General features: G+C 38.2%; 3 protein-coding genes across 6 annotated transcripts in view; 2 read left to right on the top strand and 1 right to left on the bottom strand.

Moving 5' to 3' along the window:
* Window positions 1–479: 479 nt before the first annotated feature.
* Window positions 480–65,492, top strand: LOC145985801 (uncharacterized). The gene is made up of 8 exons (XM_083119887.1): window positions 480–671; window positions 28,859–29,013; window positions 35,319–35,438; window positions 37,011–37,276; window positions 49,293–49,430; window positions 53,862–54,059; window positions 58,356–58,504; window positions 63,744–65,492. Exons 1-8 carry the CDS (start codon window positions 583–585, stop codon window positions 65,383–65,385), a joined length of 2,757 nt encoding a protein of 918 aa, XP_082976013.1. The 5' UTR covers window positions 480–582; the 3' UTR covers window positions 65,386–65,492.
* Window positions 65,493–73,381: 7,889 nt separating this feature from the next.
* LOC145985800 (uncharacterized) lies at window positions 73,382–109,697 on the bottom strand. 3 transcript variants are annotated; one of them, XM_083119885.1, is made up of 6 exons: window positions 109,521–109,697; window positions 94,533–94,729; window positions 92,258–92,505; window positions 87,553–87,696; window positions 84,451–84,611; window positions 73,382–74,934 (listed from the first exon to the last, which is right to left on the bottom strand). In XM_083119885.1, exons 1-6 carry the CDS (start codon window positions 109,622–109,624, stop codon window positions 74,928–74,930), a joined length of 861 nt encoding a protein of 286 aa, XP_082976011.1. In that variant the 5' UTR covers window positions 109,625–109,697; the 3' UTR covers window positions 73,382–74,927. The 3 variants fall into 3 exon arrangements, with proteins under 3 accessions (XP_082976011.1, XP_082976010.1, XP_082976012.1); XM_083119884.1 differs by having other exon boundaries at window positions 73,383–74,902; XM_083119886.1 differs by lacking the exon at window positions 73,382–74,934 and adding an exon at window positions 75,531–75,613.
* Window positions 109,698–115,584: 5,887 nt separating this feature from the next.
* Window positions 115,585–121,896, top strand: part of LOC145985068 (uncharacterized) — a 70,079-nt gene continuing 63,767 nt past the window's right edge. For both annotated transcript variants that reach the window (XM_083118639.1, XM_083118638.1), the window contains exons 1-2: window positions 115,585–115,977; window positions 119,507–119,733. In XM_083118639.1, coding sequence (XP_082974765.1) covers window positions 115,862–115,977; window positions 119,507–119,733 — 343 coding nt within the window. In that variant the 5' untranslated portion in view covers window positions 115,585–115,861. The remainder of the gene's footprint in view (window positions 115,978–119,506; window positions 119,734–121,896) is intronic.

Here is a 121,896-nt window from a genome sequence, read left to right as displayed (position 1 = left end):
GAGGTCTGTGCCTAACACCTTCGCAAAATTTTTACAAGACTCCCCTAATATTTTTTACTAACATTTAATTTCTTGTAATTTTAGCGCTGACTCTTTGAACGAAGGAAAGAGTCGACTCGCGAGCATGCTCCTTCCCCTCTCATCGTAGTACACGGCACGTTTCAGCCAGCTTTACTCAACTAGGGGTAGGGAAAAGGAACAGAGAGGAACCCCCTCCCTCTCCTCTCCAGTACCCATTTGCTGCCCGCAGAATCGACTTGCTTTCAAAAATTCCGGCCGCCAGGCGAGTATACACTTGCGCATGCGCCTTCCTCGCAAAATTCGTGGAAAGGAGAGGGAATAATGGAATAATAGTTGCTTGGCGGGCGGAGGAGTCGTGGCACACATACGACTCTTTGAACGTGTCGTTCAATTCTGGTGAACGAGTCGTTCACCGCTCACAAGAGAGAGTCGTTACTTTTGAACTAATCTCTATTAGTTTGTGTGAATCTTTGGGCGGGGTAGTCTGTGCTTTCGCCAATCTGCAATCTTTATTTTGGAGTCGTGATTATAATGAATTTTACGAAATTTTAATTGTAACTGATGGCGTATTGTGTAGCATTTTATTGTAATAATTCAAAATCGAGAAAACCGCACCTCTCATTTTTTCGTGTCCCAAGAGACCCTGTAAGGTTAGTGATTCTTTGCGTTGTTGATTAAAACAAATGACAGACGTGTTTGTGTTTCAAATGCTTTCTGCAAGAGACCAAGTCGAAACATATGTACAATGTACTTGGCTATTAACTTCTTATTTACTAGTTATTGACAGATCGTTGTTTAAACCCATGCTCTTGGATGCGATTAAATGCCGTCTAATCTTGAACAATGATGTTGAACATATACAGTAAATCCTAATGAGGATGAATGTGGAATTATTTGCATCCCGGTTGAGTTGAAAGTTAATCCAAACCAAGAACCAGATTCATGGTTAAAACAAAGAATTGTGGAATGCTAAAGGGTTTCCAAAATTATTTTTTTAGTTCTATTTCCAATATGACGTTGGCGTTAATTATATTTAATTACAAAACTGCGTGCGTTCAATATCTATCAACTTTTAATCACGTCCAATAGTTCTGTATCATTTCTCATTTCTTTACTTTTCATAGAATTTTCACATTGTAGTGAATTTACATTGTTTCATATGAAATGATGGTAACAGTATGGGGTGACACTCGCCAGTGTTTCCAAACGTGCCTTTTTTTACGAACGAGATTTTTTTCTTTTTTTTAACTATGCTTACCTAACCCAACCTAACCTAACCTTGCCGGAAATGGTCCGTGTTGCAATCGTGAATGTTTTTTGGGGCTATCGTGAATGGTTTTTGGGGCTATCCGTCAATGGTTCATGGGGCTATCCGTCAATGGTTTTTGTGGCTATCATGAATGGTTTGTGATGACATAATGAACACGAAAGTAGGTATTTTTCGGTGAAGAAGGTTGAAACACTGCATACCCACTCCAAATCGACAAAAAACAAGCACGACCCTTGATGATCCATGACAAGTGCATGCCATATTCTCTGTTACCCAAACGGAACAAGGAATACAAATAATGACTCGTAATATGAAAAGTTGACACTATTTTATGGAAAAAGGTATAACTTCACCTTAAAGAATCTTCCGCAATGCAGAATAGATAAGTATCAATGCTAAAATTAACGAAATAAACGAGTGAGAGGTGTTCGGGCAATATCGTATATTTACCCAGTATGGTATAGGGAAAACACATTTCACTCGTTCATTTCGTCATTTTTTACATTCGTACTTACCTATTATGCATTGTTTAAGGTGGGATTTCGCTTTTCTCACGAAAATAGCTTCAATTTTCCAAATATCGAGTAATTATTGTTCGTTCCTCTCGCACACAATATGGCAGAGAAATCGTGACTAGCGTTGTCGATGATCAGTGGGTTTGCAGTGTTGCAACCTTCTTCACCGAAAAATACCTACTTTCATGTTACTCATTTTGTATTTTTTTCCAGGTTCGAAAACCCCACGAACCATGCATGTGTAGCCCCACGAACCATGCATGGATAGCCCCACAAACCATTCTAATAACCATAATAATTGTTTTGCAGATACCTGACTGTGATGGCACGTGCTTCGTGCTGTTAACGGAAACTTGAGTGCACGTTTACAAATCTAATGCAAAAATATTTTTCCAAATATTCTTCAAAACCAAGATAACTCGAAATACATATAGTCTCATTTTTTTGAGCGTAACTCTGGGGGGGGGGGGAAGGGGGGAGCAAAATGACAATCTTGCCCTTCCTCTGTGGTTTCTTTGCATCAGGCAATACTGAAAGCATTGTGTAGAGGTGGAACAATCAAGGGATGAACTTTTATTTCTTGGCCATTTAGATTTATTAAAAGTTTACTCTTTGTTTTAGACGTCATGTTCATAGCTGGTGAGATCAGCACCAAGCTCCGGCCACATTTAACTCCCAGGGTTACCATTCATTTGAGACTAGGTGAGCCACGGAGTCGATTTATGCAGGGACAAGGTCGGAAAAGGCGTGGGAGTCAGAAGCCCCTACCGACTAGACCACCACATTGTCTGGCATTTGCCTCAAATTTTTTCCACCTTCAACTTTTTACCTAGAAGGCTCAAGCTCCACCTGGCCCCCTGATTTGGAGTCCTTGCGTCCATGCAATGTAGTTGTAGATGAAAGAGAAGAGATTTAAAATTATCTGCCCCTGCCCCTCCTTTCCACTGGGGTACTCTGGGTTTATTGTTTCACACCGACCGCACCTGTACATATAATACCTGGAAGATTCAAAGGAAAACTGGTAACTGAAGCAGCAAATTCCTACAGGGATAATTGCACATTACTCTTGATTTGCTGAGACGTGGCTGCGATACTTATCTCCAAATGGATCTTCCTGTCACTTACTTCTTGCTGGTACCGAAAACTTGAGTCCATGTTCATTTAACTAGTGCAAGAATATTTTTCCAATTATTTTCAAAACGGAACATAAGTTGGAAAAAATATAGCGTGCGACCGGAGGGCAAAAGACTATCTTGTCCCCCTCATCGATCACATCATCCCCACTCACGACCGGATCAAGAAAGTGTGGGGCGTTACCCCCACACTCCCTATATGCCTTCATGGCGTGGTGCTAAACACAGGAGAGCACTTTACCTTTACCTTTTATGATGCTTGTGTCATCTCCTCTTGCTTCAGCTGGTATGTTCTACCGATGGCTGTTACAGGGTCCACTTTGCAAAGGACTGTGTGTCTTGGGAATTTTAGAACATCTGGTGGCCTTGGATTTACTAAATGACTGTGCTCGACCACAAGGATGCAAGAAAGGCATGTTCTACATCATCTTTCGAAAGTACACATCCCACCCACCAATTGGCATCATACACACACGCTAATAAACCTGTGATGTTGTTCAAAGGGTACATTTTCAATATCTGCATTACCTTTAACAGATGCAGAAAACACTTTAGTCTCCACTTTTTCTGTGCTTTCTGGTATGAATGCATGAAACCTCTGAGTCCCTGTTACAGGTCCAGCTTCACCAAACCATGTCTGTAAAAGTCTCTCTTCTTTCAAATATTTGTCATTTGTCACAAAGGAAGTTATTGATGCAATGTTCTCCTTTCCCCACTCAAATAGCTGGACTGGTGTCATTATTTGGTTTGAAAGAGGATTCTGGAGACTAGCTTTGGCTGCCAGCCTCTTTACTGTCCCTCCAACACCATCACACACTCTCTTACCATGTGCTGTTGCATAAAAATGCCACTCAGCCACAATGCCATCAAAATCTCTATGATGGTTGCACAATTTTTTTGCGGTTCTTATATTTCGCTGCTGAACCATCAGAGAAGTAATATACTTTCTGTAAGTTTGGCAGACAATCAGTTTTCAAGAAATCTAGAAGCTTTCTTTGGAAAACATGGACAAGAACTGTGTTGTCAAGCAGTCTGAAATGAAGACATAACTCTTATGTTTTAGAATATCTTCATTGTTCTTAAAATATACAGTCCCTACCAAAATTTTAAGACCACCAACTTTTTTCATATAAATGAATCCCAACCGAAAGTTTTTGGTAAGTGAAATTGTATGGAAGTAATATAGTGTGTGAGGCATATATTGCCGAAAGAATATTGATATACGTCTTGTAGTTTTGAGATAAGAAAGTGGAAAATCAAATTTCTTAACTGAAAAATCCAGCATTTTGAAGTACAGATGAATGTGTATACATGTAACCGACATCGTTATGACAGTACTGAATTTTTTCCAGTATTGTGGAACATTGTGTTTTGGCACAAAAAAAATCCAAAAAAATTTTCTCGTGTTTTATATTTTTTTTCTTCTAAAATTCCCAAAATAATAAAAATACATCGAAAACTGAGAGGTCTGCAGGTAACAATATCTTCCTCAGCGACTGCGCTGGAGTGAACAATTTTTATCAGTCATTAGTTGAAATGTGTGTCAATAGATGGCGCAGAAAGACATATCTCGAGTAGCAGCATTGTGCAAGTCCAAACCTGTTTTCATTACGCTCGGTAATAAACAGGCTGGTTGATAACCACGCTGCAGCCGCCCCAGGGTAAAGTCTGTACGTAAGGACCAGATTATCGCAAGAGTGGCAAAGAACAACCGTAAAGCCTCTCTTCCAGCAATAATGAGGGAATTTGAAGATTCCACTAATAAAAGGGTCTCAAAGATGACCATTTCTCGTCGTCTGGGGGAATGTGAACTTGTGTCTTACGCTCCTCTCAAAAAGCCATTGCTTAACAATGTACATAAGAGAAATAATATGAAGTGGTGCAAAAATAAAATAATCTGGTCCATGGAACATTGGGGTAAGGTCCTTTTCAGTGATGAATCGAGATTTGTGCTGTACAGCTCCCAACAACTGAGAAACTTCTCCTCAAATGTCTTGTGCAAGCTGTTCAGGTTGGGGGTGAATCAGTCATGATCTGCGGATGCATGTCTGCTGCAGGGACCGGGATTTTGAGATTCATTCCTGGCTCCATGGATTCACGAGAATACATCAAAACAATGAAAGATAACATGCTCCCGTCTGCCCAGAAGCTCCACAATGGGTACTTCATCTTCCAGCAGGACATCGCGACTTGCCACACGTCAGCAGGGAAATTCCATTGTTGCCTTGGCCAGCATGAAGTCCGGACGTGAATCCTATAGAAAACCTATGAAATACCATTGGTCTTAGTGTAGCTAGACGCCAGCTAACGAATGTCCAGGAACTTTATGAACATTATCTCCGAAGTATGGAATGAGATTACGCCCCAAGAATGCCAGAAATTGGTCCGCAGCATGAGAAAACGTGTGCAAATGTGCTTGAAACTTAAAGGTGGACCTATTGACTATTAAAATTTCACACTTCATTTATCTAATTTCAGGAGAAATGTTTGTTTCCGAGTATATTTTGAAAGTTCAGATTTAATGATTTTACAAATTGTACCTTTAGTTGCTTCTATTAGTTATAAGTGCATTAATATGCCCTTACACTTTCTTGATCTTGATGTACCTTTCAATAACATTACATTGTAATTCCTTTGTATTAAAGTGTTTATTTCATGAAAAGCACTCGCATATGTACTTTTTCTGCTTATGAAAAACTAAATATGCTGACCAAGGCAGTAATTTATTTTATTAAAAACATAAACTAGCGTAAGACACAAGTTCACATTCCCCCAGACATCACGTTAGTTTATGTTTTTAATAAAATAAATTACTGCCTTGGTCAGCATATTTAGTTTTTCATAATCATGGAAACAAGGCTTAATGGAGTTATAATTGGACATTTTTCTGCTTGTCTGAAAAACACATGACAAGGTGGTCTTAAACTTTTGGTAGGGACTGTACTACAAATGGATGAACTGTTGCCATTGAGTTGTTCTAGTGGAACCCTTGTACTTCATCCTGTAGAATAAATGAGTAATTTTCAGCAAAATCACATGTCACCCCAGCTTCATCATGCACTAGAGAACTTTTCTTTTCAGAAAAATATACTGGTTGCTGTTTGGCTATAAAATCGTGTCTCTTGAGGTTGATCAACTGATTTGAAAAATCTTGAACAAATTCTTCTGTGGATTTAGTAATTGTCTCAAAAGAACAGCGATCCACTGATATCCACTGCTTGTAGGTTATATTTTCAATCATCTCTTCCTCAAGGCTTGTTAGCAGGGCTTCCTTGAAATCAATTATTCTGGGACAGGAATCACACTCATCTAGAAAACACTATATGTTGTGGTACCCTACACATTATTTTTGAAAGACAATCTTGGTATGTTTTTAATGGATTTTCATATCCTGAGAGAGTTATTTTATTTAAGTGAGCTCCAGCTATCATTAGTTTAACAATTTGATGAGTGGTACAAACACATGCAGTGTGGGTACCACTGGCTCCTGCTATTATGCAACTCTTTGGTCTTAATTCTACAAATTTTGGAAACTCAATCTTAAGTAGATCAAAAACTATTTGACGTAGAGACCTCAAATTTGTGTCATTCTCTTCAGCTTTTAATGAGCTTTAATTTGAACATGACTGTTGTGATGTGAATATTGCTTCTGTATTTATAATGTGGTTAGCTATGTAAAATACGTTAACTTAAATCATTGCATGGTCTTGAAAGGAATTCACTTTTCATGCATGTTGTATATCAAATGAAAGCCCTCTTCATAAGCTTTAAAATGAGACCATGCCCAGCCCTGTAGTTGAAACAGATCTCTTGCAAATTGTATTTAAACTTCCAGCGGTGAGTGGGTTTTGGACAATTATGTCAACTTTCAAATTTCAATAACTCAGAAACCGGCAACATGAAAAATAAAAATAAAATATTTTCTATATTTCAAATGATAAGAAACATGTATACCAAAATTTAGCCATCAAAGGTTTATGCACTGGTTGATTTGACATGGAATTAACCTCACACTTAGAATCCAACATAAACAGGTTTTAGAATATTTACTTTACACATTTTACCAGAACATTTAATATAAATTTTCTACTTTAACTACTAGTAATACTGATGCCCATTTGCACCAACGTTGATTTACTCACAAGTAAGAGTAAAATCAGAATTAACTCACGAATCAGCTGATTATCTGGTGCACCAACAGAAACGCCAGGTAAGCTGGGAGTAAAAGGAGGGTCAACTTTACCCTCGGAGATCAGCAATTAAAAGTGGAGTTAACCCACGCGCAGCGGAGTAATGGCTGCCATGCGCAACAGGTATTGTATCAATTCAGAATTTCAAAAGTAAGTAATTGTAAAATGGGAAGTAATAGACTCAAACTGCATATGTAAAAAGCGAAAAATATATAGTATGTTATTAAATATATACTTTGCCAGATGTTTACTGTGCACATTATGCAGTACAGAATTTGCAAAATTGAACGTCCACTACAAACATAAACAACACCCAGTAGCCGAAGAAAGTGGAATAGTCCTAGCCATAAACAATTGTGAAAGTACTTGTATACATCGGAATCTACTGCTAATATCACTGTAAAACTACTTACTATGATCACAAGCTGCAATAAAATATCAATATTTATACACTTAAATATTTTCCCTTATCTTTATCACGTGCATGAATTTTTCTTGTGGCAGTCCCTTGTCACTGTTTACGGAGATGCCAAAGTCCCGTTACCTCCACCCTTTCTCTTTTTTTCTGTCATGCAGCCAAACCATGAATGGAAATATGCCTTCTTGGAACAGGTAACCAATCACGTGCTTCCATCTGTATGACGTTTAGGCACTTGCTTTGAGGCTAGCTGCTATCATAGAGTAAAGCTGGGGTTTCATGACTTGCGCCATGAAAAATGATTCTAACTCGAGTGTTACCCTGACCCGTGGATTTTAAAACTCGCAAGTTTGTGCAATGTTGTTGCAAACGGGCATCAGTGAATCAAACTGATGAAGCATAGTTTGTCCACAACAAATTTAGAACATTACTTCCCCACTTGGGAGTTTCCTGCACCTTTAATTGATCTGTCTCGAACTGCCCTCCCAGAGGCAGAAACACTGATGGTAGAATACCGGTAGCGGTTTTTAAAGTTATGCTTGCAGTGCACCAATTTTAATGTATTTGATATGGATTGGTGCAAATCAGTTGGTTGCAGATTTGTTGTGGATTCACAAAGTTCCAGCTACTCTTTACATTCTGCCTGTTCCATCATCATGGAAGAACTCTATGCAGTCTTAAAGACAGTGTACTTTGCTGATGATCATAATTTGGAGAAAGTTCTTATTGTAAATGATTCGATTAGTGTCCTCCAAAGTCTGGAATCACTCTCTATCAGGCATCCTGTAGTGCAGTGCATCCTTTGAGGAGACTCACAGACAGACAGAATTTTATTTTGGGGCTCATCCATTATCAGTAGCTTCCATCTAAAGGTAAAAAAGACAGATATGAATTTCCCAATATATTACAACTTATTATGCAGTATACTTAATCTTGCTATTTAAATTAGACATTTGTAGGATTGTCCCCCAAGAACTCCCCCTGGATACGTGCCTTCCTTCAATGGTTAATCTCCTTATCTGCCAGAGTTGAAGTTCGCTTCTGTTTGTTCCCTAGTCATGTGGGCATACAGGGGAGTGAAGCAGTTGGTGCTGCCTCCAAGTCTGCCAATGCAGATGGCGATGTTCTTGTCCACCTTCTACGTGCTACGGACCTGCTGGATGTGTTTCATAACTTCTTTTTGACACATGGTAGGAATAGTGGGATGGGGTAATTGGGAATATGCTTCATGCTATCAAGCCCACCCTTGGTTTATCGCATTCTTCATTCCATCCCTCCCATGAAAAAAATATTTATTTCGTGATAAATTAAGATAAAGTTAAGATGAAAACTGAAGCTGTATTTAACAAGAGAATTAGACCTGATTTCTCTATTAATGCATCCTGGACTGCATTTGGCAGACTAGCAAGGCTCTGGCATCTGGGCTCTCAGCCAGTATAATCAGAGTATTAATTTTATGTAGGACTTTTGTTGGGGGAGGGGGTCGTCTCTATATGTTTGTGATTGTCCCTTCATATGAAGGATATCCATCTTATCTTACCACCATTCATCTTCCAGATTAACCAAAGAGACAAAAGCGAGGTAAAATAAACTAAATCAACCAATCAGTTGTGATAACAAAAATTCTTGACCACAAGTAAAAGTTCTTGCCTTTCTATTTTTATTGCCTTCTTGACCTTCTTGTTGATTTCAAGACTTACACGACTTTCTTGCTGGTAGACACCCTGAATAACTTTGTTCTCTATACATCTGCTTTACAACCAAAATATTGAATAAGATTGGGAAACACCTTGTTCCATCAGTATAAACCCCAAGGCAAGAAATTCCACTCATGCACTGAACAGTGACATCATCAGAATATAGTCACAAAACTTTGTTCATTAATTGCTTCCATTTTTGTTCTAGCAGGGACTTTTATTTTCTTTATGGGCAATGACTGAATCAAAATAAATTTCACTATTGAGTTTGGGAGGGCAGTCCATATCATCATAACTTGCATGATTTCTGTTTGTTTAAGCGAACCACATATTTTCCTAATTAATATTATGTGATGCTTAAAATGTAGGACATTTATGATATTTTTCAAATTCCTTCCAGACATAGGGCTACAATGTAGAACATGTCTGGGAAAAACCGGACGTCTGGTAACCCTATGCATTACACACACACACACACACCCACGCATGCACACGTGTACGTATGTACCTAGAGATGTGTGTGTATATTTACGGTACACAGGCACGTATCCAAGGGGGGGCTTTGGGGGCCAGAGCCCCCCTCCCCCAAAAGTTTTCAGTTTACACTAGATAAAATGAGGTTTTTGGTTCCTTGTGGTGTGAAATAAAATAAAATGAGGATAATTTAAGGAGAGAAATAATTATCGAGGAAAGACGGAGAATGTTCTGTAACCCTATTATTGATAATAGCACATATCTACGTTGGGAATCGGGAATCGAGCCCCCTCCCCCAGGAAATTTTTCAGTTTACACTAGAAGATAAAATTAGGTTTTTATCTTCTTGCATAATGTGACAATTTTTTAAGGAGAGAAATCAGTATCGAGGCAAAACGGAGAATGTTCTATAACCTTGTTATTGTTAATAGTGTGTGTATCCAAGGTGGGGATCAGTGGCTCGAGCCCTCCCTCCCCAGGAATTTTTTCAGCTTACACTAGATAAGATTAGGCTATTGGCTTCTTGAATAATGTGACTATAATTTATGGAGAAAAATAACACAGTGCAATAAATTTGAACTTTGTGTCTTGCCGCAAGATGAAATAAAGTGTTCTTTACTAAATCTAATACGCTGATTACGAAAATGAAATCAGAAATGTTCCATCACGTACCAATTTTTCTGGAGAAGATATGCCACATGTACCACTTAGCCTATATTTCATATAGTTAGCAATATATTGTAATTCATGAAAAACAAAGTAGCAACTTTCGCGACACTTGGAAACTACTCCATTACAATACAGGAGGAACCTGTAGCTGGATAAAATACCGATCAGGGAACAAAATTAATTGTTTTTATTACAAAACATAAAAAAGGTACGAGAAAGCTGCAAAAAGCTTGAAATGTATTTACAATTTAGAAACATGTTTGGAAACTTTCCGTTTGTGGGTGGACGGTGAAACTTCTTGTAGGAGTGTCCAGCAGTAATCTGCCAAAAGGTTTGGTGACCATCTTCCTTTATATCGTCTTTCCATCTCAGTGATATCTTGGTGAAATCGCTCACCATGTTCGTCACTCACATCTCCGAGATTAGGCGGAAAAAAATCCAAATGAGAATGCAGGAAATGTATTTTCAAATACATGTTGCACCCCATAGCCTTGTAACAGTCCAGCATGTGTTCCGTTGGTTCCCTGTAATTTTCAGACCTGACGTTTAACAAGAAATTGTTGCATACATCTTTGAAGGCAAGCCAAATTTCCTTCTCAGTATCTGTCAGCAACTCTTCAAAGGTTATGTCTTTCATCAAGTCACGAATCGGAGGCCCAATGAAAATACCTTCTTTAAGTTTTGCATTATTAACCGCAGCATATTTGGACAGTAAAAATTGATAACCCCTGCCATCTTTGTCCATTGCTTTCACAAAATTCTTCATGAAGCCCAATTTCAGATGGAGCGGTGGTAACAGCACACTGTCTTTGTCAATACATTTTTCTCCCTGATTGAAGCTTTCTCTCGAAGGCCACTGTTTCACTACATAATGGTCTTTCCTTGCCCTACTGTCCCAGTAACACAAGAAACAGCAATATTTTTGTGTAACCAGTCTGCATTCCCAGCACAACCCCAGAACTTTGAGATCACCACAGATTTTTCCATTTGTGGTTTGAATAGCCAATATACTTCAGAAGCAGTCTCATTTTCTCGAAGGTTCCTTTTAACTGAATGGAATGGGCCACTGGTATCGAAGGTTTCTTGTTTCTGTTATGCAAAAGAACAGCTTTGAGACTACTTTTTGAGGAATCTATTAATAGGCACCATTCTTCCGGATTGTGAATCATTCCAAAATCTGTAAGCAGCCCATTTATGTCATTATAGTATACCAGACACACTGCCATTGAGATAAAAGTGGAAAGATCAAGCTGTCGTTTACGGGAATATATACTAGTGTTTGGTTGTAGCAGGTTTTTTTCTTGAAGACTAGACCCAAGCAATTCTGCTTGCCTTTTTGAAAGACTTAGATCTCTTACAAGATCATTCAATGCTGTCTGTGACAATAGCTGTGGTTGAGGCTGTGATTTAGATGGCGTGTAATCAAGACCTTCGTGATCTATTGGTTGGTCACCACCATCGTCTGTTTCATCTTCCAGTGTTCATTCCGCTGGTGGTTTTGGAACTGGGAGAGAGTCTGAATGCGGAACTGGGTGCATTGCAGATTCCAAATTTGGATATGAAACTGTTTGTTTATATTTACTTGAGATTGATTCCTGTTACTTTCGTCAAACAAAAGTAGCAATCTTTTGCGTGGTCTCTAAGTTTCCTCCACAACTGTGGTACGGCAAATGGCATAAATGGGTGGGTTCCATGCAACCAGCCTCTTGAATAGCGGGAGCAACGTGGACATCAGTCTGTCCTACCCAACACTTACCCTCATTTACCTTTGGTTCAAAATGCAACTCTTATGCTTTTTTCACGAGCAGGGAAATGGGATGTCTTTGGGACTTCGTCGTAAACTCGCCACACACATAACAGAAAAGGTTTGGCGAATTAACACACTTCCTAGACATCGCTGACCACAAGAAACATGCGAACACACATAAACAGCATTCTTCACGTTAGGAGTTTTGCACGACACGCACTGCAGGAACAGACACTGCTTGATCCCACTAGCAACTGATGCAAATAACTACAACTCCACTATACCTCAACCAAGTGGCTACCCTCTTCACCCTCTACCCTATGCACTGTCGAGCCCTAGTAACAGGTTGCCGGGACAACAATAACATGCAGTCGTGCGCGGATAAGTGCCGGGACAAAATTGCGTTTCCAGAGAAAAGTTTAGGTGATAGCGAAAAACTGGTTTCACTATCGTCATCAGGGCACTAAACTCCATAGGAATAACATGTTTTTGTTCCACGGCAATTTTCATTGTCGCACAGTGTAATTATCGAGGCAAGACAGAGAATGTTCTATAAACTTGTTATTGTTAATAGTACGTATCCAAGATGGAGATCAGGGGCCTCGAGCCCCCTTCAGGAAATTTTTCAGATTACGTTAGATAAAATTAGGTCATTGGTGCTTGAATAATATGATGATAATTTGAGAGTAATAATTATAGAGGCAAGACAGAGAATGTTCTATAACCTTATTATTGTTAATAGCATGTATCCAAGGTGGGGATCAGAGGACTCGAACCGCCTCTTCAGGAAATTTTTCAGTTTACACTGCATAAAATTATGTTTTTGTCTTCTTGAATAATGTGACGATAATTTAAGGAGACACATAATTATAAAGACAAGATGGAGAATGTTCTATAACCCTGTTATTGTCAATAGCTAGTATCCAAGGTGGTGATCAGGGTGCTTGAGGCCCCCCCCCTTCCACACACACAAACAGGAAATTTTCAGTTTATACTACATCATAAAATTATGTTTTTGTCTTCTTGAATACTGGGACAATAATTTAAGGAGATTCATAATTATAAAGACGGAGAATGTTCTATATACCCCTGTTGTTGATAATATTGCACGGAAACTTTTCTTGCGCTTTCAGTGTTGTCGCAGCGAACTTTTTGGAAGCTGCACAACAAAGGTAGCGCTACATGTAGGATGATTCTTTGTAATTTTTAATCTCTGGAAAGCGCGAGAGGGAACGTTCTTGAATAAGAGAAGGAGTCGAACTACTGGCAATATTAACGAATCATTTTATCTAATGAACATTCTAGAATTTAATAAGGATATAAATATGCGGCTTCAATTTACTGGTTGATCTGTACAACAGAATCGGTTAATGAGACTTCAGAATTTTCAGACTATGGCAATTCATACAGTTGATTTGTGATCTGTGAGTGTCCATTGCTTGCTTTGTAAGATCTAGTGATTCAAAAATAAAAAGGACTGAATATCGTAAAGTAATGAAGTCTACTAGTTCGGGTCCAAAGCTGAAGACATTGACGACAGCGGAATGTCCGGAGCCTCAGTGTAGTGCAGCTAGTTCAGGTCGAGGGCCAAAGAGATCGAAGGTCTCTCTCTCTAAAGTGAATATTTCAGCAGTTTATTAAAACAGAAATAAGCTTCACAGATCAACTGAAAATCAAAGTTTTGAATGATGATTTAGTTGTGCCCGAACAAAATTTCATGTATGCAGTCCGAGAATTTCATGGCATAAAATAAATAATTTTGTTTAAGCCTACTAGGTTCGCACACACAGAAATACTTAACTACCATGAAGGGACAGCCGAAAATTTTATGAATATCGAGAAGAGAAAGCAAGAAGATGTTGCATATATAGTTATTTTAACGGAAATTGCAGGCTCTACCAGGACTCGAATCAGGGCTCTGGCATACCATGCCATTGCTCTACCAACTGAGCCACCGAGCCACCATTGACTTCGACTGAGTTTGCACTAAAATGTATAGGCTACATAGTACATGTTCTGTGTATGTCAAATTGTAAGATGTTACCAGTTTTATTAACAAGCACAGAAAATAAAGGAGATAGAAGAAATCTGAGGGGCATTCCCACCGGTTGAGGAGACATTTTTCTTCGGTGGTCAATACAAGCTACCGCTTCGAGGTGACAATGACAGTGGCATACTAAGGGAGATTTCACACTGTGTTACCTGAGAATTTCACACGTCGAACGTTGGTTTGTGAGGCCTTTTGTGTCGCTATGGTGTGAAACGTTTTTGTTGATTGGCTCATTCCATACGTCATGTATCTTGTATCCCTTCGGTCTGAAATCTACTTAAGTCTTGAAGATCCAAGTCACAAGGATGGAAAATTAGGGCTTTGTGAAGGTTAGGTGCGAAGGCAGGCAAAATCACCTTAAAGGATAATATCCAAACCTGTCTCGAATACGAAATGATAAAAAACTTCTGGTGAGTTGATTTTAAAAAATGTGTCTGAGATAAAGAATGTTGTGCCCAGGATTATCGGTAGGGAGACGGGTTACGAATACTATTTTTGGTAGTCAGTCCTCATTTTGCCATCTTTTCCTGTCTTTCACGTTCATTTTGAAAGGAATACTGGATCAAATGGGGTTATGACCCCACTAATCCTCCCTTGGGCACGTCACTAGAAATAAATAAGTAAGCATTTGATCATATTGGGAGGCGAAATATTAGATGTGTTGGGAACGGAAGGGTTTTCAGAGGCCTGAATATGAACATTTTAGTGGGTTTCGGCTTTTATAAGAGCTGCAAACATGGGAGGACAAGCCACAGTAGTGGTGTTCAGGCTCCAACAAGAGAAATATTCGAGAACTGTCTGGGTCCACCTCACAGCCCACAGTTTGAATCTCGCGTTGTCCATCCCATGCATGTGTAACGGCTTCGTAAAAACACTCAAACACCATAGATGTGTTGATGCTTGATGAGAAGAAATGGACAAACACACACACTCAGATGGTTCTGGCACACAATGTTAATGCATGGAAACGGGAGTCGAGGGGTAAGAGACGTTCCGATTTCATGTTCTGATTAAAATGGCAGCCTTAAACAGTGGCAACCATTTAGGGGATAGTTGGTCCCCATTTTTTTTTTGCGAGAAAGTAAATTTTCCTTGTACCCCCCCCCCCCTGTTTTGGAACCCAATCGCCACCACAGGCCTTAAACATACAATTGTGAGGTTCTATATATACTCCTTAAAAATATGATGTTCAGCCCCCCCCCCCCCCGAAAGGAATTCCTGGATACGTGCCTGTCGGTACATACATACATACATGATGGATGCTTTTCATCAATCAACTCCCCAGAAGAGTTCCCCGAGTTAAGCCTATGGTACACTTACATTCCTTTAAATATGGACTCCCCCCCAGATAACCACCCCCCTGCTGTGCGAATAGTTAGAAGCTACTGTAGTATGGACCTGCTTATTATCGCAGATATTGAATTATGAAATGTTACTGGGAATCCACTCAATCACCTGCTACATTAAACAAAATAATAATATTTTCCCGTTGACTTGTAGACAAGGTTGGTTTAAAGGGGGGCAGAGGAGGCGACCGCCTACTCCCGTCACCAAGGACATTTTTTTTTTTTTCATATATTGATAAATAATTTACACAGTAGGAATAAAATATAACACACATAGTGTTAATTAAGAAACATACAAGAGTGGAATAAAGGGGACGGGGCAGAGAGGGTGCCTCACTACCCGAGGGGCGACAGACCTTTGAGGGCCTTATTTTATTTCTTCAATAATATGTACGGTTGAAATGCAATAAAGCCAATATTGTGCTATTTTATGAAGCAGGAAGCTTAACGACGAGTGCAACGAGTGGCTAAAAATAGGTGCGATGAAAGATAGGAGGCAATGAGAGACAGGAGGGGTGAACAAAGATAAGAATTACGAAAGATATGAGGCGACGAATGATATGGGGCGATAAGAAACAGCTGCCGAACAAAGACAAGAATGACGAAAGACAGGGGTGGCGAATGATAAGAGGGTGAACAAAGATAAGAATGATCAAGGATAGGGCGACGAAATATAGGAGATGATGAATGATAAGGGGGCGAATAAAGATAAGTATGACGAAAGATAGGAGGCGACGAGAGACAGGGGCGAACAGAGATAAGAAGGACGAAGGAGGGGGAGATGAAAGAGACAAAGGGTGAAGAAAAATAAGAATGATGAATGATAAGGGGGCAACGAGAGACAGGGGCGGACAGAAATAAGAATGATGAAGGAAGGGGCGATGAAAGATATGAGGCGATGAATGTTAAAAGGACGACAAAAGAGGCAGGGGGCCGAAAAAGGATAAGATTGACAAAAGACAGGGGCGACGAGAGATGGGATGCGACAAATGATAAGGGGACAACGAAAGACAGGGGCGAACAAAGATAAGAATGACGAAAGATAGGGGGCGACAAGAAACAGGGGATGCACAAAGACGCACAGGGTAAAAGGTAAAAAAAATCATTAAAGAAGGTAAAGTGCTCCCCTGTGCTTAGCACCACGCCATGAAGGTGTATAGGGGGTGTTGGGGCAATGCCCCACACTTTCTTGATCCGGTCATGAGTGGGGTGATGTGATCAGCATCACGCCCCTGACTGCCTTTACCCCCCAGGGTTTCCACCAGGTACCCATGTCATTCAATGCTGGGTGGGCACCAGGGCCGCTTCCAACGTTAGAAAAGTTCCCGGATTTGAACCAGCCGGCGAACCCGGGACCTTGTGCATGGTAGTCAGACTCGTTACTGACTGAGGTGATGAAAAAAAAGTAGGCGAACTACAATTATCAATCTTATTGGCTTGCTCCAAGAGCGAATTAAATGCTTGAGGGGCTATCATTCTTCCCCTATGCCCCTCACAAAGGCTATATATTTTTTTAGTTATTGATAAATTTGAAAGTTGGAATGAAATATTTATACATCGAACTGCGGCATTTTATGGCATACCCAAGAGCTAAAAATTAGCAACCATGATAGGTGACACAGCAGTGCCTATGGAGTCCAATAATGTGACGTTACAGCAGACGACGCGCTGGGACTGAGTCTAAACAAATAAACACATGCTTTTCTTCCTATCCAATTCAATGCTATTTTCCTTCAGAAGGTTTAGCTTTAATTATTATGACAGCAGTTATGAAACAAAACTGTGATGTGCATCGTACATCAATGTAAAGATGAGATTTCGGAGAATACATCTATATATAACACATACCTTACAGGTGAGAATGTAAAGAATAAATGGAGTAGGAAATCAAGTAAAGCGAATGCTCCAAAAGAAATCTTAGCCAATGGTTCAATCACCTGAGGCTACTGGTTTTCCATGATCCATAGCAGCAGCGTGGCCGACTTGAGTTCGGGTCGGCTTCGGCTGTGCTCGGAACTGGAATGTTATGAAAATGCAAGATTTTCTAACTCCGGTTATTCTTTACCGTATTCTCTGTAAGGTATGTGTGATATATAGTCGTATTCTCTGAAATCTCATCTTTACATTGATCTACGATACGCATCATAATTTTGTTTCATAACTGCTGTGGCAATAATTAAAGCTATGCCTTCCGAAGTATAGGTAGAAAACACATTTTCTCGTTGTGTATACTCAGTTCCAACTCATCGTCTGCTTGTGACGTCACCTCTAATGGATTCCATTGGGACAAGGCATAGGTTAAGCTGCTCCACTGTTCCCGACAGTCGTATCTATTGTAATCAAAAATCAATTTATTGTTATTTTTTAGAAATCTGTTGCAATTGGAGTTAAACAACTTAGAATGATTTGTGTGCTCAGTAAACGTATTATTTTATAGAGTGCTATAAAAACCGGAGGTGAAAGCGGTGTTTGGAGCTTTGGGGCCGTGAGCCCCCATCCAGCTTTCTTTTAAAGTTTAGAATGAATAACCCTTCCTTTTTTGTTCTACAATTAAATAAATATGAAATTGGAGAAAACAATAATATATCACTTGTTTATTACTTATTAAGTAACACAGGCTTGTACTAAACGTACGTGCAGCAGGATGCCGCAAGATAGAATAGAGACTTTGCGGGCCTTCAACAAAATCATTTCTTTGTTCTGCGGTGCTCCTTGATTTATCAAAAAACGAATTTCAAAAGTGTACCAGCGACATTAGTTCTAATCTCGTACATTCAACGGCAAAGATAATGGTAGGCAAATTGTCCACTGCTATTTTCATTACTTTGTTTTAAGGAATGAAACGATGTTGGTTCGAAGCAGGCATTGTTGTTTGCTTATTGAAGTCATTATTTTCAATTCATTGTCATCATATAGTGTAATTCAGACCGAATGAAAATGGTGGTGGACAATTCGCCTACTGTTTCTTTCGCCATTGGGTGTATGCCCAATATATTCAGACACTATACAATGGAAGATATCACAAACAGTGGAGTACCCAGGGTTTTCGAAGGGGGTGTACAGTACGTTCTTTTTAAGAAATACTGGGACAGGGGGTTGGTTATGATGAGTATGACTCCCATCAACCCTCCTTTGGCAAGACTCTGATCACGAAACTGGAGACCATTCGTGACATCACTACTTTCATCCTGGAAATACATTTGTTTTGCAGTTTTATTTACTGCTTTTTTGATTTTCCTCACTTTACCTGTAACTGTGGCCTCTATAGAACGCGAACTTTTGAAACTTCAACCAATAAAATATTATCTGCGGAATAGTGCTCCTCAGCAAAGATAGACAAACATATTCATTTTGAACAATGAGCACAGGCAAATGGAATGGCTAAAAGTTGTACACGCTGTGAAACATTTTGCTCATGCCAAGGCTCGCAAGCGAATGTTTAAGTTTTTTATATAATTATTTTACGCTGAATTTAATATCGTTACTTATTTCTTGTATTTGATTGTTGCATATGTTTTAAATACACATTCATTACTTGTTTTGCTGTAAAATGTAAACTTCTTTCAACATCACTCATCAGCCACACAATGTGGATTTAAAACCTGGGTGGCTACTCACCGGGAATTCCTTGAATTCTGGGAATTATGCATGAATTCTACGTGGATTTTTCTCCGTGGACGTGAAAAAATGGCAACTTTTATTAATCCAAAACCCATTGAATTTATACATATTTATAAATACACTGATGCAAGTTTAGTGTTTATTTTTATCAAGGAAGGAAAATAAAGCTACATGTAAAATTAAACAGCATTCTGCCTCCCCGATGGCGCAGTAGTCACGTCGCTGCCTTGTAATCAAGGTGTTCCAGATTCGATACCTGGTGGTTCGGATTCCACTTTAAACTGTAGGTCCAGTCCCGATTAGCCTTACTGTGCATATAGTTGCTAGAACCAAGGCCAAGAGCAACATTTGTTCCTTTTAAAAGTTTGTTCATCCTTCCTTTGTGGCAGACTGGAAAAAGCTTTCCCGAGAATTACTGGACAAACCTCCACCTTCCTGAGAAGCAGATGATTGACAAGATCAAAGGTGTGGGTAAAGAGAAAGCTGCACCCAAACTTCTCGAAGACATGTATCCTATTTCTAATCTGTACATGCAACTACCTGGTAAAGGCTTTGTGCATAAAAAGAAATCTTTCATTTCCAATTCCTGCTCGCACACTCGTGGGCTAAGAAAGGTGGACGGACGTATTTGAAACTAGCATTACTATCATGTTGGGCTGCTTCCAGGTCAGATGATTGCGGAGTTCTTGAGAGAGATGGGTGAAGGTTGCTGTGGAATTTGTTCTGTTTTATCCACATTCAAGCAGGAAGCTACAGCCCCCTCCGAAATTGTGAGATAATCACTATTTTCAAAAGCATTGAAAAACTCTGGGAAAAACTATAGTAGTAAATGCAAAGTCACCTTAAATGACTCCCGAATTGTGTATTGTATGCTGCACCCCTTAGAAAACAGCTATGCCCTATACACCTTCACAATTTCAGCCCCTCCCGAAAAGATCCTGCGTACGCCAGTGCTTCTGTGTAAGTCTTTTATGTGACTTGATATCGGCCAATATAGCAGCCACTTGTTTTTATTGCAAATGACAGAGAATGATGAGCATTCAGGAAATGCATGTTACTCCTCTCTTCATAAACTTTTGTCTTCTCATTTAATATCTAAGAAACTAAAAGTTAAAATATACAAAACAGTAATTTTGCCTGTAGTATTATATGGGTGTGAAACTTGGTCCCTTACATTGAAAGAGGAACATAAATTGAGAGTATTTGAAAATAAGATCCTTAGGAAAATATTTGGACCTAAAAGGGATGAGGAGACAGGTGAGTGGAGAAGGTTACATAATTTAGAACTACATAATTTGTATTCATGTCCAGATATTATTAGAATAATTAAATCAAGAAGACTTAGGTGGGCAGGCCATGTGGCACGAATGGGAGAGGAAAGAGGAGTTTACAGGATTCTTGTTGGGAAACCTGATGGTAAGAGACCTGTAGGAAGGCCAAGACGAAGATGGAGTGACAACGTTGAGATGGACCTAAAGGAAGTCGGTAGGGATGTTAAAGAGTATATAGATCTTGCTCAAGATAGGGAAACATGGAAGGCCTGTGTTGCTGCAGCCATGAACCTTCGGGTTTAAGAAGGCTAGAGAGTTAGTTAGTTAGTTATAAATATATATAGAAGTAAAAAAAGAGATTACTTGAAAAGCAAAATTAACGAAATTGAAACAAACAGCAAAAATAAAAATATCAGAGATTTATATAAAGGTGTAAATGAATTTAGAAAGGGGTGGCAACCTAAAGTAAACTTGATAAAAGATAAAGACGGTGATTTTCTAGCTGACCCAAGCGATATTCTAAATAGATGGAAGAACTACTTTAATGACCTTTTAAATGTCCATGTAGGAGATAAATCAGAAGTAAATGAAGTACACACAGCAGAACCTTTAGTTCCAGAACCTAACTTGACTGAAGTTAAAGATGCTATTAAAAGGCTTAAGAATAACAAAGCACCTGGCATTGATTTAATACCAGCTGAGTTAATTAAATATGGTGGAAATTCACTAATATGTCAAATTCATAAATTAATTTGTTTAATATGGAATAAAGAAGAAATCCCTCAACAGTGGAAAGAATCCATAATTGTTCCTGTGTTTAAAAAAGGTGATAAAATGAACTGCAATAATTACCGTGGAATTTCTCTACTCTCAACAACATACAAAATATTGTCTAACATTCTTTTAACAAGACTAACCCCATATGCTAATGAAATTATAGGTGATTATCAATGTGGATTTAAACGTAACAGATCAACTACAGATCAAATTTTTCACATCAGACAGACACTTGAAAAAAAGTGGGAATATAATCAAAATGTCCATCAGGTATTCATTGATTTCAAAAAAGCATATGATTCGGTCAAAAGAGATAAATTATATAATATATTAGTAGAGTTTGGAATACCTAAGAAGCTTGTTAGTATGATAAAAATATGCACCAGTGAAACAGAAAGTAAAATTCGTGTGGGTAATAATATGTCTGACAAATTTATAATTCACGATGGGTTAAAACAAGGAGATGCATTATCTCCATTGCTCTTTAATTTTGCCTTAGAATATGCTGTAAGGAAGGTAAAAGAAACTAAAGAAGGACTAAAATTAAATGGTGTGACTCAGTTGTTAGCATATGCAGATGATGTAGACTTACTGGGGGATGATATAAATACGATTAAGAATAATGCTAAAATATTTTTCAAAACTGCTAAAGAGATAGGTTTGGAAGTTAACAAAGAGAAAACTAAATATATGCTTACAGGCCGAAACCAAGTGTTAGGTAATAATCAAAATCTAATTATTGATAACAACTCGTTTGAACCATTTTCCAAATTCAAATACTTAGGAGTAATATTAACAAATGAAAATTATATTAAAGAGGAAATAAAAAGTAGGCTTAATTCAGGAAATGCATGTTACTTCTCTCTTCATAAACTTTTGTCTTCTCGTTTAATATCTAAGAAACTAAAAGTTAAAATATACAAAACAGTAATTTTGCCTGTAGTATTATATGGATGTGAAACTTGGTCTCTTACATTGAAAGAGGAACATAAATTGAGAGTATTTGAAAATAAGATCCTTAGGAAAATATTTGGACCTAAAAGGGATGAGGAGACAGGTGAGTGGAGAAGGTTACATAATTTAGAACTACATAATTTGTATTCATGTCCAGATATTATTAGAATAATTAAATCAAGAAGACTTAGGTGGGCAGGCCATGTGGCACGAATGGGAGAGGAAAGAGGAGTTTACAGGATTCTTGTTGGGAAACCAGATGGTAAGAGACCTGTAGGAAGGCCAAGACGAAGATGGAGGGACAACGTTGAGATGGACCTAAAGGAAATCGGTAGGGATGGAAAAGAGTATATAGATCTTGCTCAAGATAGGGAAAGATGGAAGGCCTGTGTTGCTGCAGCCATGAACCTTCGGGTTTAAGAAGGCTAGAGAGTTAGTTAGTTAGTTATAAATATATCAGATTGGTAAAATTAACACTATTATTATTATCCTTAGGGAGGGGTGAGCCTCAACAACTGGGCAGGTCATAGATGGCGGATAGCGAACGGCCACCAGATATGGTGGTTAGCTGCAAATAAGGCACAGCCAAATAAGCATGCCAGACCAAGGCGGCAGTATCAACAGGGTCTGGAGAGGATGACTTTGGCAAAGCCATGCTTATTAAAACTCCAGGAAAGCCCTATGACGACACTGTGACATGGCGAGAAAGTGCCGCCATTAAGAAAGCACTGCCACCTTGCAGGAAGGGGGGGGGCACCCCAAAGGCTAAAGGATGGAAACCCTGACAGAAAACGAAGGGGCAGGAAGGACTCTGAAGGCATGGTAATGCCAACCTACCTAGGGGAGGAAACCCTATGTAAATCCTGGTCCTCCAGGTTGGGCATGGGGCCTACAACCCCACCCTGCAAAAAAATAAGACTTTTGTGATACCAACACAACAGCCTCGGATGATGGGTGCATATAATGGAATTCGAACCTGGCTATCTTTATGGACAAATGATTTATCACTTGCAAAAATCCTTTTGGAGAAGAGAAAACTATAAGGAATGAGTGGTTTGATGAAGAAGGCAGGTTATAGATTAGAAGAATAAAGCAAGAGAGAGAATGTTACAGAGGGAAACTCAAAGTAATGCTGAAAGGTATGAGGAATTAAGAAGGTAAGCACATAGAGTATGCAAACAAAGAAGAAAATGATGTATAGAAAAGAAGATGCAAGAAATAGAAGAATTAAATCAACAAAGTGAAATAAGAAAATTCTATAGAGCAATAGATAGAATGAGAATAGGATTTGAGCCAAGAATAGAAGGATGTAAGATTAAGAATGGGTAAGTAATTTTAAAAGAGAATTTGATACTCAGTAGATGGATAGAGCACTTTAAAGAAATTTTGAATAAAGTGGGAGATCAAGAAGAATTGATTGATTGGTTTAGTGTTTTTAAGTTCACTTTATGCACAGTAAGGCTAATCGGAACTGGACCTACAGTTTAAAGTGGAATCCAAACCATTATGTGCCTCCACCGGATATCATACCTGGGACCCCTTGATTACAAGGCGGTGACGTGACCACTGCGCCATCGGGGAGGCCTGAGATCAAGAAGAAGAGCAGTATAATTGGAATATAGGAAATAGGGATGATCATGAGGTACAAGTACCTACTATGGAAGAAGTTGAATTTCTAATGAAAAAAATTAGCAATAATAGATCTCCAGGCGAGGATGAAGTGATAATACAGGGTGTCCGGAATGGTACTGACAGCTTTTAAACAGTTATAACTTTTTTTGCACACTGGGCTTGTTTTTAACAATGTACTGCAAAGAAAGTATACATTTGTACATTTCATTTCGCTATTGTTCATACTTGTACGACTAGCGGTGTCGGCACTGGTATCACTGAAACAAAAATGGCGTCAGTACATGAAAGAGCGCAATGTGTGTGGTGGTATGCAGAGACAAACAGTGTTGTGCAAGTGCAACGAAACTTTCGCCGTGTTTACCAGAAGGATCCTCCATCACGTAACACCATCAAGGTGTGGAAGGAACAATTTTTATCTACAGGGAGTGTGATGAAACCTCAGAGTGGTGGTAAACCGCAAGTGTCAGACGAACATTTGGAGTCGATAAGAGATTGTTTCACACGTAGTCCGCGTAAGTCAATACGAACAGAGAGCACGCAGCTGGGAATATCCGGGCCAACTGTGCACAATGTGATACATAAATGATTACGTTTGCATGCGTATAAGTTGCAGATGTTGCAAGAACAACAAGCCACAAAGACAAAATTTTGCAATTGACATTCTGCTCAAGATTGATAATGACCCAACTTTTCTATCGACCATTGTTTCCTCAGATGAAGTAACTTTTCACTTGTCTGGTTGTGTTAACAGACACAATGTTAGAATATGGGGTTCTGAGAATCCTCATGCGTATGTGGAACATGTCCGAGACAGTCCCAAATTGAATGTTTGGTATGCTTTAATGCATAATGAAGTCATAGGCCCATTCTTTCTTTTTCGTGGAGAAAACAATAACAGGAAATGTGTTCCTATATATACTCGAAAACTTTGCAGTTACCCAATTACATCATTTACAAGCTACAGTGATATTCCAACTAGATGGTGCCCCACCACATTGTAGCCTACAAGTGAGGGAGTATCTTGATACGGAATTTCCTGATCGTTGGATACACTGTGATGGGCCAATTTCCTGGCCATCATGCTCGCCTGATGTTACTCCTCTGGACTTGTTTTCTCTGGGGTTATGTGAAAGACATTGTGTATTCTGACTCAAAGGTACGAAACCTACAAGAACTGCAGGACCGAATTAGGAATGCAATTGCTTCTGTCACATCTCTGATGCTACAGAATACGTGGAGAGAAATTGAATTCAGGTAGGACATCCTCCATATCACAGAAGGAGCTCATGAGCTGAGTTGTAACTGCTACCAATAAAACTTGCTGAGTTAACTTCAAAATGCTTGTTTTTCTTTTTATCTACTATCCATATTAAAACCACAAACTTTTAAAAACTGTCAGTCCCATTCCGTACACCCTGTAGAACTTATTAAACTTGGTGGTAACACATTGTTGGCAGCAATACATAGATTGATTGTAATGATATGGGAAAATGAAACATGCCCCACAAATGGAAATCTGGAATAATATGCCCAATTTATAAGATGGGTGATAAATTAATATGTGGAAATTACAGAGGCATCACAGTTCTTAGTGGGGTCTTTAAGTTCCTGTCGGGATTGGTCAGTGAGAGATGAAAAGTTACACAGAAGATATACTGGGAGAGTACCAATGTGGATTTCGGCCTGGCAGGAGCACTAGTGATCAGATTTTTATTATTAGACTGATGATGGAGAAGTTTTATGAACATGAAGTGGATTTGCATTTTTTATTTGTTGACTTCAGGCAGGCTTTTGACAGTGTTAATCGGAATGAACTGTTTAAGGCAGTTGAGGAGAATAATATTCCCCTCAAAATAATAAGACTGACTATGAGTGGTACTAGTGGCCGCGGTGGCTCAGTCGGTAACGCGTCTGACTACCATGCTAAAGGTCCCGGGTTCGATCCCCGGCCGGTTCAAATCCGGGAACTTTTCTAACGGTGGAAGCGGCCCCGGCGCCCACCCAGCGTCGAATAACATGGGTACCTGGGGGAAACCCTGGGGGGTAAAGGCGGTCAGGGGCGTGATGCTGATCACATCACCCCCACTCACGACCGGATCAAGAAAGTGTGGGGCGTTACCCCCACACCCCCTATACGCCTTCATGGCGTGGTGCTATGCACAGGGGAACACTTTACTTTTTTACTTTTACTTTACTTTTATGAGTGGTACTAAGGCAAGAGTGAAAATTAGTAGTAAACTGAGTGAAGAATTTGAATTCAACACGGGAGTGAAACAAAGGGATGGCCTTTCGGCAGTATTATTTAATCTAGCATTGCACAAAATAATAAATGTAGTTGACCAGAAGGGAACAATATTTGGAAATTCCAGTCAAATCTGCGCATATGATATTACAATCATTTCTAGAAAAAATAAGTACACTTAAACAAATTTATGAGCAAATGGAAACAGAAGCAATAAAAATGGGGCTTACTGTAAATGAAAAGAAGACTAAGTACATGAGAATGTATGAACTCTGAGATCAGAAGATGACCTCAAGATCTGACAATTGGAGAGAATATGTTTGAGGGAGTCCCTTGTTTTAAGTATTTGGGGACAATGGTATGTAACGACAATGATATGAGTAAAGTAATAAAGGAAAGAATACAGGCAGGCAATCGTGCATATTTTGCAAATAAACAGCTGTTTAGAAATAGACTGATCACAAGAAATACAAAACTTAAAATTTACAAGATGCTGGTATGACCAGTTGTCACTTATGGATCAGAGAATTGGACTTTCAAATTGTCAGATGAAAATGCCCTCAGAATATCTGAGAGACGGATATTGAGAAAGATATATGGACCTGTGAGGGAAGATGATAACTGGAGCATAAGATATAATGCAGAGTTAGATGGTTTAATAGAAGGCCAGAATATAGTGAGATTTGTCAAAGCTCAGAGAATAAAGTGTTTGGGGCATGTGGAGAGAATGATGGAAGACCGGATGCCAAGAAGAATGTTGAGAGAAAAGCTTCACCATGCAAGAAGAAAGATCAGACCACGACTTCGATGGATAGATAACGTAGCTGCAAACTTGCGGACAATGAAAATTAAGGGATGGAGAAAAAGCATTGACAGATTGGAATGGAGACTGATTGTGGAGAAGGCCAAAGGCTGTAGAGCCAGAAAGAGAGAGATTAATGATAGACTGATACCAGTAAAGTAACTATTAAGCTGTCCCATCTCTAATAATATCCAGAGGTCCCAGGTTCGAATCCTGGCCTCTGCATGCATGTTCTTTGTGAATGTCAATTTTGTCATGTCGTCACTTGTCCTTATCGTCGTGATTAGCCAAAAGTGGCAGAAAAGTAATGCTAAATAACAAAAATCAAATAATAGTAATTTTAAAAAGGTGAGGATGGTATGGCTTCAAGGGAAAATGTCTATTGTAAAACAAATTAAAAATATTATTGCACTGTGTATTTGAATAGGCTGGAAAGAATTGAAGATTCTGGAGAACTCAGGGATATCTCAGGGAAAATACATTTTGAGTTCACGTGGGAAATTGTGGTCCAATCGTGATGAAATTTACATGTGATGCAGGTAAAATTGTTTCAAATATAATTCTCAATTTACTGATATTTTTAAATCGACCAAATAGAGGTTCTTATCAATTTTGTGGAAAAACTTTTTCTTAGTACAGTAGGCACCCTCTAATTCGGCTTCGGTTGGTTCAGCCGCCGGATGGTTTTGGCTGCCGGATGGTTCGGCCCGCCCTTACTGATTTCTTTAAAGTTTTTTTTTTGTTTTTTTTTAGTTTTGTAGGCCAATAATATCTTTTAACAGTTCGGATTTTTACTTTAGGCCTATGTGTTTTCTACTCAGTAATAGGAATACTGTACAGCATTTACTTTTTTTATTATCTCATATAAATTAGTGACAGTGTTTATACCGTTGTGTTTTGTGTTTTCCGTTTCATTTTCATACTTAATGGCCCGACCCTGTGGCCGAGTGGTTAGCACATCACGCTGCGACGCCAAGGGTCCTGGGTTCGAATCCCGGTCGGGCTTGGTTGTTTGTGAATGTCCATTCATCAATTTCATCACTCATCCCCATCTTCGCAAATTAGCCAAGAGGCACAAAACGCGAAGTAAAATAAACTAAATCAATCAATCAATCATTCATACTTAATGAACCAGCTATCAATAGTTGCATTTGTGAGTGAAGGTAAAGAAAGTAGACGACACCTGACACAGAAAAACATCAGGTTGTCGGTAGCTAAGTACTAAGTTGGCCAGATGTAGTTTGATTTTTGTACAGTAAAATACACTTAACATGGTTTAAACTAGCATATAACTAATTTTAATGTATGGCCGTACCGTGTATAGGATTTATTGGTCTTTTTTGCATTACTTCGGTTCGTTTGGCCATTTTTTAGTTTGGCCTACGGTTCGGTCCTGAGGTGGCTGAACTAGATGGCATGTACGGTATTGGGTAGTCCTACAAATACGATCTTGGTCTTGTTTTGAAGCTCTTTGCAGCTGCTTTTCAAAACCAATTATCATTGTCAATTCACTTTGTGAAACTGATTTTATACAGTTTTGTATTCAACGGAGTAAAGCTGTTTCTTAAACATGGTGACACAACATGTGCTGACAGCCTACAGTTTTCACAATTCAACTGACATCGCTGAACTGGTAATGAAGGGTATTTAACCTGGTACCTCATGTTTACCAGTATTCTGTTGTGCCCATATACTTGGGTAGGCTCACATATTAACATGTAAGCAAACACAAATTCATAGCCTAACTAGAAGCAATTATAAATTTCTGTCTCTTGACTGCCACACTATGTAAATTATTTAGCCAGTTGCAATATAGTGCATTATGAACCTCTCAACTCAGAACTGAAATCGCAAGTAAAATAGGTTAGCTGCAGTTGGCAAAACATCCAAGATTTTTTCCAAAATATATTTTTTTTTGGCTGACTTCTTTGCAGCTCTACACGCACGCACGTGAACGATGCAGTAAGAAATTCCTAAATATGCTGTGTTTTATTATTATTATTATTATTATTATTATTTTTAATTTCAGAAGTCAGCTATGGTTTCGGAAAGTATGGAGACAAGACTTGATGCACTGTACTCCAAAGAGTTATCGTGTGTGCAGCGAACATTTTTCAGACAGAATGTTCATGAATACAATGAAGAAGCGGTTGGTACATGATGCATACCCAGATTTAGAACCAGGTGAGCCCTTATACCTTCTTGTTATTTGCATTTGTATGTGTGTCGACTGTCTGTTAAATTCCCAAGCTTTGTAGATATATATATTTTTTTACACTTGGAAGTTATTTGGCCTTGCTACTAATGTACTTTTCTTCACTGTTTACTGTTGCCGGCCTGTGTGGCAGAGTGGTTAGCACATCGTACTTCGATGCCAGGGGTCCCAGGTTCTTATCCTGCCTTAGGCATGGGTGTTCTTTGTGAGTGTCCATTTATCAAATTCATCATAACATCACTCATCCTCATCTTCACGATTAGCCAGAAGTGGCAGAAAAGGAAAGTAAAATAAAGCAAATTAATAAATCAGTACACAAGTTATGTAATTGTTATTCCCTGCTCCATAAAATGCCTTAAATGGCTGTCTACAGATGCATGTGCAGCTGTCATTCTTTGGATTTTGTGAGCACCTATCAACATTTTTTTCAGAACATATCGACCACACAGTTTCCAATAGTGTCTGCAACAATTCTGAACAATATTGTCTGTGAAATTTCTGGAAATTTAATTGTGAAGTGACCATTTTCTCACAGTTTTCCATTCACATGGTTGATAATATCATCAGTTCAAGCACTAGCACTACCCCCACTCTCCTCATGAATGACTTTCCCTACACTTATGAGTAAACTATTACCACTGGCTAATGCATTTCACACATTTCATGGTGATTTTTGGCAGTATTACAACCGTTTGTGTTAAAAGAAAGAAAATGAAGGACTGACTGTTCTTCACAACTGGCAAACACCAGCAAACTGCTGATTGTATGGCCACTGCTTGTCTAATGGACTACTTGGAATCTACTGGCATGTGCACAGATGCATCTCCAATGAAATGACAAAAGCATAACAAACAATACAAATGGTAATTTTTTGTGACTGCCACTGTAATTACATTTGATAGGCTGAGTCACTCACCACAAATCAACAGGGTATTATTAGTTCAGCAAACTTTTGTGGTCAGTGAATGCGTTCTATCTGCAAGTAAATGAATGTGACAACGAGCAAACATGTCACTCAGACTGCACTGTTTTCTCAATGGCTTGCATCATGCTGCTTCGGTCTGTTGTTCTTGCATGCATGGTGAATGTTTTGCTTTATACTGAAGCATACTGTGTTGCTTGTCATCTGTGACTTCAGTCTGAAAGCTCCTTCAATGGCATGTCCCCTCAATCTTGTTTGTGCATGCGTGGTGGATTCTTGGTTAGACTGAAGGGGTACTTGTCACTTCAATGTGACACCCCCCCACTGTCATGTGTTGCTTCGGTCTGAATGTTCTCTATACTTAAACAAGATTGTTAGCTACTTCATCAGGCATTAAGATTTAATTTAGCCTGTTAATCACAGAGAACAAATTGCAAGTACTCTTGTTGGAAAAAGGCTGGCTTTTTGATAGAAGGTTCCTTTTATAATCATGAATGGGCCTCTGGAGTGGAATAATGTAATGCTGTTGCCTTGTAATAAGAAGGTGGTCTGAGGTTCAATTCTCAGTGGAGGCATTGTGCTTCGGATCTCATTTCAATCTGTAGGTCCAGTCCAGATTTCTTAAATAGGATTTTTTTTTTTTTTTTTTTTTTTTTTTTCACCATTTGCAGCCAGTCTTATTTGCTTCTGCTTCAGTTTTAGTGCCAGTGTCCATTGCACCCAGCGGTTGACGACTAATTTAAATCTAATTTTATATTTGATAGCAAGCCTATACATGACTGAACTATGATTATGCCATAGATGATGTATTAATATTAATTAAGGGTGCATATTAATTTCCATATAAACTTTAAAGATCAGAAATGTATTTGTGAGTAAAATTGTTGGGATCAGGGCATCGACTTGTAAGGAATAAATTTACTGGTCTGTGGTCTCACAAAGGTTGAGAATTTTGCAACAAGCAGCCAAAATTCATCACTAGTTGCTCTGTGACCAGGTTTAGCAGCCATTTATCCAAATTATACATGATGTTCTGGAAAGCCAGAATACAAATATACATATTTTACTGAACACAAAATTTAATGTAGATTTGATACTAGATTTTGAAAAGGTAGAGCAGTATTTTCTTTTTTGCTTCATGTACGTGCTCATATAACAAATTCAAACATAGAAAATCGTATCATACTAATCATACTACAGGGTGTTCCATTTACAACGCAATCTGGAGTTGGGATAGTACAACTTTTGAACCAGAAGTGGTACACATATAATCCTTATACTAAATTGAAGCCTTGTTCATGCATATACAGGGCAAGTCAAAATGATGGACCCGATTACAGAAATTTATTCTGTGAAATCTAATAAACATATGTTATTGTGAGACATGCGCTTCGAAAGGTTAACTTTCAAAGTTTAGTTTCCACTTTCTACCGCTAGGAGTCAGCAGCGAGCAGGAAAATGGTGTTGACTGGAGAACAGAGATCTTTTTGTGTGCTTGATTATCATGTGAACAAGTCTGTGATTAGTGTGCAACGGTATTTCCGTACCAAATATCGGAGAGAACCACCTACGGGGAAGGCCATTCGTAAGTGGTATGAACATTTCAGAGATTTGGGGCTGCATCTGTAAACGAAAATCGACTGGCCATCCGTCGACTGGGGAAGAGACAGTGGAACAAGTGCGTGCTTGTTTCGTGCGGAGTCCACAGAAGTCCACCTACCGGGCAGCGAGAGAACTTAAACTTCCACAGAAAACTGTCTGGTGGGTTCTGCGGAAACGTTTACAAATGAAACCCTACCGCTTGCAACTAGTTCAAGCCTTAAAAGACACTGATTATGCATTGCGCACATCCTTCAGTGCTGATTTCCTCGCATTAATGGAAATGGATGTGTTCTCTGAGAGGTCAATTTACAGTGATGAAGCAACTTTTCACTTACCAGGGAAAGTGAATACACACAACGTAAGGATTTGGGGAACTGCTAACCCCATGAATTTGTTGAACACGGACGTGATTCTCCCAAAGTGAATGTCTTTTGTGCCATTTCCCATGAAAAGATTTATGGGCCCTTTTTCTTCCATGAATGACAGGACTTGTTTTCCTTGATATGCTGCAACTATGGCTCCTTCCACAGCTTGCAGAGGATAGCGCAGATGTCATTCTCCAATTGTATGGTGCCCCTGCGCATTACCATAGCAGTGTTCGGGACCATCTCAATGGTTCATTGGAACAACGTTGGATAGGCCGTGCATCTCCGGAGGATCAACCTCTCCTTCATTGGCCACCTCGTTCCCCCGACTTGACCCCATGTGATTTCTTCATGTGGGGTTTTGTCAAGGATCATGTTTACGTACCACCACTTCCAACAACATTGGATGACGTGCGTGCCCGCATCACAGCAGCCATTGCTGATATTGACCGCAACGTGCTACACAAGGTTTGGCAGGAGATTGATAGACTATCGGATTGTTGTGTGCCGTGTTACGCGAGGTGCTCACATAGAACACTTGTGTTTGAAAAAAACTTTGACAGTTTACGTTTCTTAGCACATGTCTCACAATAACATTTGTCTATTATATTTCACAGAATAAATGTCTGAAATCGGGTCCATCATTTTGACTTACCCTGTATTTTTAAACCGAGGAATAATGATTGGATTTCATTAGTGTCCACACAGTGTTGCCAGATGTAACAGGAAGTGTAAATAAAATGTTTTACAAAGCATGAAAAATGGCAAATAACACACATGTACGGACATGCTGTTGGTAATTTTCAGTTTGGTTAGGTGGATTAGCTCGGCATCTATGGCAGTGAAAAAAGAAATGTTCATTTCTACCGATAATCAATCGGATGAGGCGTCTTTAAGGGGGAACTAGGAAAATCGTTGTTTTTAGAAATTAAGACTGTGCATTGGCAACACTGCTGGTCTTTCAGTGCCACAAAAGGTGTGTTTCGAAACTATACATCATGCAATTACTGAAAACAATAAAAAAGAAACTTGGAAATTTTCATGAAAATAGTGTTACTTACATGCACCTGGCAACCATGCGATGAGATTACATTTGCTTGGAAAGAAACAGAGGAAAGGCCAGTCCTGTTCGATGATCACCGTGATGTTGAAGCGTAGAAGGAAGGTGTGTCCAAGAAGATTGCGAAGTGCCACTACAAAGAAGTAAAGTGGGGAAGTGTTAGTGTCGCAAGGAGGACCTCAGATTGACGTCACGCCGCCGTTTAGAGGACTATGGTAAACGTCGCTGAAATGTCTAGAACGCCGAGATGGTATAGTATACTACTGTTAATTTTCTATATGTGTGAGTGATCATCTACCCAAGCCTCCAAAGATCGGCCGTCGGACAAAAAGATACCTGTATTTAAAGTTAAATGTCGCAAAGGTATTGATTAAATTATTTCTTGCCAACATCATCTAAATTTCACAATTGCTAATTCGGAAGAGATATTCACAGCATACTGTAGTTTTTCCACGCTCTGCACCGAGCTGTTGAGTAATAATGTTTATTGATGTCACCTTATATGCTTTACTCGGTAAATATTTGTTTAAAACGGCATAAATCGTGTATCTCTTGCAGAGATCACCTCTCAAGTTTGCTAAGTGAGGAAGTAAGTTAACTTCATGCTATTTTTAATATATTCATACATAAGTGTCTCCACTTTTCAGTCTGTAAACATGTGTGCCTTGCAGTTGATATCTAAGCCTAATGTTATTGAAGTTCCAAGGCGCATTAGTGATAATTCTACAACAATTATTTAAATGTCTAAATAAATTGCAAGAATAAAAAGTTTACGTGTCATGCCCGTTGGCAGAATGTAATGAGCACGCGCAGATGAAAGTTTAGTATCTTTAATTCTAAGCAAATTAACGTCTTCGGGCGCAGTTTAATATTCATAAGAAAAACTAAATATTTCATGGTGTCTAAAAAAGGGCCAATGTATTTATATTAATGTAATTTGTCCCCTGAAGTTTGAATGAGTGCGTGAATGCTGAGTGATAGCGAGGGGTTGTGTAGAGTGTCTATTTTTGTGTGTTATATAATATACATTTTTGTTATCTATGTTTGACTATGATTTGTGTTCATACAAATAGTATACTAATCCTCATAACTGTTGGTATTTATATTTTAGTTCAACGTTAAGTCAGCAAAGCATTTCTGCTGGCTAACATCAATTATTATTATTATCTACGTCATTATTATTATTATTATTGATTATTATTATTCAACGTCACTTTATGCACGAGTCGGCTATTCGTCGGGGGTAAAAACCGATCCGGTCACACGTACTCTGGAATCAAACCGTTTAGCTGGGCCCGGCACCTAGGAAGGGGACTTCGGTCTCCGGACTAAGTGTCAAACATAGGTCATGTACAAAGGTCCGGTGAGACATGGACAAGGTTTCAATTTGGTATAAGGATTATATGTGTACCACTTCCGGTTCAAAAGTTGCAATATCCCCAACTCCAGGTTGCGTTGTAAATGGAACACCCAGTATTAGGTTCTATTAAAAACACATACAAAACTACTCTAATTATGTGCATATGTTTTACATAGATATATTTAATAAGCCTACCAAAATATGAAGATAACACTCTGAGAGAATCACCCATTCAAAGAAGCCAGCTTTTTTGAAGACACTGTTTATGTTTAGCTACGAATTTCGTATTGTAAATTGTATTTTATATTTTGAAATGAGTGTCTATTTGAATAACTAAATATGCTGACCAAGGCAGTAATTTATTTTATTAAAAACATAAACTAAACGTAACATTTGTACTTGATACAGAGTCTGAAGAAGACCTTGCTGGAAGGTTGAAACGTTGCGTTTAGTTTATGTTTTTAATAAAATAAATTACTGCCTTGGTCAGCATATTTAGTTTTTCATATCATGGAAACAAGGCTTAATGGTGTTATGAGTGTGTATTTTACAGTAGCAAGATAAACTAAAACCATGGAACAGGAAAAATATTGCCAAGTCATTGATTTGAGGCACTTTTGTGAAAAAAGCCGAAAGAAGCCCAACCAAAAAATTCAGGCATTCTTTTAGCATAAGTCTACACTGTATGCATTTTCTTGTCGAATTTACGTTGTCCAATATGCTTCCACCAGGGATTGAACATGGAACTGAATTTATATGTGATTGCGTTGTCCACCATATTGAATGTGTTCACACTCCATTGAGCCTATTTCTGGTGGACATACCCAGTGTTTAGGAAGTACAGTTTGAAATTATTTCTCCATTTTGTGTTTTGCATTACTGGTCTCATTGGACATTTCAAGGTTAACATAGTTTGAAATTGTCAATTTATGATCGTTAAACCAGTTCTGTTAATTTCTTTCCAGAAACAGAGCTTACGAAGAAGTTGAAAGCAATCAAGCCAGTCTGTAAGGATATTATTTCATCAGAACAGTCAAGTGTACAAAGCAATGCAGTTCCAGATCTATCACGTGGCCCTTCCCATGGTAAGTTTCATGTTTCATTGCTCTTTAATTATGAATTCAAAGTGAGTTATGCATTACATTTTTTTTTCTTCTGTTGATTTTGATGGCATACAATATACAATTTTTAAATCTTATAGCCTCATAAACAACTGAAAATATACTTGCATTAAGTCTCAAATCTTGCACTTTGCCCTTTAGGCACCAAGGTTGAAAGCTTAGTCACCAAAGAAAAAGTAAATCAACTATATATCACTTTCTTGAATACTTACAAAAAGTAGTTCATTGTTCCGGGTAGTTGTTTGCGATTAATTTTGCCACCTGTCTGTAGCTTGCTGCAGGTGACATGGTTCTTTTTTCTCCAGCTCGTATGCATGCTTGCACTAGCTGATGTGGGTCTCTTTCTTCCTGTTCCTGTGATGTGTTTGTGGTAGTTTCTTCAACCACACATTGGGATTTTGGCACTGTGGGTTCCTGGTCTTGTCTGCATCCCGTGGGGAGCTGTTCACTTTAATTTGTGTGTGCAGCCAGGCATTTTTGCAGGTGTCTAAGGTTTAGGTTTTTTTTGTTTTTTTAATTTGGCAGGTGGGAGTAATGGGGTGTGCGTGCAATTGAGCGAAGCTTTATTGTGAGCCCCAGGGTTGGTTTTTGATGTTGGTGGGGCTGGTCACTATTGCATATGTTTCTTTTGATTGTTTTTCCAGTGTGGGTCTGACTTGTATAACTCTTTTGACATAGTTTAACTTGTGGCCCTTGTCGATGAGGTGACATGAAAGGCCCTGTTCTTCTTCCTCCCAGTTGGTGGTCTGCATCATGCTCCTTGAGCCTATCTTCCAGTCATCATTTATTCATACCCACATACTTACTTTCACAGGTGCAGGAGATGGTATAGATGCCGATTCTTGCATTAGGGTTGGTGTAATAGCGCTTGAAATGAGTTAAGTGGGAAACTACAGAAGGAAGGGGTTAGTTCGCCATTTTGAAATTGTCCCTAGTCAGAACTTATAGTATTTCTTTGATTAGGACCAGGTGCCAGGGAAGGCTGATCCATTTTCCTCTTAAAAGAAGTTGGTCCATATGCTTTTTTTGTTGTATGGAGTGGCCGGTAAGCTTATGTATGTATTGTGATCCAGAGTTGGGTTTTATTTATGCCTTGGTCTTGAATTTGTTATTCTTCTTACCAATGGTGAGGTCAAGATAGTTTAGTGCATTGTTATTTTCCTCCTTGGGCACAAAGTGGATGTTTTGGTGGGCTGAGTTAAAGAGTTGCATAGCTTCCTGTAATTGTGCATGTTTTTTTTGTAGAGGAGGATGGAGTCACTTGCATACCGTTTGTAGACAATACCAGAGAGGATGGCAGACAGAGGGTTTCCCATGGAAATACTTTCACCAAGAAGAAGGCCAAGGAAATATGCAGGTTTTCTACCATGTTTATAAGGTTAAGAAATGGGTAGTAGGTTGATGTGCCAATCTAGAAATTATAGTTGCATTTTGCAACCTACAATTGGCAATTTCAAACACTGACTTCCATCACAAGTGGATACAGTCTCAGTAATTTTAGTGACTAATTTCAATTTCCTCTTTTATTCACAATAGATGGTGGGAATGGTGATGACTCTGTGGAGAGTGGGGAGCAAATTCCAGATTCTACCTCGGTAGGTGTTAGATCAGACTTGGGAGAAGATGTGGAAGTGGTAGTGTTTGGAGATGGTGAAACAATTGTGAAGGACGAAGACATCTTGAAAACAGATTATTTCTGCCGAACGTGTGCCTCTCTAGCAACAGAGTTGGTGCCCATATTTAAAGACTTGGGTTTACGGGAGAAGATTGCCCGAAAAATCCACAAGTGTTTGCCTATAAAGGTAAGTTACATGTGTAGCTGCTAATGTCCTCTTTAAGCTTTTCAGCTTACCAATGCAGAACTATAATTTGTTACTTTCTAATAGGCAAGTGAAGCCAATGCTCTGTTGACTCCCACCCTCTTTGGTGCACTGATGCTCTGAGTTGCACATCTATTGCTTTTCTACCAACTGTCTGATAAATCTTTTATGTGATAGAGCAGTCAATAGAATTAAGAAACAACAACACAAAGAAAGGACGCATGTGTGAATATTGTTCAAAATGCTCTCTTGAGTATGAGGCTTTTCTTTTGACTGACTGCAGAATGCTGTAACTATAATTCAATTGATCAAAAGACCTTGTAGTGTAGCAATGTTTGTTTCCTGAGCTTCTATAGCTGCAAAATATGATTGTTTACTTAAATTCTGAGAGCTGTGGCAATTGTTGTGAATCTCTGTGAGGGCATGACAAGGGTATGTGAACTTGAACAGCTGATTAAAAAATTGTGATGAATGTGATATTGTATCAGAACATTTTTTTATTAATAATATGTACAGTACTTACTTTTTTGTATTTTTACTAATAATATATAAGTGATCATCTGATTTAAAATTTAGGCAGAATATGGACAAATTAACTTAGAATCACTACTATGCTATTAACAACACTGCAGAGAAACTAATATCAGAGGAAAATGTTTCTGAAAAGGGGACTAGAAGATTAACCTGCATTGTCTACTTGTAATCGACCCTAAAACTGTGTGTTTATTGTAGCTCTATTTCTTATTATGATAAAGAAACTAAACCTGTACACAGATGGTAAGGATTTTTTTCTTCACAGCATGTTTGAAAAGCAGGCGCTTGAATTGTCCTGCTTTGAGAGGCTAATACTCGGGAGAGGCTCTTGTCTGCTAAAGGGGTTAGTTACGATGGGATATCAAAAAGTAATTGAGTAATTTTTTTACAGCCAAACGGAAATGTATTCACAAAAACTGAAATATACATTTTGAAGGTTGAACATTACTCTACCTTTCCACATAACATCCTTTCATATTTATACATTTGTCCCACCGTGACACCAATTTTTTGATGCCCATGCCTTAGAAATAGTTCGGCTGGATGCGTAACCAACGACGCACGGCTGTCACAACTTCTGTGTCGCAGCTGAAGTGTTTGCCGGCAAGGTGTTCCTTCAGTGAGCCGAACAGGTGAACGTCTGATAGGGCCAGTTCTGGACTGTATGCTGGATTCTTGAAAATTTCCCAATGCCAGGAATTGACTTTTTGCGTCACTGATACGGCAACATGGGAACGAGCATTGTCATGGAGAATGATGGCCTCCTCCAGAGATTTTTTTGAATGTTAACGGCGCAGAGCAGTTTGTAGACGATACAGTGTGGTACAATATGCAGCAGTATTTACAGTTGCTCCTTTTACCCCAAATCAGCAAGAATGACACCCTGTCTGTCCCAGAAAACGGTAACCAAAAGCTTTCCTGCAGACGGGGTTGTCTTGAATTTTTTGGGTGGGGGGGGGGGGAAGTTTGTGTGTTTCCATACCATACTCTGTCACTTTTGTTCAGGGGTGTAATGAAAAACCCACGATCCGTCCCCAGTAACAATGAAGTTGAGGAATGCATTTGCAGCCCTCCTGAATCGATACCTCCACAGCGTCAACATGTGGGATGTGGGATGTGTGAGGCCGTCCAGAATGGGGTTCATCAAAGACATTTACACGCCCTCCGTTGAACTTTGCACACCAGTTACAGACATTTGTGAATGTCATGCACGTGTCACCATACACTGCACACAACTCACAATAGATTTCAGGTGGTTTCTGTCCCTTTGACCACAGAAACCGAATCACACACTGCAGTTCAACTGTGTGGAACATCTCAAGCGTAGCTGCCATTTTGTAACAACTGCCTCTCAGCGTGGACATGGTGTACACACCTGCCATCTTGTGGAAAGGTGGCGAAATACATGTTCTTGTGAATACATTTCAGTTTGGCTGTAAAAAATTTACTCATTGTTTAAGCCTACATTATGTGCAGATAGGTTTGAACACAGGACCAGCTATTTTATTGAAGTAAGTTAACATAAAGTTTATATTAAATTTTACCAAAATTTTAAAGGCTAATTCTCATACTATATTTTAGTAAAGAATAATGGTAGGACAAATTCTTCATGGAACATTTTCAATCTTATATTGGATCAGTAGAAAAATGGGGGTGAACTTTTTTCCATGTTACTTCTACATGTTGGAGACAATTTAAATCTCCCTGCTTTTCAATTTTACAAACAGGTAAAATTTGAAAGTTCTGCTCTGTGCATTGCACCATGCCATGAAGGCATGTAGGTAGTGTGGAGGTAGGCCCATCGTGTTCTTAATCTCAGCCATAGTGGAGTTGATGTGATAAGCACCATGCTTCAGTTGCCTTTACCCAAATCCTCTTTGTACTTTGTTTGTGACTCGGCTTGTTCTTTGGAGATTGTGCAAGGGGTGTTCAATATGTTTTAATACTCACCAATAAAACAAAATATCACAAACAAAAAAATATGTTTATTTTCAACGTAGTGCCCTGTTGTAAGATATGTTTTCCCTCCTGCTCGTAAAACCATGCATAAACAGCATTGTCATCTGGAAAAGTCTGTCCACAGAGAAGTTTCAATTTTTATTTTTGACACAAGTGGTAGTTTCTTAGGGTAAGGTTGGATGAATGGGGGTGGGGGATGGGGTGGAGGCAGACCCACCACTTCGAATCCAGCAGCCAGGCCAACACCTGATCTGTGGAGCATTGTGCTAATGCAGCATCACCCCACAGGCCAACATTCCCCTTGATTGCAGCTTCCAATTTTGGCATTAGGTCAGCATGGTACACACAAATTCGAAAGAAACGCCCTCCCTTACGGTTATGCAACCCGTAATTTTATATCATCTAGTTTCGCCTGGTAGAGTAGTTCCCGAGAAGAGCAGTGTTTCCAAACCTATAACTGTAGTGTTTCCAACCCTGTATTGGTAGGTTGGTTGTTGATTTGGTGTTTTAAGTCCACAATACATAGTATGACTAATCGGGACTGGACCTACAGTTTAAAGTGGGATCCGAACCCCTTTGTGCCTCCACCGGGACTCCTTGATTACAAGGCGACGACGATACCATTGCGCCATCCAAGCCTGTATTGCTTCGTAGAAGACGAAACCTTAACGTAAACTTCTTCATTCGTGAGTTACATTTGGTTTACAGACTCACATTACAGGACACTCTTTTCCTGTATTGCATGTGTTCTGGAGCATTTATTTTTCATTCTGCGGAGAACATTCTGTTATTATTTTACATCTTATTTTTCGCAGCTTCTCTACCATTTATTGGCTAATCGCAACAATGAGGATGAATGATGACTCGATGAAATTGATAAGAGGACAGTCATAAAGAAACCATGGGGGCTAGATTCATATTATTATTATTACTAGTATTATCTTTCTTTTTTTACTTTACTTTTGGCTAATCGCAACGATGAGGATTAGTGTATGATAAAATGCATGAAGGAACACTCATAAACAATCATACCCAGGCCGGGACTCCAACCCGGGAATTTCGGCAGCGAGATCAAAAGCCGACGGCTTACCACGCTCGGGCAGAGCGGCGGCCAATTATTATTAGTGATATTGTCTCAAGTAGTGTATTTTTCCACCATATTCTTTCATACAATCATGCAACTGATGAAAATTAAAATGTTAAAATACCTGCCTTCGTTTTTTTTTAAAGCTTGCAATATAAACCCCTGCTGCACGAAGCCAAATTGTGGGAATACGAAACAGAACCAAGTTAACATCTTGACCGTGGAAAGTGTTAATACAAAATCTAGAAAAGAGCCATTTAACAGTTGCCTGATTGCTTTTCCATTTGTTGTATGGGAAGAATTGTCTGAAATGTGTGTGTAGTGGCAGGCAAAGGAGAATACAAAGATCGAATAGAGAGGCAACACTGTCACTGTTCTGCACTGCACAGACAACGCGTCTCGTCGAGTGGGCGGGGCACTGTGGGTGCGAGCGAGCTGCTGTTGCTTCTGCAAAAAAGAACACTGACAGACAACTGAATGACGCTCCGCTTAAAATCTAGTCAATCGAGAAAGGATTTGTTGAGGAAGTGAATTGAAATATAAACGCCAGAATTTGGTCTAAGCCTATAATGGTTACTCACAATAAGAGCTGATCAATTTTTACATGCGGAATTCCGTAATGAAGGAGGCAACAGGCCGCACTCCACACCTTTAGCCTGGTAACACTAATAAATCATCTCATTATATGCGTTCGGTTATGCTGATAGTCATGTTTAATATATTACCTTCAAACATAAACAATATCATGGACTCACTCAGAGGCAGAATTCAATTTTACGCTTTACTTTCCTGAAGATATTGTAGCAATATAATCATTCCGCTCCATTTTCGTATTCTCAATTGAACTCGCACTATTTTTTCCAGAAGTTGAGTCCCACCTCCCTTCTCCCACCTTAAAAATTCTTGGGTGAGAGGCTAAAAACTATACTAAAACTGAATTACAGACAATACTTTACGACTCAAAGTGACGTGACCCAGAACGTAGTGAAAAATCACTGGTGCAAAATTCAACGTAATGATGATAAAATGAAGGTAGGAAAATGGATGTGCTAGAAAGTTTTACATACATACATACACATACATAGTTAGTTCCGTGTAGAAGACATTTCTTCACATTTTTCTCACCTTGGCTTCCTTCAATTCACGAAACTGTAAAGCCATGAACTCGTTAACCCCCTATAATCACGGAGTCCCAGGTTCGATTCCTGGTGGAGACACAACTGCCTAGTGGTTCGGATCTCACTTTCAACTGTAGGTCCCACTTCGGGTAGCCTTTCTGAGCACGAAATGGAATTAAAACACGGTAACCCATCACAACACACGCGCAGAGGGCGTTGAACGTCATGACTGACAATGATTACATACATCGAACTTTCAGCGAAGCTGGAATAAGGTCTATTTGCCATGCCAAATAGTGTGAATTTTCAGTCTTCTATACGAAGTGCATGCAAGTTATCTAAAAAAATGCAAATGTGAGGGTGAGTCGAGCTATGTTTCATTCAATAAGATCTTCACTTCAAACATATTTTGCTTTATAGCTGTCGATTTCGAATGGGCATCTAAGACTGGTTGCTTAGCGGACCGGATTTGGAGCAAAATCATGGACTGTCATAGTTCCAATCACACTACAGACATAGCAAAAATTGTTCGCCTGAAGATGAGAGAAGAGGTGATCTCTTGAAATGTCTCGAAATATATAGATAGAATATATGTTCAATCAAAAGGAAAAACAATGGATAATGTCCAATTAAGTAGAAACGTTGTTAGAACCGGTGTTCATTCACAGAGCAAAAGGGTTATTGTGACAAAATCCTGTTTCCCTGCTGGCTGCTTCGGAGAAGAGGGCTTTGTGAAGTTATCGTTTCTTGCCCAAGCGGTAGGCCTAATTGGTTGATTGACCACGAGTTCCTTCGTAGGTAAACGCGGCAACAGAGGATCACTGCCATAAAGGTGGTTCCCGCGTCAGCTGAAAGAGCTACAGGAATTTAAAGAACCATTGTCACTAACTTCAGACAAACATCTAATAATTTCCTTAGGTTTCGAAGCTGATCCGAAGGGACAACAAATACCAAAAAAACGACATGAATTAAATGATCGATTGGTCCGTCCTTCTGTTGATGGATGGCAATTTATATTAACAATAATAATCGTAAGCTTATCATTGCCATGCCAAATAGTGTGAATTTTCAGTCTTCTATACGAAGTGCATGCAAGTTATCTAAAAAAATGCAAATGTGAGGGTGAGTCGAGCTATGTTTCATTCAATAAGATCTTCTTCTTAATAGTCAACAATCAAAGCTAATACGCATCTATAGATCAGAAATTACTAGAGTGTTAAAGTTGTTTTTGTACCTTTTGTTATTTTAAGTCGCTCTTCTGCCACTTTCGGCTAATGAGGATGAGTGACGATTAGATTAAATTGATGCCATGATACCAATACTGAAGCCGTGGCACAAACCCGGAAATTTCGTGGTATCGGAAGTGGACCACTTAACGCGCTTGGCCACCAAAGAGAACCGGCTCTGCGGCCAAGCGGGGTTAGTGGTGGACTAACGATCCAGACACCGAATGTTTCGGGTTCGAGTCCCGCCCGGATCTTTGTCAATTTGTTAATCGTCAGAAATCCCTTCACAATCTAAGACATACCATTTTATCAAAACTTCATTCCCCTCCCCTCCCCTCCAACTCAAATTTAATACTCAATCTTCCCAACAAAATTTCCATGCCAATTTTAGACTTCCTGCTGATATTGCTCCCTCCAAAAAAGCAATCTAAGACGTAATAGTAATACACAAGACTTGGGATTCCCTGCCCCCCCCCCCAAATAATTATCAATCCCGCTACCTTAAAATCTCACTAACTTCATTAATCGCCCACCATAATTTCCCTATCAATCTAAGGCCTAATATGTAAGAGTTGGATATCGCCCCCCCACCAATATTACTTATTACCCTTAACAATTTCCCTGACAATCTACAAATGACTATTTGTATAACAGCAATGGCTAATTGATGACGTAATTCAACTTGTGCCCTGTTTACTCAGTCAAATTTCCTGGGCACCCCTGATTTAGAACTGTGACAACGTGATAGGTGTAATGTAACTAACAGTTAAGTGTTAGGAATGGGTGCATGTGTGCTGCGCATTTGAATTTCATGTGAATCAAATCTGTCAATAATGTGAATATTAATATTATAGAATATAATATAATGGTTCAGGTGTGCGAAAAAAGTAACCAAGAGCACCAAGGTATCAATAAGAAAGAATTGGAAAGATAAGTTGCATATGGAGATGTGTGTAATTATTAGTTTTGTTCTGGAATGTAGCAAAGAACATCGGTTAAACAGTGCGGAGTTTCAATACTGTGTTTACCCGCCGTTGGATTCAAGCACATCATCTAGTCGACAAGGCAAGGATTCCACGAGCAGATGTTTGGTCTTCTCCTTAAACTCTCCGAAACATCAAACACGTGAGCCAGTAGAGCTTCCGTTGTTCTCAGTTGTCTAGGTTCCCACTCTCTCACCATCAACGCCCAAATGTTTTCGATTGGAAGACTTCGCTGGCCAATCTACTCTTGAAAGCAGATCCACCGCACAAGAACATGCGGACTATCTCCTCTCTTGGAAATTCCGAAGTGTAAGGCATGATGAAATGATATCGTAAAGGAACATTCGGACCGAAGGGACATGCTGCACGTGGCACATGCCTCTTGAAAACAGCTTATCATTGGTGCATGTAGAGTTTCACGCCCATTCCGGTGCAGAAAGTTTCATTTTATTGGTTCCGTTGCAAGTGACATGCTCAAGGCATAGATACGAGTAAAACTGCTGCAGGATCTCGAACGAAGCACCCACCGAGGCTCGAATTAAAGCCAAAGCGTGGTGGCAAAGGCAACCGTGAAGTTACTGAATCTGAGATTTACGTCAAGCAGGGCCTGTGTGGTGTGTGCAAAGAAACTCACGCTTGCTTTAGGAAATAAGGATACTATTGAATCAATGCAATATAAAAGAGTATATACCGTAAAATATACATTATTATTGACTCATGCATTCCATTAAAAAAATGCATTGTTTTCTCGCACATTTCTGCCCGCAATGAATATAAATGTATAATCTATTAAATTAAGCAGGTGCATGCAGATTTAAAAATATTGATAAGATGATTCAATTGAATTGAATTGAATTGTTGTTTTTTAAGTCCACTTGTGCACAGAAAGGCTAATTGGGACTGGACCTACAGTTTATAGTTGGTTCCGAACCACTATGTTCCTCCACCGGGTATCGAACCCGGGACCCCTTGATTAAAGGTGACGACTCTACGATTGCGCCATAGGGGAGGCCCTAGTCCTCTTACGGAGATAATTCGTTCGGAGCAATAGAAATGCCCTATCAAAACAATTGGGGAATATTATTTTCAATGTGGATATTCTTCGGAAAATATGTTTCTAACAACAGTTTACCTAAATAGTGGGGACTTGGGGTGAGAGAGAGGGACGGAGTTGGAAGAGAGAGAGAGAGAGAGAGAGAGGAAAAGCACACAATTTTCTGTTCAGTGCGAACCTTTGGGATTGCTTTTTCCTAGCGCATCAAAAACACAATACGTATAACCCAAATACAACCCAAACCTTCAATGGCAAAATTGTGAGTCAATCACTCAACTGGAATAAGAAGTACGGATTTAAATCTAGGCCAGAAGATAGTTATTGCGCTACCATGTGCCAAAAAATTCCACTTTGCCCGCGAGAATTGTCATGCCTGAGTGATATGTAGTTTACGTTAGTTGTGAGAGTTGCTTCAATTCCATTGCCTGCCAAGAATAATGATAGCGCTGAAAGCATAAAATACAGAAATGTGCATGTTTGGCGAGCTATGAGAAAAGCAGATCCTTGTGTTTTCTTTTCAAAATTTACTAATTTTATGTCAACTTTTACATATAGCCAATGGCGACAGAGGATGAATGATGCTTCAGGGAAATTGATGAAGATTGAAGAAACAACGAAAAAGAAAAACTCATTATCAGAGGCTAGGACCCAAGAACCCTGGCTACGCAGCATGTTATGATATTTAAGTATATCACGGATTGCTGCTAAATCCATTCCTAGATATTTGTAATGAATGAACCCCCGCCCCCGCTACGAGAAAAAGAAAGACTATAGGATGTGAAACATTCACAATGTAATTGCATTGCTTTACATCGCTCTTGGCTTTATTCCAAATGTAGTAAGAGATCAGCGATAAGTTAGATTTTTTTTTTGTGCCAAGGTATAAGTGTATTTGAGCGCAAGGGCTACCTATTTCATCATTTATAAAGAGTTAACTTCGTCGTTACACTAGCACCAGGCACAAATGCATCAATTTCTATTTCGGTTATTTTACATCACTCTTCTGCCTCTTGAGTTAATCGCGATAATACGGATGAATTATCAATTTATAAAATTGTGACGGGACAAACTCAGTGATACATTCATGCCTGACCAGAGTTCGAATCTGGAACATATGACCTCGCTTCGCTAGAAAGGCTGGCAGAAATGTATCGGAAAAATGTAGGAGCACCAAGAACCGGTTTCACCCAGCACAGACAATGAAATCATTTACAGCGACTCGCTGTGGCAGTGTTGCTCGTCACCCCCTCCCCCTCATTCGCAGATAGCATAGCCTTCTCAGCACCCACCTGCTGATGGAAGAGTGGAATCACAAGCAATACAACCTGCGCAGACCCACGACTCCTGTGCACCGTACTCCCGCGAAGAGGGGCGGGGGAGAGTGGACCATGCTTCCTTATGGCCCGAACTGAAGGGAAGAAGGGAGATCTGCGCGGGTACTTTTCGTCCCAAGGATTTTTTTCGTTGTGGTCGATCTATACTTTTCGTTTCAGGCATATTCCGACTGGAAGGTTTCTGGCACCCCTCCGCCCCCCCTTCCCACCATGGTTAATAAATGAGACCCTTGCACTTTCAAAACCCTTATCGCAAGAAAAAAGCAGGCATCAATTTTACACCACCATACAATAAGATTTACACGGGAAACATTTCCTAACATATTTTCTTGATTTGGACTAAGGGCAAATTAAAAATAGTCAAAGAATTAAATTACTGAAAATATGGAAAAGCGCGATACCGAAATCTGTAATGAGTGCGAAGGGAAAATCGAGAAAAGGAAAAAAAAATTAAGTATAAAAGTATTCGAATAACCAGATTAAGAGAGAAAGTTATCACGGCTCGAACAATGCAAATGGGGAAAAAAAAATGGGAATACGAATTGAAATATACGACAATCGGAAGTATGCTGAAGGAAGCAAATTTTAATAAACATGGAAAGAAAACATAATGAAAGGAGCGCTGGTTCGATTCGCGACGGAAGCTCATATTTGTTGTTCGAATCCCACTCTACACTGTATGTCCAGATGCATTTACACTTAAAACAAACTTCGTGGAACTTTTTCCAAATCAGATGTCGCCAAAAATTTAAAAACAAAAAGAATAACTCTGAAGGAAAAATGCCGAAAGCGTTATTGCAAAATGAAAAAAAAAATCTTCACATATTCGTTCGGAAGTGGTAAAAAGAATAATAAAAAACTCAAGCATAAATGTTAATAACACTTGTAATTATTACCAGAGATATTCTCAAAATAAACTTCTTGTCCGTTAAAATCAAATCAAGAGGAAAGCAAGATCTCCACCCGGTTGCGTGAATCTGTGGCTAGATTCAAGAGTTGGAAACACTACGCTTCTCGCGAGCTGCTATTCCTGGCGAAACTAGATGATAAAAAATTCCGGGTTGCATAACCGTAAGGGGGGGCGTTTCATTCGATTTCGAGTGTACTAGCCCATAATGGTCACTCCATGTTCCAGATAATTTACATCAGTATCCCTGTATTATTTTTATCTAAAATAGTAATAAAACAGACTGCTTGTTTCACAGTTAAGTTGCTACCTTACAACAATGTAACGTTGACTAGTTCCATTGTATAACTGATTCTTTTTCTTTGTGAACATTTTTTAACCATTGTTTAACTGTATCTTTAATCAAGCTGAAAATAAATGTCTGATAAAGGTAGTTGTGTGTTCTCCTGAAATGTCACAAGAAGAAACTGTGTTTTTATGCTTGTAACAACCATAGACTACAAGAGAAATAATCCACATAGCATTCTACAACACTGTTATCATAACCTTTCTGGCAGATGATTGAACATGAAATTTCTTTTAGGTGGGCAAGAGATAGGTTGCATGAAGTTTTGTTTTGTTTCCAGGTCAAAGTGGTGGATCCTTGTTTGCCCATATCACATATTTGAATTTAAAAAAATCCTATGGATCTGCATCATACATATCTAAAAGTTAGCTTGAACATGTTATTCTGCTACACTTGTGATCAAGTGTGTGTTTTCGGGAGACCCATCTTGCTGACACTTTTGTCAAATGTTTCTCTAATATGTTATGCACCGTGCCCATTGATAACTCTGTAAACTCTGCTAAATACCTGATGGTGACTCGTCTGTCTGCAGTGACCATGTCATAAATGTCAACATTTGCTTGGATGGTCACTGTCACTGGTGGCACACCTGCATGAGCATCTTTACATGACTCCGCCATATTTGAACTCATGGTGCCTATCATCCTATAGGATATGATGAAGCAGAGTGTTCTAAGTTTTGTGCCAGGTCCTCATTAATTTCTTTCCGTTTTAAGTTTTTCATTTTGATGACAGCAAAAGATTCACAATTTTCCATTTTCACTGCTTTCTTACAAGTGCTCTCTCTGGTTGGACAACTTGTGGAAAATAACATGCATGTTTGGAAGTAATGCATTTTCCATACAACCATTTAAGATATCTACTTTTAAACTATTAGAGCATACGGCATGCCCATTGTATGTAAACATGTTTTTGTTTCTGCATTTATTTTGAAGTGTGAATAAACTTGATTGTCTTGAATAGCAAATTCAAGCTAACACTTAAAACTTGTTAAATCTGAATTGAAAAAAAGCAGCACAAAACATTAAAAACTTGTTCCAAGCTTTCAACCTTTTCTCAGGGTCGAAAGCCTGCACCTAAGTTTTTAATTTGTTTCATGCTGTATCATTTAATTTTCTCGCTACACAGTAAGTAAGATTTTACCATGGTTGTTCCTACAAGTTTTTGTAAAACTTGTTTATTAATATGTTAAAGCATGACAGAACAGTCTGGAAATGTATTTTAAAATTGTCTGGAAAAGTCAAGCGTGGATTTGTTTTGTGAAAATGAGAGCCAACCCTGTCTTTGTTCACTAATATTGCCATGTTGTGATATCTGAAATTTGTAAGTATGAAAACAATTTTCTGGATTCTTAACATCATGTTCCTCTTCTCTGCACACACCTCGCAATAACATCTTTATAGAGCATGGAAATTTTTAACAATTGTTCAGTGTGTGTATTTGTGCATTTCAGGTATCATGCAGTGATGAACTTCCACAACATATATGTCCCCCCTGTCTTGAGAAGCTCAACATGTGCTATGATTTTGTGGAATTTTGTCTTGAAGCTGATACAAAACTACGGACTTTGTTTGGGAAGAGCATCCCTCAGGTTTGTACATTGCAATTTAAGCATGCACAGTGAGAATACGAGCATGTTCAATAAAGAAACATAACATAATTTTAATGGCATGCCCAGCAATTATTTTTATATACAGAGAATTAGATAGATTATGTTTCACAATAGGGATTGCTTGCTGCCAAACTTTTCCGTTGATGCTGTCAGCGTAGTTGTGTCTGAAGGGAATTTTGTTCATCATTTGGTTGCCCTAAGTGGAGTATGGTGTTATGAAGAAAAAGTGTAATCTAACAAGGTTTGCTGTGGTATAGTGTGTTACAAATCAGTAGGGATGGGACCGATTAATCGGTACTCTGTCGGTATCAGCAGATATAGGCATATCGGTGTATTGATTTATCGGTAAAATTACCGATTATTTTACAATCCGATATATTGATAAATATCTTATAATTTAGTGCAAAATTCTGCCATTTTATTGTAATTTTTATGGATAATCTCCATGCCCTACTTTCTGAAAAAGTAAATGTCTAAATATTAAACTTCTTTTGCATTGCAATCAGCTCGAAACCCACATTTATTACGGAGATCAATGAAAATTTCAGGGTCTTCAAGGACCATTTCTAATTTTATATCGGATCGGTAGAATATCGGTTATCGGTATCGGTAAATTTTATATCGGTACTGTATCGGTATCGGCCAAAATTTCATATCGGCCCATCCCTACAAATCAGTATCACTTTAAAGATGAGTCTCAATTATCAATCTTTATAACCTCATCTCTGTGGTTTTATTAGCAACTTGTAATGATGCCTTTATGTAACACAATGGTATTGAGTTGTACATTTTATTTAACCCTTATACTATGGCTGCAACCACAGGTATTTCTGTCTACAGCTTGTTCCATAATGGAACAAGGAGCTTTTTCCTCTTAGTATGTGACTTTTAGGACACACTGTGACTCTGATAATGGTTGCAGATGCATGTTTTGAGTTCTGCATGAAAGTTTAATTTCATTCTTGCTATATTTAAGGGGTGGGGGGAGTCTTGACAATTAAATGCATTTTTTGATCTATTTCATTGATTTTGAGAACATCGCTTTTTTCTCAGTTCTGGTGTTGGAAGTTCGGAAACCACTTTTACCAAGGAAAAGCACACTGAAAAGATCTTTTGGCTTTCCTTTTCACACAACAGTGCCAATGTGTGGGGAAAGGTGTGGGGGTGGGGGTGGGGGGGTTCAGCAAGGGAAGAATAGTCACAGGGGGCTACCCTGTGGGCGAGCAATGGATGCAAGATGCAGCTGACATTTGAAGGTCTTTGGTGTTTCACAATCATGTCAAAGGGGATGTAAGGAATACTTGTCGAAGCGGTAAGCCATACCTCCCTTAGCCATGCTATTTTTAGCTGCTTCCATCATGTGTTTATAGAGGTCACCAACTAACTTTCTTAGTTCGTGAGCTAAGAGAAAATAATTTCAGTGTGGCAAATTTCGAATTTCTCATGGAAAAGCACTTGTGCGCTCTACATTGGAAATTTTTTTTTTGCTCTGGAAGTATCAGCAATAAGTGCACAATTTTGTACGGTAATGGAAAACACATCAGGCAATATGCAGGTACCATTTTGTACCTTCAGGTCCCAGCATTACCTGCATGGGGATCCGATGAATTTGATATTTCATGAAAAGGAAAGGTTTTTTCCCTTCTTCTTCCAACAGATTAGGGAAAATTTGTTTTTCTACTGCAGCCTTATAGCTCAGTGTGTACTGAACACACCGAGGTATAATTTGTAACTATAGCATTCTTAAGTTCCAGAAATGTAAAATTTTATTAAATGCATGTGGAAGTTTAAATTTCTCACTGAAAACATGTCCATAGTTCATGGGTTCACCAGCAAACATGGTCCGTTGTTAAAGGGTCTGATATTTACTTGTGTTCATACAAATGTAACAGTATGTCTGAGAAAAATGCAAGGACTATGTTCTTGGATTCCAATTTTTTTTCACAATGTTAGACAGTAAAGAGTACCTGTGATAGAAAGAGCTAGTGTGATAACTAGGGCTCGGAAGTTGAGGAAAAATCCTTTTTTTCCCTAGTGTCCGAAGATGAGGCCCAACATAATATATGTTCATTTTGGGTCATTGTAGGCCAGAAAAATGTGAGTTTTATTTGTACTTTTTTTGCCTTTTTCGACGTTTTTTGGCTTATTGGTCCTTTTTTAGCCTTTTTTTTGTAGGTCTTAACAGCTTTTTTTTTTTTTTTTTTTTTTTTTTGCAACTTCACCTTCTTTCAACTATGTTTTAACAGCCCATTCTCAATTCGAATCATCATCAGTTTCACCTCTTAAACATCCTTTCTGTAGTAAATAAATAAATAAATATAATTGAACCATGCCTGAAACGAGAGAAAAACATTTTTGACTGAAAGAAGATGCATTTCATTCATATAGTTTTTTCGCACTGTGTTCCATACCACCAGAATATTGTATTTTTTTTATTCATTAAATATGTAATTAAAACTGAAGTTATTAATTAATTCGGATCACATTTATACGTCCTTTTTTCAGTTTTTAGTTCCTTTTTTATATATTTTAAGGTCTTTTTATAGGTCTTCAACTTCCGAGCCCTAGTGATAACTTATGAAAATTGGCAAGAATTAACATCATAATATACCACTGGATATAATAAGTACGTATATCATGTAACATTCTTTGCCATAATATGAGGAACTTAATGTGTGTTGGCACTTAATCTTATCAGATAGTAAACTATACCACATGCAATCTATGTAGACATTCTCTAATCTTTTACTACTTGCAGCCAAATCAATGAGTGTTAATGATGAGAGCATAAATTTTATTCAGTACAAAACTATGGAAGCTTATAGGTTGAATATGAATAGAATCAGATCATATTTATAATACTTTGAACAGAAATTCATGAAATGGTAACCTTTCACATGTGATGTCACGAAATTGTAAACATTTACCTTACAATAGACATTTGGTATCATAATTTTGACATGTGTACCTATTTGTTAAATATTTAAGTACAGGAAGAATACAAATTAATCAAATTTCATAATTATCATCGTATCGGTTAGCATAATTTGTGTTTTGTAGTCGTAAGGTCCATGCAGTGAGCTTTGACATAGGCAATGGCCTTGGTGTTTAACGCAGAGAAATATTATGCACCCTCCTCCCCCTCCTTTTTCCAGTTGAAAGATCGACCCTGACATTTGGCAAGTCATGCAATGACTATGTAAAAATGTCATGCTATGCCACTGATAAAATATTTTTTTTTAAAAAAATGTTCACTATCAGAGAACCTATAGTCTTCTGTAAGCTCATCAAGGTGCTTTTTAAATTTTGGATACTCGGTTTCAGGAATCTGTGGAGCAAGCAAACAAGCCCTCTTACAAATAGTGAGTCAAGAGGCCTCGACCAATGAATACATGAGAGGGAATGGGATTGCATCACGACCATCTACTAGCCATTTGAAGCAGCGTTTCTCCACAGACTTCTAAGGTCATCCAACCTTTCTTTGCTTAATGCCAATGTGGATAAAACCTTTTTTTTTTTAGATCTGTATCTGTCCCCTGTAGAGATGAGATGACAGATTTAACTCTGTGAAAACACAAACTCAAAGCACTCCATTGCCTCTGCAAGATGACTTGCCTCAATAATTACATTACTGATTTTTCTTCATACTTAAGCCTGAGAGTATGGACTGGTACCTTGATGCCACTCTAGTGGAATAACAAGATTTAAATCTTGTGCTGGACAGTGAATATAAATTGCATTTTTTTTGTACATCTTGTATCGTTTCTGCAAGGGCCCCTTGCCCCCCCCCCCCCTTGCCCCTCTGCACTGCGAGGTTTTTGCTGCTGTTTATAGATCTGACACTGGTGTGTCTATTTATACTTTTGGAATTCAAATCTTTGGAGGTGCTCCAAATATCATTACATATGGGCGATTTGCTCAAAACTAAGAAACATTTTCCTGGTGAAGACTCTGATCTTTTCATGTCGTCTTGTATCACTTTCTATCCCAATTGTATTTTCTGAACTACTCTCTGTTCACTGTAAGAATGAAGTAAATTAAAACAAACACACATGGCTTCTGAAAAATCATATTGGTGGTTCCAGTGACTTATACCAGTTTACCAGGTAGTGATTTGAAAAATTGATACTTACACCTGTATGCCAGTAAGTGACGGTATATTCAGGTCTACTAGCAGCAGATGATTTTCAAGTAACGAACCTACCTTCTATATCATGAAATAACATGAAAAGTGATGTTTGGAACATCTTAAAGAATTTCGCAATCTTGACAGAACGAAACTTTCCAGTACCTGTATTTATTATGTAGACATGTGTCCAATTTGTTGCAGTGATTGCAAAATTGTAATAACAAAACATATTTTAATCAGCAAACATGTGAAATGAGTAAAAATAATATGTATATTTACAGGAAAATACTGCTAATCCTCCAGATACTGTTTCAAGTGGCCCTGTGTTTGAGGAGCAGGAGATTGATGCATCTTCACTCGTTTTGTCTCCAGTCTCAGTTGCCATAGAAGAGGTCAGAAGTAAGACAGCTAAAACATACAAGCCACAAGAGTTCAATTTTGACAAATATAGGCAAAGGAGACGTGAAAGGGAATTAAGAGTAAGTTGATTCATGGCAATAGGCTATTTTGTGTCTTTATGTATGTGTTACTTGTATTTCATTACAATCATATACTTGCTACATTTTCTGACTAATAGTGCAATAGTTCTTTACAATTACCATGTAGTGTTAATTGCACATTATCTATTGCCTTTCTATCTATATATTCTAGCCTCCCTGCTGACATAGTAGTCGCACTGTGCACAGCTTTTTTACTTTTCCACATAGATTTTGCCAACAGTGAGGCACTTACTTGTCCCTGTATTTATTTGGAGAAGCCGTTCACATAAAACTCAGTCCCCTGCTTAGGAGAAAGGTACTAATGATACATTCAATGCCCACATCAGTATTACTGGTGTGAAAGAGTCCAGATAGATCCATTTTAAAGCTGAGAACAAGAGAGATACCTTTGGGTGCAAAATCAGAGCTGTAAAGGGGGTGGTTCATATGCTCCTAAGTGAACCCTTCTGGAAGGGTGCCTTTGTTGCCAATGTATGAGGACTTGCATAACACCAGAAGTGTGCACGTGTGGCCTTTTTGTCGAATGGGGCTTTGTCATATCACTTTGTCTATTTCCCACATCTGTAACGCACTGTTCACTATACTGACTCAAACTTTTATGGAGTGGACACACTCAACATGCTCTTTCTCCTACTTCAGTGCATGCATGCCATAGGCTTTGGAGACCACATGGTGTCAGTGAGACAGATGGATATCCTTTAACTGCAGACTACAATTTCCACATGTGTACACTACTTGTACACTACTTTCGAAAAATATCACTATGGGGCATTCCATTTGAAAGTGCGTCTGAACCTCAATTTTTAAAATCAAATGCAATGCTGTAACTTTATCCTATCTTGTAAGTGAACAATCTAAATTTGTCATTTGCATAAAAATTCAAGTATTATACATAATTAAGTTAGAAGGTATTTTGCACATTGTTAATTTATTTTAGCTTTGATTTACTTGTGTTTTGTATTGTGTCCCACCCGGGACACCAAAAGACAATTAATTTCTCCTTTAACTGTTACATTTATCCCTCAACTCCATTACAGAGGTTGATCAGGTTATATCCAACTCATATGTAAAGTGTATTTACCCTATGAAAAGCCATGCTGCCACCACCGGTTGTGTTCTATGGGACCACCAGCATTATGGACTATACAATTTCCTCTGTAACAAACTATGTTGGAACACATGCATAGGAATTCCATCCCATTCCTCCTTACAGGCTTTCCATAGACCAGTGAGCATGGGGGGGGGGGGGGGGGAACGTTGTAGATGTTGTTTTAACAGTCCAAATGCACATAAATTCATGAGACTGGCATCAGGGCTTTTGACAGGAATGTCATGAAAGGGAATAACATGGATTCCTGTTTTCCGCTCCATGCCCTGATCTAGTGGTGTGGCTGGATGCTTTGTCCATGTAGATCTGCACCTGGCTCTTGTTGGCTTCGTACAAACAAGGCATGTCTGACCGATAGATTGAGACCATAATGGATTTGTGGAAGTAGGCAGCAATCACTTTTATGTTTTTCTCCACCTTACATATCTCTAACTTTCTCTTGTAACCGTATCCGGCAACAATCATGATTCCCTGTGGGAAACTTTCTTTCGGTAAAAGTCGGTACATCTCTTGCCAGAGATGTCACGGTACGTAATTGCCCTAATGTTACCATTATGTGCGAGATAAATGTAGGCCTCATCCAATGTGACAACTGTCTTCCATTTTGACCCTGCCAAGTGCCTTTCATACAGTTTGCGGCAGTTGGTCTTGCATTCTGCAATGTGGCACAGCAGGAGGTTGTGAACCCGGCCCTTATGTACGCACTGCAGGCCAAGACTGCGACAAATGATGTCACTGACAGTGGACTGCGCCACATTGAACCATGTCACTTTGGGGTGGTGGATTCTCCAAAAAATGTCAACTTCGAATTAAACGACTTCGAGTTATCCAAACTTTTCAAGATGGTGCCTGTTTTACAGGTGTAAATAAAGTAGAGTATAAATTACCCCCACAACGGATGTTTTATACTTGGTGGTAGCTCAGAAAATAAGCTTTATATGTACTATATCATAATATTGTACGTTTTAGAGAAAGTGTAAAATATGTTACACAAAATGAGAACACTGAGCTTACACGGACACAAAGATTCCAAGGAGACGGTTAACACCAATTATCCTGCCTAGTTATATAACCGGTTATGCACGGAATGCATGTTGTGGCAAAAATTCTTTTAAAAATCTGTATTTTCTTTTAATTGTGCAAAGTCGTTGCTCTTCCATGAAATTCTTACAATTTTAGTTCATAAGAAACCCGTTTGCACGGAGACCTATGGAAAGAAAAACAATCTCGTTTATTGCAAGAAGTGAAACTTGGAAGAATCAAGAGAGCAAGAGACGGGAGATAATCTGACAGAATGAACATTGGATTTTATGTGCTTAAAATGGTTACCGGAAGTTGTCGGCTACCAGACCAAAAGTTGCTCGCTCACGGGAAATTGCTGAATCTTGAGCTCAGAGCTAGACAGATGGGTGAGACTTCCAGGCGCCATGCATCTTATATTTTGGAACATTCCTGCGATCTTATCTCGCATTTCTCATCTAGCACTGGTGAATATTTCCAAGATGGCGCATTCAGCGGGGAAAGAGCTTAACCTGCCATGCACATTGACAAACAATGTCAATGTCCAGCGGGCATTTCGGGTTGCTTTCCTCGAGTTGTCAGCAGCTCTTAGGACAAGGAAACATGTCAAGGTCCAGTTAAAATAACGTCCAAGCTCTCGCCACATTCGATCTTCTCTTGTCGGCTTAGACAGGTGTCTGCTTCGAATTAAGCGAGACCAGTTTTGCAGAAGGGTCTTGTAAACAACTTCGTATTAAAAATTATCCATATTTCGATTTATCCGTACTGAAATACATTATAAATCCTATCTTATCAGCTGGGGAATGGGAAGAACTTCGGATTAAAGGGTACTTCGTATTAACCAATATCGTATTAACGAGGTTTTCCTGTATTTGGTTGTATGAAAAATGTGCCTGGAAGAGAGCCATGATGTATCCTTCCCAATAACGGTTAATTTTTGGTGGCATTCACTAACATGAACACGACTCTCCGGCAACTGCAAACTCAGACACAACACTGGTTTGAAGGCTGGTTTCAAGGTTCTGGCGCAAGTACACACGTGGCAGCAGCATTGCCAAATCGATCGGATATAGCCCAGTCAGCCTTCTGTAGAATATTGAAAGGTCAATTACGTTGTGTCTTTCTCTTAAATAATTTATTTTTCATCACCTGACAATTCACAAAAAATAAAATAAATTCCCTATTAAGTAAAGAGGCAGTGTTTCGTCTGTACCACCCACGACACAAGTGTGTTCACTTATAGTTGTTACTCTGGGAAAGTATTTTGAGGGTAGTTACGTTTAATCAACAGGGTAAAGTTTCATGTTCCATTGCACAGAAACTGTAAGAAAAATGTTGCTTGACTATCAGTAGAATAGTTACTTTAATATCAAAAATGTAGTTTGCATGTCCTATCTGTTACAGTGGAATGCTCGCTATGCAAAACTTATTTGTGGAATCACTTTCGTAAAAGAGTTGTTATAGCCAGGGCTATGAAGGCTGCTGCTTTGATTTTTGTGTAGTATTATGTTGTTTCCTTGTAATGGATAGTAGTGTTTGAAATTGTTAATCACAAGTTTCAAAATGCAACTACACAGTTCTGATCCTTATAAAGTTGATGGAAAATTGGCATGTTATCTTGAGCAGGGAAGTTAAAGGTCCAGGAACCCATAAATTCTAATGGGTTTTATTGGTTACTGCAACAGTCCCAGAACCTTTAAAATAAAAATTAGGTCCAATTTGCATATTTTTTCATTTCAATACAGAACTTGGACCCTATTTAAACTGATCAGAAAAAAAGGTTTCTGAACCATATTTAAATTGATCTGGAAAAAAAGGTTCCTGGATTGAAATACTTTACTGATAGAAAGTTTCTTTACATTCCAGTACCCATTTATGCTTGCTGATTTTCTCTCCTGGACCGGAATTGAATTTATTTAAAATTCCTACACCTTTAACAACCTGGTGTTGAATTTTAAATGCAGGAGCAAGGACTCATTGATATCTGATTATAGTACAGGATGTAAGCAGAAAATTCTGTAGATCAATATGGTATAGTTACTATATGATACATTAAAAAAAAAAAAAATAGTTTTTTTTACCCGTGATGAGTTCTGTACCAGAGTTCCTGGAATTAGTAATTGAGTGTGCTCCATTTTTCATTCCAGACACTGAAGAAGAAACCAAAGAAATACAAGATAGTTTTGGCTAAAGTGTCAAAGACACCAAGAAATTTACAACGTGAAATGTGTATGGAGCAATCTGTACAGGACCTTATGAATGAAACAGACCCATTGAGGTTTGGGAATAACAATGGGTATGTATGCATATTATAACTTTTTAAGGTCATGTGTAGGGCTCGGAAGTTGATGACTTTAAAAAAATCTAAAAAATAACCTACATAATGACCTTGATTTTTTTTTAAATTCAGTAAATTTCGTGTTTTTGAAAAAAATGACCTAAAAATAATTTTTGCTCTTGGTTTTTTTCCCATAAAGTACAAGCGAGTAATTAAATAATTCAATAAAACATATAGTTTGGTGGTTTAATCTACTGAAGCAAAGGGGAAAAAAAATTCAGTATAAATGTAGTTTTCTTCATTTTTACTTCAAGGTTACATAAAATATACCACAAGGATTTTCTGAATGTAATTCACCTGCTTTCAGAATTGGCCGTGTACATTACAGTAATCTGATAATACAGGTGTTTCGCCTGCATCAGATTATAACTTTTTTTACTGTTGTACCTAAATTTTGCTTTAAAACCACAGATTAAAGGAACCAGCAAAGGAACCTCAAAATATGCTTCACCCAAGTTTTTATATTTTCTGAAGGAAAAATAAATTTACCACAATTAATTATTTAATCCATTGCCAAAGATTTCAGTTAAAAATAAAAATGTGCTTTTTTTATTGACCTATTTTCGATTAACACCATGCTTACTAAAGAGACAATGGTAGGAAATATAAATATGTAAGTTATGGTAGCAATAGGATCTAAATTCACGAAACAGAAGCAAGACGATACCTCAAAAATTATTTTTAAAAAATGCAACAAACATATCAAAAAGTACTAAAAAATTACCAAGAAGCCTAAAATGCAAAATAGAAGCAATGTTTTGAATGAGGCTACTGCCAGCTTTAGCATTGTCTTGAAGACCCAGAGAAAAAATATAGTTTTTCATTAACTGCCATCGTGTTGTGGTTAATTTTGGTTTAGTTTGAGTTGGTGTTTTAAGTCCACTTTGTGCACACTAAGGCTAATCGGGACTGGACCTACAGTTTAAAGTGGTATCCGAACCACTATGTGCCTCCACCGGGTATCGAACCCGGGACCCCTTGATTACAAGGCAACGATGCTACCACTGTGCCATCGGGGAGGCCTGTAGTGATTAGTGTATGCATGGCTAAATTGGTGCTGTCTGTTTAAATAATGTTTAAATGCCACTACATGCTAACATGTACATACAAGTAATGGTCTCTTTTGGCATGTACCTTTATTTTTTTCTGGCTTCCACTACATCCTGTTGCTTCATTATCAGCTTTAAGAAGATTGGATTTGAAACATGATAAACGTTTAAAAACCTGAAGCCATATATAGTTAAAAACAAGAACAGTCGGTAACGCGTCTGACTACCATGCTAAAGGGTCCCGGGTTTTATCCCTGGCCGGTTCAAATCTGGGAACTTTTCAAACGTTGGAAGCGGCCCCGGCACCCACCTAGCGTCGAATAACATGGGTACCTGGGGGAAACCCTGGGGAGTAAAGGCGGTCAGGGGCATGATGCTAATCACATCACCCACACTCACGATCGGATCAAGAAAGTGTGGGGTGTTACCCCCACACCCCTTCATAGTGTGGTGCTAAGCACAGGGGATCACTTTACCTTTTTTTTTTTTACCAGTTCCACTGTCATGATATCTGCTCTTCAGTATCTTGCTAATAATCTCCAATTAATTTGGCTACCAAGCTAGCAAGTGATTTAAGATGGCAGAACTTCGTAGTAGGTACAGGGTGTCTAAAAAAATCATGCAACTGAGACTTTGAACACATGTAACTTTTGTACCAAAAGGGATAGACATATGAACCTTGCACTGGGTATAGACTTTGTATTTGAATGTTTTTTAAACATTAAAGGAAATGGTTCTCTATGTGAATGTTCAGTAAAGAGGGGGGGGGGGGGTACTAAGGTGTAAAAAAAGTTTTTGTTTGAAATAAAGAAAACATGTATAAAAGATAGCTATGGAGTAGCTTGCAATAATTTTTTAAGTGTATCAATGGTCTCTGTGGGTTTTTATCAAATTGGTAAAAAACAATAAATTTTTATGCATTTTGTGCATTACAAAATGGTTTATGGGGTTAATTATGACCTACAAGGTGTGCAGGCAACATTGGTCGTGTCAGGACAGTACCAGGTGCGCTTGATATCTGGCTATGTTATTCAATCAATGCCTTAATGAAATAAAAGATTTGAAATTTTTTTTTTACAAAAAGGTAGGTAGGTCATTTTTATGCATAAGAACTGCATAATTGCCAAAAGTTGGTGACCTAATGAATTAAGATGGGCATTAATATAAATATCAGTCTCATTTTGTGACATGCTACTGCTAATTACAAACACTGTTGACAACCAACTTAGTGTGTGCAGTTTATTGAGCTTCAGTGTTCATGAGGGGTGTAAGGGGAGACCTTTGCAGAAGGCTCCCAAAAGTCCAGCTCTCTTCCATGTAGTACACCCCAGTAACTGCAATGTTGCAGGCCAACAAGGCTCTGGCATATGGATCTACGGCCAGTATAATCCTCTATAGGGTTGTGTGCTGTATGCTTTGTATTTATGTTTGTGCTGATTGTCCTTTCATCCATTTCATCTTATCACCATTCATCCTCATCATTGCGATTAGCCAAAAGTGGCAGAAAAGCTACATAACATAATCTTAATTCAACCAATCAATTCAATGTTTATTTCTCAGGGTTCCCACTGACCTGTAAGTACTGCAAAAGTCAAGAAATTTTGTAAAAGCATTCAGAATCCTGCAGCTTGTACGGGTGACACTTAACCATCTTTAACACCCTGCAAATGGAACTCTGGCTGACACCACATTGCACAGACATTCGACTTGTGCTGCGCTGTGGAGACTTGGCAAACGATGCTAGCACTGCCGTAACTGTTCCTTCGTCAGTGATAGTTCTGGGTCTACCAGATCATGGCCTGTACTGCTCTCTTTGAACCTGGTCAGCAATTGGGACACTGTAACGTGAAACACTGGGTTTCATTGAGCGTTCCGTTTGTTGAAATCACGAGCTACAGCACGGGCACTCCCCCCCCCCATCCCCCACAGCTTGATGATCTGGATTCGTTCAACCTTGGTCAATGGCATGGTTCAGCACCTGCAAATAATACGTAATTATCACTTTCTATGCCCATAACTTCCTTATCATTAAAGTTTTCATAAATCTGACTTCACGACTGAATTCATGGTGAAATTCTAGCCCAAAACCATACCCCACATGCCCCCCTTCCCATTTAAAGAAATAAAGTTGGGTCCAAGATTGCGGTCACCAAGATGGCGGACGTTATCATGACATGCATAGGATGACCAGACACACATTCAAAAAAGAGGACAGAGCATGACGAAAAAGGAGGACAAAGTCATAAAAAAGAGGACACCCCAAAAAATGGCTATACATTTGCCATTACTCATAATTTAATCAATATAGAAATATGATTTCAATGCCACGAACATTTCTAGCACTCTTTCAACAGCAGGGGAAAGTAGCAACCACCTTACACTTTTCCCCATATTTGTTTCTTCCATCCTTTAAAACTGGATATTTTCTTTCACTTTGTTATTTCATGAAAGTAAATATTACTTAATAATCAAAATTCTCACTACGCATTTCTGTATCACGTATGTATAACTCGAAAAGGAACTGGCCGACCTCTGTATTGGAGTGGTTTGCAACCGTGCCACAATGCCAGAGGCCTCGGTTTCGAATTCCGGCCTGGGCATGTGTGTCCTTCACCAAAATCATCATATCATCACTCATACTCAACTTCGCGATTAGCCAAAAGTGGCAAAAAAGCAAAGTAAAATAAACCGAAATCAATCAACCGAAGAGGAACTGTACAGACTACGTGCATTCCAGCAGTCTCAGCACTTAATACTGACTGGGGTGCGGAAATTTGCCTATTTACATTTTTTATTCCTTTGTACTAAACCATAGACTTTCATGTTTAAACTTTAAACTTCGTTTCATGGAGTTTCTATTCCGAAAACACATTTTTATAGTGCCTAAAATTCCTATTTTGATGGTTAGTGCCTATTTTGCTTAATCGTGCCAAAAAATTGATATTCTGCAATTTTTCCATACTTCAGCTTTTTCTTACGTGCATTTGGCTTTCTCTATATTGAAAGATGTAAGGCTTTGTTGATGTTGTACTGACTGAAATCTGGAATTCGCCAGATTTGATGGTCTCAATTGGAACATTGTTTTAAATATGTTTTTGTTACAATGGTGCAAATTGTTTATTCATCATTTGTTCAAATCCGCACAGTCGTTAGCACAAGCTCTTTTTGTGACAATTATTTTAACAGATGATTCCCCGCAAATGTGAATTTCAATCAAAAGAGTATTATAGTATGTTAATCGCTAGTGCACTTTTATGTATAAACTGAAGTGCTAATACAGTATAACTGTCCATTGTAAGAAGAATATTTAAATAAGTTCACATCCATTGCCTATTTTAATGTCTTTTTTTAATTTTATGGTGCCTTTTAAGTGCCTATTTTCATCATTTTGGTGCCTATTTGACTGCCTATTTCAGAGGTTTTTAGTGCCTTAAATACGCATCCCACTAATAACTCAGTCGGGAAAGTGATCGTATTGAGCTCCCAGATGCTAGGTGAGCATTGCTCGAATATTTAACGTGCTTCAAATGAAGCATTCTGTATGCAGCACAGTTGCTATGGTCAATGCTATCCTCTTTCCAAAAAAGGAGGACATTTACCAATTTCTAAAATATCTGCCCGGATGCCGGACCGACACCTAAAAAGGAGGACATGTCCGGATAAAAAAGGACGTCTGGTCACCCTAGACATGCACCAAAAAGTTTCCTCTCTAGGCCTAACATATTACTACCATGACCAATTGCTGCAATCTACACTCTCTTTCATTTTATAAGAGGTGGTCAGGGACTTTTGACTCACCCTGTATATTACAGAATAATACAATTAATGCTGCTTTAGTTTTTTTTTTTTTTTTTTTTTTGCTTTTGCTGGAAACATATTTCAATTTTTTATCCCAAACTGTTCTTATTTGGTAAATGTTCTATTTTAATTTAATTTCAAAAGATTTGAATAAAGTTAATTAATTTGATTAACATGCAAAGTTGAAGGCATGACATTTATTTATTAGTATTTTAAGTCATTCTAGTCTAGAGAGTTATTTAAAAGTGAGGGAATTTGTTTTTGCAAATTGAGTGGGGACCCTGTTTCTTGAATCTGTTACGAAATATGAGTGCCTTCAAAATTTGTAATCCATATTTTCTCTCCCCCAGGCTAGATGGCCATCCTCTGCTAACTGGTCATGAGAGTGACACCATAAACAAAGTTTGTAATGAGGAGTTTGTGCAAGGAAATGGTGATTTCCCAATGGTTACACTGGATCCCTCCCACATTTCTCCATCTATGGTGTCCGAGCAAAGTGGTTATGTTGACACCTACGTGTGTTTGTTTTGCAAGAAGATATTTGTGGATAAAGACAAGTTATTGGAGCATGAATCTAGTCATCATTCACGAACAGACCAAAGTGAAGGAGTTTCTGCAAAGGAAAATGGAGCTGTGGAATCCATTTCAAAAATGGATTTGCTCTCGGATCTCCCTGATATTAAGGTGGAAACATTCACGGAAGTTGCTGTAGAAGTTACTGCTTCGAATATGGATGATTTAGATGCTTTGGAGTTTGAAGGTACCATTCCTAAAGAGTTTAAGGACATTGAAAGCACTGTGAGAAAACAGATCGTTAACTCAATTAAAAAAATGGATGCATCCGATACATTCTTACAATCCGTCACTTGCCAATACCGTCTTATGGATAAGATTGCTCCGACACCACATTTTTGTTATAAATGTGGAGTATTATGCAATTCAGAAGAGGAACTGAAATTACATAGTCATAAGAGAAGTTTCCCAAATCTAGATCCTGTGGAAAAGAAAAGGCATGACTTTTGGTGTACAAAGTGCAATAGACGGTTTTTCAATGAAAGAAGACTTGAGGGTCATCTAGCTAGTCATGATGGTTTCAGATGCACTGTTTGTGATAAGAAGTTTGAGTCATATGCTAGGTTGTGTTACCACAAGATATCACACAGTTCCACAAAACCATATCTTTGTGATCTGTGTGGGAAAGGTTTCAAGTATCGCCACACCTTCAACTTACACATGTCTGTTCACGCTGATGGCTATGTTAAGGAGAAAGTAATGTGTGAAGTTTGTGGAATGTCCTTTGAGAATGGAAGGTCTCTCTGGGGACATAGAAGACTTCATGCTGAGAAAAAACGTTTTGCATGTGAGGTGTGCGGTAGAACTTTCGCCAGCAAAATCATGGTTAATTACCATTTAGCGATTCACTCAGATGCCTATCCCTTCAGTTGTGATATTTGCGGAAGAAACTTTAAGAGGGAGTTGGACATGGTTCTTCACCAGAAAAGAGTCCATAAGGAAACCACCTACACTTGCAGGACTTGCAAAGTGACCTATACCAGACGCAAGTTGTGCAAATGTAAAAACTTGATGTGTGAATGTGAAGTGTGCGGAAAAAAGTTACCAAAACATTCAATGTATATTCACAGGAAAAGACACAGTAAATCTTTGATGTGTGATGTATGTGGAAAGGCATTTGGTCTTAAGAAATCGTACATTGCTCACTACAGGGTCCACACAGGGGAGCGCCCTTTTGAGTGCAACATTTGTGGCAAACGGTACACCACAAAGTACAACAGGGATGTGCATCGCAAACTGCATTTATCTGACCGGCAATACTTGTGTTCCACATGTGGAAAAAGTTTTTCTACAAGTAGCAATCTGAATCGGCATAGATATGAACATTCAGGTGAACTCTATACGTGCCACCATTGTGAAAAGAAATTTACAAGAAAACATGTATTCAACAAACATGTCCACTGTGTGCATTCTGTGTAAAAAGAAAAAAAATAGTTCCTGAAGGTAAAAATATCCTAGTCTTTTGTGCACTATTTGTTGCTAGGCATTTTTGCAATATCTGTAAAGTAACAATAAAAAACAATGTTAGAAACACTGCAAGGCAAATTTTTGCATTAAATTTCTTACTGATACCTACTGTGACTGATACTTGGACATTGTGTATGTGATAATCAAAATATTAAAATTACAACAATTAACTTTCGTGCAAAACAAATGAAAAGTATGCATTTTTGCATAATGGTACATTTTATGTTACTTGAAATCAAAAGGAATGTCTAGCATTTTGCATACTTGGTGAGGTGTCGTCTTGAAAGGTATTTTCTATGGCTGAGCCAATACTGAAAAATGTGGATTGGTATCAGAAAGCATTTAATCACTGATACCAGCCAATTCTACTACAAATTTCAAGCATCTCGTGGGGTCTACAAAATATCACATCACACTTTCCAAGAAACCCTGGAAATTGTGCAAAATACATACTTTTCAATAATTTTGCACCAGTTGTGTGGAAAAATTGATTGTGTAATGCAAAATGGGTCATCCGTTTGCAAAGATGAGGAGGAAATGCATGTGACGTTTCATTTTTTTTTTCCGGAAAGAGAATCATATCATGTACAGCATGTAGCAGGGAATTTAACACATGCTTCTTATTGCTCCTTTTTCTCTGTGACTCTCATTCACTGAATTCACATTTCTCATGTTACAGCATAATTTTCCTGTGACAGGCAGAAGATGTGTGATACTGTTCACTACTGAAAGTGCTATTTGCTTGCACTATTTTTATCTTGATATATTCTTTACATCTACAGAATATTTCTTGATGTTCACTTTAAGCATAAGTGCAGCAAGAAATTTTATGAATATGTAGCAAAGTAATTATGTTGCTGTATTTTCTTCAGTAAAAGAATAAAGAGAAAAAGGAGGAGGTGGGTGGTCTGATCCCTATAACTTGCTCTTTTGCGAGTCTATGGATTTTAGTCCATTATATTCTCAGATAGACTAATCAGGACTGTGGCCTATATTAACTCAGCTGAAAACACCAGAGTATGAACCTGCATGTATAACAATCCCCACAATACAGTAAATAAATTCATACCCTTCGCATAGAAAGTGCATACCTTGACAATATGTAGAATATGTGCAACAGAAGCCCACACAGATAATGTTTCGATAATTCAACACCAGTCTTGGTGAAACTGTGCACGAGACATCTGTTAAATGGCATTTGGCAAATGTATGGGCTTTGCCCACCTTAAATCCTCATTTATTAACACCTGGATGGAACTATTTGCGATTTGAGACAGTCTCATCATTGCTCTACAGGAAACAAATGCTTATAGGCTCTGCTTTGAAGTAGGAATTTAGATTTTTTTTGTCCCCATCTAGAATTCTGGTCCACTGTGCTGTGGTTTCAAGTTGGATCTGGACCTTTGTGCAATGCTTCCGTCAGGAGTCGAAAGTCAACATTAGCTGCTATGCTACCAGGAGGTCCACAAAGCATTATACGAGTACGTTGCAACTCTGTGGTTAGTCGAAAGCATTGAGTGGTCCACCCACAGTCATGCTACCATGTACCACTTTGAGCCATGGCTTGGCTCAGTGTCCTTTCATCAATTGTATCTAATCTAATCATAAATTTTAGTCCTTGTACACAATACAAGAAAAGTTCAAAGTTACTCTGTAGTCTTATCGATTAGAGTTGGCACCAGTATCTGGGATGTGGGTCCAGAGTTTGCTATGGAGAGTCTCAGCACTTTTAAGGAGAGAAATTGGTCACAGGCCACTGTTGTGACCTTTATACCAAAGGCACATATGAGGAGTTCAGAGCACAAGTGGCATAACTCTATTCCAGACAGTTTTCAGAAAAAGGCACATTTTAAATAACTTAGTACTTGGAACACAAACATGATGGTGCCTCTATGAGCAGAAATTTGAAACTTAGGAGATACTTACTTCTATCACTGTTGATACTTCAAAAGCACTGCCAGCACAGTTTTAAGTTATACATGTGATGCAATTTCCATGAAAAGTGGAGTTAAGCCGCTTCTGTTCTGAACCCCTCCTCTGTGCATCATTGGTTGTTTTACGTAAGTGCATTTTTCAAGTTGTTAATTGATAATTTAGTACATCAAAAGCATGAATCATTTTTTCAAATTCTAAATAGCTTACATTTTTATTAAAAGTTGTTCCGATTGAAAGTAATTAAAAAGTAGAGCTTTACATGGCCTGTGTTGCTGCAGCCATGAACCTTCGGGTTTAAGAAGGCTAGGGAGTTAGTTAGTTAGTTAGTTAGAGCTTTACATATTTTTTTCTTAAAAAAAAAACAGTTTTGCGTATATGTCTTTGGCATAAGGTGAACAATATTAGTATTACTTAGCTCCTACATAGATAATAAACTGAGTGACGGGTTTGATGTGTAAGCATTTGGGCATGTTAAATATACAGTTCATCATCGCTTACATTTTTTATTTGCATGGTTTTGGTACGATGTGGATAGAAAAAGCTTACTGAGGTGATGTATGACATGCACGTTGGTCTATAATAATTACTACGTGTGGTGAACACTCAATATGCCCAGGGGAGTGAGCACACCCCTGTCGAGAGGGTGGGTGGTCAGCTGATGTTGAACATTTAGGTCAACATGTAAGGTGTGAAAAGGAGAATAAAGTTTCATAATATGAGTTATGGTACCAAATAAAAAAAAAGTAACTTACACTTGCAATGCATTTACTTCCAAACACTGGATCATAGATGGCACCAGGGAAGGGATGCCTGCATCTCAGTTGTGATATTAAATGAATGATACATAAAAGTGAAAGCAATCAAGTGATTCGATTCATCAAAAGAAAATACTGTTTAAGAAAGGAAAACAGAACCTGTGACACTGTAAGACCTTACTCTCCAACCACTGAAGATGCACTTAGCTTGAGTGAATGGATTCAAATTAAAAAGTGGAAGTAGGTCAATGGATGTGCAAAACTACACTATGGAGTTCAGATCAATATTTCATTTGTTTGGTTATCTATTAATGCTTACTTTTGTATTATGGTGACTTCAGCATGCAATGTTAATGGGACATTATCCATTGTCTAGTGCTAAACAATGGATAATGTCCTATTATATCATTGCATGCTAATGTGAAACCATTGTCACTAACATTCAGAGAATAGCAACTTTAGTATGTTTGGAAGGTTGAGGTTCCATCACCAGAAGAGAATTTTCATGGAACCTTCTTCTTGCCTGTGTTCCACTTGCAGCCAGCACCCATATCTTGCCACTTTATTCATCCAGTTAGGGCCTGTGCAGTTGCATTGATGGTGATCGCAACTAACATCATTAGACGCTGACTGTGAGTTACTGTTTATTATTTACCTTTAATTGTTGATAAAAAGGAGTAAGTTTTTTTTATTTGAGAAGTTTCTGAAAACTGACAAAAATATCACATTAAGAGAATAAAAAATCAGTTATGAATGTGAACCATTTTTATTGGTAATAGTAATTATTTGTAATGTAATATAATCATTGCTTATACAACAGCATCTTAATTCTCACTTGAAATGCTCAACTAACTTGCATTTTGCAAATACAGTATTGAAAAATACAAGTAAACCACCCCCCAAATTGAAAATTGCAAGTTACAATTTTTTCGTAATGTTATTTCAAATTTATCACACTCAATCTGTAAAAAGAACTATTGCATTTTAACCATTCATGAGCTGTGGTTTCTCAGACCTCTCGGAAACTTTTGCAATTTATCCTTTCTCCATTGTGTAGAGGAGAGCTATGTTACTTCTATCATCTCCTAGCCATTAACCTAACACAATTGCATGTTCATTAGCTAATCAGCTGTCTTGGTGTATGCATAGTAAGGTGTGTGTCCCTTTCATGGACCACACCTCATTATATATGTAAGCCTTCTTCAATGAAGTACACTATGAGTTCTTGAGTACATGGTCTCGTGAATTGTTTCCAAATGTGGAGGTGTAATCTCAGTAGAGACAATACTTTTATGGAAAAGTCCTGTTTTAAATAGTCCACAGAGTTCCTTGTTAAAGCAGAGTTTCAAGAACTCATGAGGAACAATATCAATTTTAGGTTCCTTGGTCTGCAGCCGAAGATCTCTGTCTTAATGTAATTTCTGACATGCAACTTTCTCCTTTGTAAAAAAAAAAAAAAGGTAAAGTGCTCCCCTGTGCCTAGCACCACACCATGAAGATGTATAGGGGGTGAGGGGGTAACGCCCCACACTTTCTTGATCCAGTTGTGAGTGGGGGTGATGTGATCAGCATAACGCCCCTGACCTCCTTTACCCCCCAGGGTTTCCCCCAGGTACCCATGTTATTCGATGCTGGGTGGGCGCCGGGGCCACTTTCAACGTTAGAAAAGTTCCCGGATTTGAACTGGCTGGGGATCGAACCTGGTGCCTTTGTAGAATTTGTTATTTGTGTATTGAAAGTACTAATATTTTTTTTTTAAACTTAGTATAATGTTTATACTTGTGATAAAATACATTTTTAAATATTATTAATCAAATCATTTAGGTTGTTTCCTTCCATCATGTAATAGCTTCACAAAAGTACTAAATTTGGTAATATTTCAGAAATCAAAATATACAGGATCCGTTAGTGACAAAATAAATAATCTGTGCTTGAAGAAACACCCAAATACATGTTTAACTACAATGGCCCATTGTCAATCCAATGAGAGTTAATGTGCTAAAGTTAACTTTTAGTTATATTAACTTCACTGTTGATTAAAATGAAAATGTTAAAAAAATATATATTTGATTTTTTTTTCTTACCTTGGATTAAACAACTATTAAAATCAACTAGGTTTAAACCAGCCAAACCCTGACTTTGGATAACCATCCCAACCTACATAACCCTAAAGTCTGAACCATATGCTACAAAAATCCAATAATTGTCAAAGCTTCACATTACATTCATTGCACCTGTCAACCTCCATTTAATTTGTATGAGCCCAAGTATTCCATGAACTTGAAATATCTCTAAGACTTGTCAAATGCAGCTTTGTATCCACATCTGAATAATTCAGCATTTATTGCAATTTGCCTAGTGGTAGAAAGGCAACATACGAGTTGTGTTAAAAAAAAGACCAAACTTTTTTAATAGCGTGCCAACGGTTGCAGATGGCATGATCCGGCTACTGTGCGCACCTAGTGGCATATCTTGGTGAAATTGCCTTTTATTGGGTTCTGATCTATGCGTTAGTTGTTGAGTAGCAGCCAATTGAGTGAGGTCATGCACAAGCCGCTCGTCGGATTAGTGACAATGCAACAATGAAAAAGTTGGAGGAACTACAAGCGAATGTGAAATTTTGCGTAAAACTTGGGAAAACGTTTACAGAAACATTCCAAATGCTTAACCAAGCATACAGGGATGACTGCATGAGCCAAACGCAGTGCTATGATTGGTTTAAGCGCTTTAAGGAGGGCAGGAGTTAGATTCCCGAAGATCGAGGGGCTGGGCGACCTTCCACGTCAACAGACGACCAAAATGTTGAGATTGTTTGCGCCATGATTCGTGGAAATCGTCGTTTAACTGTCCGTGAGGTTGCTGAAGAAGTTGGCATAAGTGTAGGATCCTGCCGTAAAATCCTGTCTGAAAAACTTGACATGCATCGCGTCAGTGCAAAATTCGTTCCGCGTTTGTTGACAGATGACCAGAAGCAGAATCCAGTTCAAATCTGTCGTGAATTGCTTGCAAATGCAAATGCGGACGAAAACTTTCTCAAGAACATCGTAACAGGAGATGAGACATGGGTTTACGGATACGATGTGGAAACGAAGAGTCAGTCTTCTCAATGGGTGGGGAAAGGGTCTCCTCAACCAAAGAATGCACGGATGAGTCAGTCAAAAATCAAGGTGATGATGGTTGTTTTTTTGGTTGGAAAGGCATTGTGCACGATGAATTTGTACCACCTGGTCAGATGGTAAAGAAGGAAGTCTACCAGAGAATTATAACACGATTGAGAGAAGAGGAAGAGGTCTGAACTGTGGGGGAATCAGTCGTGGATGTTGCATCATGACAACGTTCCACCGCACACATCGCTCCTTGTCAGAAGTTATCTGGTAAAAAAATCGAACTTCTGTTGTGCCCCATGCACCCAATTCTCCAGACTTGGCCCCTGCAGACTTCTTTCTTTCCCAAACTGAAAACTACTTTGAAAGGATGGCGTTTCCATACCATCGAGGAAATTCAGGAAAATGCGACGAGACTATTGCATGCCATTGAAGAAAATGCATTCCAGCAGGCATTCCAAAATTGGAAGAAACAATGGCAACGGTGTATTGATGCTGGGAGGGAGTGCTTTGAAGGGGATAGTGGTTGAAAGTGTGTATCATGAGCAATAAAGCAAGAACAGCACAAGTTCGGTCTTTTTTTAACACACCTCGTAAAATAGCAAAACAATTAATTAATTAAAATAGTTTGAGGATGGTATTTGTAGATGGAATTCCCCCTTCTGGTTGCACATTCTTGCCTTTGCGGGAAGGGTGTGTTTCATATATAAAACTCTGATATGCTTCAAAAGTTACTTTAACATCCCCCATTGGAAATGCTTGGAGTTCCACACTGAGTAGCTTGATTCAAAATCCAATATTAATCAACTACGAAAGAGTTCCAATCCCACATAATGCTGAATACAGAGTCGCAAATAGCCTACCTGAACATAAGGTAGACTTAAAAACAATTTTTTCCCACAAAATGACCACAACAGTCGAGAATTGCATACATTTGATAGATAAAATCTTGACAGTGGAATGTATATCCATGAAGTTTTTGAGAGAGGAGGAATTCGATTGTTGAATTTTGAATTTCAATGTTGGTTTTAAGTCCACTTTTTTGTACAGATGGGCTAATCAGGACTTGACCTACAGTTTAAGGTGGCATCCGAACCACTGTGCCTCCACCAGGATTCGAACTTAGGATCCCTTGATTACAAGGTGGTGATGTTACCTCTATTCTACCAGGGAGACAGGAATTTGATTGTGAGAGAGATTACAGTTTCTTTTTTCAGTATTTATATAATCAACCATCTTTTCACGTACCTGAATTTTGTTTTACAGGGTGTTTACCAAAATAACAAATCCAAAATTCTTAACTTTTTCACGACTTTTTCTTGACCTTTCTCTCCTCTTTCTTGACCTTTTTCCACTTTTTCTTAACATTTATTTAATTGCCCCCTACTTAAGTACAGTTGTAAAATCAAGAAAATAGATATTTTTATTCAATGAAAAAAACCTTACCACAATGCTGGTTAAGATGAAAACTGCAGCTGTACTTTAACAAGAGATTTAGATTGGCTTTAATTTACTATTAATGCATGTAAAAATTAATGCTCCAGACCTCATCCTGGATATGGAATGGCCACATTATTTAATATTTTTACAAAAGTTCACGCATACAAGAATGTAATTCTTAAACAAAGTGAACAAATCTTCACCACAACTCAATACAATTTTAGATTTCCAAATATTCAATTTTATCAAATCCCAGTCCAGGTATGTAACAATATAGATTCACTACCGTATAAAATAGCAAAAATTCTTGACCAGAAAAGCATAATTTCTTGACTTTCTTGACTGGTCGACACCCTGTTTTAGAAAATCTGCCCATTCCTTGGGCTTTGGGAAATGAATCATGTCATGAAAGATGTTAGTAATGAATCAAATTCTAGTTGTAAAAACAAATTATTTTACTAAATAGCCAAAACTAACAAGAAAAATTTCATAAATCTAGTTCAATTTAAATTGTATTTATTTTCTTTCATATATTTTGTTTTTCTCATTAAAATTTCAAGTAAGTACCATCAATATTAACTGCATCTTCGATTTTTACATAGAACTTATTTTCCATATCTCTTTTTGCTTAACATTAAATTAATATAAGAATAAAACATCCATTACTTGGATAGACATGTATTTTAAATAACATTAATTTATTGCACAAATAACATTAGTAAATTTGAAATAATAGTACAATAAAGTATTTTTCCTTTCTAAGTTAGTGAAATGCAAATAACAATAAATTTACTATTCAATAGTATGTCATGAGTCTAAATGTATTTTTTGTTTATCATGTCTTTACATGAAGTATTCAGTAGTTAACTTTTGTTTGCTTACAATACATGCATATAAAATTTTATATTTCATTAATAAATAACAGGTAATCAAGATATACATATAAAACAAGACATTTAATTTTTTTAATTGTCAAGCAAAAACTAAAAACAAAATATGTGGTCTATTACGACTGGCTATGCCAGTCTTAGTAATTATTATGTCAAAATATTAAAAGAATGAAACAAAGATAAATTAAATATAATAAATTACATTTAAATGTAGGATCAGTTTTTAGAACCAGAGCTGTGCTTCACATGAGAAATATAACTATGTATTGCAGTGACTAGCTGTAGGTTGTTTAATACTCCAAAATATATTTCTAAAATGGAAATTTTCTAATCAATTTATTGTTCTTTGTTTCTCTTTTATACGTATTTCAAATAAATTATGATACCTGTACTCTGGTAACCCTACAATTTTAATTTGTACTAAATACTGACAATAAAATTATAAAATCTTTAATGAATGTTTTTATATTTTAAGCTTTTGAGGGCATAATGTAGCCAAATGCTGAGCTGCAAAAATAAAAATGTAACAAATGCTAGAATAAAATTGAACCTGCAGAAACTTGCTGAACATCATGATGAAACATGTTTTTAATTACAGAGGATTTTTTTTTGAAAATAAAGCATTTATATAACTTTTCTTATATGTTTCTTTGCAGGATCATATTTAGAATGTGAAAACCACCCAAGTTTGATGTGTTGGTATTGCTTACTAGTAGAAACTTTGATCAGTTGGGCTTTTTCGATCTTACGGTGTATACTTCTGAAGTTATTACTTAATATCTTAACATTCACAGGGAGTTCAGAATTACTTATTGAACAAGTATGTTTCTTTCGACTTTGAAAATCAAGACAGAATAAATTTACTTCATTCATGGAACTTCTCTTCTACTTCCATTCTTGTATGCACATAAAGTGTCAAATTTTTCTCCTCTTTAACTGTTATTTTCTGCAAAAGAATTACATGCTATAACCTGTTCTTTCTAAATAAACACCCTGGTTTGCTGTTTCAAAAAACAAAAAAATATGATTAGCTTCTCATATCTGCAACAACATTATTTGACTTTTCCTGTCAATGCAATTTTGTTATCTTAACACTTTCCAACACTTTTTTTTTTGACTTTCAATAAATACTTAAACTTCTTTCCAGGTTTTTACTTTTTAAGTAAATTCAGCTGGATCCCACCTATAATGCACATTCATATCTACTTGTGTAGTTCTGGATTTTTAGTTTATTAACTTTAACAGTTCAAGCAGCAAGGAGGAAATGAATGTAAGAGATGAGTAGATTTTCCACATTCACACTGCATCATCATCTTTGGGAGGTTATTTACATTGACCAGCTAACCTATCCAGAAATAGAAACAACTTTTTCACAAACTGTAATAGAAATTAAATACAAGTAATAACATGTACAATGTTTACAGTAGAATAATAATAATAAACTCAGTTTGAAGAGTATGTAAATTATTTTTACAGTTACTTTCTGCTGGAAAATTTGTTGCAAACAAATTACACACAATCAGTAATCATTAATTGTAACAAAATAAATATATGAAAACTTGACATGTTTTATTATATTTCTGGTACATAATGTAAGTCTTCATATATTTACTTGTTTTTTAAAAGCATATAGTTACAGTTGGAATTCCTCAAAAAGAGTTATAACTACGTTACAACTAACTAGTTCTTCCAAACACCGATACATTATCAAACTGACTGATGGGTACAATAAGGTTCTCAAACAGCAATATCAGATATACTGATGTATGGCTAAGAATTCTGGCACAATCTATGTTTGAAATCTTGGAAAGAAAGGTTCCGAGATGGTCCAATATGTGAGAAGAGCATCTGGAGAGCAAGATATAACCATAAACTATACAAACTCTTTGAAGATGCAGAAAACGTGAAAGATATTAGCAAGACTGAGATGGCTAGACACATCCATCAAATGCCAGAGAGCTCAGTATGTAAGAAGCAGACATTTACACGACCTGATTGGAAAACCATAAGATGGAGACAGTGTTGAGGAAGGCTTCAAAGTTCTGGGAGTTAGGACCTGAAAAATGAAAGCTCCTGATAGGGAATGTTCTTTGAGGATTTTGGAGGCCAAGTTCCACAATGGACTGTAGCTCTACTAAAGAAGAAATCATGTATAGTTATTTTTGTGTATTCTTCCTGGATAGTATTTTAGATATTACTTGCTGGCAAATAATTATGAACTTCGATACAATGCATACAATAAACATGCAATAATACAAAACCTTGTGCCTGCCATAGACTGATTTTTTATTGATACTGGTAAGTTACAAGTATTACGTCTTCGCCTTGTAATCAAGGGATCCCGGGTTCGATACCCGGTGGAGGCACAAGTGGTTCGGATCCCACTTTAAACTGTAGGTCCATTCCCGATTAGCCTTACTGTGCATAAAGTGGACTTAAAACAACAAATCAACCAACCAACCAAGTTACAAGTATGAATAATTACATCAATAACCAATATTCTACTGACCCAGTATTAAACTGGAATCATTCCAACAGACCCTGACTGGTTTATTAACATTCCTAGTTAATGTATGTAACGAAGAAACTGGGATAAGTTTTACCTTAAATTAAACTTTGCATTAGGTATTTACTAAACAAGGGCATTTTATCTTTTTACCATCATCATCATCATCTCTTCTACCCTGTAATTTGTCTTAAAGCACCAAAATGCTTGTTACATTTCATTTCAACTGTGCAAATTAATCAATATACAAAAGTAAGATTCTCGGCAGAATTTGCTCATGATGCCCTCTCAAGGACTTCAGATGGCACAATAGCCATCCTTTAAATCCACCCTTGTTAGGTACCCCATCTTACCCCACCCTAAGAAAAGTGACATAAAATAACTGAAATAGAAGCAAGACAAGGTGTTTTCAGGTTAAGACTATTAACCTTTAGTTTCCCAAGCATCTCGATCGAGATACCCAAATGTAACCCTCACGGTCCCAAGCGTCTCGAAGGTTGTAGTTTTTACGTTATAACTTTTCTATTTTTGGCTAGAATTTCGAATTATTTTTTTTTTATGTTGTTCCTAACACATGTATTTAATAGAAATGTTTTTTGCACCTTTTTTCTTTCTTCATGAACATGGAGGTGAAAAGGTGGGAAAAGGGACTTCTCTTTTGCGTCTCTTTTCAAGGTCAATTTTTTGCCGACAAAGGAAGATGGGCTTTGTTGTTCTAAAGCAATGCTTTTCACTCCCGCCTGTTAACTGCATTCGAAGGAAACTTGTTTATCAGTATCCGATGTCAAAATGAGTTTTCCGTGAGGGTGCAAGCAGGGGATGGGGGAGGGGGAAGACTGGTTGTTGAATCTGCGTTGTGAGAATGGAATTTCGAAGCACGCTGAAGGAAACCTTTGTTTTTTTAGCACAAGTGTCCACAAGTTGCAACAGGGGTTACCCTGCATTGTCTAAAAATAGAATTTCAAACAGCTGCAAGAATCGGCGCTCATTTTTCACTGCGTTGTAGCTTTTCGTCCGTGAATGTTGTGCGTAGGTGTCGTTTTGTGCCCAAGTGCGAGGACATTTTTTGGGTGGTGACAATTTTTTAAAAGAATTTTTGGGGGTTTTCTCCCTTCCCCCTCCATATATATGCCAATTTGCATAAATTTTTAATTTTGTGCATTTTGACATTTTTTCGGGGGCGGGGGAAAACCATTTTTTTAAGAAAAGTATTTTTGAGGGGATTTCCCCCCTTTCCCCCTCCATATGTATGCCGAATGTGCATAAATTATATATCGTCTGAATCTGTGATTCATTCTGCGTACAACGGTATATCTTTCATATCTCTAGGGCATTTAGTTTCTGAGCTATAGTCATTTCAATGTAACTCTGCAGTTCGCTCAATTCCGAAGCTTGAGACAGTGGCTTACAAGCCTTTTGTTTCAGGGGTACAACTCGCGTAATATTGGTCATATGACAAAAAATGAAAATATTTTTCTGTTTCTTACATGCTAGCGATAATTTCTATGTGCATTTTGAACTTTTCATATCCTTTTTTTCAGGGGGGGGGGGGGAGAAAACCCATTTTTTTTAAAAAAAGGATTTTCAGGGGATTTCCCCCCTTTCCCCTTCCATATATACGCCGAATGTGCATAAATTATATATCGTCTGAATCTGTGATTCATTCTGCATACAACGGTATATCGTTCATATCTCCAGGGCAAATAGTCTCTGAGCTAAAGTCATTTCAAGGTACCACTGCATTTTGAAGCTTGAATCAGTGGCATGCCGACCATTCCTTTTGGGGGTGGGCCTGTCCATGGAAAGTGGTCCCCAGTGAGCTTATTTTTAACTAATGCAAAGTATAACATATCATATATCATTTTAAAGGTGGAAGTCTAATCTTTAAGAATATAGCAAAATTTTAAAGGTTTACTCTAAGAGGAAATGCCCAAAGTAATGTAAAATTGGTACATTTGAATAACAAATTAAAAAATAAAATTGTGCAATTGGCAACATTGCATTATTTCATTAGTCTCTTGTTCTCCACGCTCGCAACTACTGTAATCGCTTCCTGTAACCCAACTGTGCATGTTTAAGTGAAGATACCAAGAATTTGAAGTTTCAGTAGGTGAGTACAACAAATTTTAACTTTTAAGTTCTTACTGTAGCATCCGGCACCGAATAATTATTAAAGTTTTAACAACTCTTAGCATAATTTTTCAATGATGATGAATTCTTGTATGCAAAGCACATCCATGATGGTTAAGTCCATGGTGAAGTTAGATGTAGTCTGCTAATTATTTCTTGTGGTAGTTATGGTAGTGCTGGATGCTACATTCCAAAGGTGCCGGATGCTACAAATGTAGCCCGTAGCATCCGGCACCTTGCTACATATACAACTAATAAGCCTCTGCACCCTTTTTTGTAAATTGTTAGGCGTACTTTGCAATGTTTCTGTTTCAAGTAGTCCTATTGAATTTTTTTTTTTAATGTAGATAGGCCTACATTGTTTGATTGCCTAGATCTTTATTTGAACATGGGTAAGCTAGTTTTGAAATATAACAGTAGCCCTAATGAATACTTTAAAATTTAACAAATCTTGGCCTACACAAAATAAAATAAACTCTCTTAAGTAACCTAACATAATACACTCAAAATTTGGGAGATTTCATACAAATATGACATAGACTAAATTACTCTGGGGCCAGAATTGACTTTGTAGATCAGTTTTTCATTTCAGATTGCTATATTACATCATTTGTTTAGGCCTAAGTATCAATTTGTGCAATTTTGGGTAAATTACACTTCTTTCACTACTTCTAAATGACATGCCACAGTTTCTGAGACATGTAGTCATTAAGAGAACACAAAGCAAAGCATTTGAACGTTTTAAAAAAGAAAGTTGTCATGGTTTATTTGTTGTTCAGGTACATTTCTCTGAAAACTATACTGCACAATATCAAAATGAGATTCAAAGTGCACATTGGAATCAAACCCAGATCACACTTTTTATTGTTGTGACCTGGTGTGGAAGCAAATCATCATCTTACTGCATTGTCAGTGACAATTTAAACCATGACAAGTATGCTGTGCATACGTTCTTGTGCTACATATGTGAAGAAGTGATTAAATCTGTGCCAGATGTAGAAAACATAATATTATTTTTTCAGATGGACCAGCATCATAGTTTAAGAGTAAATTTAACTTTCTTAATATATATATACAGGGTGATTCTAAAGGTATAGTACAAACGAAAACCACAGATACCTCCCATGAAATAGAGACGAAAGTTCCCCTTCCACTTTGCCAAGAGATGCCTCCGTGAGGAGCTAGACAACGCCGAAAATGTGTGAAAATGAACTTCACACCTCTGTACAGCCAGTACCAGTGAAGATAGAAAGGCGGAACAAACGAAGTCAAAAGGAACACCAAACTGGCCCATCCGAAAAACACTAGGTGGCAGCTGCGCAACGCATGCACATGGGGTTCCACAAAGGAAATAGGAGTGTCCCGCAAGACAAGTGAAGGGAAAGGGTAGCGATCGACAACGGTAGAGACAAAAGAAGCAATGAAGCATGAAGTAACAATTGTACAGCGGGAAACAAACACATGCAGCACGTGGGGAGTCCCCAAACACAGTGGGGAGACACCGCAGCAAGAACAAAGCACGGTTCAACAAAAGAGAAAGAGGACCGGACGGGGAATGGTACCTGCCAAGGAGACAACAAATGCGGGACGAGGGATTCCCCGTAGCAGCACCGAGGGGATGTCACACAGAGGTCGTCCGCCAGCAGGACAAACACAGCAACTACGGGCACAGGAGGTTTATTGCCACGCAAAGGTGCACTTACAGATAGGAATAGTACGTAGTACGTAGTCGTACCCCGGACTGACGTTGTTACAAAAGTTGCTCAAATTGACGACCACCACATTCAATGCAGGCATTGCAGCGTCGCAGGAAATTCTGGCGAACCCTATCAAAAATCCCTGGCATGGTACACACCTCGGCCGATGCTGCAAGTATCCGCGCTACCAATGTTTCCTTGTCAGGCACCGGGGTCTCGTAGACGAGTGTTTTCACATGGCCCCACAAGAAGAAATCCATTGGTGTGAGGTCAGGCGAACGGGCGGGCCAGGGGACGGGGCCCTCTCTGCCGATCCAGCACTGTGGGTAGGTATGGTGCAAAAGGGTTCGCACTGTGCCATCAAAATGTGCAGGCGCTCCATCCAATTGAAACCACATACGATGTCGCACGTTGAGGGGTACATCTTCTAGCAGCTCTGGAAGGACTGATGCAAGAAAGGTGCGATAGAGGCGGCCATTTAAACGTGGTGGCAGCAGGTATGGACCGATAATCTGTTCATCGATGATACCTGCCCAGATATTCACTGCAAACTGGGTCTGATGGTGCACCTCGACTGCTGCATGTGGATTTTCATAATCCCACACATGGCTGTTTCGGCAATTGAAGATGCCCTCACGGGTGAATGTTGCCTCGTCCGTGAAAAGCACATGGCGCAAAAAACGGGGATCGTCGGAACAAAACTGCAACAGTCGTTGACAGAATTCCACACGTCGTGGGTAATCCCCAGCCTGCAACGCGTGGACTCGCTGTGGATGATAGGGATACAGCAGATCATCATGAAGGACACGCCACACCGTCGACTGTGATACTCCCACTGCACGTGCAATGCTACAGGTGCTAGTGGACGGTGTGTCGTCCATGCGAGCAAGTACGTCCTCCTCGACCGCCGCGGTGCGCACATGTCTTGGATGACCGACATGATGGCCTGCACGTAACACACCCGATTCACCAAGGGTACGGTGCACGTTCGAAAACAACCTGCTGTCGGGTTGTCGTCTCTCCAGATACCGTCCGCGATAAAGGCGTGCAGCTGCTCGGCCATTGCCATCTGCAAGGCTGTAGACAAAATGCATGTCCCTCAGTTCTACAAATGTGTAGCGTTCCATGGTACGGTGAGGATAGTGCCAATTATGGAATACTGTACTGCAGTGCACAGGTGGCACACACACACACACTGGTCACAATGGCTTCGAAACAACGTACTCAATTGTCGTAAGTCAAGCACACCACCACCGCACCGGCTCTTTCACTGACACGCTCCCTGACGCTGCACTTCCAATCAGCCCACACGTCCGCACGGTGCTGTGGTACAATCAGCTGACGTTCCTGAGCCACCCGTGCCTGTGCTCTTCACTACCTGACCACTGCCGTCAGGTGGGGTCATGTACTCTGGGGCCTTGTCATCATGGAACACATGTAGCGTCCTTCATTCTTGCCCCATTCACCCACAACACGTACTTCGTCCGTCTTGCTCGAGCCGACGGGGAGCACTACGTACAATCGTGTGGTGTTTGTGTACACCAATGTGGGGTAACCCAGCAGTTGAACAGACATGCATACCCCCACGTAGGTTCATTACACGATTGTCCCACGCAGTTTATCTGTCCAGCCTTGCTCGGTCCGGTCTCACACCCACGCGGCAGTGTGCGGCTGCGGTGGTGTGAGGCCACGCTTGGTTTCGGAGCGGAAGGCTGCGGCCGAGGAGGGACTCGAGTTGTTCGGCTGGGGTTGCGCTTGGAAGCAAGCAGCCGCGTCAGGTCTGGGAACGGTGGACCTGGTGATCGTGATGGAAACATTCCGACCTCGTCCATTAGTGTCGTCCACCGTACGGAGTGGTGGGGTCCGTACGACACTCCAGCAGCCTTTCGCCCGCTCCTACCCAGCGATGTGCCTCCGGCTTCATTTCTAAGAGGCTGATTGGGCCCCATCACGACGTTTGTTACAACGTCAGTACGGGGTACGTGGTCCTATCTGTACGTGCACCTTTCATTAGCAATAACCTCCTGTGCCCGTAGTTGCTGTGCTTGTCCTGCTGGCGCACGACCTCTGTGTGACATCCCCTCGGTGCTGCTACGGGAAATCCCTCGTCCCGCATTTGTTGTCTCCTTGGCAGGTACCATTCCCCGTCCGGTCCTCTTTCTCTTTTGTTGCACCGTGCTTTGTTCTTGCTGCGGTGTCTCCCCACTGTGTTTTTGGGGACTCCCCTTGCGCTGCACCGCCAGCGCTGCCATTTCTGCCCCGAACCATGTACGCGTCTGTTGCCTGTCGAGTGTCACGGACCACTTTGCTTGCATTCTCAGTGTGTTTTTACATCCTACGTCGTCCTCCCGTGGTTCTGCAACCCCACACTACTTTTCTCGACTGCACTGCTTCAGTCATGGTGTTTGTTTCCCGCTGTGCAATTGTTACTTCATGCTTCATAGCTTCTTTTCTCCCTACCGTTGTCGATCGCTACCCTTTCCCTTCACTTGTCTTGCGGGACACTCCTATTTCCTTTGTGGAACCCCATGCGTATGCGTTGCGCAGCTGCTGCCTAGTGTTTTTCGGATGGGCGACTTTGGTGTTCCTTTTGACTTCGTTTGTTCCGCCTTTCTATCTTCACTGGTACTGGCTGTACTGAGGTGTGAAGTTCATTTTCACACGTTTTCGGCGTTGTCTAGCTCCTCACGGAGGCATCTCTCGGCAAAGTGGAAGGGGAACTTTCGTCTCTATTTCATGGGAGGTATCTGTGGTTTTCGTTTGTACTATACCTTTAGAATCACCCTGTATATAACACTTTCGAAACAAAAATTTTCCCTCAATTTTTCATGGTATTTTTTTGCAACAAGCCCCGGTAAAGGACCTGTAGATGGGGTAGGTGGTTTGATGAAAAGACAAGTGTGGAATGCTGTTAAGGGTGGTATGGGTGAAGTAGATGTCAACTCAGCAGAAAAATTTGCACTTTTGGCATCAAAAGTTTGCCCTAATATTTCTTGCATTTTAGTAACTGAAAAAACTATTGTGGACAATAAAGTGCAGTTAGATGAATGTTACAGGGACATTTATACAGTACCAGCAACACAATCTTATCATGTAATTGAAGCATTATCCAACAGCACTATCCTTCTGAAAACACATGATCAGATAAGTAATGGGGATAAGTGGTCACTCACACAGGGGAAAGCCATAGAAGCAGTTAGGCATACATCACCAGAACTTAGTTCACATTCTGAAGTGGAAAATTTACAAAATGGTGAATTTGTTGCTGTAAAATATAAATTTAAAAATGCTGACAAGGTATTTATGGGCCATGTTATACAAGTGCTTTCAAATGGGAATGTGAAAGTAGAATTTATGAGGAAAAAATGTGGAAGAAATATCTACTTTGTGTTTCCTAGCACATATGACAGTGACATTGTTTCTAAATATATAATTCAAACATTCAAACACCCACTGAAATTAGAGGACAGTATTTTTTTGAAATCTTTGCCTGAATGTGTGAATTTTCAGTAGCCTAAAACATTACAAAGTGAGGCACCAAAATAATTAACATGTACATGTCACAAGAACATGGGTTTCTGTTTAAGTGTATATCTAACGCAAAATATGTAACTAAAATTAATTATTTGTTTTTCTATTTCTCAAATATAGCTTGTATATTTCTATTTTACACTGTAGTCTATGCATATATGTGTACACACAGTTAGTAACGTTTGAATTAATAAAGGTATTGCACAATGTAGCGTCCGGCACTTTTATGTTATTCCGGCACCGACATATAAGTGACAATATATAAAATACAGAAATGTTTCAAAGCACAAAAACAGGTTGAAGAACTTGTATACCACTATGTTCATATTTCTGTACAGCAATTATGTTTCTTGCATAAAAAGATTCACAGAAAAACTGTTCAAAGTTTAAAAGTAAGAAAAAACAAAATTCTCTGTGTAGCGTCCGGCACTAAAATAAAATGATCTGTTTTACGTTGTATATTTGCTCAAATTTTAAATTCTAATATTCCAAAATGTTGCATATTTTACCCTCTGTTCAACCATATTACAATAAGGACAACTTTCAATATGGGTACTGATAATATACAAAAAAAACGAGACATAAACACATGCGAATGTAGCGCCCGGCACCATGGACAGGCTCGGGTACAACTCAAGTTACATTGGTCATATGATAATAATGCAAATATTTTTGTGTTCCTTACATGTTAGCGATCATTTCCATGTGCATGTCGACACTGTCATGTACTTTTTTCTTGAGGAGAGGGTGGTGGAACCAAATTTTTTTTCCCGAAATTTTGGAATTTTGAGAGTTAGCCCCCTCCCCCCGCCATATATACGCCGAATTTGCATAAATTTCATATACTCTGAATCTCTGGTTCATTCCGCGTACAACGGTATATCACTCATCTCTCTAGGGCAATTAGTCTCCGATCTACACTCATTTAATTGAAACTCTGCATTTTGCTCAAAATCGGCTCGGGATCGAGAGGCTTACCAGTGAAAATGGCCTTGGGACGCAAAAGGTTAATATGTTTGTAATACTAACTTGTTGCAGTTGGTCTGGTTCTCGCTTTCTTTCTTCAAGAATCTTGTCTTGCTTCTGGTGAATTTTGCAGGTGTTCCTGTTTTTGTATCACAAAAGTTGTTATTTTCTTCCTTCTCCAGTTCTGCAGATACAATTTTGATCACTTGTTTTTTTGGTAGCAGCTGCAAGAAAATAGACTGATTAGAAGGGTGTGCCTGTTATACACCCAATGGCGAAAGAAACAGTAGGCGAATTGACATTTTAATTCGATCTGTATTACACATTGTGATGACAATGAATTGAAATAATGATGCCAATAAGCAGAGAACAATGCCTGCTTGGAACTCTAACATAGTTTCATTCCTTAAAACAACACAAAATGTAAAATAAAAAAGTAATGAAAATATCTGTGGACAATTTGCCTACCATTATCTTTGCCGTTGACTGTACCTGCAGGTACGTACATTAGGAATGTAAACCATGAACTAATCAAGTTACTGTTGGCACATGGTAGTTGGTCCCACTGCCCCCCTAAAGTGTTAGAATGTAGTAAATGTAAATAAAAATAATAAAAATAACTACTTGTTTGCCATCTGGTATGAATCAGTTTTGTATTGACAGTTGTTCATGGTTAATGCACAATTAATGATAACTAAAAATTAAAAATGATTAACACATCTATGACTTAGAAGATGATGTGAAAAATAAAAATATGTTATCTTTATTGTATACTATTATTTTTAAAAAAAATAATCAAGAGACTTTACTTTCATTAGCTGGTATTAACAATATTTTTCTTATTCTGTAGTTTTCTATTTATTTTGACATTAAACTCTTTGGTAGAAGAGCTGAATTTTATGCCAATTTTAGTGTCCTTAAAAATAAGCTAGATAATGAATCGTGCTGTTGTTTGTATATTTTCACATTCACACCATCTTTGTAGTTGTTAGTGCAGTAACAATAATAATTATCATTATTATTTGTGGACCTATTCTTAATAAAATGTCATCACTGTATTAGTATACACATATTTTTTTATAATAATAATTAGTAATATTAGTACATGCGTGACACTTAGTCAGCAGGCAAGGACCCCTCCTGAAATCTATTTCTAAACATGTGTCTGGTTTTGATGTAACACATCTTTCCCTAAAATGTTCCAAAACATGCCCAGTCATTCTCAGATATCTTACTCTTAATATAGAAAAGTAACGAAATGTAAAAAAAAAAATAGCACATACCAAATAAATACTTTTTGCTTTATTTAAAAGGACTGAGGGTTCATTGTTGAACCTCTCAAATTCTTTTTCATGTAATTTTTCAAAGCTTGAGAAAAGTACAATGCTGAGATGATCCTTCCATTCATGAAACATATGTCAAACAGGATTTATTCTTGGAATCACATCCCACCTGGCAACATCTCCACTTTCACTGGCTATCCTCTTTCCGGTGTTTTTCTGGTTCACTCTGCGATGAAAGAATCATTAGAATGGAATCTCCACGGAAAAAGGAAAAAAAGAAGGGCCTAGGGAAACCTGGAAAAGGACTATGACTAGAGAGAATGCTGTGATGAAGGGGTTTCCTGAAGGAAGTAAAAGGAAAAAAGTCAAGTAAGACATCCAATTATAAGTACGAGGTGCATGTCAAAAAAAAAGGGCAGATATTTTTTTAAAAAACAAGAAAATGATAGGAGAAGAAATTTATTGTGATTGATAAACAAGTACATACCTTGGCTATTTTTCGACGTAGTCACCATTAACCTCCAGACATTTCTGATAGCGTGGCACAAGCTTCTGTATACCCTCTGCGTAAAAATCTGCCGCCTGAGAGGGCAGCCAGTCCAGAACTGATGTCTGTCGTTGAAACGCTTCGATGCAAGCCACTTTTTCAGGTGAAGAAAATTAAAAAGAAGTCGCTGGGGGCAAGGTCGGGGCTCTAAGGGAGATGATTGAATAGTTCCCATCAAAATCTTTGAATTGTCTCAACAGTACGAGCAGGTGTGTGTGCGCAGGTGCTGTCATGGATCAGAAAAATTCCACAGCGTAGCATTCCTCCCCGCCGACTTTGGATGGCACGTCGCAGATTATTCAGTGTTTCGCAATACACCTCTACTGTAATTGTTCGTCCTGGTTCCAAGAATTCCACAAAAATCACACCCTTTTGGTCCCAAAACACGGTTACCATGATTTTGTGAACTGATGATGTTTGTTTGAATTTCTTCGCTTTAGGAGAACCAGTGTGCTGCCATTGCATTGACTGCTGCTTCGACTCCCCAGTGGCGTATGATATCCACGTTTCATCCCCCGTCACTATGTGCGAAAAGAGATCATCCCCATCCTCCCCCCAGCGGGCCAAAAATCACGTGCAGCTGTCCTCCTTTGCTCTTTGTGAGCATCTGTCAGCATTTTTGGTACCCACCTCGCACACAGTTTGTGATACCCCATGTTGTCAGTCACAATTTGATGCACTGTTTTCGCAGACACTTCTGGAAACTCTTTGGCGAGTTCAAATATTGTGAACCGGCGATTGGAACGCACTTTCTCGTTAACACGTTCCACCAGTACGTCCGTCTGAACACTGGGCCTTCCGCTACGCTCATCGTCATGGACATTTGAACGCCCTTCCCGAAACTCTGCACCATTGCCTGACCTTCCCTTCACTCACTGTCGGTCCATAAATGGCATACAATTCCCGATGGATGTCAGCTGCATTCAGTCCTTTGGCGTTCAGAAATCGTATGACAGATCTCACTTCACATTTGGCGGGATTTTGTATTACGGCAGCCATTTCAACTTACTGCTACTCGCACGTACGCAACCCCACTCTGACGATTCTATCTCTGTTGCAAGCACAGAATACTAGGGCATGCTCCTGCGCATGCTCAACTTCATCAGTGTTGCCAACCCCGCATAAAAGATTATCGGCCCTTTTTTTTTTTACATGCACCTCGTAAATGCACTCAGGACACCATGTTCCTGGTAGCTTGTCTTCCATCTTCCTATGAACTGATTGCCCTTTGTGGGAATACATTCTCCAATACTTCCTCCTGGAGCTGCTTAAAAAATCGATTGAGAACTGCTTACACCACACAGAATGAGAAGCTAATATTTACTTTTTGTTTACCTTTCTATCATTCACACTGGTTGTAAACAATGCCTTTAGTTTCTTCTCACCCTCAACACAAGACTTCACAAGTTCATGGAAAACATTCAGCTGCTTCAGACACGGAGGGCATATTTGCAGTGGGAGGTCATCGTTAGAAGCCACCTGAAAATAATACAAATAATTAGGTTCTTACTTTCTAACTACTTAGCTATGTATATTCTCCTAAAACTGAGTTTGTTCCGAAGGAGTTATGACCAGCATATGTGTGTGTTCAGTTACTCTTTACAGATCACTGAGTTACTCATTTGAAAGTAACTCTGCTACAGTTACCATTACTTTAGGAAATAAGAAAATTATTTCAGTTACTTTATGCTATGAAGATGTATGCAAATAATGCACATTTACCCCCACAGTAGTATTGTCCCTTCAAAAACACTCCTTCAGTTTGAAGTTATAATGTTCCTGCAATGACCTTATAATAATTAACATCAAATTACTATGACTGAATTGAAATTGTATGTGTGAAATACACAATTTTAATCTTTGAAGCTTTCTTGACAACGAATAATGAAGAGATTCTCTCAGGATATCAGCTTTCGAGAGCTTCCATCTTCAGGGACTGAAGTGCAGAGATGTGTATGTTACCAGTTTTTATATGAGTGTGGGAGGAGTCTGGTTTAGCTGCTGGGCCACTCTTGGTCGATTATTGCCACGTACGTAGCTCTCGAAAGCTTGGAAACATATCCAGAACTGACCTATCTGATGGCCTGAGAAAATATCTTCGTTATATAATTTTAGGTTGACGATCATTTTCTGAGGTGGGACATGACTCCCATTTTATCCTTTCCCCTTCCAAATGTCTATCAGCATGGATTTCCTGTTGAGATTCCAATGGAAGCAAATGTGCAGAGATACTGGAGGTAATTCAAGCTGGGAGGTAAGTAACAATATACTAACAACTGCAATAAAGTGTACAATTTAGTCTAGAGCATAGAGAATGATTGAAAAAATGCACTCACAGTGGGTGCTCAGATGAGACAGACATTTATGCTCGGAAAATTGGGGCAATGTAAAGCAGTGGAATAAATGCATCAATATTGGTGAGGATTATGTTGAGAAATAAGGAGATATATCCATACCTGTATTAACAGTAAATGGATTTCAAATTGTGTCTGCTTTAGTAATTTTCAACAGATATTGATGACCTATGTACTGACATAACCTTGTATTTTATCACAAGGAAAGTATAGTCTCTGCAATGACGCATGCTCTCTAGAATCTGTATGGATGTCATTGTACACTCCTATTCATATAAAGTGGCACATTTTATAGGGTTGGACAGTTAATAAATGTGTCACTTTATCTGAATAGAAGTGTACAAAGGTTTAAATTTGCATTCATTAATAAAAATTGATTGTAAACCACAGTACAATGTTATGCTAAGAAGCTCTGTGGCCAGTGATTTATCCACACCCCCCTAACACCCCCCAACACCCTCCCAAATTTTGACCAACCCCCCCCCCCCAAGCAGAAAAGTGGAACACCCGGGGGGTGTAAGTATGGATTTTTATATCAACAATAGAATAACAATACTTCAGCATAAAGGAACCATTTGTAGCTCTACAAGAAGCGTAGTCCAATGGACCTTTCGATCAACTACAACCAAAGTGTCAAAGAAGGAGGGTGGAATTTTCAGCATGGTTATTTCCTGGAAACACCAGCTTCCTTGACAAGGCTTTGGAAGGAACACTGCCATCTGGAAAATGTCAAACTGACCTCTCACCCTCCTTCCAGGGAGCACATACCGCACACAGTGTTAACAGTTCAGCGTTTGAATACCTAAATAAATATTTCTTAAATACGTTGCAGATTTGTAAATTGAACCCCTGAGTCAATGAAATTTATATTGTGTTGCATTTTCCTTTCGATTCTTTCATGTGAAAAATGTACGATAAAAGTAAGGGAAGATATTAAAAGATACAGGTTTGACTTCTTAGAGTGAATTGTGTTACTATGGTTAGCAACACTATTTTCTGTAACTTGGGCGAGATGGATGATTTTGGAGTGGTAGAGAAGAGAATGTTCAAATGCCTTAGGCCTTAGGTCAGAATCTTAGTGTAGCATCTCAGTTCGTGTGTTGTTGTTCTGCTTAGTGTAACAATGTCTGAAACTTTACTGCAAAAGTGATTAAAGAAGATACGGGATTTTGAAAAAGAGAATGGAATCAGACAGAAAGAAACTGAAAGGGGTGAGTAGAGAAGCAGTGACACTATATGTAGGTATAATTTTTCCCAACGGATTCATAAAGTACCAATATAAAATTTACTGACAGAGTATTCGCTATAAAACTGCAAGTAATTCATGAAGAACCGAAGTGGTTCATTCACGTCTATAGTTGATGTATGTGACCATTTTTGTGGCTCTAAGATTTTTTACCTTTGTAAATGAAATTATATATTAGAAACAGAGTTGTAAAACAAGGGGGGTTCGCATGAGGTGGTTGCCTTGGAGCTAAGGACAAATGGGGTGTCGAACAAGCAAGAAGGATAAAAATAGAAAAGCGTTAATGTCGTGGTGTCATGTGAAATTACTGGCATCCTATTAAATTAAAGTTATTGTCAGTTTGCAAAGATATAGATTTAGTAAAAATTGTCTTCCTCTTTTTATGTAGTCGGTTCCCTGACATAATGACATATTTAATTTTTTGCAACTTTTAAGAATAAGCAAAGGAAGTATGAGGAATTAAACATAAAAATAAATTTAATTTACATGAAGTCCCAAATTTATATCTGACCATAGGCACACCAGTGGGGGCACGATGGCGCTTGCCACTCACTGCCTGCTGGAAAACGTGGAGATAAAAATTTTGTTTGGTTCATTGTGTTCCTTGTGCTGGAAAGTGAAATAAATGCTATTCAATTTTTAAATAATTGAAAATAAAACATTACCTCAATTTAGAAGTGAAAATTCCTTGCCTTCCCTTTGCAGCTAACATGCCATATGTTTATTTGCACATGTTTTTTTCATTTTCTTTTAAGGCAAAGATACACATGACTCCTAATTCCATAGTGTCTCTCGTCCAGTATTTGAAAGATAAACTCTCAACAGCGTGAATAGTATTTTCCAAAGTTTTGTAAGGGTATAGGACTTCAATATGAAATTGCTTGACCGACTTCGTTCAAAAGCAATACCAGGCATCTATCAACTTGCATCCCAACTTCCCACTAATTTTATAGTCTTCATAACCATGCTCTAAATATATAGTTTCATTACTTTATTTCAGTTTGTGAATCATTGTTTAAATAGAGATTTGAAAACAACAGCAGTATTTGTAACTCACTTGCAACATAGAACTATTAAAATTATGCATATTTTCTAACTGAAGCTAGAACAGGAGGGGGGCAGGCTGCATGTGGTTAGGTAAAGAGGACACCGAACGAGCAAAGCAAGATAGTAAAGAGTAAACATCGTGGGATACTGTGAAATAAAAGTATTGTCGCTATGTTTAATTGATAATATGCATTATCAGTTTGCAAAGAAATGGTTCTAAAAATTGCTCGCTTCGCTCGCAGTGTTTTCATTTATTTAGGTCATATTATATCTGTATTCAAACATGCAATCGCGCGCACACCCATGCAATGCATTCTCACTGATATTTCATCAATGAATTGGCCACCCTCTAAGATGAACTCCGACTTACACCTATGACAAGAACCATACAAATACAGTTTGAGAATATTGCGCAAGTGTTCCTAATTTCTTTATAACTAGCTTAAGAATTGCATGAAATGATTTCTGGTAATAATGTGTTTAAATTTTGTGCTTTTCTATGTCATCTCGTGTCTTTTGTCTAACAATTGATTAAATCAAGTAGCGAACATTATCGGAAAACAATACTCGAAATGTTAGACTGAAATGTTAACATTATCACAAAAATCTATTTCCCATCTTTTCCTGCATTTGACATATCTTTTTTACTGAAATGTTACGTGAAGGGAAGGTTAATCTCTGGAAACATCTATGAACAAATTGAATTAGAAACGGTCCAAAATATTCACTTAACATCTCCAAACATACACCCCCCAAAAGTTTCCAACACCCCCCCCAAGAGAAAAATCCTGGATAAACCCCTGTCTGTGGCACAATGCCCTTTGAATGTTGAACAGTGATGGTGCCACAGACTTTCTCATGTGGTTGAGCCACAACCTTGAATAAAAATGTTTTTTGAGTTGGGTGTCCACTTTATGCACAGTAAAGCTAATCGAGACTGAACCTGCAGTTTAAAGTTGGATCCAAACCACTCTGTGCCTCCACTGGGTATCGAACCTATGACCTTTTGATTACAAGGCAATGGCACTACCACTGCGCCATCGGGGAGGTTTTGAATTACAATGTATTCTGGTATCCACACTGTTGTCATGTGATATAAACAAGGAGGGTTTCCATAATATGTATAGTTATTTACTCACTTTTTATTTTATTTTTATCACAAAATTTTTGCCCATTACATTTTAACACAGTGGGCTATGGCACTTGAACCCTAGGTAAGACATGATTGTATCATTGTCACAAAACCAGTTCATCTGCCATCTCCATCTTCACAATTAACTCAAGACACAGAAAAGCAACTTAAAATAAGTGAATTAGAAGGAAAGAAAGGATTAGTGTATCCAATACATTTTCACCAATGATATGCCACTTGAACAACTCGGTGGTTTCTCACCTTAATAGGAAGATATTTGTGAATTTTCTCTTCTATTTTATGAACAACACCATCCTGTTTGTAGATAGGCACAAACTCTTCTGAAGGGCGTGCACAAATTCGGCAGATTTTGTCTGCATCTAGAGTTTCCTTTGACTCTGATAACACTGCATCTTCCCCAAGGACTACAATTTCCACATCCTCGCCATTGAAATTGCTTACCACTTCTTCTGTGATGAAATCACAAGTTTCATCTGAGCTATCAGAGTCTGCAAAATAAAAAGTGCTTGCTAGGATCAGTACAACCTGATAATTGATAAGCTGTAAAAGGAAGATGACATACCGATATACACTTCATGTTGATTGATAACTGCAGGAGCGATTTCCTGTACATTTCTCCTAGGACAAGAAAAATTAAAGAACCTGCCTATAAATCAACAGGCCCCACCAGGCCTTATTCAAAGTGTTTTGCGTGTGTGTGTGTGAGAGAGAGAGTGAGAGAGAGAGAGAGAGAGAGAGAGACAGAGAGAGAGAGAGAGAGAGAGAGAGAGAGATAGATAGAGATAGATAGATTTGTTTGTTTTGTTTTGACCTCTTCCCCTGCTTGATCTTTCAGCATACACACTGTTTCAAATGAGAGCATTCTGTGTAAAACACACACACACACACACACACACATACACACACTCACACTCACTCTCTCTCTCTCTCTCTCTCTCTCTCTCTCTCTCTCTCTCTCACTCACTCACTCTCTCTCTCTCTCACTCTCTCACTCACTCACTCACTCACTCACTGGTCACACTGTAGTGGGACCATTGTGCACTCGTAAAAGTCATTGCCATATGTATTTCTTTCAAATTTCTAAAAAAATGCAGGCTGAAAATATACAAAACAAGCATATAAAAATCTTACATACTCTACAATTAAGAGAAAACTAAAAGAACATAAATATAATTCCACTCACTTCTACAGGTCACTGGCAGATTACATTTACTTCTACTCATAAAATCCACAAAACAAACCTAGCACTTACTTTCCTCTACACCCCTCATATCATGGGATGCCAACTATAGTTCTGTGCTATGAATATATTTCTAGAATATTTGTAAGTGTTAAACCCATATTATTCACTAGTATAAACTGACCATTTCATCTTGAGACCTTCGTACAAAATAAAGTGCAAACACTGATATAGGCGGTGTGGAACACTTTCAGGGGAAATTCTACTAGTGAATTGAAAATAGTGTAATATATCATAGCAGTGTCAGCTCAAAGGGCACTACCTTAGAAGAAACTCATACCTCGCCAAAGTATTGTTCAATTAATACATTTATAATTTACAGACAAGGAGATTCGAATTTCACAATCGGTCAAGCTCATGGGGTCAAGCTGATGACTGCCCCAACCTCCATGCGGCATCGCCAGCTGTGTCGTAACCTCGTGAGGCAACGGTCCGACCCATCCAAGAGCTGGCCTAACCAGATGTTGAAGAAGTCTCAGCGGGTCAGCAGGGAACAAGGTTTTCGCTTGGCACGACGAGGGATAATATAGTTGCCACCTTTAGAGATAAGTCTCTAAATATTTTTAAGACCCATTGGGAAGTAATTCATGAGAAAGGTACTATCTACTTTTCTGCCTACTTTTAGAAAAACTATCATAGTATTTATCCAAAATTAAATGAACATTTGGATATAAGATAGATGTGTCTAAAGGACCATCCAGGCTTTTATATTTTTAAAAAGTAAAAAATCCTATGATGATGCGAGTTTCCTTTGACATTTCAACAATTTCTTTTACAACAATTGTCTTCGATACTTTCGATGTGCAGTTGAAATATGTGTGTACGGGGAGGAGAAGGTGAAAGGATTTGTTTTTCCCTTCCTCTTGTAATTGTTGCATTTTTAGGGAAGTGTCCTGTAGTGTATAAGAGATAGGTTAGTGAGTGAAGATCAATCGGGTTAGTGCGTTATTACTTATTACAAACACTGTTTTCCACGTTACCAAATGAGGATAAATTAAAAGTTAAACATCTTGGCCAATAGCACAACCACAAGGAGCGAGCGGCCATTGCGGAGATTGTTTTTTTTTTTTTTTTTTTTTGCTTGATCACGTTGGCAGTACCCGTCATAGTAGCCGCTGTCTGCCACTGGATCATAGTATAGGGGCGCAAATCTATTTTATTAGTTCATCATCTATTCTGAATATTTCAATTAATGTAGAGAACAAAAGTGACACAAAACAACTGAAATACATACATAAACCTAAATTAAATTTTAATTTTGCATTCGTTACCTACCCTCATAGTTTTCCCTTTCTGCAACAGGTACAACACAAATTGTAGGTACAGCATCCGCTGTCAATCGTTTTCTTGTTTGTGTTACAAAATAGTGATCTTCAAAATGGTCGGAACAAATTTTACAGCGTGCATGTAGGTATACGGGGTGTTTATCCAGGAGATCTGTTCTTTGGCAGTGTTCAATCCACTTTCTGCATCTGAAAGAAAATAAAGAAATTAAGTGTATTAACATTTCATTGTGCTTGTTCATTGATTTACTCCATCATTCATCATCCTTCATCACTGTTACAATTAACCTGGAGAGCTACAAAGGTAATATAAAATTACCAAAAATACAAAATACAAGTACTTCCTTGTTGGAAATACGTGAGTTGGAAATTTAATAGTGGCAACTATGTATTCTCAAATGATGCAAAAGAGCCCTGTGAAACTTTTACAGCCCTTCGATGTAGTCACCAGCATTGTGTACAACCATTACCAGCGATGTGGAAGTCGTAGTATTTCTGTAGCAATGCCTGTTCTGTTGATGGTTTGAATAGAGTGGTCTATTGCCTGAAGAATTTCTGAAACAGTTCGGAAGCTTCTTAGGGATCAAATCAAAGTCACAGGGGCTGGTAGAGCATATTCCAGCCCCATCTAGCTAACAAATCAGCCACAGGTTGCCCTACATCTGCCCAAGCATTGTCCTGCAAAATGATGGGAGGATTCAGCAGAAAGTATCCCCCTTATATTTTGCAACGCAGGTCGCAGATTGTGTTCTAAAAATGAACAGTACTACTGCTCATTGATGGTCTGTCTTGAAGGCACGGCGAGAATCACCAGAACTTTCACATTAGTGGGGTCAGGGATTTATCCAGGATTTTTCCCTTTGGGGGGGGGAGGTAGTGGAAACTTTTGGGGGTGTAAGTTTGGGGATGTTAAGCGCAAATTTTGGACCGTTTTTAAAATGTTCGCCCTAATTCAATTTGTTCATAGATGTTTCCAGAGATTATCCCCCCCCCCCTTTTGCTGTAATATTTCAGAAGAAAAAATATGTAAAATACAGAAAAAATGGAAAATAAATTTTTGTGATAATGTTAACATTTCAGTCTAATGTTTCGTATATTGCTTTCCGATAATGTTCAGTACTTGATTTAATGAATCATAAAATAAAACACAAGAGATGACATTGAAAAACACAAAATTGAATCATTTCATGCAATTCTTAAGCTAGTTATAAATAAATTATAAACATTTGCGCAATATTTTTTAACTGTATTTGTATGGTTCTTGTCAGAGTTGATCTTTGGGGATGCCCAATTCATTGATGAGATATCAGTATATGGATGCGCCTGTGCTTGCCTGTCTGAAGTAGTAGTAATATCTAATAAGTACGGATATAATATGACTCTTCAATAAATGACCATAATGCGAGCGAAGCGAGCAAGAAAATTTTTAGAACTATTTCTTTGCAATCTGATTATGCGTATTATTAATTAAACATAGCAACAGTATCCCACGATGTTTACTCTTTAGCACATGCACATGTCCCCTGCCCCCTTTTGTTCTAGCTTCAGTTAGAAAATATGCATATACAGTCTGCGCGGAAAGTATTGACGCCAACAGCATTGACGTCAATTATTTTCGCGTTTTTACATAGGACCACCTATCTCCTAAACGACACCTTGAAAAGAGTTGTCGTTCATGGGCAGTAAACTACCACCTGCGATCTTCCTTTGTTCGTAGCTGCAAGTTTCAACTCGCTCAGTTTCGAGTGGGAGACGTTGTTGTACGTGTGCACGTGCGTGTGGTATTTCCTGTGAATTTTGGGCTGTTGTGTTGGTGTTCTGAGTTGATTTTGTGTGTGAAACGATGCCTTACAACATATTGAAGTCTGGTGATACTGAGCAGGTGATTGCCTTGTTTAGAGCAGGCATAAAAAGCACAGAAATCGCGACACAAACAGGCGTGAACCTGAGAACAGTGCAACGTTTGGTGAAACACTTCTAGGACGAAGGTGGGGTCAAAATGCCTTGCCCAAAACCTAAGTCTGGTCGGCCTAGGAAAGTGTCTGAAAAAACACTGCACATCATGAAAAGGCAGCTAAGGAACCAACCTTCGTTAACAGCTAGGGAACTGAAAGAAAAAAAATCCTCTGTTGCTTGATAATGTGTCCCTCCGGACAATTCAGGAGAAGATCCATGATGACTTAGGGCTCCGCAGTTACAGAGCTCGCCCGAAACCTCGCCTCACAGAGAAGCATCGTAAGAAAAGACGGGATTTCTGTAAGAAATACAGTACCTGGACTGTTCATGACTGGAAAGAAGTGTTGTGGAGTGATGAAGCCACTTTCTTTGTTACTGGTAGTGGTTCCAAGCGAGTGTACCATTCTCCCGGTGATGATCCCACCCTTCCTCAGTACACACATCCAACTATAAAACACCCTCCCAGTATTATGGTCTGGGGTTCCTTTAGTTATGGTGGTGTAGGAGAGTTAGTTATTCTACCTAAAAATCAGACCATGAATCAGTACTCCTATTTTGAGCTCTTAAATGATGTTTTGGAAGTATCCTTTGAAAAAAGTGGAGCATCTTTTTTATGCAGGATGGGGCTCCTTGTCACACAGCCAAAAGTGTGGTTTCATGGCTCAAAGATGCTTGTGTCCCTTATTTTGATGATTGGCCAGGACAAAGCCCTGACCTCAACCCGATTGAAAACCTTGGTCTATCATGAAGCGACATTTAAGGAACAGGGACACATCTACACTCCTTAAGCTAGAAGCTGCCATAAGGGACATTTGGGTCAATCTGCCAGTTAATCTCCTCCAAAACCTGGCTTTGAGTGTTCCAAAACCACCGACAGAATGCCGGAAGCATAAAGGAGGGTCGACAAAATACTGACTACAAGGTGAGTAGTACAACATTGATTTTGTTATTTGTTTGGTGTATACATCTGTTGTGGTTCTTGCTTTCACTGGTGTGGCGTCAATACTTTCCGCACAGACTGTATATAATTTTAATAGTTCTATGTAGCGAGTGAGTTCCAAATTCTGCTGGTGTTTTCAAATCTCTGTTTAAACAATGATTCACAAACTGAAATAAAATAATGAAATTCTCTATATATTTAGAGCATGGCCATGAAGACTTTAAAATATAGTGGGAAGTCAGGACGCACGTTTGATAGATACCTAGTATTGCTTTTGAACGAAATCAGTCAAGGAATTTCATATTGAAGTCTTATACCCTTACAAAACTTTGGAAAATACCCTTGGCGCTATTGAGAGTGTACCTCTCAAATACTGAAAAAGAGACTTGGGAATTAGGACCCATGTGCTTCTTTACCTTAAAAGAAAACTAAATAACATGTGCAAATAAACGCATGGCATGTTAAGTGCAAAGGGAAAGCAAGAAATTTTCACTTCTAAATTGAGGTAATGCTTTATTTTCAAATATTTAAAAATTTAATAAGCATTTCTTTCACTTTCCAACAGATAGAGCACAGTGAACCAAACAAAATGTTTCTCTCCATGTTTTTCAGCAGGCAGTGGCAAGCGCCGTCGTGCCCCCACTGGTGCGCCTATGGGCAGATGTAAATTTGGGACTTAATGTAAATTAAATTTATTTTTATGTTTAATTCCTTATACTTCCTTTGCTGCTTCTGAAAAGTTGGAAAAAATTAAGTATATTATTATGTCATGGAATCGACTAGATAAAAAGAGGAAGACAATTTTTACTAAATCTATATCCTTGCAAACCGACAATAACTTTCATTTAATAGGTTGACAGTAATTTTACAGGACACTACAATGTTAACGCTTTTCTATTTTTATCTGTTTTGCTAGTTCGGCACCCATTTGTTCTTAGCGGCCAGGCAAACACCCTGTGCAGACACCCGCCCCCCCCCCTTTTACACCTCTCTTTCTAATATATAATTTCTTTTACAAAGGTAAGAACTCTTAGAGCCACAAAAATGGTCACATGCATCAACTATAGACGTGAATGAATCATTTAGGTTCTTCATGAAATACTCAGCCATTAAGTTGTGTATTGGTACTTTATGACCGAAGCCTTGTCAAAGGAGCTAGTGTTTCCAGTAAATGGCCATGCTGAACATTCCACCCTCCTTCCTTGACACTTCAGTTTTAGTTGACCAAAAGGTCCATTGGACTATGCTTCTTGTAGAGCTACAAATGGTTCCTTTCTGTTAATGTTGAAGTATTGTCATTCTATTGTTGATATAAAAATCAGCTTTTTACACCCTTTCTATAGGGAGGGTGTTCCACTTTTCTGCTTGGGGGGTATTCGTCAAAATTTGGGAGGGTGTTAGGGGTGTGTGGATAAATCACCGAGTGGGGTTCTGACTTTAGACCGCCATCTACAACAATACTCAATTACTCTTATCACTGCGCATGTGTCTAGAGTTGGAAGGAATAGTCCATTTACTGGGAGGTAGCTTAGGTATCAAACTAACATGTGGTATAAGTAAGAAGCACCGGTTCCGTTTCAGCAGTGTTGCCACTATTAAATTTCCAAACCACGTAATGTGTGTCTTTATGGAATCGGTATGTCTTGGGCTATTCTTGCAACCAGTCCTTGTAAAAAATTATGATGACAATAAAGAGAAATATAATTTATAAACAATGAAGAGTAACAATGATGGACAAGATGAAACAAGTAGACAGAAATAAAGTTACTCTTGTTGTATAAAGAAACACAAACATCATCATCCTTCGCCGTTTGATGCCTCTGGCTGGATAGGCATAGAAGTCAAGCCTCTCCATTTTTTCCTGGTCTTCCACCACTCCTCTCTTTCACCGGTGTTCCAATCTTGTCCTCTTCTCCTAACACACTCCGCTATCTGCTCTTTCCACCAACATCTTGGTCTCCCCTTGGCTTTCTTCCCACTCCTTGTGTATTGTAAGCTCTTACTGGTAGTCTTTCTGCATCCATCCTTTTCATGTGTCTGAACCATTACATCTGTGCCTGATCTATCCTATCCTGAAGCTTCACCACACGATCTCCTCATTCCTTATTCTATCCCTTCTAGTCTTCCCCAATATACTCCCTAAAAATTTCATCTCCACTGCCTGCATCTTTCTTTTGTCTCTCTCTGTCATTGTCCAAGTCTCTGCTCCATACATAATTATTGGCACATAGTATGTGTTGTATATTACCTTCTTGCATTTCATAGGTACATCCCTGTTTCATATTAATCTTCGAACACTTTGATATAGTCCACCACCCATTTGTCCTCTTCTGTTTACCTCCTCATCTATTCTTCCACTTCTCTCAATTATGCTTCCTAGATATTTGAAGCTCTCCACTACCCTCAACTCTTCCGTGTCCATCTTTATTCTTGGTTCATTTCTGGCTCTGTTTCTGGTTGTTATTAGCACCTCACTCTTTTCTGCACTGAATTTCATTCCTGCTCTTCTGATTTCCTCATTCCAATTGTCAAGCTGTCTCTGTACTTCTTCTCTGTTCTGCTTTTCTTATGGGAAATACGAGCGTGCTGTTGTGAAATATCTGGATTTACAAATTTAGCTTAAGTAAAATCGGTACCTGCAGTTTTACAGGAAATTTTGTAGAGAATACGATGGTGAACACAAAAGACTGGTAACTTGCTTACATAATTTTAGATAAATTAAAAATGCAAATTTTCTGTGAAAACACAATTTTTACATTCTTTTCATTCCTAACATTGAAACATGCCGTAAAATTGAAGCGTTCATTATTAAAAAAATTGACACTGTTTTTTAATTGTTATAGGTGACGGTGGTACTCAGAATTTATCAATACTTTAAAGCATATTTGCATTAAAAAATATTCAAATAAAGTATGTGGAGATTTTTTATATTCGTGCAGTAGAAAATGTCGTCGCTGGCCATTTTTTGTTCTGTAATTCCAAGTAAAAACTTCCAGCGACAAAGTTGTGGAGAAAATAATGAAATTATTTTTTATAACCACTCAAAGGTTCACAGAAATATTACTTCCATGCATTTGGAGTTTCTTTTTAAACCGAACTGCGTGCGAAGTAAGGAGACGTTGTCTGGCCATCTTGAGCTGGCTCACCGCAGCATTCCGGCTAATCACCACCAAGTTTTCGAGTTGTTATTTTATTTCCATTCAGTAAAAATATGAACTTCATGCAGTTTGTTATAATAGAATTGAAATTACTTAAATTTAATAATTGACAATTATTTCCAATGCTGCTGTTGTGAGCAACATTAGTGCTGTCGCAAATACATGTTGTTTTTGTTTACATTACTGTCGACATTAATACTGAAATGAAGATCACCTTTCAGTTTCCAACGTACACATAAATTCATAGACACCATATTAACCTTTGAAAGGCTTTCCAACACGTGACAAAATATGGGGCTTCAAGATAGAAATATTGCATGCCTTGCTTGAGTCATTCACGTCTTATCAGTTCACGTGGGCCATAACTCATTTGTTTGTTTGGGTTGCAACTTGAATCTATCCCATGTGCCAGGTTCCCCTTACTTGAGTAAGAGATCTGCTTTGGTCTGTTTAGACTTTTTTCCTCTCTCGAAAAAGTGTTTTCAGTTGTGTGAGAGCTCAGTGATTTTTACTTTTTTAAGTGATTTCTGAAGTGTCATATTCGTGCATTACACTCGCGCGTGTAGTGATCGCAATGGATCATAGTAAAAAGGGTAACTGTAACGTTCACAGTATAATATTAATATTTACATATAATTATCATTATATATACAAAATATGTAACACCTTCATTGTGAAGGAAGGTCATCATTTCCCGGTGACATGAGCTAGCGCTGTATTAGCAACACTGTGCAGTTTCTCCATAAACGCTGTTGTGTCTTCTGAACGTGAAAACGACTTTAGAAGTGGGAATTTGCAGGGATATTTACTCAAGCCCTCAGGATTGGTAGGGAGATGTTTGTATGATATAACAAGGTGGTAATGAGACTTGAGTAGGGTTACCAGATCGCTACAAGGGAAATGTAGGACATGCTGTCCCAAAATGTAGGAGCTTAAGTCAAAATGTAGGAAACAAAACATTCGCAATAAATAATACTTATCTCTATAGAACACGTTAGAAAGTAATTTTAAAATGACACTTTCTTTTCAGTTTAAAATAATGAATTCTTAATGAAATTTTAAATGCAAAATTTCAAAACTTGTAATCATACTAAACAATGCATCTCACTACATGTTCTAACTGGTACTTCTCAGAGAAGCCAATTCTTCTCAAAATTTCAGGTTTAGTCAAAATATAATTATGTTAGAACGGATAGTCAAACTCTTTGAAATTATAGGGACCAGTCCCAAACATTTTACAGAATTTATGAATAAAATATTTTTTTTCATGAGTCCGTTGTGCTGATGGAATGTAAGTACTCTCTCAACATTTGCATTATGACCTGCAATGGCAAACAAATATTCAACAATTACCGTAATTTGAAATGGTTCCAAAAGTTTCATCTTGGGCAGTTTTTAGTTCAACAACAGGGATTCTACCCAAGATAACAAATCCAAAATTCTTGACTTTTTCAGGACTTTTCTTAAACTTTTTTTCATTTTTCTTAACATTTATTTATTCAACCCCTATTTAGGTAAAGTTGGAAATTAGTAATTAAGTAAAACTACATTTGACAGACTAGCGAGGCTCTGGGGTTTGGACTTTTACGTGAGGCTTGATTGGGGGGGGGGGGGGGTCGACCCTATATGTTTGTAATTGTCCCTTCATCCATCTTATCTTGCCATAATTCATTCTAATCTTTGCGATTAGCCAAAGGGTGAGAAAAGTGAAGTAAAATAAACCAAATCAAATACCAAATGTATTAGCAAAAATTTTTGACCACAAGAATAATTTCTCGAATTTTTATCGATTTCAAGCCCTACTTGCTGATTTCTTTACTTTCTCTTGACTTTCATGACTAGCAGACATCCTCAATAACTTTGTTCTCTATATCCCCCACTTTACAATCAAAATATTGTTCAACTGAAATACGTATTTTTCTTATTAATATTATGTGACGCTCAAAATGTAGGACATTTATGATATTTTTCAAATTCCTCCTGGATGCCGGACATAAGGCTAAAATGTAGGACATGTCCGGGAAAAACCGGACGTCTGGTAACCCTAGACTTGAGGGAAAGTTTTACACAAATTTTCCAGGGTCGTGTCCCCTGTTCACTTCATGCACTTGAAATGACACTAAAACTAATACCATAAAAAGTTATTATTAGCTCCATTCACTATTAGGAGAAATAATAGAAAAAAAGGAGTGGTGAAGATATCATACACTATTATTTTCCTGTAGTTTACGGTTATTACAAGCATAAGAAAACAGTTTTTTCTTTGTGACGTTTCAGGAGAACACACGCTCCTTTCATCAGACATTTATTTTCATTTTGACTAAAGATACAGTTATAACAATGGTTAGTAATTTTTAAACAAAAAGAATCTGTTATATAATGGATGTTGTCAATGTTACATTGTTGTAATATAGCAACTTAACTGTGAAAAAAGCAGTCTATTTTTTTAAATTATGAATCCCAAATATCATCAGGTAATTCAAATTCATCATTGTTTTCACAAAGTCTCTTGATGTTTTCTGTTACATTAAATTTTAAAGATGGTGGCTTACTCCATTTGTGAAAAAGAAAACTCCACACTGGATCTATGTTACCATTTTCATTATTTAATTTATTCCAGTGTTCTTCTGCAATGAACGAATTAAATAATGAAAATGGTAACATAGATCCAGTGTGGAGTTTTCTTTTTCACAAATGGAGTAAGCCACCATCTTTAAAATTTAATGTAACAGAAAACATCAAGAGACTTTGTGAAAACAATGATGAATTTGAATTACCTGATGATATTTGGGATTCATAATTTAAAAAAATAGACTGCATTTTTCACAGTTAAGTTGCTATATTACAACAATGTAACATTGACAACATCCATTATATAACAGATTCTTTTTGTTTAAAAATTACTAACCATTGTTATAACTGTATCTTTAGTCAAAATGAAAATAAATGTCTGATGAAAGGAGCGTGTGTTCTCCTGAAACGTCACAAAGAAAAAACTGTTTTCTTATGCTTGTAATAACCGTAAACTACAGGAAAATAATTCTATCATGCAAGCAATGCGTACATACAAGAAAAACTATTATCATACACTATCTGATCAAGAGTATCCGCATACTTATCTCTAACTTGTAAACTGATATCTAGAGGTTGCGTGCCAGTCCCCGTTGTGTAGTGATTAGCACATCATGCTACGATGCCAGGGGTCCGGGTTCGCCTGGTCGTGGATGTTTGTGAGTGTCCATTCATCAATTTCATCGTATCATCACTCATCCCCAACTTTGCAAGTTACCCAAAAGTGGCACAAAAAGTGAAGTAAAATAAAGCAAATCAATCAAAAAGGGAGCATTGAGCTATTCGCTGTTCAGTGAGAAGAAGTACGAGCAGAATGGGTAAATCAAAGGAGCTCAGTGACTTTGAATGTGGTCTAGGTATTGGTTGCCACATGAGCAGGAAATCGATCAGAGACATTTCAGCCCCCCTTAATTTGCCCAAGTGGAAAGTGGAAATGTGATGGCACAACCACAAAGATACCATGGATGGGCAGACCACGTTTAATGACAGAAAGAAAGGGAGCGCCGTACGTTGAAGATTTTTGTTGGGGAGATCACCAGTCATTGTGTGAAAATATCACCCAGGATAGTTCTGCAGTGCTACTGATTGTCCAGCAAGCAAATATACCTTTATGCATAACATACAAAACACTCAAAAGAAGAATTGCTTCTGTTATTTGTTATTTCTTATTGTTCACTTTTCTTGCAATTTAAGTTAATTGAGATGATGAGGATGAGTAATGATATGATGTAATTGATGAAGGGCCATTTGCAAAGAACACCCATACCCAGGCAGAGATTCGAACCCAGTCAGGGGCGGCACCAGAAATTTTTGACCGGGTGGGCAAAAACTGAATATTGATAGATTAGGGTGGGCAGGCATAAATATGTGTGTATATATATATATGCATGAAAGACACATATATGTACGACATACATGCATATGTATCCCCTTCTCTCTTATACTCCCAATTTCCATGCACACACACATCACATTTATGTGCGTGTCTGTTCGATGCCTTCCCTCTTTCTACAATTATTCTGTGCGCAAATGATTTTCATAACATTTCGGGGACAGATATTTCCTGTTACATAATTCACAATTATTTCAAGAAGTGTTTGTGTGCGCGCAGCCATACATTCTAATCACATTCTTTCCTTCATGTCAATGTAGTGAAATAAATGTGAATTGGTTGCATCACATTTTGTTTTTCAAGTGCAAAAATACAAGGCACATACCTACTCCACTTTATATATTAGGCGACAGTGATAGAAATTGTGATGGTAGACAATGGTGAAGGATTAACTTACTTTTTCGTAATTTAAATGCATGTTCCTGTTCATATTATTTTCATCATATGAGTTTCTGACTGAAACTTGGGGGTTAATGATCACTTTTCTTGGCTCACAAGGTTATTACAACTGACAAATGTATCTGAATGTTTGCAATAACGGCTACCGGGAACCAAAATTTGGGGACAAGGACAGTTTACTTTCTTGCTAGAAAAGGCTTAGCATTAAGAGGCCATAGTGCGGGTGCAACAAGTGGCAAAATGTGGCGGGGCTGGGGGAAATCCCCCTCGCTCCTCCTAATCGCCGCCACTGGATATTTGGATTAAAATTAATGTCTTATTGGGAATGTAAACACACACACATGAAAAAACCAATTCTTTGTTCATTCTGCATAGAGTATACCCAAGCTTATGAAAGGCTATTTTGACAAAATATCGCCCAAAAGTAATAATCAAGTAACATTGAAAAATCTGTTAACTAAGTTGTTATTCGTTTTCTGAAGTAAGTCTTTGTTACTCATGCGGGAGAAGCATTGCAGGATCTCCATATCTTGCCCCCCGCAAAATATTACCAAAGGCCCCAATCTATCTAACTACCTTTATACACACACACATATGTAATGTATGTGTGTGTAATTCTTGATCTTATGTTGACAAAGTCACATATAAGGACCTAGAGGGTGATTCAAAAGTCCCTTAACACCTCCTATAAAAAGTAAAGGAGTTAGGGTGGGACAAATAATCATAATAGAAACAGGTTAGGCTTAGGGGGAACCACAAGTGTGTTCCAAGTGGACGTCCGCCATATTGAATTCAATTCAAAATTTTTATATTGATGTGATATATACGTATATGACACTGTTTTCTCACACCTGGAAAAATATACATTTGTTACAATCATAACTTTTTCCTGATTAAAAATAGGTTGAAGGAACTTTAACCACTGTATTTATCATGAAATTCTAGACTGATTTGATTCTAGTCTGACTGCCACGCAGGAAACCCTGCTTTTTTCCCGCAAAAAAAAGAGCTCTAAGGCCCACCCAGCCTAAAATCAAATGGTACCCGGCGGGGGGGGGGGGGGCAAATATGGCCGCTGTGTGATGCTGATCACATCTCCCAAGATGATAGACATTGAAAATATGTGGGGCTCTACCCCCACATACCCTAAATGTGCCTTGATGGCACTGTGCCATGCACATGCAACTTTACCTTTACCTGTATTTATTGTATTTGTTTATGTACCCCTGAATAACTATACGTTTATTTTTTACATGCGCATGTACGAACCCTCTACCCCTCTGAGGGCCCCCAAAATGCTTACTTGTCTCCGGATGCCCCCGCACTGCGGGGTTTTGCGGCTTGTAGATCCAGCACTGGGGTGTGATACACGTATGGTTAGGTGAACACATTCACTGAGGTAACAAATAGTTTAAATTTTGTAGAATGTGATTTTGGACACAAGGAATTCATCGAAATTGATCACTATACCTGGTAATTCATATATTTTTCAGACGACTTGGATTGTATGGCTTGACCTTATCGAAAGCGCTCAAATGTCAACCTCTATCCAGCGCAGTATACCCTGGAAACTTTAATCTTGCAGGCGAACGAGTCTCTGTCGCCTGGAATCACAGTCAAAATAATAATTTGTGGTGGGTTTTATTTTCAGTGTCTGCGTGTATTTGTTTTCGCCCTTCGTCACTTCCACCCAATTACCATTGGACCTCATCGTCTTCACATAAAACAAATCAGTCGAATCAGCAACAACTTACTCTTCCAAAAGTGGAGTTTCATTAGTTCATACCACTTCGAAAGTTGAGGTGGTAGTTTCAATTTCACATTGTTTCATTCTTGGATCAAGGCAGCTAACTCCGTGAACAATAACGTCGTTTTCCGAAAGTTTCAAATATTTGTCTCTGGCAATACACCATCCCGCGGTGGCTCAGTCGGTAACGCGTGTGACTACCATGCTCAAGGTCCCGGGTTCGATCCCCGGCCGGTTCAAATCCGGGAACTTTTCTAACGGTGGAAGTGGCCCCGGCGCCTACCCAGCGTCGAATAACATGGGTACCTGGGGGAAACCCTGGGGGGTAAAGGCGGTCAGGGGCGTGATGCTGATCACATCACCCCCACTCATGACCGGATCAAGAAAGTGTGGGGCGTTACCCCCACACCCCCTATACGCCTTCATGGCGTGGTGCTATGCACAGGGGAACACTTTATCTTTTTTTGTTTTTTTAATACACCATCTTAAATGAACGCATCTTTTATGGTGGTGATATAACACGTTCCCTGTGAGTTCTTCTCTATATTTTTTTCTCCAATGGCATAACGTTGTCGCCTTATAATGAAGAGGTTTTGCATAACACTGGTTCGAACTCCACTTTAAACTGTAGTTTTAGTCCCGATTAGCCTATCTGAGCATAAAATTCTACTTAAAAACAAATAAACAAAATTTTCTTATGGATACTTCGTGACATACCCTTTCTTCTTTACTTCATCTGCATCTACAGAGTCTGTTGAACCTTTCGGCTAAACCTCTAATGCTTCTAAAGTTTATACCATTCTCATCGTGATTCATTAGTTCTCTGACGCCCTCAAAGAAGGCTATCCTTCCAACCCCTTCTTCTTTTAATTCTAGGTAAGTTAATCACAAGAAAAATCGCATGATTACGTTACTGATAGGCAAAATGTATGTGTGGAACTAGGATTTCTAAATAGAATTAGCCACCCATTATCAATTCAATAATTCTGTTGCTTTATACAAACCCACATAACTGTTACATCAAAATTAATATAGCTCGGTATTGTAGTGGTTATTGTGATTGCTTCTTATTAGTATTTATTAGTAGAAGGAATACAAAGTTGTTATTTTGAATACCGTGTAGATATTTCAAAATGAAATATAAAAATTGTAATGAAATAAAGAAAGCCTACTTCTGGAATTTCAATGTAGACCTAATTAAAAAGTCGAAGTAATTTATCGAGTTGCTGGAGGATGCAACGATGAGGTTTTTGTTTGTTTATTTATTTAGAGATTATTTTAATCATACGCAGGTACGCAGGCCGGGATTTCTATATGTGAAGACCCGGAGCTTACAACACCAAGACCCCACCCCAATCCCCTACACAGTTTCAGTTATAACTTTTCGCCAAGCTACATGAGCTGGTTAGTTATACGTATGTCGACATTTTTTCATCACACCCAAAGTACCCAATTTTTTCTTTATGTGATACTTTTTAAAGCATTTTTTCCCCAGTGAAGGCCCGGAGCTGCAGCCCTCAAGCTCACCCTAAATCCTGATCTCATTTTGACCATAACCTGCATAATTTTGCACCTCCTAATGACAAAGTTAAATCAACTTTTATGGGATGAGGATATGTAAACATTTCTAGTATAGATAATATTCATGAGTAAAATATAAATGTAATGAACACCAGAATACACTAATTTATTGCAACATTCACATATCTCTAAGTATATGTACTTAGTGAATTTGATTGGGTGGGCAATCGGGTGGGCACAGGAATTTTTGGGTGGGCACTTGCCCACCCGTGCCCACCCCTGTCGCCGTCCCTGACCGGTATCCTAGTGTGCTGTGCTAACCACTCCGACACAAATATCGGCCCTAGGGCAAATAACTGTTATTTTTTAAGCTGTAATTGTGTAACCTCTTATTATTACAATAATGTTTGTCTAATCTGTATACTTTTTATAATCTATATAAGCAATATACAACACTCAGAATGAGTCAGACAAGTAATGCAGAAGTTAAACTTATAATCTCAACACTACAACCAACTATCCTCTTTTTAATAACTGTTCATTGGATTGTTGATGTAGCCTATTTAGCAGTCAGTTCAAAATAATGAACATTATGATAAGAAGGCGGCATGGTAAAAAAAGAGTATGGACAACTACCTTACCAAAATGCTTCTTGAATTTAGTGGTCTTCAAGTAATTTTCATTTCAACTGTGAGAAAAATGACAAGTACAAAAAAGGTAGTAATTTCCAACTTGTTGAAGGAGAGAAATTTACATCATAGCTTGAAACAATAACCAGTATGAGTTGACATTGTCTCAAATAGAAAAATTGTCCTTAAATCCATATGATATAATTGTCTTTAGTGCTTAATTGTAAATGTTTTGACCTGTTCGACATCATGTACATTTGTACACATTATGATCGAATGAACGGAAAATAAATAGTGTCATTTTTGTAAGTTATGTCTATGTAGATTATGATTATATAACACGAGGGAGTTACCATTTTTCGCTGGTGTTATTCATTCATGGAGGTCTTATTTTTTCATTACTTGAGACGTGTAAAGAACCAACAAAGAAAAAATAATAAAAAATGTAATTCTCCGTTATTTCCTTATTATTATTCTCCGTATCTACTTTTCTCCTCGGGGTATAAATTCAGAACATTCTAGTCCTGCCACATTTACTGATTACAAAATTTCTGAAAAATTCTAGTAATCGGTTTATAATTATCAGAATGGGTAACGCTGTCTTACAGTTAGCCTACTTTCATAAAGATTTCTCAAAAATATTAACAAATGATTTAATCAAACTACCTTTCAGGATCAGACGGAAATGAGAAGAAGCTTTTATCCTTGTTTATGGCTTTTTTATTATTGCAATTTAATGCCATACAACTACTTCCGTATCTTCTGGCCATCTTTTGTCAGTCTTTTATTAATATTCAGGTACTTGAATTATATACGAAAACATACAATTATAATAATCCTTTGCTTTACCGCATTTCGTAATTCCCATGTACATTGTTGCCAATACAATGGCTCGCTAAAGAACAATCGAGGAAAAATGTTTTAATTCCACTTTTTCGCTCAGTGAGGAAGGATAACCGGTGTTGGAATTATAAATTAAAGTGGGATCAAGAATTGTATAACCCCACAATATTTCAATCCTGGAAGACTTGCTTGCAATGCGATATGGAGGTCTTATTTAGAGGAGTTAGCCTCTACGCTGTCGGAAAAGCTGCGAGCATGCTGCAAATAATGTACAAAGTTCATTCAGAAAAGATATGCAGCTTGGTAATTAGTTTCTAAATCCATCATATTTGCAAAAGATAATTGTCATTTTTCAGTTACGATAAAGCTGCGTTTATAGTTGAGTCAAGAGTATGCTTTCTATCTGATAATTTCTCTGAATGTAAAATAAAAATCTCTTCAAGGAAATGACTTTTACGTTGTATAAATAATATCATCGTATCTTATTCCACATTCAATACTTATTTACACTTTGGTAGAAAGGATGACAATACAAGTTTAGTACCCAATTTAAATATTTATGCAATTGAAAGATATTTATATGTCCAGCAATATAATATTAAAAATAAAAATATTTTGTAGCAGACGACCAACAAACTGTCTCAGTGTTGCCCGCCTCCTACCTAGTGATGGGTTCAAGCCGTTCATTTGTGCGAGTCGACTCATGAGCGCTCGCTCATCGAGAAGAGTCGTTCAAATGAGTCGTTCAAAAGAGTCGCCAAGCTTCTTTTTCTCGAAACACATGCTTGAAGAGGGGGAAGGGGGTAGGAAAAAGGTCTTTGGGGGTAGGTGGTGTTGAAGCAGATGATTGTATTTAAGTAAACGAACACAACGTACGTCCTTCAAGATTAATAAATTGTATTGCATTTTTGTGTATGTGTGTGTGCGTGTAGCCGACTAGATGGCCAAGATTCTGAAGTAATCGACATTTGATCTTGCCACAGAAGTTCCCGGGATCTAGTCCCGGTCTGGGCAAGGATATTCTTTACGAGTGTCCCTTCATCTATATCATCACGCATCATCCTCATCGTCGCGATTACTTAAAATTTGAAGAAAAGCCCCATGAAATAAGAAAAATACAAATACGATTCTGTATGTGTGTGGATATACATATATGTGTAAACAGTAAACACACACACACACAAACAAAATTTATACTTTTTTTTACACATACTTGTTTTCATTGCTCTGCCTCATGAGTGAGATTTTCTATATTTGTATCTTGTTTCAGTTTACATTTCATGCTGCGGATAATGCAAATTATGCAGTACGATAGCATGCACAGAAATGCTATATAATTATATCAACCTTTTATTAGTAATAACGTGCATTTACATATTCTTCCTTTTTTGCATTCGATCACTGGTTTTAATATCGCAACAAAATGCACTTCAGATGTGCGCTGCGACACATGCTTGCATTTCCACGAGCATCGCTCGTTCACGACTCTTGAAACAGCACGAAGAGTCACAGCACAGTCCCACGACTCTTTCCCCATCATTCGTTCACGACTCGCGAGTCGGCACGAAGAGTCATTAAGCACCTTAGCGACTCTTCTCCTCCCTCATCGTTCACGACTCGCGAGTCGGCACGAAGAGTCATTAAGCACCTTAACGACTCGCTCGCCTTAGCGACTCTTCTCCTCACTCATCGTTCGCTCGCGAGTCGCGAGCTCTCTTACACAAGGCGCGGCGGCGCCAGTCTCGCCAGCAGACTGGATCTACAGTTTAAAGTAGGATCCACCCGCTCGCTCTCCGCGGATGGCTAACAGCTGTGTTTAAGAAATATATATCGCTCTTGAACATTATCCATGTCCATCCCATATCCATGTTTTTGTTGTTCTACAGTCATTCAATATAAGTTTCTGCCAATATCATAATGTATGATCGAATTTCTATAAAGCGGGCCAAATTATACGTATGTATTTTTTTTAATGTTGCTTTCTACTAGTAAAACACCTTAACACGTAGGCTCACCGCAGATGGCCAACAGCTGTTTATATCACTCGTGAACATGACCCATGTCCATCTTACGTAGTTGTTCCTAATTCTGCAGTCATTCAATAAAAGCTTTTTTTGCAGTATCATGTACGATGAGATTTATGATTAAACTTCTATATTTATTCTTTAATGCTGTTTTCATTAGTAAAATATTTACACGTTAATGTTAATTAAATATTTCACGTCATATGAAAACGATTTTGTCAGACAATGTTTAAAGTTCACTTTATGCTCGGGATTGAAGCTACATTTTAAACTGGGGGTCTAAATCACTGGGCAAGGTGCCTCCACCGAGGATCGAATCCGAGACAGAAAGCGATTTCCTTACCAGGATTTAACAAGGAATGAAAGGATGGCTGAATAACATAAATAAAACATACTCCATGGTGCATGTTCTTTGTTTCTTGGTTTCTATGTTGGCCAGCTTGAAATAATCTTGGAGTGACAGATAAGTGGTGTCGCCCTCCTCAAAGTAAGCCTATTGACACCGAAAGTTCCGGGTTCGAACCCCAGCCCAGAGATGAGTGGTAATCTGTATTTAACCTCTTGTCAATTACTCTAATCACCATCCATCCTCCGTCGTTGCCTTGTAACGATACCTGGTGGATCCCACTTTAAACTGTAGATCCAGTCCCGATTAGCTTATCTGTACGTAAAATTCATTCATCCTCGCTGTCAATACTAAGTAATTAGGTATAAAAGATGCATAAAATACAACAAAGCGTGTTAGGCAGTTAAAATATTAAAACTGAATTAATAAATTATAAAATATAATTACTGCATGCTAATTTATAAGAAATTATAGCATTTTAAAATTTGTTTGTTCCTTAATGGGAAAATAACTAGTAGCTTATTTCTTCTGTTCATTCTCATGTTAACAGATTTGTTTTCTTGGATAAATAAAATTGAACGTGCAAATTAAAAGGTTTACATGTGCACGAAGCGGAAGAGCAACTCGATCGAGTATCGTGGTGAGACAAGATGACTTGGCACATCGTTTCAACTCGTGAATGAGAATGCATATCTTGTTCGTGATTTGATTTCAAGTTAAAAACACCTGTCAGGTCTTGTTCGCTTATCGATTTCAAAGCATAAATCGGTATCGTTACTCCAATGAGACGAGATTCTCGGACAGTACATTTTACACAGAGTGTCTCTCATCATCTCACCAACTTTGGAAGGGTTGGCCCTGTTTTAATTGCGATTTTGTAATGCCCTGCTACTTGTGAAACTGATTCACTTCCAACAATTTCAGTCGCCTCTGTGGAGGAGTGGTTAGAACAGTGCGCTAAGAGGAATCTCGGAATTGAGTGTCACTTCATCAATTTCATTATATCATCACTGATTTTCATGTTCGCGATTAGCCAAAGTGGCAGAAGAGCAAAGCCTGGGCAAAAGTGGTATCCCGAGCCGCTATGTGTTTCCACCGAATATCGGCCTCAGGATTCCCTGCCCTCGTGCCGCGATCTGCTAACCACTCTGCCACGGGGGCCGGCCCTCCCCATCACATCTCTGTTTTATACTAAAGGCTATGATTGAATATGAACTTAAAATTTTGTGTGCGTCACTTAGGCTACTTTGCACCCTTCACTTTATACGGGATCCAGCCCCTTACCAGAACTAAAATAACATAACTGTAATGTCCTGTAATAACTAAAATATTAAAATAATCTGACCGGTTAAAAGCTGAGGCTGTAAAGGCACTCTGCACACATAAGGACAAAACACAGGACAACACACACACACATTCCTACGAAAATTATACTGGCCGTAGGTATAGACGCCAGAGCCTCGTTAGTCTGCAAAATGCAGTCCAGGGTGTACTATGTGGAACTGAGGTTGACAATTGGGTGTACTACGTGGAAGGATCATCCCTTACATCCCTTAAACTATATTTCTCGAGACCCTTGATGTGCTAACCACGCCGGCATACATTATAGAATACTTGAGTTAGTTTTGTCAATATTAATTTTATTGATTGCATTTTTGTTTTGCAATGATTTTGCGCACTGAATTTTCATATTTATCTTTGCTTTTCATTTGTGTTTTACTTTTATTTTGTATATAATGCTGTGTTTCTATTGGTGTAAATTTGTGATTCGTCTCTAATAACGTTATCATTTCAATGTGATTTAAATTTTAATCTTCTAATCTCACGTGTATAATATATAAGTATATGTATGTACACATGCATACAGAGAGAAAGAGAGGGAAATTGCATGATATGATCGTTAGAGGGGAAATCCCCACCGTTCCCCGCATAATTTCAAATTTGTTCCTTGTATTACACAAAATATATTAAATTAATGTTATAACAAATTGAATATCTATTATAGATCGGATTATAAGAAATTATGTATAACTGCGTGTGTGAGCGTGTGTTTGTCTCTCAGGTTCTTTATTAAAAAATCAGAAAAACAGAACATAATGTAGTATTCAAATATAAAAGGACCTTCATTTCACGAGTCCACTTATAATTAATTCATTATCATGTGGTTTGTTCTATTAGGTAATTCTTAACTGAATATAAAAAATTGTAAGTTATAATTTTTGTTTTAATACATGTTTCTTATTTTCACTAAAGGTTTATCATTTGAACTTGTGCTTGCTGCTTGTATTACGTCATTTTTGGATTTGGAGTAACAGAAAACAAAAGGTGTTTATTGTCTTTGATCTTGCTTTAGAAAATAATGATTGGTTGATTGATTTGGTTTATTTTACTTCGCCTTTCTGTCACTTTTTTTGGGTAATCGCGAAGATCAGGATGAGTAATGAAGTGTACTAACCACTCCACCATGGAGGCCGGCGCTTTAGAAAATAATTAAAAGTAACAATCGCTTTCCACACTAAGTATTTTGTGTTGCAAATTATAAATTACTGCCTCCCTTTTCTGATTCACTTTAATAGCATAGTGGTTAACGCTGTCGTGTATTAAAATGGTTTGCTTGGCAAAAATTGTTATAAGTCCACTTTTATGCTCCAATAGGCTAATCGGGTCTCCCCGATGGCGTAGTTATAACGTCGCCGGTAATCAAGGGGTACCGTGTTCAATACAAAGTGTAGGTTCGGATCCCACTTTAAACTGTAGGTCCAGTCCCGACTATCCTATCTGCACATAAAGTGGACTTAAACAATAACAACTCAAAATAGGCTAATCGGAATATTGCAATCAAGAGGTCTGTGCCTAACACCTTCCCAAAATCTTTACAAGACTCCCCTAATATTTTTTACTAACATTTAATTTCTTGTAATTTTAGCGCTAATGGTTTGACCGAACTTGAAACTACAGGACAAATTTGTTGGCTGTTCTTCGCTGCCCGTCATGGGCTGAGGTTGCGCGCTCTCTCTCTCTGCAAACAACACTCGCGAGTCGCGAGCTCGCGAGTCGACTCTTTCCTTCGTTCAAAGAGTCGCTAAAGTGTGCCACGACTCTTTGAACGAAGGAAAGAGTCGACTCGCGAGCATGCTCCTTCCCCTCTCATCGTACACGGCACGTTTCAGCCAGCTTTACTCAACTAGGGGTAGGGAAAAGGAACAGAGAGGACCCCCCCTCCCTCTCCTCTCCAGTCCCCATTTGCTGCCCGCAGAATCGACTTGCTTTCTTTCAAAAATTCCGGCCGCCAGGCGAGTATACACTTGCGCATGCGCCTTCCTCGCAAAATTCGTGGAAAGGAGAGGGAATAATGGAATAATAGTTGCTTGGCGGGCGGAGGAGTCGTGGCACACTTACGACTCTTTGAACGTGTCGTTCAATTCTGGTGAACGAGTCGTTCACCGCTCACAAGAGAGAGTCGTTACTTTTGAACGACTCGTTCACGAACGACCCATCACTACTCCTACCTGTTTACCTGTATAATGATAAATTGTACGTGCTATGATAACTTGGTTATTTTGGTAATTAAGTTCTTGTAATTACTACTGACAAACAGAGTCGCACCTGTTAAGTAACAGAAGAAGAATATGTGAAAGAACCACGTAATTAAGAATCATTAGGACTGTAAATGGTTTATATGGGTGTAATATTTTAGTGCACAGAAATAATATGACGCGTTTGCCTGTAAAACTAATTTTGTCTCGATTGTGAAGGCAATTTTAAATTGTTTCGTAAATTTACACTGATAAAAGATGAAGGAAAGTGGTCAATTATTGTGCTCTGCAGCTGATTGCAAGAATAGTACAAATACGTTAGATTTGGACAATATGCCTCTACATTTTTTTAAGTTCCCGAAGGACCCAGAAAGGTGAGTTAAGAATTTTAGAATTTTTAATCTCAAAATTGTTTCTAATTGTCACATCCAGTGAATTAGTGATTTTAGAAACTACATTATAAGGAAGATTAGTACATATTTAAAAATAAAGTACAATGAAATTATTGTTTGAAATTGGGTTTGTAATTTGAAATTTTATGTTACAGTAATGTTGATGTTATTCTGAAGTTACATGTAGCCCTGATGTAGTTATTTGGTGATGGTTCTTTTGAATTACACATTTGTATTTGCATTATATTAATAACGTAGTTTTTGAGTTCATATTTTAAGCTGTTTGTTTAGTTTTGCATAAAACAGTACATTATTTTCTTTGATTTGGTAACAGTTCCGGGTACTACTTTACTATACCGGAGACACCTATCAATGATTTATTTCGCAATTTTTTACATTGCTTACGTAATATTCTGCATTGCGGAACATTTATTTAGGTGAAATAATGAATTTCTAACGAAAATAATGTCTATTTCGTACATTAACGAGTACTTACTGGTGTTCCTTATTTCCCACAAACCATCCACGTGTAGCCCCAAAAACCATAACATTAGCCCAAAAATTCACGATAGCCCCACAAACCATCACGGGGACGAGGTATGCCTACTAGGTTAGGTTAGGCCTGTTAGGTTAGGTTCCATTAGCACTTCTTTCGTTCAATTTAGCATATACGGACAATACGAGAGCATATTGTGCTCTCGTGCGGAAAGCAAATGGCGGCAGCAGCAATAGCGCGTCGGAAATAGATTTTCGTAGAAAACCACATACATTCGCATTAAAATGGATCAAAACTACATTCCCGAACATCAACAATGCTACAGAAAATGATTTGCGTAAGTACTTTCTCCTGTATATTTGAAGAACCATAATGTTTTGACCCAACGGGACGTCTCAAGTAAGTCAGTTTACCCCATCCTAAAAAATTGGCAATCATAATACTATTATTATTATTTGTTCAAGTATGGATGACATAAATGATATTGTAAACAACAAATAAAATTTGATCTCCTGTTATCAAAAGGATAATTGTAACTTCGGTGTTTCTCTTTTCTCCTGATCAGCCTTTGATGTCAGATGCCAGAACTGTACATAACCTAGCTTAAACATTTACTGCTCTAGAAATAACGGAATCCACATAAAACAATAAAAACCGCAATACGAGCTAACCTAAATAGTAAAACAGCTGTCTGCTTGAATCTACTCGATGACAGTGTAGCGCAATTAGCCCAAAGTGGCAGAAAAGTGACGCCAAATAACAAAAGTAACAAATTTCTATGAAGTACTTGAAGCAGTGTTGCCATGACACTAGTTTAAAAATTCTATCAACTTGTTTTTTAGCATGAAATGTCTCCATTTTAGATTTAGTTTTCAAGCTAACTTCTAGACTTTTATAAAACGGGATATACTGAGGATTTTCTAAAATATGGATGGGCTGACCGGGACACGTCTTCTAAATGGGATTGTCCCGGTCCAGTCAAAATGGGATTGTCACGGTCAAAACGAGACGTATGGTCACCCTACCTCCATACTCACAATATAAACATTATTAATAAATTAATTTAATATAATAAATAAATCAACAATTAATTAATGTATTTCATATTATTACCTAAGAGCAATAAGCAGAACATGTTGAAGGTTTAAAACCAATAATTATGTGATGCTAATAATGCCTTGTTTGATATGAAATAATATTTTCACTTCATGATTTCATTCTATAATTAAATGTATACTGCATATTAACTATTTTGATTGAAATATTTGAACATGATTTTATTTGCTGAGAATATAATTTTAGTCATTTTGGATATTTTTAAGTATGTCAAAACAATCCAGCAAGTCAAGAGAAATTAGATTAATTGCCTAATGGAACCACTAGCACCCTGTAACTCATAATAAACCATGCACAATTATTTTTGTCTGTTGTGGGGCCTCAGGCAAATGCCCTACTTGTCCCTCCATAACACTGGCTCTGATAAACATATATATTCTCTTGTATGTATTTCTTTTATGTTAGGCAGTTAAGTGTAACTCATTTCTCTAAAAAAAAATAGTAACTTCTTGGAAATTTCCATAGTGTGTACGTGAGGTAGTTAGGCCAACTTCTCTCTAATAATACTCATCTTTATCATCTATGATATGTGTTATGGTTAATGTGAGTGGTTTAACATTCAAATTGCAGTACAGCGTAAGTTAGCAATTTTTTTTATCAACATTGTGAACATTTCCATGGAGTCAGTAACAATTTCTTACTCTTTGTTCCACATTTCCTGCTTTCTCAAATGATGTAGCGATGTTTTGAATACCGTGATGCTCAGCTTCTTATAGAGAATGTTTCAAAAGTTGCACATCCCAAACTTTGAAAATGTATATCATGAAAACCGTAACAGATATATACACCGGGTTTTCTGCATTATAAAGCCTCATCCATTGATATATTTTTTGTTGCATAAAATTATCAGTTTACACCATACAAAAAATTAGATAAATGAATGGTTAGTAATTTTTTAAACAAAAAAAATCCGTTATATAATGGATGTTGTCAATGTTACATATTTGTAGCTTTCCTTTAAATTCACTGGTGTAGGTATTACGAGTTCTAAAATTACTAACCATTGTTATAACTGTATCTTTAGTCAAAATGAAAATAAATGTCTGATGAAAGTAGTGTGTGTTCTCCTGAAACGTCACAAAGAAAAACTGTTTTCTTATGCTTGTAATAACCGTAAACTACAGGAAAATAATAAGTATGTATTGGTACATAAAGTCTTGTTGGAAACAGTTGTTCCGTTTATTGAAAAAAAAATGATTTTTTTTATTATAGGCTACTTATTATTACTATTGCTGCTCCTAATATTTATTGATTCAATATATATTTCCAAATGTTCTATAAGGAACGTGAATGGTTCATTCATAACCTTAATTACTGCATGTAACCAGGTACCTGCAGTATATTTTGCTTTGGAAAAGGCACTTTGTATTTGGACATTAATTTTGCAAGGCAGAGGTTTATAAATTATACTTAAAAAAAGAAAGGAGTAGAAATATCCAATCAGTCAAGTTATCATTAATTTTACCAATGCACTAACTTGTTGACCAGTTCAGCAGGAGTTTTGCTACTAGTATATCGGATTAGGTGACAAAGCAATAATGAAAATATTATTTTTGTAAATGCATTAATTGATTGATTGAATTGTTGTTTTCAGTCCACTTTATGCACAGATAGGCTAATTGGGACTGGACCTACAGTTTAAAGTGGGACCTGCATCACTGTGTGCCTCCACAGAGTATCGAACCCGGGACTCCTTGGTTACAAGGAGACAACATTACCACTATTCCATCGGGGAGGCCCTCCATTAATTGATTGAGTGATTCACCTTAGGGATTACAGTAATACGTGAATTCATCAATAATACATTGATTTAATGTTTTGTAAGTGATACAGCTTTCTGATAATTAAAATTGTAAAAATGTTATGTCATGATGATTGCAATTTCTTTTGCTATTTCAGGTGTAAAAAATGGTTGGATGCTTGCCAGAGAAAAGATTTATTAAATGAGAATGCCAACTTTATTTATACAAGCTGCAGAATATGCAGTAGACATTTTGAAGACTCTATGTTTGTTAATGATTTGAAGAATTCCTTGCATGATCATGCACTGCCGACACTATTTGATGTTTCACAAACCCAAGTTCAAGAGAGGATTGAACCAACTATCCACTCCTTTAAAGTTGAAAGTAAGTTAATGAAGTGCTTTTTTTTTAAACCTTAATCTTTCCGCCTGTAACATGCATTTTTTCAGTGGAACAATCATAATGTTCTGTGAATGTTTCACAGGTTGCCCAGAAGTAATAAGCCTGACCTAGACCAAGTGATCCAATTGCAAAATAATTTGAAGAATATGTAGGGAGAATGCTTTTTTTGTATGTCTGTGCCAATTTTCGTCACTAAATGTTGGTTTGTTTCTGTAATGCAGAGCCTGGAGTGATGCCAAGTGCAAGTTGTACAGGAAAATGGAAAAGTAAGAGCAGCAAGCAGTGACCCTTCCACTGCCACAATGAAGAGAGAGGTAGCGGAATTTAAGCATGGAAGAACAAGGGCAGAAGATGACCTAACTCAGACAGACTGGTGAAAAATACAGACAAAGTGCACATGTGATTGTTGTAGACAGTGTGACTACCAGACACGAAGAGAAACTTCAATTTTGAAATTGACCGTCGACTATGGAGTTTATTGTCCATGACCACTAGCAGAAAGTTCATGACCAGCAAACAAAAGTTGATGATGCATTTGAAGTCAGAACAAAGATTGGTGCTGTTTGAGGCCAATTCAGATGAATTTGTGGAACGACCGTCAACAAAACCTGGCCGCATCATTACACTTCTGAGATAGAACGGTTTGAAGCATGTCAACTCTCCCATCTCCAATAAGGCAAGGTCTATTCCATCAGCTGGGAAAGTGATGATGCCAGTGTTCTGGGATGCAGAGTGTAAGGCAGGAAGCTATTATGCTACACTGTTGAGGAAATGCAGAGGGGATTTGAAAGTCAAGCATCACTGGAAGATCTCGAGAAGGGTGATTTTTCATCAAGGCAATGCCGTGTCAGTGCAGGTTAGAATTGCTGGAACAGCTGCTGTATTCACTCAATCTTGCTCTCTCAGACTACTATCTCTTCCCCAACTTGAAGCATTCGCAGGGGAGCTTTTTAACTGATTATGTCATCAGTGCTGTGGTTGACTTTTTTTATAGCCTTTTGAAAGGCTCTATGAAACTGGGATAAGAGCACTCCAGAAGTGCTGGCGAAAGTGTGTAGGCCTGAAAAGAGACTAGGTCTATAAATAGAAGGGTTGCCCTGGGTGGGTCCAGCCCAGTTTTCCCCACATGGGTTTTTCAGAAAAACCCAACTTGCAAAAATCCATCGAAATGTGTTTTTTTGTTTGTTTTTTCAGAAAATTTAAATTATTTTTTCAAATAATTGTGAGGTTCTAGAAATGTCAACAGTTGACAATCAGGTTGATAAAACTTGTAAAATAAAGGCTTAGCCAAACTTATGATACTCAAAATAATTAATCTGGTACAAGTCGATGTTTTTTTTTTCAGGATATTTTTGTCAAATCATGCTAGAAATGGACTTTTAAGATAAATAATACGAACATATATCCGAAAAAATCAAAAGGGTCTGAAATATTTAGATACAACAATTAATGAGCAAAGCTTATAATTCTGAAATGTGGTAGCACTTTAGATGCCAGTCACTTCTGTATGTGGGCAAGCCACATAGTTTCATCTATGACGATCAACTTTTACAATAAATTTTTTCATGTATAAAACATTACATAGGAGAATTGAGTACATTTTATTGAAATGTCGTGGAAGTAGAATAAAGTTAATTGTGGTATAATTAAATCAAACACTTTTCGAATGATTCATTTCTCAAAATTTAGTATGTGTGCGAAATGTTCTCTTTTCTTTCCAATGCCTTGCACTGAGATACTGGCCCCTCCTTCCCTCCCTCCAGTTCAGTGCAGTGATTGAACATAATGGGTTGCTTGCCCATGTAGGATAAATGTTATTTGTGGTTAGGAGCTCTATACCCAAGAAGTCGAGCACTCTCATAATCTACCACAATTTAATTTTTTTCTTAAAAATAGGGGGTGTGGGTAAATACAATGCATACATATAGGGGCTATCCACGAGTAAACAAAAACATATCGAACGGCACAATCGATTGTCGAACTGTAGCACAACAACTTCCGGTTCACGGCGGTCGGGTAATTCAAGCGCGTACTTGTGGCATTTCTTCTCGTTTTGTATACCGGATGAAATGGATCATATAAAAGCACTTGACGACGAGGAGAATAAGAGATATCAGGACAAAGTAGAGGCCTTTGCATATCAAT

This window comes from Lepisma saccharinum, chromosome 3 (assembly GCF_977018435.1).
Source record: "Lepisma saccharinum chromosome 3, izLepSacc3.1, whole genome shotgun sequence".
NCBI classification, from domain to species: domain Eukaryota; kingdom Metazoa; phylum Arthropoda; class Insecta; order Zygentoma; family Lepismatidae; genus Lepisma; species Lepisma saccharinum.
Note: the sequence above shows the minus strand (reverse complement) of the source record. Positions and strands in the feature narration are given on the sequence as shown.

Bases quoted from the DNA above. Each gene is read 5' to 3' on its own strand.
- LOC145985801 (XM_083119887.1), top strand. From the start codon at position 583: ATGGCGTATTGTGTAGCATTTTATTGTAATAATTCAAAATCGAGAAAA. The intron at 49,431-53,861 runs GTTTGTACATTG...GTATATTTACAG, and splicing joins TTGGGAAGAGCATCCCTCAG to GAAAATACTGCTAATCCTCC. The intron at 58,505-63,743 runs GTATGTATGCAT...TCTCTCCCCCAG, and splicing joins AGGTTTGGGAATAACAATGG to GCTAGATGGCCATCCTCTGC.
- LOC145985800 (XM_083119884.1), bottom strand. From the start codon at position 109,624: ATGGCCAGAAGATACGGAAGTAGTTGTATGGCATTAAATTGCAATAAT. The intron at 94,730-109,520 runs GTAGTTTGATTA...ATTTTCTTTCAG, and splicing joins TTTCCGTCTGATCCTGAAAG to ATGCAGAAAGTGGATTGAAC. The intron at 92,506-94,532 runs GTAGGTAACGAA...TTTATTTTGCAG, and splicing joins AGAAAGGGAAAACTATGAGG to ACTCTGATAGCTCAGATGAA.